Here is a 144,179-nt window from a genome sequence, read left to right as displayed (position 1 = left end):
ATATTCAAATATAAACTACACAGAAGCATTCTGTGAAACTTCTTTCTGATCTGAGCATTCAGCTAACAGAGTTAAACCATACTTTTGATTGAGCAGATCTGAACACTCTTTCTGTAGAAAATGCAACTGGACATTTGGAGCGCTAAGAGCGTAGTAGTGGAAAAAGGAATATATTCAAATATAAACTACACAGAAGCATTCTGTGAAACTTCTTTCTGATCTGAGCATTCAGCTAACAGAGTTAAACCATACTTTTGATTGAGCAGTTTTGAAACACTCTGTCTGTAGAAAATGCAACTGGACATTCGTAGCGCTAAGTTGGTAATGGTGGAAAAAAGAATATGTTCAAATATAAACTACACAGAAGCATTGTATGAAACTTCTTTCTGTTCTGTGCATTCAACTAACAGAGTTGAACCTTACTTTTGATTGAGCCGTTCTGAAACACTCTTTCTGTAGAAACTGCAATTGGACATTCTGAGCGCTAAGAGGCCTATATTGGGAAAAGGAATGTCTACAAATAAAAACTACACAGAAGAATTGTGTGAAACTTCTTTCTGTTCTGTGTGTTCAACTAAAAGAGTTGAACCTTAGTTTTGATTGAGCCGTTCTGAAACACTCTTTCTGTAGAAAATGCAAGTGGAGATTCGGAGCGCTAAGAGGGTAATAGTGGAAAAAGGAATGTCTCCAAATATAAACTACACAGAATCATTCTGTGAAACTTCTTTCTGATCTGTGCATTCAGCTAACAGAGTTAAACCATACTTTTGATTGAGCAGATCTGAACACTCTTTCTGTAGAAAATGCAACTGGACATTTGGAGCGCTAAGAGAGTAGTAGTGGAAAAAGGAATATATTCAAATATAAACTACACAGAAGCATTCTGTGACACTTCTTTCTGATCTGAGCATTCAGCTAACAGAGTTAAACCATACTTTTGATTGAGCAGTTTTGAAACACTCTGTCTGTAGAAAATGCAACTGGACATTCGTAGCGCTAAGTGGGTAATAGTGGAAAAAAGAATATGTTCATATATAAACTACACAGAAGCATTGTATGAAACTTCTTTCTGTTCTTTGCATTCAACTAACAGAGTTGAACCTTACTTTTGATTGAGCCTTTCTGAAACACTCTTTCTGTAGAAAGTGCAATTGGACATTCTGAGCGCTAAGAGGCCTATATTGGGAAAAATAATATCTTCAAATAAAAACTACACAGAAGCATTGTGTGAAACTTATTTCTGATATGTTCATTAAGCTAACAGGGTTAAACCATACTTTTGATTGCGCAGTTCTGAACACTCTTTCTGTAGAAAATGCAAGTGGACATTCGGAGCGCTAAGAGGGTAATAGTGGAAAAAGGAATATATGCAAATATAAACTACACAGTAGCATTCTGTGAAACTTCTTTCTTTTCTGTGCATTCAACTAACAGAGTTGAACCTTACTTTTGATTGAGCCGTTCTGAAACACTCTTTCTGTAGAAACTGCAATTGGACATGCTAAGGGCTAAGAGGCCTACATTGGGAAAAAGAATATCTTCAAATAAAAACTACACAGATGCATTCTGTGAAACTTATTTCTGATCTGTAAATTCAGTTAACAGAGATAAAACATATTTTTGATTGAGCAGTTATGAAACACTCTTTTTGTAGAAAATGCAAGTGGAGATTCGGAGCGCTAAGAGGGTAATAGTTGAAAAAGGAATGTCTTCAAATATAAACTACACAGAATCATTCTGTGAAACTTCTTTCTGATCTGTGCATTCAGCTAACAGAGTTAAACCATACTTTTGATTGAGCAGATCTGAACACTCTTTCTGTAGAAAATGCAACTGGACATTTGGAGCGCTAAGAGCGTAGTAGTGGAAAAAGGAATATATTCAAATATAAACTACACAGAAGCATTCTGTGAAACTTCTTTCTGCTCTGAGCATTCAGATAACAGAGTTAAACCATACTTTTGATTGAGCAGTTTTGAAACACTCTGTCTGTAGAAAATGCAACTGGACATTCGTAGCGCTAAGTGGGTTATAGTGGAAAAAAGAATATGTTCAAATATAAACTACACAGAAGCATTGTATGAAACTTCTTTCTGTTCTGTGCATTCAACTAACAGAGTTGAACCTTACTTTTGATTGAGCCGTTCTGAAACACTCTTTCTGTAGAAACTGCAATTGGACATTCTGAGCGCTAAGAGGCCTATATTGGGAAAAGGAATGTCTACAAATTAAAACTACACAGAAGTATTGTGTGAAACTTCTTTCTGTTCTGTGTGTTCAACTAAAAGAGTTGAACCTTAGTTTTGATTGAGCCGTTCTGAAACACTCTTTCTGTAGAAAATGCAAGTGGAGATTCGGAGCGCTAAGAGGGTAATAGTGGAAAAAGGAATGTCTTCAAATATAAACTACACAGAATCATTCGGTGAAACTTCTTTCTGATCTGCGCATTCAGCTAACAGAGTTAAACCATACTTTTGATTGAGCAGATCTGAACACTCTTTCTGTAGAAAATGCAACTGGACATTTGGAGCGCTAAGAGAGTAGTAGTGGAAAAAGGAATATATTCAAATATAAACTACACAGAAGCATTCTGTGAAACTTCTTTCTGATCTGAGCATTCAGCTAACAGAGTTAAACCATACTTTTGATTGAGCAGATCTGAACACTCTTTCTGTAGAAAATGCAACTGGACATTTGGAGCGCTAAGAGCGTAGTTGTGGAAAAAGGAATATATTCAAATATAAACTACACAGAAGCATTCTGTGAAACTTCTTTCTGATCTGAGCATTCAGCTAACAGAGTTAAACCATACTTTTGATTGAGCAGTTTTGAAACACTCTGTCTGTAGAAAATGCAACTGGACATTCGTAGCGCTAAGTTGGTAATGGTGGAAAAAAGAATATGTTCAAATATAAACTACACAGAAGCATTGTATGAAACTTCTTTCTGTTCTGTGCATTCAACTAACAGAGTTGAACCTTACTTTTGATTGAGCCGTTCTGAAACACTCTTTCTGTAGAAACTGCAATTGGACATTCTGAGCGCTAAGAGGCCTATATTGGGAAAAGGAATGTCTACAAATAAAAACTACACAGAAGAATTGTGTGAAACTTCTTTCTGTTCTGTGTGTTCAACTAAAAGAGTTGAACCTTAGTTTTGATTGAGCCGTTCTGAAACACTCTTTCTGTAGAAAATGCAAGTGGAGATTCGGAGCGCTAAGAGGGTAATAGTGGAAAAAGGAATGTCTCCAAATATAAACTACACAGAATCATTCTGTGAAACTTCTTTCTGATCTGTGCATTCAGCTAACAGAGTTAAACCATACTTTTGATTGAGCAGATCTGAACACTCTTTCTGTAGAAAATGCAACTGGACATTTGGAGCGCTAAGAGAGTAGTAGTGGAAAAAGGAATATATTCAAATATAAACTACACAGAAGCATTCTGTGAAACTTCTTTCTGATCTGAGCATTCAGCTAACAGAGTTAAACCATACTTTTGATTGAGCAGTTTTGAAACACTCTGTCTGTAGAAAATGCAACTGGACATTCGTAGCGCTAAGTGGGTAATAGTGGAAAAAAGAATATGTTCAAATATAAACTACACAGAAGCATTGTATGAAACTTCTTTCTGTTCTGTGCATTCAACTAACAGAGTTGAACCTTACTTTTGATTGAGCCTTTCTGAAACACTCTTTCTGTAGAAACTGCAATTGGACATTCTGAGCGCTAAGAGGCCTATATTGGGAAAAATAATATCTTCAAATAAAAACTACACAGAAGCATTGTGTGAAACTTATTTCTGATATGTTCATTAAGCTAACAGGGTTAAACCATACTTTTGATTGCGCAGTTATGAACACTCTTTCTGTAGAAAATGCAAGTGGACATTCGGAGCGCTAAGAGGGTAATAGTGGAAAAAGGAGTATATGCAAATATAAACTACACAGTAGCATTCTGTGAAACTTCTTTCTTTTCTGTGCATTCAACTAACAGAGTTGAACCTTACTTTTGATTGAGCCGTTCTGAAACACTCTTTCTGTAGAAACTGCAATTGGACATGCTAAGCGCTAAGAGGCCTACATTGGGAAAAAGAATATCTTCAAATAAAAACTACACAGATGCATTCTGTGAAACTTATTTCTGATCTGTAAATTCAGTTAACAGAGATAAAACATATTTTTGATTGAGCAGTTATGAAACACTCTTTTTGTAGAAAATGCAAGTGGAGATTCGGAGCGCTAAGAGGGTAATAGTGGAAAAAGGAATGTCTTCAAATATAAACTACGCAGAATCATTCGGTGAAACTTCTTTCTGATCTGTGCATTCAGCTAACAGAGTTAAACCATACTTTTGATTGAGCAGATCTGAACACTCTTTCTGTAGAAAATGCAACTGGACATTTGGAGCGCTAAGAGCGTAGTAGTGGAAAAAGGAATATATTCAAATATAAACTACACAGAAGCATTCTGTGAAACTTCTTTCTGATCTGAGCATTCAGATAACAGAGTTAAACCATACTTTTGATTGAGCAGTTTTGAAACACTCTGTCTGTAGAAAATGCAACTGGACATTCGTGGCGCTAAGTGGGTAATAGTGGAAAAAAGAATATGTTCAAATATAAACTACACAGAAGCATTGTATGAAACTTCTTTCTGTTCTGTGCATTCAACTAACAGAGTTGAACCTTACTTTTGATTGAGCCGTTCTGAAACACTCTTTCTGTAGAAACTGCAATTGGACATTCTGAGCGCTAAGAGGCCTATATTGGGAAAATGAATGTCTACAAATAAAAACTACACAGAAGAATTGTGTGAAACTTCTTTCTGTTCTGTGTGTTCAACTAAAAGAGTTGAACCTTAGTTTTGATTGAGCCGTTCTGAAACACTCTTTCTGTAGAAAATGCAAGTGGAGATTCGGAGCGCTAAGAGGGTAATAGTGGAAAAAGGAATGTCTCCAAATATAAACTACACAGAATCATTCTGTGAAACTTCTTTCTGATCTGTGCATTCAGCTAACAGAGTTAAACCATACTTTTGATTGAGCAGATCTGAACACTCTTTCTGTAGAAAATGCAACTGGACATTTGGAGCGCTAAGAGAGTAGTAGTGGAAAAAGGAATATATTCAAATATAAACTACACAGAAGCATTCTGTGAAACTTCTTTCTGATCTGAGCATTCAGCTAACAGAGTTAAACCATACTTTTGATTGAGCAGTTTTGAAACACTCTGTCTGTAGAAAATGCAACTGGACATTCGTAGCGCTAAGTGGGTAATAGTGGAAAAAAGAATATGTTCAAATATAAACTACACAGAAGCATTGTATGAAACTTCTTTCTGTTCTGTGCATTCAACTAACAGAGTTGAACCTTACTTTTGATTGAGCCTTTCTGAAACACTCTTTCTGTAGAAACTGCAATTGGACATTCTGAGCGCTAAGAGGCCTATATTGGGAAAAATAATATCTTCAAATAAAAACTACACAGAAGCATTGTGTGAAACTTATTTCTGATATGTTCATTAAGCTAACAGGGTTAAACCATACTTTTGATTGCGCAGTTCTGAACACTCTTTCTGTAGAAAATGCAAGTGGACATTCGGAGCGCTAAGAGGGTAATAGTGGAAAAAGGAATATATGCAAATATAAACTACACAGTAGCATTCTGTGAAACTTCTTTCTTTTCTGTGCATTCAACTAACAGAGTTGAACCTTACTTTTGATTGAGCCGTTCTGAAACACTCTTTCTGTAGAAACTGCAATTGGACATGCTAAGCGCTAAGAGGCCTACATTGGGAAAAAGAATATCTTCAAATAAAAACTACACAGATGCATTCTGTGAAACTTATTTCTGATCTGTAAATTCAGTTAACAGAGATAAAACATATTTTTGATTGAGCAGTTATGAAACACTCTTTTTGTAGAAAATGCAAGTGGAGATTCGGAGCGCTAAGAGGGTAATAGTGGAAAAAGGAATGTCTTCAAATATAAACTACGCAGAATCATTCGGTGAAACTTCTTTCTGATCTGTGCATTCAGCTAACAGAGTTAAACCATACTTTTGATTGAGCAGATCTGAACACTCTTTCTGTAGAAAATGCAACTGGACATTTGGAGCGCTAAGAGCGTAGTAGTGGAAAAAGGAATATATTCAAATATAAACTACACAGAAGCATTCTGTGAAACTTCTTTCTGATCTGAGCATTCAGCTAACAGAGTTAAACCATACTTTTGATTGAGCAGTTTTGAAACACTCTGTCTGTAGAAAATGCAACTGGACATTCGTAGCGCTAAGTGGGTAATAGTGGAAAAAAGAATATGTTCAAATATAAACTACACAGAAGCATTGTATGAAACTTCTTTCTGTTCTGTGCATTCAACTAACAGAGTTGAACCTTACTTTTGATTGAGCCGTTCTGAAACACTCTTTCTGTAGAAACTGCAATTGGACATTCTGAGCGCTAAGAGGCCTATATTGGGAAAAGGAATGTCTACAAATAAAAACTACACAGAAGAATTGTGTGAAACTTCTTTCTGTTCTGTGTGTTCAACTAAAAGAGTTGAACCTTAGTTTTGATTGAGCCATTCTGAAACACTCTTTCTGTAGAAAATGCAAGTGGAGATTCGGAGCGCTAAGAGGGTAATAGTGGAAAAAGGAATGTCTCCAAATATAAACTACACAGAATCATTCTGTGAAACTTCTTTCTGATCTGTGCATTCAGCTAACAGAGTTAAACCATACTTTTGATTGAGCAGATCTGAACACTCTTTCTGTAGAAAATGCAACTGGACATTTGGAGCGCTAAGAGAGTAGTAGTGGAAAAAGGAATATATTCAAATATAAACTACACAGAATCATTCTGTGAAACTTCTTTCTGATCTGAGCATTCAGCTAACAGAGTTAAACCATACTTTTGATTGAGCAGATCTGAACACTCTTTCTGTAGAAAATGCAACTGGACATTTGGAGCGCTAAGAGCGTAGTAGTGGAAAAAGGAATATATTCAAATATAAACTACACAGAAGCATTCTGTGAAACTTCTTTCTGCTCTGAGCATTCAGCTAACAGAGTTAAACCATACTTTTGATTGAGCAGTTATGAAACACTCTTTTTGTAGAAAATGCAAGTGGAGATTCGGAGCGCTAAGAGGGTAATAGTGGAAAAAGTAATGTCTCCAAATATAAACTACACAGAATCATTCTGAGAAACTTCTTTCTGATCTGTGCATTCAGCTAACAGAGTTAAACCATACTTTTGATTGAGCAGTTCTGAACACTCTTTCTGTAGAAAATGCAACTGGACATTTGGAGCGCTAAGAGAGTAGTAGTGGAAAAAGGAATATATTCAAATATAAACTACACAGAAGCATTCTGTGAAACTTCTTTCTGATCTGAGCATTCAGCTAACAGAGTTAAACCATACTTTTGATTCAGCAGTTTTGAAACACTCTGTCTGTAGAAAATGCAACTGGACATTCGTAGCGCTAAGTGGGTAATAGTGGAAAAAAGAATATGTTCAAATATAAACTACACAGAAGCATTGTATGAAACTTCTTTCTGTTATATGCATTCAACTAACAGAGTTGAACCTTACTTTTGATTGAGCCTTTCTGAAACACTCTTTCTGTAGAAACTGCAATTGGACATTCTGAGCACTAAGAGGCCTCTATTGGGAAAAGGAATGTCTACAAATAAAAACTACACAGAAGCATTGTGTGAAACTTATTTCTGATACCTTCATTAAGCTAACAGAGTTAAACCATACTTTTGATTGCTCAGTTCTGAACACTCTTTCTGTAGAAAATGCAAGTGGACATTCGGAGCGCTAAGAGGGTAATAGTGGAAAAAGGAATATATTCAAATATAAACTACACAGTAGCATTCAGTGAAAATTCTTTCTGTTCTGTGCATTCAACTAACGGAGTTGAACCTTACTTTTGATTGAGCCGTTCTGAAACACTCTTTCTGTAGAAACTGCAATTGGACATGCTAAGCGCTAAGAAGCCTACATTGGGAAAAAGAATATCTTCAAATAAATACTACACAGATGCATTCTGTGAAACTTATTTCTGATCTGTAAATTCAGTTAACAGAGATAAAACATATTTTTGATTGAGCAGTTATGAAACACTCTTTTTGTAGAAAATGCAAGTGGAGATTCGGAGCTCTAAGAGGGTAATAGTGGAAAAAGGAATGTCTTCAAATATAAACTACACAGAATCATTCGGTGAAACTTCTTTCTGATCTGTGCATTCAGCTAACAGAGTTAAACCATACTTTTGATTGAGCAGATCTGAACACTCTTTCTGTAGAAAATGCAACTGGACATTTGGAGCGCTAAGAGCGTAGTAGTGGAAAAAGCAATATATTCAAATATAAACTACACAGAAGCATTCTGTGAAACTTCTTTCTGATCTGAGTATTCAGCTAACAGAGTTAAACCATACTTTTGATTGAGCAGTTTTGAAACACTCTGTCTGTAGAAAATGCAACTGGACATTCGTAGCGCTAAGTGGGTAATAGTGGAAAAAAGAATATGTTCAAATATAAACTACACAGAAGCATTGTATGAAACTTCTTTCTGTTCTGTGCATTCAACTAACAGAGTTGAACCTTACTTTTGATTGAGCCGTTCTGAAACACTCTCTCTGTAGAAACTGCAATTGGACATTCTGAGCGCTAAGAGGCCTATATTGGGAAAAGGAATGTCTACAAATAAAAACTACACAGAAGAATTGTGTGAAACTTCTTTCTGTTCTGTGTGTTCAACTAAAAGAGTTGAACCTTAGTTTTGATTGAGCCGTTCTGAAACACTCTTTCTGTAGAAAATGCAAGTGGAGATTCGGAGCGCTTAGAGGGTAATAGTGGAAAAAGGAATGTCTCCAAATATAAACTACACAGAATCATTCTGTGAAACTTCTTTCTGATCTGTGCATTCAGCTAACAGAGTTAAACCATACTTTTGATTGAGCAGATCTGAACACTCTTTCTGTAGAAAATGCAACTGGACATTTGGAGCGCTAAGAGAGTAGTAGTGGAAAAAGGAATATATTCAAATATAAACTACACAGAAGCATTCTGTGAAACTTCATTCTGATCTGAGCATTCAGCTAACAGAGTTAAACCATACTTTTGATTGAGCAGTTTTGAAACACTCTGTCTGTAGAAAATGCAACTGGACATTCGTAGCGCTAAGTGGGTAATAGTGGAAAAAAGAATATGTTCAAATATAAACTACACAGAATCATTGTATGAAACATCTTTCTGTTCTGTGCATTCAACTAACAGAGTTGAACCTTACTTTTGATTGAGCCTTTCTGAAACACTCTTTCTGTAGAAACTGCAATTGGACATTCTGAGCGCTAAGAGGCCTATATTGGGAAAAATAATATCTTCAAATAAAAACTACACAGAAGCATTGTGTGAAACTTATTTCTGATATGTTCATTAAGCTAACAGGGTTAAACCATACTTTTGATTGCGCAGTTCTGAACACTCTTTCTGTAGAAAATGCAAGTGGACATTCGGAGCGCTAAGAGGGTAATAGTGGAAAAAGGAATATATGCAAATATAAACTACACAGTAGCATTCTGTGAAACTTCTTTCTGATCTGAGCATTCAGCTAACAGAGTTAAACCATACTTTTGATTGAGCAGTTTTGAAACACTCTGTCTGTAGAAAATGCAACTGGACATTCGTAGCGCTAAGTGGGTAATAGTGGAAAAAAGAATATGTTCAAATATAAACTACACAGAAGCATTGTATGAAACTTCTTTCTGTTCTGTGCATTCAACTAACAGAGTTGAACCTTACTTTTGATTGAGCCTTTCTGAAACACTCTTTCTGTAGAAACTGCAATTGGACATTCTGAGCGCTAAGAGGCCTATATTGGGAAAAATAATATCTTCAAATAAAAACTACACAGAAGCATTGTGTGAAACTTATTTCTGATATGTTCATTAAGCTAACAGGGTTAAACCATACTTTTGATTGCGCAGTTCTGAACACTCTTTCTGTAGAAAATGCAAGTGGACATTCGGAGCGCTAAGAGGGTAATAGTGGAAAAAAGAATATATGCAAATATAAACTACACAGTAGCATTCTGTGAAACTTCTTTCTTTTCTGTGCATTCAACTAACAGAGTTGAACCTTACTTTTGATTGAGCCGTTCTGAAACACTCTTTCTGTAGAAACTGCAATTGGACATGCTAAGCGCTAAGAGGCCTACATTGGGAAAAAGAATATCTTCAAATAAAAACTACACAGATGCATTCTGTGAAACTTATTTCTGATCTGTAAATTCAGTTAACAGAGATAAAACATATTTTTGATTGAGCAGTTATGAAACACTCTTTTTGTAGAAAATGCAAGTGGAGATTCGGAGCGCTAAGAGGGTAATAGTGGAAAAAGGAATGTCTTCAAATATAAACTACACAGAATCATTCGGTGAAACTTCTTTCTGATCTGTGCATTCAGCTAACAGAGTTAAACCATACTTTTGATTGAGCAGATCTGAACACTCTTTCTGTAGAAAATGCAACTGGACATTTGGAGCGCTAAGAGCGTATTAGTGGAAAAAGGAATATATTCAAATATAAACTACACAGAAGCATTCTGTGAAACTTCTTTCTGATCTGAGCATTCAGATAACAGAGTTAAACCATACTTTTGATTGAGCAGTTTTGAAACACTCTGTCTGTAGAAAATGCAACTGGACATTCGTGGCGCTAAGTGGGTAATAGTGGAAAAAAGAATATGTTCAAATATAAACTACACAGAAGCATTGTATGAAACTTCTTTCTGTTCTGTGCATTCAACTAACAGAGTTGAACCTTACTTTTGATTTAGCCGTTCTGAAACACTCTTTCTGTAGAAACTGCAATTGGACATTCTGAGCGCTAAGAGGCCTATATTGGGAAAAGGAATGTCTACAAATAAAAACTACACAGAAGAATTGTGTGAAACTTCTTTCTGTTCTGTGTGTTCAACTAAAAGATTTGAACCTTAGTTTTGATTGAGCCATTCTGAAACACTCTTTCTGTAGAAAATGCAAGTGGAGATTCGGAGCGCTAAGAGGGTAATAGTGGAAAAAGGAATGTCTCCAAATATAAACTACACAGAATCATTCTGTGAAACTTCTTTCTGATCTGTGCATTCAGCTAACAGAGTTAAACCATACTTTTGATTGAGCAGATCTGAACACTCTTTCTGTAGAAAATGCAACTGGACATTTGGAGCGCTAAGAGAGTAGTAGTGGAAAAAGGAATATATTCAAATATAAACTACACAGAATCATTCTGTGAAACTTCTTTCTGATCTGAGCATTCAGCTAACAGAGTTAAACCATACTTTTGATTGAGCAGATCTGAACACTCTTTCTGTAGAAAATGCAACTGGACATTTGGAGCGCTAAGAGCGTAGTAGTGGAAAAAGGAATATATTCAAATATAAACTACACAGAAGCATTCTGTGAAACTTCTTTCTGATCTGAGCATTCAGCTAACAGAGTTAAACCATACTTTTGATTGAGCAGTTATGAAACACTCTTTTTGTAGAAAATGCAAGTGGAGATTCGGAGCGCTAAGAGGGTAATAGTGGAAAAAGTAATGTCTCCAAATATAAACTACACAGAATCATTTTGAGAAACTTCTTTCTGATCTGTGCATTCAGCTAACAGTGTTAAACCATACTTTTGATTGAGCAGTTCTGAACACTCTTTCTGTAGAAAATGCAACTGGACATTTGGAGCGCTAAGAGAGTAGTAGTGGAAAAAGGAATATATTCAAATATAAACTACACAGAAGCATTCTGTGAAACTTCTTTCTGATCTGAGCATTCAGCTAACAGAGTTAAACCATACTTTTGATTCAGCAGTTTTGAAACACTCTGTCTGTAGAAAATGCAACTGGACATTCGTAGCGCTAAGTGGGTAATAGTGGAAAAAAGAATATGTTCAAATATAAACTACACAGAAGCATTGTATGAAACTTCTTTCTGTTATATGCATTCAACTAACAGAGTTGAACCTTACTTTTGATTGAGCCTTTCTGAAACACTCTTTCTGTAGAAACTGCAATTGGACATTCTGAGCACTAAGAGGCCTCTATTGGGAAAAGGAATGTCTACAAATAAAAACTACACAGAAGCATTGTGTGAAACTTATTTCTGATACGTTCATTAAGCTAACAGAGTTAAACCATACTTTTGATTGCTCAGTTCTGAACACTCTTTCTGTAGAAAATGCAAGTGGACATTCGGAGCGCTAAGAGGGTAATAGTGGAAAAAGGAATATATTCAAATATAATCTACACAGTAGCATTCAGTGAAAATTCTTTCTGTTCTGTGCATTCAACTAACAGAGTTGAACCTTACTTTTGATTGAGCCGTTCTGAAACACTCTTTCTGTAGAAACTGCAATTGGACATGCTAAGCGCTAAGAAGCCTACATTGGGAAAAAGAATATCTTCAAATAAATACTACACGGATGCATTCTGTGAAACTTATTTCTGATCTGTAAATTCAGTTAACAGAGATAAAACATATTTTTGATTGAGCAGTTATGAAACACTCTTTTTGTAGAAAATGCAAGTGGAGATTCGGAGCTCTAAGAGGGTAATAGTGGAAAAAGGAATGTCTTCAAATATAAACTACACAGAATCATTCGGTGAAACTTCTTTCTGATCTGTGCATTCAGCTAACAGAGTTAAAACATACTTTTGATTGAGCAGATCTGAACACTCTTTCTGTAGAAAATGCAACTGGACATTTGGAGCGCTAAGAGCGTAGTAGTGGAAAAAGGAATATATTCAAATATAAACTACACAGAAGCATTCTGTGAAACTTCTTTCTGATCTGAGTATTCAGCTAACAGAGTTAAACCATACTTTTGATTGAGCAGTTTTGAAACACTCTGTCTGTAGAAAATGCAACTGGACATTCGTAGCGCTAAGTGGGTAATAGTGGAAAAAAGAATATGTTCAAATATAAACTACACAGAAGCAATGTATGAAACTTCTTTCTGTTCTGTGCATTCAACTAACAGAGTTGAACCTTACTTTTGATTGAGCCGTTCTGAAACACTCTTTCTGTAGAAACTGCAATTGGACATTCTGAGCGCTAAGAGGCCTATATTGGGAAAAGGAATGTCTACAAATAAAAACTACACAGAAGAATTGTGTGAAACTTCTTTCTGTTCTGTGTGTTCAACTAAAAAGTTGAACCTTAGTTTTGATTGAGCCGTTCTGAAACACTCTTTCTGTAGAAAATGCAAGTGGAGATTCGGAGCGCTAAGAGGGTAATAGTGGAAAAAAGAATGTCTCCAAATATAAACTACACAGAATCATTCTGTGAAACTTCTTTCTGATCTGTGCATTCAGCTAACAGAGTTAAACCATACTTTTGATTGAGCAGATCTGAACACTCTTTCTGTAGAAAATGCAACTGGACATTTGGAGCGCTAAGAGAGTAGTAGTGGAAAAAGGAATATATTCAAATATAAACTACACAGAAGCATTCTGTGAAACTTCATTCTGATCTGAGCATTCAGCTAACAGAGTTAAACCATACTTTTGATAGAGCAGTTTTGAAACACTCTGTCTGTAGAAAATGCAACTGGACATTCGTAGCGCTAAGTGGGTAATAGTGGAAAAAAGAATATGTTCAAATACAAACTACACAGAAGCATTGTATGAAACTTCTTTCTGTTCTGTGCATTCAACTAACAGAGTTGAACCTTACTTTTGATTGAGCCTTTCTGAAACACTCTTTCTGTAGAAACTGCAATTGGACATTCTGAGCGCTAAGAGGCCTATATTGGGAAAAATAATATCTTCAAATAAAAACTACACAGAAGCATTGTGTGAAACTTATTTCTGATATGTTCATTAAGCTAACAGGGTTAAACCATACTTTTGATTGCGCAGTTCTGAACACTCTTTCTGTAGAAAATGCAAGTGGACATTCGGAGCGCTAAGAGGGTAATAGTGGAAAAAAAATATATGCAAATATAAACTACACAGTAGCATTCTGTGAAACTTCTTTCTTTTCTGTGCATTCAACTAACAGAGTTGAACCTTACTTTTGATTGAGCCGTTCTGAAACACTCTTTCTGTAGAAACTGCAATTGGACATGCTAAGCGCTAAGAGGCCTACATTGGGAAAAAGAATATCTTCAAATAAAAACTACACAGATGCATTCTGTGAAACTTATTTCTGCTCTGTAAATTCAGTTAACAGAGATAAAACATATTTTTGATTGAGCAGTTATGAAAAACTCTTTTTGTAGAAAATGCAAGTGGAGATTCGGAGCGCTAAGAGGGTAATAGTGGAAAAAGGAATGTCTTCAAATATAAACTACACAGAATCATTCGGTGAAACTTCTTTCTGATCTGTGCATTCAGCTAACAGAGTTAAACCATACTTTTGATTGAGCAGATCTGAACACTCTTTCTGTAGAAAATGCAACTGGACATTTGGAGCGCTAAGAGCGTATTAGTGGAAAAAGGAATATATTCAAATATAAACTACACAGAAGCATTCTGTGAAACTTCTTTCTGATCTGAGCATTCAGATAACAGAGTTAAACCATACTTTTGATTGAGCAGTTTTGAAACACTCTGTCTGTAGAAAATGCAACTGGACATTCGTGGCGCTAAGTGGGTAATAGTGGAAAAAAGAATATGTTCAAATATAAACTACACAGAAGCATTGTATGAAACTTCTTTCTGTTCTGTGCATTCAACTAACAGAGTTGAACCTTACTTTTGATTTAGCCGTTCTGAAACACTCTTTCTGTAGAAACTGCAATTGGACATTCTGAGCGCTAAGAGGCCTATATTGGGAAAAGGAATGTCTACAAATAAAAACTACACAGAAGAATTGTGTGAAACTTCTTTCTGTTCTGTGTGTTCAACTAAAAGATTTGAACCTTAGTTTTGATTGAGCCATTCTGAAACACTCTTTCTGTAGAAAATGCAAGTGGAGATTCGGAGCGCTAAGAGGGTAATAGTGGAAAAAGGAATGTCTCCAAATATAAACTACACAGAATCATTCTGTGAAACTTCTTTCTGATCTGTGCATTCAGCTAACAGAGTTAAACCATACTTTTGATTGAGCAGATCTGAACACTCTTTCTGTAGAAAATGCAACTGGACATTTGGAGCGCTAAGAGAGTAGTAGTGGAAAAAGGAATATATTCAAATATAAACTACACAGAATCATTCTGTGAAACTTCTTTCTGATCTGAGCATTCAGCTAACAGAGTTAAACCATACTTTTGATTGAGCAGATCTGAACACTCTTTCTGTAGAAAATGCAACTGGACATTTGGAGCGCTAAGAGCGTAGTAGTGGAAAAAGGAATATATTCAAATATAAACTACACAGAAGCATTCTGTGAAACTTCTTTCTGATCTGAGCATTCAGCTAACAGAGTTAAACCATACTTTTGATTGAGCAGTTATGAAACACTCTTTTTGTAGAAAATGCAAGTGGAGATTCGGAGCGCTAAGAGGGTAATAGTGGAAAAAGTAATGTCTCCAAATATAAACTACACAGAATCATTTTGAGAAACTTCTTTCTGATCTGTGCATTCAGCTAACAGTGTTAAACCATACTTTTGATTGAGCAGTTCTGAACACTCTTTCTGTAGAAAATGCAACTGGACATTTGGAGCGCTAAGAGAGTAGTAGTGGAAAAAGGAATATATTCAAATATAAACTACACAGAAGCATTCTGTGAAACTTCTTTCTGATCTGAGCATTCAGCTAACAGAGTTAAACCATACTTTTGATTCAGCAGTTTTGAAACACTCTGTCTGTAGAAAATGCAACTGGACATTCGTAGCGCTAAGTGGGTAATAGTGGAAAAAAGAATATGTTCAAATATAAACTACACAGAAGCATTGTATGAAACTTCTTTCTGTTATATGCATTCAACTAACAGAGTTGAACCTTACTTTTGATTGAGCCTTTCTGAAACACTCTTTCTGTAGAAACTGCAATTGGACATTCTGAGCACTAAGAGGCCTCTATTGGGAAAAGGAATGTCTACAAATAAAAACTACACAGAAGCATTGTGTGAAACTTATTTCTGATACGTTCATTAAGCTAACAGAGTTAAACCATACTTTTGATTGCTCAGTTCTGAACACTCTTTCTGTAGAAAATGCAAGTGGACATTCGGAGCGCTAAGAGGGTAATAGTGGAAAAAGGAATATATTCAAATATAAACTACACAGTAGCATTCAGTGAAAATTCTTTCTGTTCTGTGCATTCAACTAACAGAGTTGAACCTTACTTTTGATTGAGCCGTTCTGAAACACTCTTTCTGTAGAAACTGCAATTGGACATGCTAAGCGCTAAGAAGCCTACATTGGGAAAAAGAATATCTTCAAATAAATACTACACGGATGCATTCTGTGAAACTTATTTCTGATCTGTAAATTCAGTTAACAGAGATAAAACATATTTTTGATTGAGCAGTTATGAAACACTCTTTTTGTAGAAAATGCAAGTGGAGATTCGGAGCTCTAAGAGGGTAATAGTGGAAAAAGGAATGTCTTCAAATATAAACTACACAGAATCATTCGGTGAAACTTCTTTCTGATCTGTGCATTCAGCTAACAGAGTTAAAACATACTTTTGATTGAGCAGATCTGAACACTCTTTCTGTAGAAAATGCAACTGGACATTTGGAGCGCTAAGAGCGTAGTAGTGGAAAAAGGAATATATTCAAATATAAACTACACAGAAGCATTCTGTGAAACTTCTTTCTGATCTGAGTATTCAGCTAACAGAGTTAAACCATACTTTTGATTGAGCAGTTTTGAAACACTCTGTCTGTAGAAAATGCAACTGGACATTCGTAGCGCTAAGTGGGTAATAGTGGAAAAAAGAATATGTTCAAATATAAACTACACAGAAGCAATGTATGAAACTTCTTTCTGTTCTGTGCATTCAACTAACAGAGTTGAACCTTACTTTTGATTGAGCCGTTCTGAAACACTCTTTCTGTAGAAACTGCAATTGGACATTCTGAGCGCTAAGAGGCCTATATTGGGAAAAGGAATGTCTACAAATAAAAACTACACAGAAGAATTGTGTGAAACTTCTTTCTGTTCTGTGTGTTCAACTAAAAAGTTGAACCTTAGTTTTGATTGAGCCGTTCTGAAACACTCTTTCTGTAGAAAATGCAAGTGGAGATTCGGAGCGCTAAGAGGGTAATAGTGGAAAAAAGAATGTCTCCAAATATAAACTACACAGAATCATTCTGTGAAACTTCTTTCTGATCTGTGCATTCAGCTAACAGAGTTAAACCATACTTTTGATTGAGCAGATCTGAACACTCTTTCTGTAGAAAATGCAACTGGACATTTGGAGCGCTAAGAGAGTAGTAGTGGAAAAAGGAATATATTCAAATATAAACTACACAGAAGCATTCTGTGAAACTTCATTCTGATCTGAGCATTCAGCTAACAGAGTTAAACCATACTTTTGATAGAGCAGTTTTGAAACACTCTGTCTGTAGAAAATGCAACTGGACATTCGTAGCGCTAAGTGGGTAATAGTGGAAAAAAGAATATGTTCAAATATAAACTACACAGAAGCATTGTATGAAACTTCTTTCTGTTCTGTGCATTCAACTAACAGAGTTGAACCTTACTTTTGATTGAGCCTTTCTGAAACACTCTTTCTGTAGAAACTGCAATTGGACATTCTGAGCGCTAAGAGGCCTATATTGGGAAAAATAATATCTTCAAATAAAAACTACATAGAAACATTGTGTGAAACTTATTTCTGATATGTTCATTAAGCTAACAGGGTTAAACCATACTTTTGATTGCGCAGTTCTGAACACTCTTTCTGTAGAAAATGCAAGTGGACATTCGGAGCGCTAAGAGGGTAATAGTGGAAAAAGGAATATATGCAAATATAAACTACACAGTAGCATTCTGTGAAAATTCTTTCTGTTCTGTGCATTCAACTAACAGAGTTGAACCTTACTTTTGATTGAGCCCTTCTGAAACACTCTTTCTGTAGAAACTGCAATTGGACATGCTAAGCGCTAAGAGGCCTACATTGGGAAAAAGAATATCTTCAAATAAAAACTACACAGATGCATTCTGTGAAACTTATTTCTGATCTGTAAATTCAGTTAACAGAGATAAAACATATTTTTGATTGAGCAGTTATGAAACACTCTTTTTGTAGAAAATGCAAGTGGAGATTCGGAGCGCTAAGAGGGTAATAGTGGAAAAAGGAATGTCTTCAAATATAAACTACACAGAATCATTCGGTGAAACTTCTTTCTGATCTGTGCATTCAGCTAACAGAGTTAAACCATACTTTTGATTGAGCAGATCTGAACACTCTTTCTGTAGAAAATGCAACTGGACATTTGGAGCGCTAAGAGCGTAGTAGTGGAAAAAGGAATATATTCAAATATAAACTACACAGAAGCATTCTGTGAAACTTCTTTCTGATCTGAGCATTCAGCTAACAGAGTTAAACCATACTTTTGATTGAGTAGTTTTGAAACACTCTGTCTGTAGAAAATGCAACTGGACATTCGTAGCGCTAAGTGGGTAATAGTGGAAAAAAGAATATGTTCAAATATAAACTACACAGAAGCATTGTATGAAACTTCTTTCTGTTCTGTGCATTCAAATAACAGAGTTGAACCTTACTTTTGATTGAGCCGTTCTGAAACACTCTTTCTGTAGAAACTGCAATTGGACATTCTGAGTGCTGAGAGGCCTATATTGGGAAAAAGAATGTCTACAAATAAAAACTACACAGAAGAATTGTGTGAAACTTCTTTCTGTTCTGTGTGTTCAACTAAAAGAGTTGAACCTTAGTTTTGATTGAGCCATTCTGAAACACTCTTTCTGTAGAAAATGCAAGTGGAGATTCGGAGCGCTAAGAGGGTAATAGTGGAAAAAGGAATGTCTCCAAATATAAACTACACAGAATCATTCTGTGAAACTTCTTTCTGATCTGTGCATTCAGCTAACAGAGTTAAACCATACTTTTGATTGAGCAGATCTGAACACTCTTTCTGTAGAAAATGCAACTGGACATTTGGAGCGCTAAGAGAGTAGTAGTGGAAAAAGGAATATATTCAAATATAAACTACACAGAAGCATTCTGTGAAACTTCTTTCTGATCTGAGCATTCAGCTAACAGAGTTAAACCATACTTTTGATTGAGCAGATCTGAACACTCTTTCTGTAGAAAATGCAACTGGACATTTGGAGCGCTAAGAGCGTAGTAGTGGAAAAAGGAATATATTCAAATATAAACTACACAGAAGCATTCTGTGAAACTTCTTTCTGATCTGAGCATTCAGCTAACAGAGTTAAACCATACTTTTGATTGAGCAGTTATGAAACACTCTTTTTGTAGAAAATGCAAGTGGAGATTCGGAGCGCTAAGAGGGTAATAGTGGAAAAAGTAATGTCTCCAAATATAAACTACACAGAATCATTCTGAGAAACTTCTTTCTGATCTGTGCATTCAGCTAACAGAGTTAAACCATACTTTTGATTGAGCAGTTCTGAACACTCTTTCTGTAGAAAATGCAACTGGACATTTGGAGCGCTAAGAGAGTAGTAGTGGAAAAAGGAATATATTCAAATATAAACTACACAGAAGCATTCTGTGAAACTTCTTTCTGATCTGAGCATTCAGCTAACAGAGTTAAACCATACTTTTGATTCAGCAGTTTTGAAACACTCTGTCTGTAGAAAATGCAACTGGACATTCGTAGCGCTAAGTGGGTAATAGTGGAAAAAAGAATATGTTCAAATATAAACTACACAGAAGCATTTTATGAAACCTCTTTCTGTTATATGCCTTCAACTAACAGAGTTGAACCTTACTTTTGATTGAGCCTTTCTGAAACACTCTTTCTGTAAAACTGCAATTGGACATTCTGAGCACTAAGAGGCCTCTATTGGGAAAAGGAATGTCTACAAATAAAAACTACACAGAAGCATTGTGTGAAACTTATTTCTGATACGTTCATTAAGCTAACAGAGTTAAACCATACTTTTGATTGCTCAGTTCTGAACACTCTTTCTGTAGAAAATGCAAGTGGACATTCGGAGCGCTAAGAGGGTAATAGTGGAAAAAGGAATATATTCAAATATAAACTACACAGTAGCATTCAGTGAAAATTCTTTCTGTTCTGTGCATTCAACTAACAGAGTTGAACCTTACTTTTGATTGAGCCGTTCTGAAACACTCTTTCTGTAGAAACTGCAATTGGACATGCTAAGCGCTAAGAAGCCTACATTGGGAAAAAGAATATCTTCAAATAAATACTACACAGATGCATTCTGTGAAACTTATTTCTGATCTGTAAATTCAGTTAACAGAGATAAAACATATTTTTGATTGAGCAGTTATGAAACACTCTTTTTGTAGAAAATGCAAGTGGAGATTCGGAGCTCTAAGAGGGTAATAGTGGAAAAAGGATTGTCTTCAAATATAAACTACACAGAATCATTCGGTGAAACTTCTTTCTGATCTGTGCATTCAGCTAACAGAGTTAAACCATACTTTTGATTGAGCAGATCTGAACACTCTTTCTGTAGAAAATGCAACTGGACATTTGGAGCGCTAAGAGCGTAGTAGTGGAAAAAGGAATATATTCAAATATAAACTACACAGAAGCATTCTGTGAAACTTCTTTCTGATCTGAGTATTCAGCTAACAGAGTTAAACCATACTTTTGATTGAGCAGTTTTGAAACACTCTGTCTGTAGAAAATGCAACTGGACATTCGTAGCGCTAAGTGGGTAATAGTGGAAAAAAGAATATGTTCAAATATAAACTACACAGAAGCATTGTATGAAACTTCTTTCTGTTCTGTGCATTCAACTAACAGAGTTGAACCTTAGTTTTGATTGAGCCGTTCTGAAACACTCTTTCTGTAGAAACTGCAATTGGACATTCTGAGTGCTGAGAGGCCTATATTGGGAAAAGGAATGTCTACAAATAAAAACTACACAGAAGAATTGTGTGAAACTTCTTTCTGTTCTGTGTGTTCAACTAAAAGAGTTGAACCTTAGTTTTGATTGAGCCGTTCTGAAACAGTCTTTATGTAGAAAATGCAAGTGGAGATTCGGAGCGCTAAGAGGGTACTAGTGGAAAAAGGAATGTCTCCAAATATAAACTACACAGAATCATTCTGTGAAACTTCTTTCTGATCTGTGCATTCAGCTAACAGAGTTAAACCATACTTTTGATTGAGCAGATCTGAACACTCTTTCTGTAGAAAATGCAACTGGACATTTGGAGCGCTAAAAGAGTAGTAGTGGAAAAAGGAATATATTCAAATATAAACTACACAGAAGCATTCTGTGAAACTTCCTTCTGATCTGAGCATTCAGCTAACAGAGTTAAACCATACTTTTGATTGAGTAGATTTGAAACACTCTGTCTGTAGAAAATGCAACTGGACATTCGTAGCGCTAAGTGGGTAATAGTGGAAAAAAGAATATGTTCAAATATAAACTACACAGAAGCATTGTATGAAACTTCTTTCTGTTCTGTGCATTCAACTAACAGAGTTGAACCTTACTTTTGATTGAGCCTTTCTGAAACACTCTTTCTGTAGAAACTGTAATTGGACATTCTGAGCGCTAAGAGGCCCATATTGGGAAAAATAATATCTTCAAATAAAAACTACACAGAAGCATTGTGTGAAACTTATTTCTGATATGTTCATTAAGCTAACAGAGTTAAACCATACTTTTGATTGCGCAGTTCTGAACACTCTTTCTGTAGAAAATGCAAGTGGACATTCGGAGCGCTAAGAGGGTAATAGTGGAAAAAGGAATATATGCAAATATAAACTACACAGTAGCATTCTGTGAAAATTCTTTCTGTTCTGTGCATTCAACTAACAGAGTTGAACCTTACTTTTGATTGAGCCGTTCTGAAACACTCTTTCTGTAGAAACTGCAATTGGACATGCTAAGGGCTAAGAGGCTTACATTGGGAAAAAGAATATCTTCAAATAAAAACTACACAGATGCATTCTGTGAAACTTATTTCTGATCTGTAAATTCAGTTAACAGAGATAAAACATATTTTTGATTGAGCAGTAATGAAACACTCTTTTTGTAGAAAATGCAAGTGGATATTCGGAGCGCTAAGTGGGTAATAGTGGAAAAAGGAATGTCTTCAAATATAAACTACACAGAATCATTCGGTGAAACTTCTTTCTGATCTGTGCATTCAGCTAACAGAGTTAAACCATACTTTTGATTGAGCAGATCTGAACACTCTTTCTGTAGAAAATGCAACTGGACATTTGGAGCGCTAAGAGAGTAGTAGTTGGAAAAGGAATATATTCAAATATAAACTACACAGAAGCATTCTGTGAAACTTCTTTCTGATCTGAGCATTCAGCTAACAGAGTTAAACCATACTTTTGATTGAGCAGATCTGAACACTCTTTCTGTAGAAAATGCAACTGGACATTTGGAGCGCTAAGAGCGTAGTAGTGGAAAAAGGAATATATTCAAATATAAACTACACAGAAGCATTCTGTGAAACTTCTTTCTGATCTGAGCATTCAGCTAACAGAGTTAAACCATACTTTTGATTGAGTAGTTTTGAAACACTCTGTCTGTAGAAAATGCAACTGGACATTCGTAGCGCTAAGTGGGTAATAGTGGAAAAAAGAATATGTTCAAATATAAACTACACAGAAGCATTGTATGAAACTACTTTCTGTTCTGTGCATTCAACTAACAGAGTTGAACCTTACTTTTGATTGAGCCTTTCTGAAACACTCTTTCTGTAGAAACTGCAATTGGACATTCTGAGTGCTGAGAGGCCTATATTGGGAAAAGGAATGTCTACAAATAAAAACTACACAGAAGAATTGTGTGAAACTTCTTTCTGTTCTGTGTGTTCAACTAAAAGATTTGAACCTTAGTTTTGATTGAGCCGTTCTGAAACAGTCTTTCTGTAGAAAATGCAAGTGGAGATTCGGAGCGCTAAGAGGGTACTAGTGGAAAAAGGAATGTCTCCAAATATAAACTACACAGAATCATTCTGTGAAACTTCTTTCTGATCTGTGCATTCAGCTAACAGAGTTAAACCATACTTTTGATTGAGCAGATCTGAACACTCTTTCTGTAGAAAATGCAACTGGACATTTGGAGCGCTAAGAGAGTAGTAGTGGAAAAAGGAATATATTCAAATATAAACTACACAGAAGCATTCTGTGAAACTTCTTTCTGATCTGAGCATTCAGCTAACAGAGTTAAACCATACTTTTGATTGTGCAGTTTTGAAACACTCTGTCTGTAGAAAATGCAACTGGACATTCGTAGCGCTAAGTGGGTAATAGTGGAAAAAAGAATATATTCAAATATAAACTACACAGAAGCATTGTATGAAACTTCTTTCTGTTCTGTGCTTTCAACTAACAGAGTTGAACCTTACTTTTGATTGAGCCTTTCTGAAACACTCTTTCTGTAGAAACTGTAATTGGACATTCTGAGCGCTAAGAGGCCCATATTGGGAAAAATAATATCTTCAAATAAAAACTACACAGAAGCATTGTGTGAAACTTATTTCTGATATGTTCATTAAGCTAACAGAGTTAAACCATACTTTTGATTGCGCAGTTCTGAACACTCTTTCTGTAGAAAATGCAAGTGGACATTCGGAGCGCTAAGAGGGTAATAGTGGAAAAAGGAATATATGCAAATATAAACTACACAGTAGCATTCTGTGAAAATTCTTTCTGTTCTGTTCATTCAACTAACAGAGTTGAACCTTACTTTTGATTGAGCCGTTCTGAAACACTCTTTCTGTAGAAACTGCAATTGGACATGCTAAGGGCTAAGAGGCCTACATTGGGAAAAAGAATATCTTCAAATAAAAACTACACAGATGCATTCTGTGAAACTTATTTCTGATCTGTAAATTCAGTTAACAGAGATAAAACATATTTTTGATTGAGCAGTTATGAAACACTCTTTTTGTAGAAAATGCAAGTGGAGATTCGGAGCGCTAAGAGGGTAATAGTGGAAAAAGGAATATCTTCAAATATAAACTACACAGAATCATTCGGTGAAACTTCTTTCTGATCTGTGCATTCAGCTAACAGAGTTAAACCATACTTTTGATTGAGCAGATCTGAACACTCTTTCTGTAGAAAATGCAACTGGACATTTGGAGCGCTAAGAGCGTAGTAGTGGAAAAAGGAATATATTCAAATATAAACTACACAGAAGCATTCTGTGAAACTTCTTTCTGATCTGAGCATTCAGCTAACAGAGTTAAACCATACTTTTGATTGAGCAGTTTTGAAACACTCTGTCTGTAGAAAATGCAACTGGACATTCGTAGCGCTAAGTGGGTAATAGTGGAAAAAAGAATATGTTCAAATATAAACTACACAGAAGCATTGTATGAAACTTCTTTCTGTTCTGTGCATTCAACTAACAGAGTTGAACCTTACTTTTGATTGAGCCGTTCTGAAACACTCTTTCTGTAGAAACTGCAATTGGACATTCTGAGCGCTAAGAGACCTATATTGGGAAAAGGAATGTCTACAAATAAAAACTACACAGAAGAATTGTGTGAAACTTCTTTCTGTTCTGTTTGTTCAACTAAAAGAGTTGAACCTTAGTTTTGATTGAGCCGTTCTGAAACAGTCTTTCTGTAGAAAATGCAAGTGGAGATTCGGAGCGCTAAGAGGGTAATAGTGGAAAAAGGAATGTCTCCAAATATAAACTACACAGAATCATTCTGAGAAACTTCTTTCTGATCTGTGCATTCAGCTAACAGAGTTAAACCATACTTTTGATTGAGCAGTTCTGAACACTCTTTCTGTAGAAAATGCAACTGGACATTTGGAGCGCTAAGAGAGTAGTAGTGGAAAAAGGAATATATTCAAATATAAACTACACAGAAGCATTCTGTGAAACTTCTTTCTGATCTGAGCATTCAGCTAACAGAGTTAAACCATACTTTTGATTGAGCAGTTTTGAAACACTCTGTCTGTAGAAAATGCAACTGGACATTCGTAGCGCTAAGTGGGTAATTGTGGAAAAAAGAATTTGTTCAAATATAAACTACACAGAAGCATTGTATGAAAATTCTTTCTGTTCTATGCATTCAAGTAACAGAGTTGAACCTTACTTTTGATTGAGCCATTCTGAAACACTCTTTCTGTAGAAACTGCAATTGGACATTCTGAGCACTAAGATACCTCTATTGGGAAAAGGAATGTCTACAAATATAAACTACACAGAAGCATTGTGTGAAACTTATTTCTGATACGTTCATTAAGCTAACAGAGTTAAACCATACTTTTGATTGCTCAGTTCTGAACACTCTTTCTGTAGAAAATGCAAGTGGACATTCGGAGCGCTAAGAGGATAATAGTGGAAAAAGGAATATATTCAAATATAAACTACACAGTAGAATTCAGTGAAAATTCTTTCTGTTCTGTGCATTCAACTAACAGAGTTGACCCTTACTTTTGATTGAGCCGTTCTGAAACACTCTTTCTGTAGAAACTGCAATTGGACATGCTAAGCGCTAAGAAGCCTACATTGGGAAAAAGAATATCTTCAAATAAAAACTACACAGATGCATTCTGTGAAACTTATTTCTGATCTGTAAATTCAGTTAACAGAGATAAAACATATTTTTGATTGAGCAGTTATGAAACACTCTTTTTGTAGAAAATGCAAGTGGAGATTCGGAGCTCTAAGAAGGTAATAGTGGAAAAAGGAATGTCTTCAAATATAAACTACACAGAATCATTCGGTGAAACTTCTTTCTGATCTGTGCATTCAGCTAACAGAGTTAAACCATACTTTTGATTGAGCAGATCTGAACAGTCTTTCTGTAGAAAATGCAACTGGACATTTGGAGCGCTAAGAGCGTAGTAGTGGAAAAAGGAACATATTCAAATATAAACTACACAGAAGCATTCTGTGAAACTTCTTTCTGATCGGAGCATTCAGCTAACAGAGTTAAACCATACTTTTGATTGAGCAGTTTTGAAACACTCTGTCTGTAGAAAATGCAACTGGACATTCGTAGCGCTAAGTGGGTAATAGTGGAAAAAAGAATATGTTCAAATATAAACTACACAGAAGCATTGTATGAAACTACTTTCTGTTCTGTGCATTCAACTAACAGAGTTGAACCTTAGTTTTGATTGAGCCGTTCTGAAACACTCTTTCTGTAGAAACTGCAATTGGATATTCTGAGCGCTAAGAGGCCTATATTGGGAAAAGGAATGTCTACAAATAAAAACTACACAGAAGAATTGTGTGAAACTTCTTTCTGTTCTGTGTGTTCAACTAAAAGATTTGAACCTTAGTTTTGATTGAGCCGTTCTGAAACACTCTTTCTGTAGAAAATGCAAGTGGAGATTCGGAGCGCTAAGAGGGTAATAGTGGAAAAAGGAATGTCTCCAAATATAAACTACACAGAATCATTCTGTGAAACTTTTTTCTGATCTGTGCATTCAGCTAACAGAGTTAAACCATACTTTTGATTGAGCAGATCTGAACACTCTTTCTGTAGAAAATGCAACTGGACATTTGGAGCGCTAAGAGAGTAGTAGTGGAAAAAGGAATATATTCAAATATAAACTACACAGAAGCATTGTATGAAACTTCTTTCTGTTCTGTGCATTCAACTAACAGAGTTGAACCTTACTTTTGATTGAGCCTTTCTGAAACACTCTTTCTGTAGAAACTGCAATTGGACATTCTGAGCGCTAAGAGGCCTATGTTGGGAAAAATAATATCTTCAAATAAAAACTACACAGAAGCATTGTGTGAAACTTATTTCTGTTATGTTCATTAAGATAACAGGGTTAAACCATACTTTTGATTGCGCAGTTCTGAACACTCTTTCTGTAGAAAATGCAAGTGGACATTCGGAGCGCTAAGAGGCTAATAGTGGAAAAAGGAATATATACAAATATAAACTACACAGTAGCATTCTGTGAAAATTCTTTCTGTTCTGTGCATTCAACTAACAGAGTTGAACCTTACTTTTGATTGAGCCGTTCTGAAACACTCTTTCTGTAGAAACTGCAATTGGACATGCTAAGCGCTAAGAGGCCTACATTGGGAAAAAGAATATCTTCAAATAAAAACTACACAGATGCATTCTGTTAAACATATTTCTGATCTGTAAATTCAGTTAACAGAGATAAAACATATTTTTGATTGAGCAATTATGAAACACTCCTTTTGTAGAAAATGCAAGTTGAGATTCGGAGCGCTAAGAGGGTAATAGTGGAAAAAGGAATGTCTTCAAATATAAACTACACAGAATCATTCGGTGAAACTTCTTTCTGATCTGTGCATTCAGCTAACAGAGTTAAACCATACTTTTGATTGAGCAGATCTGAACACTCTTTCTGTAGAAAATGCAACTGGACATTTGGAGCGCTAAGAGCGTAGTAGTGGAAAAAGGAATATATTCCAATATAAACTACACAGAAGCATTCTGTGAATCTTCTTTCTGATCTGAGCATTCAGCTAACAGAGTTAAACCATACTTTTGATTGAGTAGTTTTGAAACACTCTGTCTGTAGAAAATGCAACTGGACATTCGTAGCGCTAAGTGGGTAATAGTGGAAAAAAGAATATATTCAAATATAAACTACACAGAAGCATTGTATGAAACTTCTTTCTGTTCTGTGCATTCAACTAACAGAGTTGAACCTTACTTTTGATTGAGCCTTTCTGAAACACTCTTTCTGTAGAAACTGTAATTGGACATTCTGAGCGCTAACAGGCCTATATTGGGAAAAATAATATCTTCAAATAAAAACTACACAGAAGCATTGTGTGAAACTTATTTCTGATACGTTCATTAAGCTAACAGAGTTAAACCATACTTTTGATTGCTCAGTTCTGAACACTCTTTCTGTAGAAAATGCAAGTGGACATTCGGAGCGCTAAGAGGGTAATAGTGGAAAAAGGAATATATTCAAATATAAACTACACAGTAGCATTCAGTGAAAATTCTTTCTGTTCTGTGCATTCAACTAACAGAGTTGAACCTTACTTTTGATTGAGCCGTTCTGAAACACTCTTTCTGTAGAAACTGCAATTGGACATGCTAAGCGCTAAGAAGCCTACATTGGGAAAAAGAATATCTTCAAATAAAAACTACACAGATGCATTCTGTGAAACTTACTTCTGATCTGTAAATTCAGTTAACAGAGATAAAACATATTTTTGATTGAGCAGTTATGAAACACTCTTTTTGTAGAAAATGCAAGTGGAGATTCGGAGCTCTAAGAGGGTAATAGTGGAAAAAGGAATGTCTTCAAATATAAACTACACAGAATCATTCGGTGAAACTTCTTTCTGATCTGTGCATTCAGCTAACAGAGTTAAACCATAGTTTTGATTGAGCAGATCTGAACAGTCTTTCTGTAGAAAATGCAACTGGACATTTGGAGCGCTAAGAGCGTAGTAGTGGAAAAAGGAATATATTCAAATATAAATTACTCAGAAGCATTCTGTGAAACTTCTTTCTGATCTGAGCATTCAGCTAACAGAGTTAAACCATACTTTTGATTAAGCAGTTTTGAAACACTCTGTCTGTAGAAAATGCAACTGGACATTCGTAGCGCTAAGTGGGTAATAGTGGAAAAAAGAATATGTTCAAATATAAACTACACAGAAGCATTGTATGAAACTTCTTTCTGTTCTGTGCATTCAACTAACAGAGTGGAACCTTAGTTTTGATTGAGCCGTTCTGAAACACTCTTTCTGTAGAAACTGCAATTGGACATTGTGAGCGCTAAGAGGCCTATATTGGGAAAAGGAATGTCTACAAATAAAAACTACACAGAAGAATTGTGTGAAACTTCTTTCTGTTCTGTGTGTTCAACTAAAAGAGTTGAACCTTAGTTTTGATTGAGCCGTTCTGAAACACTCTTTCTGTAGAAAATGCAAGTGGAGATTCGGAGCTCTAAGAGGGTAATAGTGGAAATAGGAATGTCTCCAAATATAAACTACACAGAATCATTCTGTGAAACTTCTTTCTGATCTGTGCATTCAGCTAACAGAGTTAAAACATACTTTTGATTGAGCAGATCTGAACACTCTTTCTGTAGAAAATGCAACTGGACATTTGGAGCGCTAAGAGAGTAGTAGTGGAAAAAGGAATATATTCAAATATAAACTACACAGAAGCATTCTGTGAAACTTCATTCTGATCTGAGCATTCAGCTAACAGAGTTAAACCATACTTTTGATTGAGCAGTTTTGAAACACTCTGTCTGTAGAAAATGCAACTGGACATTCGTAGCGCTAAGTGGGTAATAGTGGAAAAAAAATATGTTCAAATATAAACTACACAGAAGCATTGTATGAAACTTCTTTCTGTTCTGTGCATTCAACTAACAGAGTTGAACCTTACTTTTGATTGAGCCGTTCTGAAACACTCTTTCTGTAGAAACTGCAATTGGACATTCTGAGCGCTAAGAGGCGTATATTGGGAAAAATAATATCTTCAAATAAAAACTACACAGAAGCATTGTGTGAAACTTATTTCTGTTATGTTCATTAAGCTAACAGGGTTAAACCATACTTTTGATTGCGCAGTTCTGAACACTCTTTCTGTAGAAAATGCAAGTGGACATTCGGAGCGCTAAGAGGCTAATAGTGGAAAAAGGAATATATGCAAATATAAACTACACAGTAGCATTCTGTGAAAATTCTTTCTGTTCTGTGCATTCAACTAACAGAGTTGAACCTTACTTTTGATTGAGCCGTTCTGAAACACTCTTTCTGTAGAAACTGCAATTGGACATGCTAAGGGCTAAGAGGCCTACATTGGGAAAAAGAATATCTTCAAATAAAAACTACACAGATGCATTCTGTGAAACTTATTTCTGATCTGTAAATTCAGTTAACAGAGATAAAACATATTTTTGATTGAGCAGTTATGAAACACTCTTTTTGTAGAAAATGCAAGTGGATATTCGGAGCGCTAAGAGGGTAATAGTGGAAAAAGGAATGTCTTCAAATATAAACTACACAGAATCATTCGGTGAAACTTCTTTCTGATCTGTGCATTCAGCTAACAGAGTTAAACCATATTTTGATTGAGCAGATCTGAACACTCTTTCTGTAGAAAATGCAACTGGACATTTGGAGCGCTAAGAGCGTAGTAGTGGAAAAAGGAATATATTCAAATATAAACTACACAGAAGAATTCTGTGAAACTTCTTTCTGATCTGAGCATTCAGCTAACAGAGTTAAACCATACTTTTGATTGAGCAGTTTTGAAGCACTCTGTCTGTACAAAATGCAACTGGACATTCGTAGCGCTAAGTGGGTAATAGTGGAAAAAAGAATATGTTCAAATATAAACTACACAGAAGCATTGTATGAAACTTCTTTCTGTTCTGTGCATTCAACTAACAGAGTTGAACCTTAGTTTTGATTGAGCCGTTCTGAAACACTCTTTCTGTAGAAACTGCAATTGGACATTCTGAGCGCTAAGAGGCCTATATTGGGAAAAGGAATGTCTACAAATAAAAACTACACAGAAGAATTGTGTGAAACTTCTTTCTGTTCTGTGTGTTCAACTAAAAGAGTTGAACCTTAGTTTTGATTGAGCCGTTCTGAAACACTCTTTCTGTAGAAAATGCAAGTGGAGATTCGGAGCGCTAAGAGGGTAATAGTGGAAAAAGGAATGTCTCCAAATATAAACTACACAGAATCATTCTGTGAAACTTTTTTCTGATCTGTGCATTCAGCTAACAGAGTTAAACCATACTTTTGATTGAGCAGATCTGAACACTCTTTCTGTAGAAAATGCAACTGGACATTTGGAGCGCTAAGAGAGTAGTAGTGGAAAAAGGAATATATTCAAATATAAACTACACAGAAGCATTCTGTGAAACTTCATTCAGATCTGAGCATTCAGCTAACAGAGTTAAACCATACTTTTGATTGAGCAGTTTTGAAACACTCTGTCTGTGGAAAATGCAACTGGACATTCATAGCGCTAAGTGGGTAATAGTGGAAAAAAGAATATGTTCAAATATAAACTACACAGAAGCATTGTATGAAACTTCTTTCTGTTCTGTGCATTCAACTAACAGAGTTGAACCTTACTTTTGATTGAGCCTTTCTGAAACACTCTTTCTGTAGAAACTGCAATTGGACATTCTGAGCGCTAAGAGGCCTATATTGGGAAAAGTAATATCTTCAAATAAAAACTACACAGAAGAATTGTGTGAAACTTATTTCTGATATGTTCATTAAGCTAACAGGGTTAAACCATACTTTTGATTGCGCAGTTCTGAACACTCTTTCTGTAGAAAATGCAAGTGGACATTCGGAGCGCTAAGAGGGTAATAGTGGAAAAAGGAATATATGCAAATATAAACTACACAGTAGCATTCTGTGAAACTTCTTTCTTTTCTGTGCATTCAACTAACAGAGTTGAACCTTACTTTTGATTGAGCCGTTCTGAAACACTCTTTCTGTAGAAACTGCAATTGGACATGCTAAGCGCTAAGAGGCCTACGTTGGGAAAAAGAATATCTTCAAAGAAAAACTACACAGATGCATTCTGTGAAACTTATTTCTGATCTGTAAATTCAGTTAACAGAGATAAACATATTTTTGATTGAGCAGTTATGAAACACTCTTTTTGTAGAAAATGCAAGTGGAGATTCGGAGCGCTAAGAGGGTAATAGTGGAAAAAGGAATGTCTTCAAATATAAACTACACAGAATCATTCGGTGAAACTTCTTTCTGATCTGTGCATTCAGCTAACAGAGTTAAACCATACTTTTGATTGAGCAGATCTGAACACTCTTTCTGTAGAAAATGCAACTGGACATTTGGAGCGCTAAGAGCGTAGTAGTGGAAAAAGGAATATATTCAAATATAAACTAAACAGAAGCATTCTGTGAAAATTCTTTCTGATCTGAGCATTCAGATAACAGAGTTAAACCATACTTTTGATTGAGCAGTTTTGAAACACTCTGTCTGTAGAAAATGCACCTTGACATTCGTAGCGCTAAGTGGGTAATAGTGGAAAAAAGAATATGTTCAAATATAAACTACACAGAAGCATTGTATGAAACTTCTTTCTGTTCTGTGCATTCAACTAACAGAGTTGAACCTTACTTTTGATTGAGCCGTTCTGAAACACTCTTTCTGTAGAAACTGCAATTGGACATTCTGAGCGCTAAGAGGCCTATATTGGGAAAAGGAATGTCTACAATTAAAAACTACACAGAAGAATTGTGTGAAACTTCTTTCTGTTCTGTTTGTTCAACTAAAAGAGTTGAACCTTAGTTTTGATTGAGCCGTTCTGAAACACACTTTCTGTAGAAAATGCAAGTGGAGATTCGGAGCGCTAAGAGGGTAATAGTGGAAAAAGGAATGTCTAGAAATATAAACTACACAGAATCATTCTGTGAAACTTCTTTCTGATCTGTGCATTCAGCTAACAGAGTTAAACCATACTTTTGATTGAGCAGATCTGAACAATCTTTCTGTAGAAACTGCAATTGGACATGCTAAGGGCTAAGAGGCCTATATTGGGAAAAAGAATATCTTCAAATAAAAACTACACAGATGCATTCTGTGAAACTTATTTCTGATCTGTAAATTCAGTTAACAGAGATAAAACATATTTTTGATTGAGCAGTTATGAAACACTCTTTTTGTAGAAAATGCAAGTGGATATTCGGAGCGCTAAGAGGGTAATAGTGGAAAAAGGAATGTCTTCAAATATAAACTACACAGAATCATTCGGTGAAACTTCTTTCTGATCTGTGCATTCAGCTAACAGAGTTAAACCATACTTTTGATTGAGCAGATCTGAACACTCTTTCTGTAGAAAATGCAACTGGACATTTGGAGCGCTAAGAGCGTAGTAGTGGAAAAAGGAATATATTCAAATATAAACTACACAGAAGCATTCTGTGAAACTTCTTTCTGATCTGAGCATTCAGCTAACAGAGTTAAACCATACTTTTGATTGAGCAGTTTTGAAACACTCTGTCTGTAGAAAATGCAACTGGACATTCGTAGCGCTAAGTGGGTAATAGTGGAAAAAAAATATGTTCAAATATAAACTACACAGAAGCATTGTATGAAACTTCTTTCTGTTCTGTGCATTCAACTAACAGAGTTGAACCTTACTTTTGATTGAGCCGTTCTGAAACACTCTTTCTGTAGAAACTGCAATTGGACATTCTGAGCGCTAAGAGGCCTATATTGGGAAAAGTAATGTCTACAAATAAAAACTACACAGAAGAATTGTGTGAAACTTCTTTCTGTTCTGTGTGTTCAACTAAAAGAGTTGAACCTTAGTTTTGATTGAGCCGTTCTGAAACACTCTTTCTGTAGAAAATGCAAGTGGAGATTCGGAGCGCTAAGAGGGTAATAGTGGAAAAAGGAATATCTCCAAATATAAACTACACAGAATCATTCTGTGAAACTTCTTTCTGATCTGTGCATTCAGCTAACAGAGTTAAACCATACTTTTGATTGAGCAGATCTGAACACTCTTTCTGTAGAAAATGCAACTGGACATTTGGAGCGCTAAGAGAGTAGTAGTGGAAAAAGTAATATATTCAAATATAAACTACACAGAAGCATTCTGTGAAACTTCATTCTGATCTGAGCATTCAGCTAACAGAGTTAAACCATACTTTTGATTGAGCAGTTTTGAAACACTCTGTCTGTAGAAAATGCAACTGGACATTCATAGCGCTAAGTGGGTAATAGTGGAAAAAAGAATATGTTCAAATATAAACTACACAGAAGCATTGTATGAAACTTCTTTCTGTTCTGTGCATTCAACTAACAGAGTTGAACCTTACTTTTGATTGAGCCTTTCTGAAACACTCTTTCTGTAGAAACTGCAATTGGACATTCTGAGCGCTAAGAGGCCTATATTGGGAAAAATAATATCTTCAAATAAAAACTACATAGAAGCATTGTGTGAAACTTATTTCTGATATGTTCATTAAGCTAACAGGGTTAAACCATAATTTTGATTGCGCAGTTCTGAACACACTTTCTGTAGAAAATGCAAGTGGACATTCGGAGCGCTAAGAGGGTAATAGTGGAAAAAGGAATATATGCAAATATAAACTACACAGTAGCATTCTGTGAAAATTCTTTCTGTTCTGTGCATTCAACTAACAGAGTTGAACCTTACTTTTGATTGAGCCCTTCTGAAACACTCTTTCTGTAGAAACTGCAATTGGACATGCTAAGCGCTAAGAGGCCTACATTGGGAAAAAGAATATCTTCAAATAAAAACTACACAGATGCATTCTGTGAAACTTATTTCTGATCTGTAAATTCAGTTAACAGAGATAAAACATATTTTTGATTGAGCAGTTATGAAACACTCTTTTTGTAGAAAATGCAAGTGGAGATTCGGAGCGCTAAGAGGGTAATAGTGGAAAAAGGAATGTCTTCAAATATAAACTACACAGAATCATTCGGTGAAACTTCTTTCTGATCTGTGCATTCAGCTAACAGAGTTAAACCATACTTTTGATTGAGCAGATCTGAACACTCTTTCTGTAGAAAATGCAACTGGACATTTGGAGCGCTAAGAGCGCAGTAGTGGAAAAAGGAATATATTCAAATATAAACTACACAGAAGCATTCTGTGAAACTTCTTTCTGATCTGAGCATTCAGCTAACAGAGTTAAACCATACTTTTGATTGAGTAGTTTTGAAACACTCTGTCTGTAGAAAATGCAACTGGACATTCGTAGCGCTAAGTGGGTAATAGTGGAAAAAAGAATATGTTCAAATATAAACTACACAGAAGCATTGTATGAAACTTCTTTCTGTTCTGTGCATTCAACTAACAGAGTTGAACCTTACTTTTGATTGAGCCGTTCTGAAACACTCTTTCTGTAGAAACTGCAATTGGACATTCTGAGTGCTGAGAAGCCTATATTGGGAAAAGGAATGTCTACAAATAAAAACTACACAGAAGAATTGTGTGAAACTTCTTTCTGTTCTGTGTGTTCAACTAAAAGAGTTGAACCTTAGTTTTGATTGAGCCGTTCTGAAACAGTCTTTCTGTAGAAAATGCAAGTGGAGATTCGGAGCGCTAAGAGGGTACTAGTGGAAAAAGGAATGTCTCCAAATATAAACTACACAGAATCATTCTGTGAAAATTCTTTCTGATCTGTGCATTCAGCTAACAGAGTTAAACCATACTTTTTATTGAGCAGATCTGAACACTCTTTCTGTAGAAAATGCAACTGGACATTTTGAGCGCTAAGAGAGTAGTAGTGGAAAAAGGAATATATTCAAATATAAACTACACAGAAGCATTCTGTGAAACTTCTTTCTGATCTGAGCATTCAGCTAACAGAGTTAAACCATACTTTTGATTGAGTAGTTTTGAAACACTCTGTCTGTAGAAAATGCAACTGGACATTCGTAGCGCTAAGTGGGTAATAGTGGAAAAAAGAATATGTTCAAATATAAACTACACAGAAGCATTGTATGAAACTTCTTTCTGTTCTGTGCATTCAACTAACAGAGTTGAACCTTACTTTTGATTGAGCCTTTCTGAAACACTCTTTCTGTAGAAACTGTAATTGGACATTCTGAGCGCTAAGAGGCCCATATTGGGAAAAATAATATCTTCAAATAAAAACTACACAGAAGCATTGTGTGAAACTTATTTCTGATATGTTCATTAAGCTAACAGAGTTAAACCATACTTTTGATTGCGCAGTTCTGAACACTCTTTCTGTAGAAAATGCAAGTGGACATTCGGAGCATTAAGAGGGTAATAGTGGAAAAAGGAATATATGCAAATATAAACTACACAGTAGCATTCTGTGAAAATTCTTTCTGTTCTGTGCATTCAACTAACAGAGTTGAACCTTACTTTTGATTGAGCCCTTCTGAAACACTCTTTCTGTAGAAACTGCAATTGGACATGCTAAGCGCTAAGAGGCCTACATTGGGAAAAAGAATATCTTCAAATAAAAACTACACAGATGCATTCTGTGAAACTTATTTCTGATCTGTAAATTCAGTTAACAGAGATAAAACATATTTTTGATTGAGCAGTTATGAAACACTCTTTTTGTAGAAAATGCAAGTGGAGATTCGGAGCGCTAAGAGGGTAATAGTGGAAAAAGGAATGTCTTCAAATATAAACTACACAGAATCATTCGGTGAAACTTCTTTCTGATCTGTGCATTCAGCTAACAGAGTTAAACCATACTTTTGATTGAGCAGATCTGAACACTCTTTCTGTAGAAAATGCAACTGGACATTTGGAGCGCTAAGAGCGTAGTAGTGGAAAAAGGAATATATTCAAATATAAACTACACAGAAGCATTCTGTGAAACTTCTTTCTGATCTGAGCATTCAGCTAACAGAGTTAAACCATACTTTTGATTGAGCAGATCTGAACACTCTTTCTGTAGAAAATGCAACTGGACATTTGGAGCGCTAAGAGCGTAGTAGTGGAAAAAGGAATATATTCAAATATAAACTACACAGAAGCATTCTGTGAAACTTCTTTCTGATCTGAGCATTCAGCTAACAGAGTTAAACCATACTTTTGATTGAGCAGTTTTGAAACACTCTGTCTGTAGAAAATGCAACTGGACATTCGTAGCGCTAAGTGGGTAATAGTGGAAAAAAGAATATGTTCAAATATAAACTACACAGAAGCATTGTATGAAACATCTTTCTGTTCTGTGCATTCAACTAACAGAGTTGAACCTTACTTTTGATTGAGCCGTTCTGAAACACTCTTTCTGTAGAAACTGCAATTGGACATTCTGAGCGCTAAGAGACCTATATTGGGAAAAGGAATGTCTACAAATAAAAACTACACAGAAGAATTGTGTGAAACTTCTTTCTGTTCTGTGTGTTCAACTAAAAGAGTTGAACCTTAGTTTTGATTGAGCCGTTCTGAAACAGTCTTTCTGTAGAAAATGCAAGTGGAGATTCGGAGCGCTAAGAGGGTAATAGTGGAAAAAGGAATGTCTCCAAATATTAACTACACAGAATCATTCTGTGAAACTTCTTTCTGATCTGTGCATTCAGCTAACAGAGTTAAACCATACTTTTGATTTAGCAGATCTGAACACTCTTTCTGTAGAAAATGCAACTGGACATTTGGAGCGCTAAGAGAGTAGTAGTGGAAAAAGGAATATATTCAAATATAAACTACACAGAAGCATTCTGTGAAACTTCTTTCTGATCTGAGCATTCAGCTAACAGAGTTAAACCATACTTTTGATTGAGCAGTTTTGAAACACTCTGTCTGTAGAAAATGCAACTGGACATTCGTAGCGCTAAGTGGGTAATAGTGGAAAAAAGAATATGTTCAAATATAAACTACACAGAAGCATTGTATGAAACTTCTTTCTGTTCTGTGCATGCAACTAACAGAGTTGAACCTTACTTTTGATTGAGCCTTTCTGAAACACTCTTTCTGTAGAAACTGTAATTGGACATTCTGAGCGCTAACAGGCCTATATTGGGAAAAATAATATCTTCAAATAAAAACTACACAGAAGCATTGTGTGAAACTTATTTCTGATATGTTCATTAAGCTAACAGAGTTAAACCATAATTTTGATTGCGCAGTTCTGAACACTCTTTCTGTAGAAAATGCAAGTGGACATTCGGAGCGCTAAGAGGGTAATAGTGGAAAAAGGAATATATGCAAATATAAACTACACAGTAGCATTCTGTGAAACTTCTTTCTTTTCTGTGCATTCAACTAACAGAGTTGAACCTTACTTTTGATTGAGCCGTTCTGAAACACTCTTTCTGTAGAAACTGCAATTGGACATGCTAAGGGCTAAGAGGCCTACATTGGGAAAAAGAATATCTTCAAATAAAAACTACACAGATGCATTCTGTGAAACTTATTTCTGATCTGTAAATTCAGTTAACAGAGGTAAAATATATTTTTGATTGAGCAGTTATGAAACACTCTTTTTGTAGAAAATGCAAGTGGAGATTCGGAGCGCTAAGAGGGTAATAGTGGAAAAAGGAATGTCTCCAAATATAAACTACACAGAATCATTCTGAGAAACTTCTTTGTGATCTGTGCATTCAGCTAACAGAGTTAAACCATACTTTTGATTGAGCAGTTCTGAACACTCTTTCTGTAGAAAATGCAACTGGACATTAGGAGCGCTAAGAGAGTAGTAGTGGAAAAAGGAATATATTCAAATATAAACTACACAGAAGCATTCTGTGAAACTTCTTTCTGATCTGAGCATTCAGCTAACAGAGTTAAACCATACTTTTGATTGAGCAGTTTTGAAACACTCTGTCTGTAGAAAATGCAACTGGACATTCGTAGCGCTAAGTGGGTAATAGTGGAAAAAAGAATTTGTTCAAATATAAACTACACAGAAGCATTGTATGAAACTTCTTTCTGTTCTATGCATTCAACTAACAGAGTTGAACCTTACTTTTGATTGAGCCTTTCTGAAACACTCTTTCTGTAGAAACTGCAATTGGACATTCTGAGCACTAAGATACCTCTATTGGGAAAACGAATGTCTACAAATAAAAACTACACAGAAGCATTGTGTGAAACTTATTTCTGATACGTTCATTAAGCTAACAGAGTTAAACCATACTTTTGATTGCTCAGTTCTGAACACTCTTTCTGTAGAAAATGCAAGTGGACATTCGGAGCGCTAAGAGGATAACAGTGGAAAAAGGAATATATTCAAATATAAACTACACAGTAGCATTCAGTGAAAATTCTTTCTGTTCTGTGCATTCAACTAACAGAGTTGAACCTTACTTTTGATTGAGCCGTTCTGAAACACTCTTTCTGTAGAAACTGCAATTGGACATGCTAAGCGCTAAGAAGCCTACATTGGGAAAATAATATCTTCAAATAAAAACTACACAGATGCATTCTGTGAAACTTATTTCTGATCTGTAAATTCAGTTAACAGAGATAAAACATATTTTTGATTGAGCAGTTATGAAACACTCTTTTTGTAGAAAATGCAAGTGGAGATTCGGAGCTCTAAGAGGGTAATAGTGGAAAAAGGAATGTCTTCAAATATAAACTACACAGAATCATTCGGTGAAACTTCTTTCTGATATGTGCATTCAGCTAACAGAGTTAAACCATACTTTTGATTGAGCAGATCTGAACAGTCTTTCTGTAGAAAATGCAACTGGACATTTGGAGCGCTAAGAGCGTAGTAGTGGAAAAAGGAACATATTCAAATATAAACTACACAGAAGCATTCTGTGAAACTTCTTTCTGATCTGAGCATTCAGCTAACAGAGTTAAACCATACTTTTGATTGAGCAGTTTTGAAACACTCTGTCTGTAGAAAATGCAACTGGACATTCGTAGCGCTAAGTGGGTAATAGTGGAAAAAAGAATATGTTCAAATATAAACTACACAGAAGCATTGTATGAAACTACTTTCTGTTCTGTGCATTCAACTAACAGAGTTGAACCTTAGTTTTGATTGAGCCGTTCTGAAACACTCTTTCTGTAGAAACTGCAATTGGACATTCTGAGCGCTAAGAGGCCTATATTGGGAAAAGGAATGTCTACAAATAAAAACTACACAGAAGAATTGTGTGAAACTTCTTTCTGTTCTGTGTGTTCAACTAAAAGATTTGAACCTTAGTTTTGATTGAGCCGTTCTGAAACACTCTTTCTGTAGAAAATGCAAGTGGAGATTCGGAGCGCTAAGAGGGTAATAGTGGAAAAAGGAATGTCTCCAAATATAAACTACACAGAATAATTCTGTGAAACTTTTTTCTGATCTGTGCATTCAGCTAACAGAGTTAAACCATACTTTTGATTGAGCAGATCTGAACACTCTTTCTGTATAAAATGCAACTGGACATTTGGAGCGCTAAGTGAGTAGTAGTGGAAAAAGGAATATATTCAAATATAAACTACACAGAAGCATTCTGTGAAACTTCATTCTGATCTGAGCATTCAGCTAACAGAGTTAAACCATACTTTTGATTGAGCAGTTTTGAAACACTCTGTCTGTAGAAAATGCAACTGGACATTCGTAGCGCTAAGTGGGTAATAGTGGAAAAAAGAATATGTTCAAATATAAACTACACAGAAGCATTGTATGAAACTTCTTTCTGTTCTGTGCATTCAACTAACAGAGTTGAACCTTACTTTTGATTGAGCCTTTCTGAAACACTCTTTCTGTAGAAACTGCAATTGGACATTCTGAGCGCTAAGAGGCCTATATTGGGAAAAATAATATCTTCAAATAAAAACTACATAGAAGCATTGTGTGAAACTTATTTCTGATATGTTCATTAAGCTAACAGGGTTAAACCATAATTTTGATTGCGCAGTTCTGAACACACTTTCTGTAGAAAATTCAAGTGGACATTCGGAGCGCTAAGAGGGTAATAGTGGAAAAAGGAATATATGCAAATATAAACTACACAGTAGCATTCTGTGAAAATTCTTTCTGTTCTGTGCATTCAACTAACAGAGTTGAACCTTACTTTTGATTGAGCCCTTCTGAAACACTCTTTCTGTAGAAACTGCAATTGGACATGCTAAGCGCTAAGAGGCCTACATTGGGAAAAAGAATATCTTCAAATAAAAACTACACAGATGCATTCTGTGAAACTTATTTCTGATCTGTAAATTCAGTTAACAGAGATAAAACATATTTTTGATTGAGCAGTTATGAAACACTCTTTTTGTAGAAAATGCAAGTGGAGATTCGGAGCGCTAAGAGGGTAATAGTGGAAAAAGGAATGTCTTCAAATATAAACTACACAGAATCATTCGGTGAAACTTCTTTCTGATCTGTGCATTCAGCTAACAGAGTTAAACCATACTTTTGATTGAGCAGATCTGAACACTCTTTCTGTAGAAAATGCAACTGGACATTTGGAGCGCTAAGAGCGCAGTAGTGGAAAAAGGAATATATTCAAATATAAACTACACAGAAGCATTCTGTGAAACTTCTTTCTGATCTGAGCATTCAGCTAACAGAGTTAAACCATACTTTTGATTGAGTAGTTTTGAAACACTCTGTCTGTAGAAAATGCAACTGGACATTCGTAGCGCTAAGTGGGTAATAGTGGAAAAAAGAATATGTTCAAATATAAACTACACAGAAGCATTGTATGAAACTTCTTTCTGTTCTGTGCATTCAACTAACAGAGTTGAACCTTACTTTTGATTGAGCCGTTCTGAAACACTCTTTCTGTAGAAACTGCAATTGGACATTCTGAGTGCTGAGAAGCCTATATTGGGAAAAGGAATGTCTACAAATAAAAACTACACAGAAGAATTGTGTGAAACTTCTTTCTGTTCTGTGTGTTCAACTAAAAGAGTTGAACCTTAGTTTTGATTGAGCCGTTCTGAAACAGTCTTTCTGTAGAAAATGCAAGTGGAGATTCGGAGCGCTAAGAGGGTACTAGTGGAAAAAGGAATGTCTCCAAATATAAACTACACAGAATCATTCTGTGAAAATTCTTTCTGATCTGTGCATTCAGCTAACAGAGTTAAACCATACTTTTTATTGAGCAGATCTGAACACTCTTTCTGTAGAAAATGCAACTGGACATTTTGAGCGCTAAGAGAGTAGTAGTGGAAAAAGGAATATATTCAAATATAAACTACACAGAAGCATTCTGTGAAACTTCTTTCTGATCTGAGCATTCAGCTAACAGAGTTAAACCATACTTTTGATTGAGTAGTTTTGAAACACTCTGTCTGTAGAAAATGCAACTGGACATTCGTAGCGCTAAGTGGGTAATAGTGGAAAAAAGAATATGTTCAAATATAAACTACACAGAAGCATTGTATGAAACTTCTTTCTGTTCTGTGCATTCAACTAACAGAGTTGAACCTTACTTTTGATTGAGCCTTTCTGAAACAATCTTTCTGTAGAAACTGTAATTGGACATTCTGAGCGCTAAGAGGCCCATATTGGGAAAAATAATATCTTCAAATAAAAACTACACAGAAGCATTGTGTGAAACTTATTTCTGATATGTTCATTAAGCTAACAGAGTTAAACCATACTTTTGATTGCGCAGTTCTGAACACTCTTTCTGTAGAAAATGCAAGTGGACATTCGGAGCATTAAGAGGGTAATAGTGGAAAAAGGAATATATGCAAATATAAACTACACAGTAGCATTCTGTGAAAATTCTTTCTGTTCTGTGCATTCAACTAACAGAGTTGAACCTTACTTTTGATTGAGCCCTTCTGAAACACTCTTTCTGTAGAAACTGCAATTGGACATGCTAAGCGCTAAGAGGCCTACATTGGGAAAAAGAATATCTTCAAATAAAAACTACACAGATGCATTCTGTGAAACTTATTTCTGATCTGTAAATTCAGTTAACAGAGATAAAACATATTTTTGATTGAGCAGTTATGAAACACTCTTTTTGTAGAAAATGCAAGTGGAGATTCGGAGCGCTAAGAGGGTAATAGTGGAAAAAGGAATGTCTTCAAATATAAACTACACAGAATCATTCGGTGAAACTTCTTTCTGATCTGTGCATTCAGCTAACAGAGTTAAACCATACTTTTGATTGAGCAGATCTGAACACTCTTTCTGTAGAAAATGCAACTGGACATTTGGAGCGCTAAGAGCGTAGTAGTGGAAAAAGGAATATATTCAAATATAAACTACACAGAAGCATTCTGTGAAACTTCTTTCTGATCTGAGCATTCAGCTAACAGAGTTAAACCATACTTTTGATTGAGCAGATCTGAACACTCTTTCTGTAGAAAATGCAACTGGACATTTGGAGCGCTAAGAGCGTAGTAGTGGAAAAAGGAATATATTCAAATATAAACTACACAGAAGCATTCTGTGAAACTTCTTTCTGATCTGAGCATTCAGCTAACAGAGTTAAACCATACTTTTGATTGAGCAGTTTTGAAACACTCTGTCTGTAGAAAATGCAACTGGACATTCGTAGCGCTAAGTGGGTAATAGTGGAAAAAAGAATATGTTCAAATATAAACTACACAGAAGCATTGTATGAAACTTCTTTCTGTTCTGTGCATTCAACTAACAGAGTTGAACCTTACTTTTGATTGAGCCGTTCTGAAACACTCTTTCTGTAGAAACTGCAATTGGACATTCTGAGCGCTAAGAGACCTATATTGGGAAAAGGAATGTCTACAAATAAAAACTACACAGAAGAATTGTGTGAAACTTCTTTCTGTTCTGTGTGTTCAACTAAAAGAGTTGAACCTTAGTTTTGATTGAGCCGTTCTGAAACAGTCTTTCTGTAGAAAATGCAAGTGGAGATTCGGAGCGCTAAGAGGGTAATAGTGGAAAAAGGAATGTCTCCAAATATTAACTACACAGAATCATTCTGTGAAACTTCTTTCTGATCTGTGCATTCAGCTAACAGAGTTAAACCATACTTTTGATTTAGCAGATCTGAACACTCTTTCTGTAGAAAATGCAACTGGACATTTGGAGCGCTAAGAGAGTAGTAGTGGAAAAAGGAATATATTCAAATATAAACTACACAGAAGCATTCTGTGAAACTTCTTTCTGATCTGAGCATTCAGCTAACAGAGTTAAACCATACTTTTGATTGAGCAGTTTTGAAACACTCTGTCTGTAGAAAATGCAACTGGACATTCGTAGCGCTAAGTGGGTAATAGTGGAAAAAAGAATATGTTCAAATATAAACTACACAGAAGCATTGTATGAAACTTCTTTCTGTTCTGTGCATGCAACTAACAGAGTTGAACCTTACTTTTGATTGAGCCTTTCTGAAACACTCTTTCTGTAGAAACTGTAATTGGACATTCTGAGCGCTAACAGGCCTATATTGGGAAAAATAATATCTTCAAATAAAAACTACACAGAAGCATTGTGTGAAACTTATTTCTGATATGTTCATTAAGCTAACAGAGTTAAACCATAATTTTGATTGCGCAGTTCTGAACACTCTTTCTGTAGAAAATGCAAGTGGACATTCGGAGCGCTAAGAGGGTAATAGTGGAAAAAGGAATATATGCAAATATAAACTACACAGTAGCATTCTGTGAAACTTCTTTCTTTTCTGTGCATTCAACTAACAGAGTTGAACCTTACTTTTGATTGAGCCGTTCTGAAACACTCTTTCTGTAGAAACTGCAATTGGACATGCTAAGGGCTAAGAGGCCTACATTGGGAAAAAGAATATCTTCAAATAAAAACTACACAGATGCATTCTGTGAAACTTATTTCTGATCTGTAAATTCAGTTAACAGAGGTAAAATATATTTTTGATTGAGCAGTTATGAAACACTCTTTTTGTAGAAAATGCAAGTGGAGATTCGGAGCGCTAAGAGGGTAATAGTGGAAAAAGGAATGTCTCCAAATATAAACTACACAGAATCATTCTGAGAAACTTCTTTGTGATCTGTGCATTCAGCTAACAGAGTTAAACCATACTTTTGATTGAGCAGTTCTGAACACTCTTTCTGTAGAAAATGCAACTGGACATTAGGAGCGCTAAGAGAGTAGTAGTGGAAAAACGAATATATTCAAATATAAACTACACAGAAGCATTCTGTGAAACTTCTTTCTGATCTGAGCATTCAGCTAACAGAGTTAAACCATACTTTTGATTGAGCAGTTTTGAAACACTCTGTCTGTAGAAAATGCAACTGGACATTCGTAGCGCTAAGTGGGTAATAGTGGAAAAAAGAATTTGTTCAAATATAAACTACACAGAAGCATTGTATGAAACTTCTTTCTGTTCTATGCATTCAACTAACAGAGTTGAACCTTACTTTTGATTGAGCCTTTCTGAAACACTCTTTCTGTAGAAACTGCAATTGGACATTCTGAGCACTAAGATACCTCTATTGGGAAAACGAATGTCTACAAATAAAAACTACACAGAAGCATTGTGTGAAACTTATTTCTGATACGTTCATTAAGCTAACAGAGTTAAACCATACTTTTGATTGCTCAGTTCTGAACACTCTTTCTGTAGAAAATGCAAGTGGACATTCGGAGCGCTAAGAGGATAACAGTGGAAAAAGGAATATATTCAAATATAAACTACACAGTAGCATTCAGTGAAAATTCTTTCTGTTCTGTGCATTCAACTAACAGAGTTGAACCTTACTTTTGATTGAGCCGTTCTGAAACACTCTTTCTGTAGAAACTGCAATTGGACATGCTAAGCGCTAAGAAGCCTACATTGGGAAAATAATATCTTCAAATAAAAACTACACAGATGCATTCTGTGAAACTTATTTCTGATCTGTAAATTCAGTTAACAGAGATAAAACATATTTTTGATTGAGCAGTTATGAAACACTCTTTTTGTAGAAAATGCAAGTGGAGATTCGGAGCTCTAAGAGGGTAATAGTGGAAAAAGGAATGTCTTCAAATATAAACTACACAGAATCATTCGGTGAAACTTCTTTCTGATATGTGCATTCAGCTAACAGAGTTAAACCATACTTTTGATTGAGCAGATCTGAACAGACTTTCTGTAGAAAATGCAACTGGACATTTGGAGCGCTAAGAGCGTAGTAGTGGAAAAAGGAACATATTCAAATATAAACTACACAGAAGCATTCTGTGAAACTTCTTTCTGATCTGAGCATTCAGCTAACAGAGTTAAACCATACTTTTGATTGAGCAGTTTTGAAACACTCTGTCTGTAGAAAATGCAACTGGACATTCGTAGCGCTAAGTGGGTAATAGTGGAAAAAAGAATATGTTCAAATATAAACTACACAGAAGCATTGTATGAAACTACTTTCTGTTCTGTGCATTCAACTAACAGAGTTGAACCTTAGTTTTGATTGAGCCGTTCTGAAACACTCTTTCTGTAGAAACTGCAATTGGACATTCTGAGCGCTAAGAGGCCTATATTGGGAAAAGGAATGTCTACAAATAAAAACTACACAGAAGAATTGTGTGAAACTTCTTTCTGTTCTGTGTGTTCAACTAAAAGATTTGAACCTTAGTTTTGATTGAGCCGTTCTGAAACACTCTTTCTGTAGAAAATGCAAGTGGAGATTCGGAGCGCTAAGAGGGTAATAGTGGAAAAAGGAATGTCTCCAAATATAAACTACACAGAATAATTCTGTGAAACTTTTTTCTGATCTGTGCATTCAGCTAACAGAGTTAAACCATACTTTTGATTGAGCAGATCTGAACACTCTTTCTGTATAAAATGCAACTGGACATTTGGAGCGCTAAGTGAGTAGTAGTGGAAAAAGGAATATATTCAAATATAAACTACACAGAAGCATTCTGTGAAACTTCATTCTGATCTGAGCATTCAGCTAACAGAGTTAAACCATACTTTTGATTGAGCAGTTTTGAAACACTCTGTCTGTAGAAAATGCAACTGGACATTCGTAGCGCTAAGTGGGTAATAGTGGAAAAAAGAATATGTTCAAATATAAACTACACAGAAGCATTGTATGAAACTTCTTTCTGTTCTGTGCATTCAACTAACAGAGTTGAACCTTACTTTTGATTGAGCCTTTCTGAAACACTCTTTCTGTAGAAACTGCAATTGGACATTCTGAGCGCTAAGAGGCCTATGTTGGGAAAAATAATATCTTCAAATAAAAACTACACAGAAGCATTGTGTGAAACTTATTTCTGTTATGTTCATTAAGATAACAGGGTTAAACCATACTTTTGATTGCGCAGTTCTGAACACTCTTTCTGTAGAAAATGCAAGTGGACATTCGGAGCACTAAGAGGCTAATAGTGGAAAAAGGAATATATACAAATATAAACTACACAGTAGCATTCTGTGAAAATTCTTTCTGTTCTGTGCATTCAACTAACAGAGTTGAACCTTACTTTTGATTGAGCCGTTCTGAAACACTCTTTCTGTAGAAACTGCAATTGGACATGCTAAGCGCTAAGAGGCCTACATTGGGAAAAAGAATATCTTCAAATAAAAACTACACAGATGCATTCTGTTAAACATATTTCTGATCTGTAAATTCAGTTAACAGAGATAAAACATATTTTTGATTGAGCAATTATGAAACACTCTTTTTGTAGAAAATGCAAGTGGAGATTCGGAGCGCTAAGAGGGTAATAGTGGAAAAAGGAATGTCTTCAAATATAAACTACACAGAATCATTCGGTGAAACTTCTTTCTGATCTGTGCATTCAGCTAACAGAGTTAAACCATACTTTTGATTGAGCAGATCTGAACACTCTTTCTGTAGAAAATGCAACTGGACATTTGGAGCGCTAAGAGCGTAGTAGTGGAAAAAGGAATATATTCAAATATAAACTACACAGAAGCATTCTGTGAATCTTCTTTCTGATCTGAGCATTCAGCTAACAGAGTTAAACCATACTTTTGATTGAGTAGTTTTGAAACACTCTGTCTGTAGAAAATGCAACTGGACATTCGTAGCGCTAAGTGGGTAATAGTGGAAAAAAGAATATATTCAAATATAAACTACACAGAAGCATTGTATGAAACTACTTTCTGTTCTGTGCATTCAACTAACAGAGTTGAACCTTACTTTTGATTGAGCCTTTCTGAAACACTCTTTCTGTAGAAACTGTAATTGGACATTCTGAGCGCTAACAGGCCTATATTGGGAAAAATAATATCTTCAAATAAAAACTACACAGAAGCATTGTGTGAAACTTATTTCTGATATGTTCATTAAGCTAACAGAGTTAAACCATAATTTTGATTGCGCAGTTCTGAACACTCTTTCTGTAGAAAATGCAAGTGGACATTCGTAGCGCTAAGTGGGTAATAGTGGAAAAAGGAATATATTCAAATATAAACTACACAGTAGCATTCAGTGAAAATTCTTTCTGTTCTGTGCATTCAACTAACAGAGTTGAACATTACTTTTGATTGAGCCGTTCTGAAACACTCTTTCTGTAGAAACTGCAATTGGACATGCTAAGCGCTAAGAAGCCTACATTGGGAAAAAGAATATCTTCAAATAAAAACTACACAGATGCATTCTGTGAAACTTACTTCTGATCTGTAAATTCAGTTAACAGAGATAAAACATATTTTTGATTGAGCAGTTATGAAACACTCTTTTTGTAGAAAATGCAAGTGGAGATTCGGAGCTCTAAGAGGGTAATAGTGGAAAAAGGAATGTCTTCAAATATAAACTACACAGAATCATTCGGTGAAACTTCTTTCTGATCTGTGCATTCAGCTAACAGAGTTAAACCATAATTTTGATTGAGCAGATCTGAACAGTCTTTCTGTAGAAAATGCAACTGGACATTTGGAGCGCTAAGAGCGTAGTAGTGGAAAAAGGAATATATTCAAATATAAACTACTCAGAAGCATTCTGTGAAACTTCTTTCTGATCTGAGCATTCAGCTAACAGAGTTAAACCATACTTTTGATTAAGCAGTTTTGAAACACTCTGTCTGTAGAAAATGCAACTGGACATTCGTAGCGCTAATTGGGTAATAGTGGAAAAAAGAATATGTTCAAATATAAACTACACAGAAGCATTGTATGAAACTTCTTTCTGTTCTGTGCATTCAACTAACAGAGTTGAACCTTAGTTTTGATTGAGCCGTTCTGAAACACTCTTTCTGTAGAAACTGCAATTGGACATTGTGAGCGCTAAGAGGCCTATATTGGGAAAAGGAATGTCTACAAATAAAAACTACACAGAAGAATTGTGTGAAACTTCTTTCTGTTCTGTGTGTTCAACTAAAAGAGTTGAACCTTAGTTTTGATTGAGCCGTTCTGAAACACTCTTTCTGTAGAAAATGCAAGTGGAGATTCGGAGCTCTAAGAGGGTAATAGTGGAAAAAGGAATGTCTCCAAATATAAACTACACAGAATCATTCTGTGAAAATTCTTTCTGATCTGTGCATTCAGCTAACAGAGTTAAACCATACTTTTGATTGAGCAGATCTGAACACTCTTTCTGTAGAAAATGCAACTGGACATTTGGAGCGCTAAGAGAGTAGTAGTGGAAAAAGGAATATATTCAAATATAAACTACACAGAAGCATTCTGTGAAACTTCATTCTGATCTGAGCATTCAGCTAACAGAGTTAAACCATACTTTTGATTGAGCAGTTTTGAAACACTCTGTCTGTAGAAAATGCAACTGGACATTCGTAGCGCTAAGTGGGTAATAGTGGAAAAAAGAATATGTTCAAATATAAACTACACAGAAGCATTGTATGAAACTTCTTTCTGTTCTGTGCATTCAACTAACAGAGTTGAACCTTACTTTTGATTGAGCCTTTCTGAAACACTCTTTCTGTAGAAACTGCAATTGGACATTCTGAGCGCTAAGAGGCCTATATTGGGAAAATTAATATCTTCAAATAAAAACTACACAGAAGCATTTTGTGAAACTTATTTCTGTTATGTTCATTAAGCTAACAGGGTTAAACCATACTTTTGATTGCGCAGTTCTGAACACTCTTTCTGTAGAAAATGCAAGTGGACATTCGGAGCGCTAAGAGGCTAATAGTGGAAAAAGGAATATATGCAAATATAAACTACACAGTAGCATTCTGTGAAAATTCTTTCTGTTCTGTGCATTCAACTAACAGAGTTGAACCTTACTTTTGATTGAGCCGTTCTGAAACACTCTTTCTGTAGAAACTGCAATTGGACATGCTAAGGGCTAAGAGGCCTACATTGGGAAAAAGAATATCTTCAAATAAAAACTACACAGATGCATTCTGTGAAACTTATTTCTGATCTGTAAATTCAGTTAACAGAGATAAAACATATTTTTGATTGAGCAGTTATGAAACACTCTTTTTGTAGAAAATACAAGTGGATATTCGGAGCGCTAAGAGGGTAATAGTGGAAAAAGGAATGTCTTCAAATATAAACTACACAGAATCATTCGGTGAAACTTCTTTCTGATCTGTGCATTCAGCTAACAGAGTTAAACCATACTTTTGATTGAGCAGATCTGAACACTCTTTCTGTAGAAAATGCAACTGGACATTTGGAGCGCTAAGAGCGTAGTAGTGGAAAAAGGAATATATTCAAATATAAACTACACAGAAGCATTCTGTGAAACTTCTTTCTGATCTGAGCATTCAGCTAACAGAGTTAAACCATACTTTTGATTGAGCAGTTTTGAAACACTCTGTCTGTAGAAAATGCAACTGGACATTCGTAGCGCTAAGTGGGTAATAGTGGAAAAAAGAATATGTTCAAATATAAACTACACAGAAGCATTGTATGAAACTTCTTTCTGTTCTGTGCATTCAACTAACAGAGTTGAACCTTACTTTTGATTGAGCCGTTCTGAAACACTCTTTCTGTAGAAACTGCAATTGGATATTCTGAGTGCTGAGAGGCCTATATTGGGAAAAGGAATGTCTACAAATAAAAACTACACAGAAGAATTGTGTGAAACTTCTTTCTGTTCTGTGTGTTCAACTAAAAGAGTTGAACCTTAGTTTTGATTGAGCTGTTCTGAAACACTCTTTCTGTAGAAAATGCAAGTGGAGATTCGGAGCGCTAAGAGGGTAATAGTGGAAAAAGGAATGTCTCCAAATATAAACTACACAGAATCATTCTGAGAAACTTCTTTCTGATCTGTGCATTCAGCTAACAGAGTTAAACCATACTTTTGATTGAGCAGTTCTGAACACTCTTTCTGTAGAAAATGCAACTGGACATTTGGAGCGCTAAGAGAGTAGTAGTGGAAAAAGGAATATATTCAAATATAAACTACACAGAAGCATTCTGTGAAACTTCTTTCTGATCTGAGCATTCAGCTAACAGAGTTAAACCATACTTTTGATTGAGCAGTTTTGAAACACTCTGTCTGTAGAAAATGCAACTGGACATTCGTAGCGCTAAGTGGGTAATAGTGGAAAAAAGAATATGTTCAAATATAAACTTCACAGAAGCATTGTATGAAACTTCTTTCTGTTCTGTGCATTCAACTAACAGAGTTGAACCTTACTTTTGATTGAGCCTTTCTGAAACACTCTTTCTGTAGAAACTGCAATTGGACATTCTGAGCGCTAAGAGGCCTCTATTGGGAAAAATATTATCTTCAAATAAAAACTACACAGAAGCATTGTGTGAAACTTATTTCTGTTATGTTCATTAAGCTAACAGGGTTAAACCATACTTTTGATTGCGCAGTTCTGAACACTCTTTATGTAGAAAATGCAAGTGGACATTCGGAGCGCTAAGAGGCTAATAGTGGAAAAAGGAATATATGCAAATATAAACTACACAGTAGCATTCTGTGAAAATTCTTTCTGTTCTGTGCATTCAACTAACAGAGTTGAACCTTACTTTTGATTGAGCCGTTCTGAAACACTCTTTCTGTAGAAACTGCAATTGGACATGCTAAGGGCTAAGAGGCCTACATTGGGAAAAAGAATATCTTCAAATAAAAACTACACAGATGCATTCTGTGAAACTTATTTCTGATCTGTAAATTCAGTTAACAGAGATAAAACATATTTTTGATTGAGCAGTTATGAAACACTCTTTTTGTAGAAAATGCAAGTGGATATTCGGAGCGCTAAGAGGGTAATAGTGGAAAAAGGAATGTCTTCAAATATAAACTACACAGAATCATTCGGTGAAACTTCTTTCTGATCTGTGCATTCAGCTAACAGAGTTAAACCATACTTTTGATTGAGCAGATCTGAACACTCTTTCTGTAGAAAATGCAACTGGACATTTGGAGCGCTAAGAGCGTAGTAGTGGAAAAAGGAATATATTCAAATATAAACTACACAGAAGCATACTGTGAAACTTCTTTCTGATCTGAGCATTCAGCTAACAGAGTTAAACCATACTTTTGATTGAGCAGTTTTGAAACACTCTGTCTGTAGAAAATGCAACTGGACATTCGAAGCGCTAAGTGGGTAATAGTGGAAAAAGAATATGTTCAAATATAAACTACACAGAAGCATTGTATGAAACTTCTTTCTGTTCTGTGCATTCAACTAACAGAGTTGAACCTTACTTTTGATTGAGCCGTTCTGAAACACTCTTTCTGTAGAAACTGCAATTGGACATTCTGAGTGCTGAGAGGCCTATATTGGGAAAAGGAATGTCTACAAATAAAAACTACACAGAAGAATTGTGTGAAACTTCTTTCTGTTCTGTGTGTTCAACTAAAAGAGTTGAACCTTAGTTTTGATTGAGCCGTTGTGAAACACTCTTTCTGTAGAAAATGCAAGTGGAGATTCGGAGCGCTAAGAGGGTAATAGTGGAAAAGGAATGTCTAGAAATATAAACTACACAGAATCATTCTGTGAAACTTCTTTCTGATCTGTGCATTCAGCTAACAGTGTTAAAACATACTTTTGATTGAGCAGATCTGAACACTCTTTCTGTAGAAAATGCAACTGGACATTTGGAGCGCTAAGAGAGTAGTAGTGGAAAAAGGAATATATTCAAATATAAACTACACAGAAGCATTCTGTGAAACTTCTTTCTGATCTGAGCATTCAGCTAACAGAGTTAAACCATACTTTTGATTGAGCAGTTTTGAAACACTCTGTCTGTAGAAAATGCAACTGGACATTCGTAGCGCTAAGTAGGTAATAGTGGAAAAAAGAATATGTTCAAATATAAACTACACAGAAGCATTGTATGAAACTTCTTTCTGTTCTGTGCATTCAACTAACAGAGTTGAACCTTACTTTTGCTTGAGCCTATCTGAAACACTCTTTCTGTAGAAACTGCAATTGGACATTCTGAGCGCTAAGAGGCCTATATTGGGAAAAATAATATCTTCAAATAAAAACTACACAGAAGCATTGTGTGAAACTTATTTCTGATATGTTCATTAAGCTAACAGGGATAAACCATACTTTTGATTGCGCAGTTCTGAACACTCTTTCTGTAGAAAATGCAAGTGGACATTCGGAGCGCTAAGAGGGTAATAGTGGAAAAAGGAATATATGCAAATATAAACTACACAGTAGCATTCTGTGAAACTTCTTTCTTTTCTGTGCATTCAACTAACAGAGTTGAACCTTACTTTTGATTGAGCCGTTCTGAAACACTCTTTCTGTAGAAACTGCAATTGGACATGCTAAGCGCTAAGAGGCCTACGTTGGGAAAAAGAATATCTTCAAAGAAAAACTACACAGATGCATTCTGTGAAACATATTTCTGATCTGTAAATTCAGTTAACAGAGATAAACATATTTTTGATTGAGCAGTTATGAAACACTCTTTTTATAGAAAATGCAAGTGGAGATTCGGAGCGCTAAGGGGGTAATAGTGGAAAAAGGAATGTCTTCAAATATAAACTACACAGAATCATTCGGTGAAACTTCTTTCTGATCTGTGCATTCAGCTAACAGAGTTAAACCATACTTTTGATTGAGCAGATCTGAACACTCTTTCTGTAGAAAATGCAACTGGACATTTGGAGCGCTAAGAGCGTAGTAGTGGAAAAAGTAATATATTCAAATATAAAATAAACAGAAGCATTCTGTGAAACTTCTTTCTGATCTGAGCATTCAGCTAACAGAGTTAAACCATACTTTTGATTGAGCAGTTTTGAAACACTCTGTCTGTAGAAAATGCAACTGGACATTCGTAGCGCTAAGTAGGTAATAGTGGAAAAAAGAATATGTTCAAATATAAACTACACAGAAGCATTGTATGAAACTTCTTTCTGTTCTGTGCATTCAACTAACAGAGTTGAACCTTACTTTTGCTTCAGCCTATCTGAAACACTCTTTCTGTAGAAACTGCAATTGGACATTCTGAGCGCTAAGAGGCCTATATTGGGAAAAATAATATCTTCAAATAAAAACTACACAGAAGCATTGTGTGAAACTTATTTCTGATATGTTCATTAAGCTAACAGGGATAAACCATACTTTTGATTGCGCAGTTCTGAACACTCTTTCTGTAGAAAATGCAAGTGGACATTCGGAGCGCTAAGAGGGTAATAGTGGAAAAAAGAATATGTTCAAATATAAACTACACAGAAGCATTGTATGAAACTTCTTTCTGTTCTGTGCATTCAACTAACAGAGTTGAACCTTACTTTTGATTGAGCCTTTCTGAAACACTCTTTCTGTAGAAACTGCAATTGGACATTCTGAGCGCTAAGAGGTCTCTTTTGGGAAAAATAATATCTTCAAATAAAAACTACACAGAAGCATTGTGTGAAACTTATTTCTGATATGTTCATTAAGCTAACAGAGTTAAACCATACTTTTGATTGCGCAGTTCTGAACACTCTTTCTGTAGAAAATGCAAGTGGACATTTGGAGCGCTAAGAGAGTAGTAGTGGAAAAAGGAATATATTCAAATATAAACTACACAGAAGTATTCTGTGAAACTTCTTTCTGATCTGAGCATTCAGCTAACAGAGTTAAACCATACTTTTGATTGAGCAGTTTTGAAACACTCTGTCTGTAGAAAATGCAACTGGACATTCGTAGCGCTAAGTGGCTAATAGTGGAAAAAAGAATATGTTCAAATATAAGCTACACAGAAGCATTGTATGAAACTTCTTTCGGTTCTGTGCATTCAACTAACAGAGTTGAACCTTACTTTTGATTGAGCCTTTCTGAAACACTCTTTCTGTAGAAACTGCAATTGGACATTCTGAGCGCTAAGAGGCCTCTATTGGGAAAAATAATATCTTCAAATAAAAACTACACAGAAGCATTGTGTGAAACTTATTTCTGATATGTTCATTAAGCTAACAGAGTTAAACCATACTTTTGATTGCGCAGTTCTGAACACTCTTTCTGTAGAAAATGCAAGTGGACATTCGGAGCGCTAAGAGGGTAATAGTGGAAAAAGGAATATATTCAAATATAAACTACACAGTAGCATTCTGTGAAAATTCTTTCTGTTCTGTGCATTCAACTAACAGAGTTGAACCTTACTTTTGATTGAGCCGTTCTGAAACACTCTTTCTGTAGAAACTGCAATTGGACATGCTAAGCGCTAAGAGGCCTACATTGGGAAAAAGAATATCTTCAAATAAAAACTACACAGATGCATTCTGTGAAACTTATTTCTGATCTGTAAATTCAGTTAACAGAGGTAAAACATATTTTTGATTGAGCAGTTATGAAACACTCTTTTTGTAGAAAATGCAAGTGGAGATTCTGAGCGCTAAGAGGGTAATAGTGGAAAAAGGAATGTCTTCAAACATAAACTACACAGAATCATTCGGTGAAACTTCTTTCTGATCTGTGCATTCAGCTAACAGAGTTAAACCATACTTTTGATTGAGCAGATCTGAACACTCTTTCTGTAGAAAATGCAACTGGACATTTGGAGCGCTAAGAGCGTAGTAGTGGAAAAAGGAATATATTCAAATATAAACTACACAGAAGCATTCTGTGAAACTTCTTTCTGATCTGAGCATTCAGCTAACAGAGTTAAACCATACTTTTGATTGAGCAGTTTTGAAACACTCTGTCTGTAGAAAATGCAACTGGACATTCGTAGCGCTAAGTGGGTAATAGTGGAAAAAAGAATATGTTCAAATATAAACTACACAGAAGCATTGTATGAAACTTCTTTCTGTTCTGTGCATTCAACTAACAGAGTTGAACCTTACATTTGATTGAGCCGTTCTGAAACACTCTTTCTGTAGAAACTTCAATTGGACTTTCTGAGCGCTAAGAGGCCTATATTGGGAAAAGGAATGTCTACAAATAAAAACTACACAGAAGAATTGTGTGAAACTTCTTTCTGTTCTGTTTGTTCAACTAAAAGAGTTGAACCTTTGTTTTGATTGAGCCGTTCTGAAACACTCTTTCTGTAGAAAATGCAAGTGGAGATTCGGAGCGCTAAGAGGGTAATAGTGGAAAAAGGAATGTCTCCAAATACAAACTACACAGAATAATTCTGTGAAACTTCTTTCTGATCTGTGCATTCAGCTAACAGAGTTAAACCATACTTTTGATTGAGCAGATCTGAACACTCTTTCTGTAGAAAATGCAACTGGACATTTGGAGCGCTAAGAGATTAGTAGTGGAAAAAGGAATATATTCAAATATAAACTACACAGAAGTATTCTGTGAAACTTCTTTCTGATCTGAGCATTCAGCTAACAGAGTTAAACCATACTTTTGATTGAGCAGTTTTGAAACACTCTGTCTGTAGAAAATGCAACTGGACATTTGTAGCGCTAAGTGGCTAATAGTGGAAAAAAGAATATGTTCAAATATAAACTACACAGAAGCATTGTATGAAACTTCTTTCTGTTCTGTGCATTCAACTAACAGAGTTGAACCTTACATTTGATTGAGCCTTTCTGAAACACTTTTTCTGTAGAAACTGCAATTGGACATTCTGAGCGCTAAGAGGACTCTGTTGGGAAAAATAATATCTTCAAATAAAAACTACACAGAAGCATTGTGTGAAACTTATTTCTGATATGTTCATTAAGATAACAGAGTTAAACCATACTTTTGATTGCGCAGTTCTGAACACTCTTTCTGTAGAAAATGCAAGTGGACATTCGGAGCGCTAAGACGGTAATAGTGGAAAAAGTAATGTCTCCAAATATAAACTACACAGAATCATTCTGTGAAACTTCTTTCTGATCTGTGCATTCAGCTAACAGAGTTAAACCATACTTTTGATTGAGCAGATCTGAACACTCTTTCTGTAGAAAATGCAACTGGACATTTGGAGCGCTAAGAGCGTAGTAGTGGAAAAAGGAATATATTCAAATATAAACTACACAGAAGCATTCTGTGAAACTTCTTTCTGATCTGAGCATTCAGCTAACAAAGTTAAACCATACTTTTGATTGAGCAGTTTTGAAACACTCTGTCTGTAGAAAATGCAACTGGACATTCGTAGCGCTAAGTGGGTAATAGTGGAAAAAAGAATATGTTCAAATATAAACTACACAGAAGCATTGTATGAAATTTCTTTCTGTTCTGTGCATTCAACTAACAGAGTTGAACCTTACTTTTGATTGAGCCTTTCTGAAACTCTCTTTCTGTAGAAACTGCAATTGGACATTCTGAGCGCTAAGAGGCCTATATTGGGAAAAATAATATCTTCAAATAAAAACTACACAGAAGCATTGTGTGAAACTTATTTCTGATATATTCATTAAGCTAACAGAGTTAAACCATACTTTTGATTGCGCAGTTCTGAACACTCTTTCTGTAGAAAATGCAACTGGACATTCGGAGCGCTAAGAGGGTAATAGTGGAAAAAGGAATATATTCAAATATAAACTACACAGTAGCATTCAGTGAAAATCCTTTCTGTTCTGTGCATTCAACTAACAGAGTTGAACCTTACTTTTGATTGAGCCGTTCTGAATCACTCTTTCTGTAGAAAATGCAAGTGGAGATTCGGAGCGCTAAGAGGGTAATAGTGGAAAAAGTAATGTCTCCAAATATAAACTACACAGAACAATTCTGTGAAACTTCTTTCTGATCTGTGCATTCAGCTAACAGAGTTAAACCATACTTTTGATTGAGCAGATCTGAACACTCTTTCTGTAGAAAATGCAACTGGACATTTGGAGCGCTAAGAGAGTAGTAGTGGAAAAAGGAATATATTCAAATATAAACTACACAGAAGTATTCTGTGAAACTTCTTTCTGATCTGAGCATTCAGCTAACAGAGTTAAACCATACTTTTGATTGAGCAGTTTTGAAACACTCTGTCTGTAGAAAATGCAACTGGACATTCGTAGCGCTAAGTGGCTAATAGTGGAAAAAAGAATATGTTCAAATATAAGCTACACAGAAGCATTGTATGAAACTTCTTTCGGTTCTGTGCATTCAACTAACAGAGTTGAACCTTACTTTTGATTGAGCCTTTCTGAAACACTCTTTCTGTAGAAACTGCAATTGGACATTCTGAGCGCTAAGAGGCCTCTATTGGGAAAAATAATATCTTCAAATAAAAACTACACAGAAGCATTGTGTGAAACTTATTTCTGATATGTTCATTAAGCTAACAGAGTTAAACCATACTTTTGATTGCGCAGTTCTGAACACTCTTTCTGTAGAAAATGCAAGTGGACATTCGGAGCGCTAAGAGGGTAATAGTGGAAAAAGGAATATATTCAAATATAAACTACACAGTAGCATTCTGTGAAAATTCTTTCTGTTCTGTGCATTCAACTAACAGAGTTGAACCTTACTTTTGATTGAGCCGTTCTGAAACACTCTTTCTGTAGAAACTGCAATTGGACATGCTAAGCGCTAAGAGGCCTACATTGGGAAAAAGAATATCTTCAAATAAAAACTACACAGATGCATTCTGTGAAACTTATTTCTGATCTGTAAATTCAGTTAACAGAGGTAAAACATATTTTTGATTGAGCAGTTATGAAACACTCTTTTTGTAGAAAATGCAAGTGGAGATTCTGAGCGCTAAGAGGGTAATAGTGGAAAAAGGAATGTCTTCAAATATAAACTACACAGAATCATTCGGTGAAACTTCTTTCTGATCTGTGCATTCAGCTAACAGAGTTAAACCATACTTTTGATTGAGCAGATCTGAACACTCTTTCTGTAGAAAATGCAACTGGACATTTGGAGCGCTAAGAGCGTAGTAGTGGAAAAAGGAATATATTCAAATATAAACTACACAGAAGCATTCTGTGAAACTTCTTTCTGATCTGAGCATTCAGCTAACAGAGTTAAACCATACTTTTGATTGAGCAGTTTTGAAACACTCTGTCTGTAGAAAATGCAACTGGACATTCGTAGCGCTAAGTGGGTAATAGTGGAAAAAAGAATATGTTCAAATATAAACTACACAGAAGCATTGTATGAAACTTCTTTCTGTTCTGTGCATTCAACTAACAGAGTTGAACCTTACATTTGATTGAGCCGTTCTGAAACACTCTTTCTGTAGAAACTTCAATTGGACTTTCTGAGCGCTAAGAGGCCTATATTGGGAAAAGGAATGTCTACAAATAAAAACTACACAGAAGAATTGTGTGAAACTTCTTTCTGTTCTGTTTGTTCAACTAAAAGAGTTGAACCTTAGTTTTGATTGAGCCGTTCTGAAACACTCTTTCTGTAGAAAATGCAAGTGGAGATTCGGAGCGCTTAGAGGGTAATAGTGGAAAAAGGAATGTCTCCAAATATAAACTACACAGAATAATTCTGTGAAACTTATTTCTGATCTGTGCATTCAGCTAACAGAGTTAAACCATACTTTTGATTGAGCAGATCTGAACACTCTTTCTGTAGAAAATGCAACTGGACATTTGGAGCGCTAAGAGATTAGTAGTGGAAAAAGGAATATATTCAAATATAAACTGCACAGAAGTATTCTGTGAAACTTCTTTCTGATCTGAGCATTCAGCTAACAGAGTTAAACCATACTTTTGATTGAGCAGTTTTGAAACACTCTGTCTGTAGAAAATGCAACTGGACATTTGTAGCGCTAAGTGGCTAATAGTGGAAAAAAGAATATGTTCAAATATAAACTACACAGAAGCATTGTATGAAACTTCTTTCTGTTCTGTGCATTCAACTAACAGAGTTGAACCTTACATTTGATTGAGCCTTTCTGAAACACTTTTTCTGTAGAAACTGCAATTGGACATTCTGAGCGCTAAGAGGACTCTGTTGGGAAAAATAATATCTTCAAATAAAAACTACACAGAAGCATTGTGTGAAACTTATTTCTGATATGTTCATTAAGCTAACAGAGTTAAACCATACTTTTGATTGCGCAGTTCTGAACACTCTTTCTGTAGAAAATGCAAGTGGACATTCGGAGCGCTAAGACGGTAATAGTGGAAAAATGAATGTCTCCAAATATAAACTACACAGAATCATTCTGTGAAACTTCTTTCTGATCTGTGCATTCAGCTAACAGAGTTAAACCATACTTTTGATTCAGCAGATCTGAACACTCTTTCTGTAGAAAATGCAACTGGACATTTGGAGCGCTAAGAGCGTAGTAGTGGAAAAAGGAATATATTCAAATATAAACTACACAGAAGCATTCTGTGAAACTTCTTTCTGATCTGAGCATCCAGCTAACAAAGTTAAACCATACTTTTGATTGAGCAGTTTTGAAACACTCTGTCTGTAGAAAATGCAACTGGACATTCGTAGCGCTAAGTGGGTAATAGTGGAAAAAAGAATATGTTCAAATATAAACTACACAGAAGCATTGTATGAAATTTCTTTCTGTTCTGTGTATTCAACTAACAGAGTTGAACCTTACTTTTGATTGAGCCTTTCTGAAACTCTCTTTCTGTAGAAACTGCAATTGGACATTCTGAGCGCTAAGAGGCCTATATTGGGAAAAATAATATCTTCAAATAAAAACTACACAGAAGCATTGTGTGAAACTTATTTCTGATATATTCATTAAGCTAACAGAGTTAAACCATACTTTTGATTGCGCAGTTCTGAACACACTTTCTGTAGAAAATGCAACTGGACATTCGGAGCGCTAAGAGGGTAATAGTGGAAAAAGGAATATATTCAAATATAAACTACACAGTAGCATTCAGTGAAAATCCTTTCTGTTCTGTGCATTCAACTAACAGAGTTGAACCTTACTTTTGATTGAGCCGTTCTGAATCACTCTTTCTGTAGAAAATGCAAGTGGAGATTCGGAGCGCTAAGAGGGTAATAGTGGAAAAAGTAATGTCTCCAAATATAAACTACACAGAATAATTCTGTGAAACTTCTTTCTGATCTGTGCATTCAGCTAACAGAGTTAAACCATACTTTTGATTGAGCAGATCTGAACACTCTTTCTGTAGAAAATGCAACTGGACATTTGGAGCGCTAAGAGAGTAGTAGTGGAAAAAGGAATATATTCAAATATAAACTACACAGAATATTCTGTGAAACTTCTTTCTGATCTGAGCATTCAGCTAACAGAGTTAAACCATACTTTTGATTGAGCAGTTTTGAAACACTCTGTCTGTAGAAAATGCAACTGGACATTCGTAGCGCTAAGTGGCTAATAGTGGAAAAAAGAATATGTTCAAATATAAACTACACAGAAGCATTGTATGAAACTTCTTTCTGTTCTGTGCATTCAACTAACAGAGTTGAACCTTACTTTTGATTGAGCCATTCTGAAACACTCTTTCTGTAGAAACTGCAATTGGACATTCTGAGCGCTAAGAGGCCTCTATTGGGAAAAATAATATCTTCAAATAAAAACTACACAGAAGCATTGTGTGAAACTTATTTCTGATATGTTCATTAAGCTAACAGAGTTAAACCATACTTTTGATTGCGCAGTTCTGAACACTCTTTCTGTAGAAAATGCAAGTGGACATTCGGAGCGCTAAGAGGGTAATAGTGGAAAAAGGAATATATTCAAATATAAACTACACAGTAGCATTCTGTGAAAATTCTTTCTGTTCTGTGCATTCAACTAACAGAGTTGAACCTTACTTTTGATTGAGCCGTTCTGAAACACTCTTTCTGTAGAAACTGCAATTGGACATGCTAAGCGCTAAGAGGCCTACATTGGGAAAAAGAATATCTTCAAATAAAAACTACACAGATGCATTCTGTGAAACTTATTTCTGATCTGTAAATTCAGTTAACAGAGGTAAAACATATTTTTGATTGAGCAGTTATGAAACACTCTTTTTGTAGAAAATGCAAGTGGAGATTCTGAGCGCTAAGAGGGTAATAGTGGAAAAAGGAATGTCTTCAAATATAAACTACACAGAATCATTCGGTGAAACTTCTTTCTGATCTGTGCATTCAGCTAACAGAGTTAAACCATACTTTTGATTGAGCAGATCTGAACACTCTTTCTGTAGAAAATGCAACTGGACATTTGGAGCGCTAAGAGCGTAGTAGTGGAAAAAGGAATATATTCAAATATAAACTACACAGAAGCATTCTGTGAAACTTCTTTCTGATCTGAGCATTCAGCTAAAAGAGTTAAACCATACTTTTGATTGAGCAGTTTTGAAACACTCTGTCTGTAGAAAATGCAACTGGACATTCGTAGCGCTAAGTGGGTAATAGTGGAAAAAAGAATATGTTCAAATATAAACTACACAGAAGCATTGTATGAAACTTCTTTCTGTTCTGTGCATTCAACTAACAGAGGTGAACCTTACTTTTGATTGAGCCGTTCTGAAACACTCTTTCTGTAGAAACTGCAATTGGACATTCTGAGCGCTAAGAGGCCTATATTGGGAAAAGGAATGTCTACAAATAAAAACTACACAGAAGAATTGTGTGAAACTTCTTTCTGTTCTGTTTGTTCAACTAAAAGAGTTGAACCTTTGTTTTGATTGAGCCGTTCTGAAACACTCTTTCTGTAGAAAATGCAAGTGGAGATTCGGAGCGCTAAGAGGGTAATAGTGGAAAAAGGAATGTCTCCAAATATAAACTACACAGAATAATTCTGTGAAACTTATTTCTGTTCTGTGCATTCAGCTAACAGTGTTAAACCATACTTTTGATTGAGCAGATCTGAACACTCTTTCTGTAGAAAATGCAACTGGACATTTGGAGCGCTAAGAGATTAGTAGTGGAAAAAGGAATATATTCAAATATAAACTACACAGAAGTATTCTGTGAAACTTCTTTCTGATCTGAGCATTCAGCTAACAGAGTTAAACCATACTTTTGATTGAGCAGTTTTGAAACACTCTGTCTGTAGAAAATGCAACTGGACATTTGTAGCGCTAAGTGGCTAATAGTGGAAAAAAGAATATGTTCAAATATAATCTACACAGAAGCATTGTATGAAACTTCTTTCTGTTCTGTGCATTCAACTAACAGAGTTGAACCTTACATTTGATTGAGCCTTTCTGAAACACTTTTTCTGTAGAAACTGCAATTGGACATTCTGAGCGCTAAGAGGCCTCTGTTGGGAAAAATAATATCTTCAAATAAAAACTACACAGAAGCATTGTGTGAAACTTATTTCTGATATGTTCATTAAGCTAACAGAGTTAAACCATACTTTTGATAGCGCAGTTCTGAACACTCTTTCTGTAGAGAATGCAAGTGGTCATTCGGAGCGCTAAGAGGGAAATAGTGGAAAAAGGAATGTCTCCAAATATAAACTACACAGAATCATTCTGTGAAACTTCTTTCTGATCTGTGCATTCAGCTAACAGAGTTAAACCATACTTTTGATTGAGCAGATCTGAACACTCTTTCTGTAGAAAATGCAACTGGACATTTGGAGCGCTAAGAGCGTAGTAGTGGAAAAAGGAATATATTCAAATATAAACTACACAGAAGCATTCTGTGAAAATTCTTTCTGATCTGAGCATTCAGCTAACAGAGTTAAACCATACTTTTGATTGAGCAGTTTTGAAACACTCTGTCTGTAGAAAATGCAACTGGACATTCGTAGCGCTAAGTGGGTAATAGTGGAAAAATGAATATGTTCAAATATAAACTACACAGAAGCATTGTATGAAACTTCTTTCTGTTCTGTGCATTCAACTAACAGAGTTGAACCTTACTTTTGATTGAGCCTTTCTGAAACTCTCTTTCTGTAGAAACTGCAATTGGACATTCTGAGCGCTAAGAGGCCTATATTGGGAAAAATAATATCTTCAAATAAAAACTACACAGAAGCATTGTGTGAAACTTATTTCTGATATATTCATTAAGCTAACAGAGTTAAACCATACTTTTGATTGCGCAGTTCTGAACACTCTTTCTGTAGAAAATGCAACTGGACATTCGGAGCGCTAAGAGGGTAATAGTGGAAAAAGGAATATATACAAATATAAACTACACAGTAGCATTCAGTGAATATCCTTTCTCTTCTGTGCATTCAAATAACAGAGTTGAACCTTACTTTTGATTGAGCCGTTCTGAAACACTCTTTCTGTAGAAACTGCAATTGGACATGCTAAGCGCTAAGAGGCCTACATTGGGAAAAAGAATATCTTCAAATAAAAACTACACAGATGCATTCTGTGAAACTTATTTCTGATCTGTAAATTCAGTTAACAGAGATAAAACATATTTTTGATTGAGCAGTTATGAAACACTCTCTTTGTAGAAAATGCAAGTGGAGATTCGGAGCGCTAAGAGGGTAATAGTGGAAAAAGGAATGTCTTCAAATATAAACTACACAGAATCATTCGGTGAAACTTCTTTCTGATCTGTGCATTCAGCTAACAGAGTTAAACCATACTTTTGATTGAGCAGATCTGAACACTCTTTCTGTAGAAAATGCAACTGGACATTTGGAGCGCTAAGAGCGTAGTAGTGGAAAAAGGAATATATTCAAATATAAACTTCACAGAAGCATTCTGTGAAACTTCTTTCTGATCTGAGCATTCAGCTAACAGAGTTAAACCATACTTTTGATTGAGCAGTTTTGAAACACTCTGTCTGTAGAAAATGCAACTGGACATTCGTAGCGCTAAGTGGGTAATAGTGGAAAAAAGAATATGTTCAAATATAAACTACACAGAAGCATTGTATGAAACTTCTTTCTCTTCTGTGCATTCAACTAACAGAGTTGAACCTTACTTTTGATTGAGCCGTTCTGAATCACTCTTTCTGTAGAAACTGCAATTGGACATTCTGAGCGCTAAGAGGCCTATATTGGGAAAAGGAATGTCTACAAATAAAAACTACACAGAAGAATTGTGTGAAACTTCTTTCTGTTCTCTTTGTTCAACTAAAAGGGTTGAACCTTAGTTTTGATTGAGCCGTTCTGAAACACTCTTTCTGTAGAAAATGCAAGTGGAGATTCGGAGCGCTAAGAGGGTAATAGTGGAAACAGGAATGTCTCCAAATATAAACTACACAGAATAATTCTGTGAAACTTCTTTCTGATCTGTGCATTCAGCGAACAGAGTTAAACCATACTTTTGATTGAGCAGATCTGAACACTCTTTCTGTAGAAAATGCAACTGGACATTTGGAGCGCTAAGAGAGTAGTAGTGGAAAAAGGAATATATTCAAATATAAACAACACAGAAGCATTCTGTGAAACTTCTTTCTGATCTGAGCATTCAGCTAACAGAGTTAAACCATACTTTTGATTTAGCAGTTTTGAAACACTCTGTCTGTAAAAATGCAACTGGACATTCGTAGCGCTAAGTGGCTAATAGTGGAAAAAAGAATATGTTCAAATATAAACTACACAGAAGCATTGTATGAAACTCCTTTCTGTTCTGTGCATTCAACTAACAGAGTTGAACCTTTCTTTTGATTGAGCCTTTCTGAAACACTCTTTCTGTAGAAACTGCAATTGGACATTCTGAGCGCTAAGAGGCCTCTATTGGGAAAAATAATATCTTCAAATAAAAACTACACAGAAGCATTGTGTGAAACTTATTTCTGATATGTTCATTAAGCTAACAGAGTTAAACCATACTTTTGATTGCGCAGTTCTGAACACTCTTTCTGTAGAAAATGCAAGTGGACATTCGGAGCGCTAAGAGGGTAATAGTGGAAAAAGGAATATATTCAAATATAAACTACACAGTAGCATTCTGTGAAAATTCTTTCTGTTCTGTGCATTCAACTAACAGAGTTGAACCTTACTTTTGATTGAGCCGTTCTGAAACACTCTTTCTGTAGAAACTGCAATTGGACATGCTAAGCGCTAAGAGGCCTACATTGGGAAAAAGAATATCTTCAAATAAAAACTACACAGATGCATTCTGTGAAACTTATTTCTGATCTGTAAATTCAGTTAACAGAGATAAAACATATTTTTGATTGAGCAGTTATGAAACACTCTTTTTGTAGAAAATGCAAGTGGAGATTCAGAGCGCTAAGAGGGTAATCGTGGAAAAAGGAATGTCTTCAAATATAAACTACACAGAATCATTCGGTGAAACTTCTTTCTGATCTGTGCATTCAGCTAACAGAGTTAAACCATACTTTTGATTGAGCAGATCTGAACACTCTTTCTGTAGAAAATGCAACTGGACATTTGGAGCGCTAAGAGCGTAGTAGTGGAAAAAGGAATATATTCAAATATAAACTACACAGAAGCATTCTGTGAAACTTCTTTCTGATCTGAGCATTCAGCTAACAGAGTTAAACCATACTTTTGATTGAGCAGTTTTGAAACACTCTGTCTGTAGAAAATGCAACTGGACATTCGTAGCGCTAAGTGGGTAATAGTGGAAAAAAGAATAGGTTCAAATATAAACTACACAGAAGCATTGTATGAAACTTCTTTCTGTTCTGTGCATTCAACTAACAGAGTTGAACCTTACTTTTGATTGAGCCGTTCTGAAACACTCTTTCTGTAGAAACTGCAATTGGACATTCTGAGTGCTAAGAGGCCTATATTGGGAAAAGGAATGTCTACAAATAAAAACTACACAGAAGAATTGTGTGAAACTTCTTTCTGTTCTGTTTGTTCAACTAAAAGAGTTGAACCTTAGTTTTGATTGAGCCGTTCTGAAACACTCTTTCTGTAGAAAATGCAAGTGGAGATTCGGAGCGCTAAGAGGGTAATAGTGGAAAAAGGAATGTCTCCAAATATAAACTACACAGAATAATTCTGTGAAACTTCTTTCTGATCTGTGCATTCAGCAAACAGAGTTAAACCATACTTTTGATTGAGCAGATCTGAACACTCTTTCTGTAGAAAATGCAACTGGACATTTGGAGCGCTAAGAGAGTAGTAGTGGAAAAAGGAATATATTCAAATATAAACTACACAGAAGTATTCTGTGAAACTTCTTTCTGATCTGAGCATTCAGCTAACAGAGTTAAACCATACTTTTGATTGAGCAGTTTTGAAACACTCTGTCTGTAGAAAATGCAACTGGACATTCGTAGCGCTAAGTGGCTAATAGTGGAAAAAAGAATATGTTCAAATATAAACTACACAGAAGCATTGTATGAAACTTCTTTCTGTTCTGTGCATTCAACTAACAGAGTTGAACCTTACTTTTGATTGAGCCTTTCTGAAACACTCTTTCTGTAGAAACTGCAATTGGACATTCTGAGCGCTAAGAGGCCTCTATTGGGAAAAATAATATCTTCAAATAAAAACTACACAGAAGCATTGTGTGAAACTTATTTCTGATATGTTCATTAAGCTAACAGAGTTAAACCATACTTTTGATTGCGCAGTTCTGAACACTCTTTCTGTAGAAAATGCAAGTGGACATTCGGAGCGCTAAGAGGGTAATAGTGGAAAAAGGAATATATTCAAATATAAACTACACAGTAGCATTCTGTGAAAATTCTTTCTGTTCTGTGCATTCAACTAACAGAGTTGAACCTTACTTTTGATTGAGCCGTTCTGAAACACTCTTTCTGTAGAAACTGCAATTGGACATGCTAAGCGCTAAGAGGCCTACATCGGGAAAAAGAATATCTTCAAATAAAAACTACACAGATGCATTCTGTGAAACTTATTTCTGATCTGTAAATTCAGTTAACAGAGATAAAACATATTTTTGATTGAGCAGTTATGAAACACTCTTTTTGTAGAAAATGCAAGTGGAGATTCAGAGCGCTAAGAGGGTAATAGTGGAAAAAGGAATGTCTTCAAATATAAACTACACAGAATCATTCGGTGAAACTTCTTTCTGATCTGTGCATTCAGCTAACAGAGTTAAACCATACTTTTGATTGAGCAGATCTGAACTCTCTTTCTGTAGAAAATGCAACTGGACATTTGGAGCGCTAAGAGCGTAGTAGTGGAAAAAGGAATATATTCAAATATAAACTACACAGAAGCATTCTGTGAAACTTCTTTCTGATCTGAGCATTCAGCTAACAGAGTTAAACCATACTTTTGATTGAGCAGTTTTGAAACACTCTGTCTGTAGAAAATGCAACTGGACATTCGTAGCGCTAAGTGGGTAATAGTGGAAAAAAGAATATGTTCAAATATAAACTACACAGAAGCATTGTATGAAACTTCTTTCTGTTCTGTGCATTCAACTAACAGAGTTGAACCTTACTTTTGATTGAGCCGTTCTGAAACACTCTTTCTGTAGAAACTGCAATTGGACATTCTGAGTGCTAAGAGGCCTATATTGGGAAAAGGAATGTCTACAAATAAAAACTACACAGAAGAATTGTGTGAAACTTCTTTCTGTTCTGTTTGTTCAACTAAAAGAGTTGAACCTTAGTTTTGATTGAGCCGTTCTGAAACACTCTTTCTGTAGAAAATGCAAGTGGAGATTCGGAGCGCTAAGAGGGTAATAGTGGAAAAAGGAATGTCTCCAAATATAAACTACACAGAATAATTCTGTGAAACTTCTTTCTGATCTGTGCATTCAGCAAACAGAGTTAAACCATACTTTTGATTGAGCAGATCTGAACACTCTTTCTGTAGAAAATGCAACTGGACATTTGGAGCGCTAAGAGAGTAGTAGTGGAAAAAGGAATATATTCAAATATAAACTACACAGAAGTATTCTGTGAAACTTCTTTCTGATCTGAGCATTCAGCTAACAGAGTTAAACCATACTTTTGATTGAGCAGTTTTGAAACACTCTGTCTGTAGAAAATGCAACTGGACATTCGTAGCGCTAAGTGGCTAATAGTGGAAAAAAGAATATGTTCAAATATAAACTACACAGAAGCATTGTATGAAACTTCTTTCTGTTCTGTGCATTCAACTAACAGAGTTGAACCTTACTTTTGATTGAGCCTTTCTGAAACACTCTTTCTGTAGAAACTGCAATTGGACATTCTGAGCGCTAAGAGGCCTCTATTGGGAAAAATAATATCTTCAAATAAAAACTACACAGAAGCATTGTGTGAAACTTATTTCTGATATGTTCATTAAGCTAACAGAGTTAAACCATACTTTTGATTGCGCAGTTCTGAACACTCTTTCTGTAGAAAATGCAAGTGGACATTCGGAGCGCTAAGAGGGTAATAGTGGAAAAAGGAATATATTCAAATATAAACTACACAGTAGCATTCTGTGAAAATTCTTTCTGTTCTGTGCATTCAACTAACAGAGTTGAACCTTACTTTTGATTGAGCCGTTCTGAAACACTCTTTCTGTAGAAACTGCAATTGGACATGCTAAGCGCTAAGAGGCCTACATCGGGAAAAAGAATATCTTCAAATAAAAACTACACAGATGCATTCTGTGAAACTTATTTCTGATCTGTAAATTCAGTTAACAGAGATAAAACATATTTTTGATTGAGCAGTTATGAAACACTCTTTTTGTAGAAAATGCAAGTGGAGATTCAGAGCGCTAAGAGGGTAATAGTGGAAAAAGGAATGTCTTCAAATATAAACTACACAGAATCATTCGGTGAAACTTCTTTCTGATCTGTGCATTCAGCTAACAGAGTTAAACCATACTTTTGATTGAGCAGATCTGAACTCTCTTTCTGTAGAAAATGCAACTGGACATTTGGAGCGCTAAGAGCGTAGTAGTGGAAAAAGGAATATATTCAAATATAAACTACACAGAAGCATTCTGTGAAACTTCTTTCTGATCTGAGCATTCAGCTAACAGAGTTAAACCATACTTTTGATTGAGCAGTTTTGAAACACTCTGTCTGTAGAAAATGCAACTGGACATTCGTAGCGCTAAGTGGGTAATAGTGGAAAAAAGAATATGTTCAAATATAAACTACACAGAAGCATTGTATGAAACTTCTTTCTGTTCTGTGCATTCAACTAACAGAGTTGAACCTTACTTTTGATTGAGCCGTTCTGAAACACTCTTTCTGTAGAAACTGCAATTGGACATTCTGAGCGCTAAGAGGCCTATATTGGGAAAAGGAATGTCTACAAATAAAAACTACACAGAAGAATTGTGTGAAACTTCTTTCTGTTCTGTGTGTTCAACTAAAAGAGTTGAACCTTAGTTTTGATTGAGCCGTTCTGAAACACTCTTTCTGTAGAAAATGCAAGTGGAGATTCGGAGCGCTAAGAGGGTAATAGTGGAAAAAGGAATGTCTCCAAATATAAACTACACAGAATAATTCTGTGAAACTTCTTTCTGATCTGTGCATTCAGCAAACAGAGTTAAACCATACTTTTGATTGAGCAGATCTGAACACTCTTTCTGTAGAAAATGCAACTGGACATTTGGAGCGCTAAGAGAGTAGTAGTGGAAAAAGGAATATATTCAAATATAAACTACACAGAAGCATTCTGTGAAACTTCTTTCTGATCTGAGCATTCAGCTAACAGAGTTAAACCATACTTTTGATTGAGCAGTTTTGAAACACTCTGTCTGTAGAAAATGCAACTGGACATTCGTAGCGCTAAGTGGCTAATAGTGGAAAAAAGAATATGTTCAAATATAAACTACACAGAAGCATTGTATGAAACTTCTTTCTGTTCTGTGCATTCAACTAACAGAGTTGAACCTTACTTTTGATTGAGCCTTTCTGAAACACTCTTTCTGTAGAAACTGCAATTGGACATTCTGAGCGCTAAGAGGCCTGTATTGGAAAAAATAATATCTTCAAATAAAAACTACACAGAAGCATTGTGTGAAACTTATTTCTGATATGTTCATTAAGCTAACAGAGTTAAACCATACTTTTGATTGCGCAGTTCTGAACACTCTTTCTGTAGAAAATGCAAGTGGACATTCGGAGCGCTAAGAGGGTAATAGTGGAAAAAGGAATATATTCAAATATAAACTACACAGTAGCATTCTGTGAAACTTCTTTCTGTTCTGTTCATTCAACTAACAGAGTTGAACCTTACTTTTGATTGAGCCGTTCTGAAACACTCTTTCTGTAGAAACTGCAATTGGACATTCTAAGCGCTAAGAGGCCTACATTGGGAAAAAGAATATCTTCAAATAAAAGCTACACAGATGCATTCTGTGAAACTTATTTCTGATCTGTAAATTCAGTTAACAGAGCTAAACCATATTTTTGATTGAGCAGTTCTGAAACACTCTTTTTGTAAAAAATGCAAGTGGACATTCAGAGCGCTAAGATTGTAATAGAGGAAAAAGGAATATCTCCAATTAAAAACTACACAGAAGCATGCTCTGAAACTCCTTTCTGTTCTCCGCATTCAACTAACAGAGTTGAGCCTTACTTTTGAAGGAGCAGTTCTTAAACACTCTTTGTGTATAAACTGCCAGTGGATATTCGGAGCGCTAATTTGTAATAGTCCAAAAAGGAGTATCTTCAACTAAATACTACACAGAAGCATTCTGTGAAACTTCTTTCTGTTCTGTGCATTCAACTAAGAGAGTTGAACCTTACATTTGATTGAGCCGTTCTGAAACACTCTATCTGTAGAAACTGCAATTGGACATTCTGGGCGTTAAGAGGCCTATATTGGGAAAAATAATATCTTCAAATAAAAACTACATAGAAGCATTTTTTGAAACTTATTTCTGATATGTGCATTCAGCTAACAGAGTTAAACCATACTTTTGATTGCGCAGTTCAGAACACTCTTTCTGTAGAAAATGCAAGTGGACATTCGGAGCGCTAAGAGGGTAATACTGGAAAAAGGAATATATTCGAATATAAAATAAACAGAAGCATTCTGTGAAACTTCTTTCTGTTCTGTGCATTCAATTACCAGGGTTGAACCTTACTTTTGATTGAGCCGTTCTGAAACACTCTTTCTGTAGAAACTGCAATTGGACATTCTGAGCACTAAGAGGCCTATATTGGGAAAAAGAATATCTACAAATAAAAACTACACAGAAGCATTCTGTGAAACTCCTTTCTGTTCTGTTCATTCAACTAAAAGAGTTGAACCTTAGTTTTGATTGAGCCGTTCTGAAACACTCTTTCTGTAGAAAATGCAGGTGGAGATTCGGAGCGCTAAGAGGGTAATAGTGGAAAAAGGAATGTCTTCAAATATAAAATACACAGAATCATTCTGTGAAACTTCTTACTGATCTGTGCATTCAGCTAACAGAGTTAAACCATACTTTTGATTGAGCAGATCTGAACACTCTTTCTGTAGATAATGCAACTGGACATTTTGAGCGCTAAGAGGGTAGTAGTGGTAAAAGGAATATATTCAAATATAAACTACAAAGAAGCATTCTGTGAAACTTCTTTCTGATCTGAGCATTCAGCTAACAGAGTTAAACCATACTTTTGATTGAGCAGTTTTGAAACACTCTGTCTGTAGAAAATGCACCTGGACATTCGTAGCGCTAAGTGGGTAATAGTGGAAAAAAGAATATGTTCAAATATAAACTACACAGAAGCATTGTATGAAATTTCTTTCTGTTCTGTGCATTCAACTAACAGAGTTGAACCTTACTTTTGATTGAGAAGTTCTGAAACACTCTTTCTGTAGAAACTGCAATTGGACATTCTGGGCGCTAAGAGGCCTATATTGGGAAAAATAATATCTTCAAATAAAAACTACACAGAAGCATTGTGTGAAACTTATTTCTGATATGTGCATTCAGCTAACAGAGTTAAACCATACTTTTGATTGCGCAGTTCCGAACACTGTTTCCGTAGAAAATGCAAGTGGACATTCGGAGCGCAAAGAGGGTAATAGTGGAAAAAGGAATATATTCAAATATAAACTACACAGTAGCATTCTGTAAAACTTCTTTCTGTTCTGTGCATTCAACTAACAGAGTTGAACCTTACTTTTGATTGAGCCGTTCTGAAACACTCTTTCTGTAGAAACTGCAATTGGACATTCTAAGCGTTAAGAGGCCTACATTGGGAAAAAGAATATCTACAAATAAAAACTACACAGATGCATTCTGTGAAACTTATTACTGATCTGTAAATTCTTTTAACAGAGCTAAACCATATTTTTGATTGAGCAGTTATGAAACACTCTTTTTGTAGAAAATGCAAGTGGACATTCGGAGCGCTAAGATTGTAATAGAGGAAAAAGGAATATCTCCAATTAAAAACTACACAGAAGCATTCTCTGAAACCCCTTTCTGTTCTCCGCATTCAACTAACAGAGTTGAGCCTTACTTTTGAAGGAGCAGTTCTGAAACACTCTTTGTGTAGAAACTGCCAGTGGATATTTGGAGCGCTAAGTGGGTAATAGTCCAAAAAGGAGTATCTTCAACTAAATACTACACAGAAGCATTCTCTGAAACCCCTTTCTGTTCTCCGCATTCAACTAACAGAGTTGAGCCTTACTTTTGAAGGAGCCGTTCTGAAACACTCTTTTTGTAGAAACTGCAATTGGACATTTTGAGCGCTAAGAGGCCTATATTGGGAAAAATAATATCTTCAAATAAAAACTACACAGAAGCATTGTGTGAAACTTATTTCTGATATGTGCATTAAGCTAACAGAGTTAAACCATACTTTTGATTGCGCAGTTCCGAACACTCTTTCTGTAGCGAATGCAAGTGGACATTCGGAGCGCTAAGAGGGTAATAGTGGAAAAAGGAATATATTCAAATATAAACTACACAGTAGCATTCTGTGAAACTTCTTTCTGTTCTGTGCATTCAACTAACAGAGTTGAACCTTACTTTTGATTGAGCCCTTCTGAAACACTCTTTCTTTAGAAACTGCAATTGGACATTCTGAGCGCTAAGAGGCCTATATTGGGAAAAATAATATCTACAAATAAAAACTACACAGAAGCATTCTGTGAAACTTCTTTCTCTTCTGTTCATTCAACTAAAAGTGTTGAACCTTAGTTTTGATTGAGCCGTTCTGAAACACTCTTTCTGTAGAAAATGAAAGTGGAGATTCGGAGCGCTAAGAGGGTAATAGTGGAAAATGGAATGCCTTCAAGTATAAACTACACAGAATCATTCTGTGAAACATCTTTCTGATCTGTGCATTCAGCTAACAGAGTTAAACCATACTTTTCATTGAGCAGATCAGAACACTCTTTCTGTAGATAATGCAACTGGACATTTGGAGCAATAAGAGGGTAGTAGTGGAAAAAGGAATATATTCAAATATAAACTACAAAGAAGCATTCTGTGAAACTTCTTTCTGATCTGAGCATTCAGCTAACAGAGTTAAACCAAACTTTTGATTGAGCAGTTTTGAAACACTCTGTCTGTAGAAAATGCACCTGGACATTCGTAGCGCTAAGTGGGTAATAGTGGAAAAAAGAATATGTTCAAATATAAACTACACAGAAGCATTGTATGAAATTTCTTTCTGTTCTGTGCATTCAACTAACAGAGTTGAACCTTACTTTTGATTGAGAAGTTCTGAAACACTCTTTCTGTAGAAACTGCAATTGGACATTCTGGGCGCTAAGAGGCCTATATTGGGAAAAATAATATCTTCAAATAAAAACTACACAGAAGCATTGTGTGAAACTTATTTCTGATATGTGCATTCAGCTAACAGAGTTAAACCATACTTTTGATTGCGCAGTTCCGAACACTCTTTCCGTAGAAAATGCAAGTGGACATTCGGAGCGCAAAGAGGGTAATAGTGGAAAAAGGAATATATTCAAATATAAACTACACAGTAGCATTTTGTGAAACTTCTTTCAGTTCTGTGCATTCAACTAACAGAGTTGAACCTTACTTTTGATTGAGCCGTTCTGAAACTCTCTTTGTGTAGAAACTGAAATTGGACATTCTAAGCGTTAAGAGGCCTACATTGGGAAAAAGAATATCTTCAAATAAAAACTACACAGATGCATTCTGTGAAACTTATTTCTGATCAGTAAATTCAGTTAACAGAGATAAAACATATTTTTGATTGAGCAGTTATGAAACACTCTTTTTGTAGAAAATGCAAGTGGACATTCGGAGCGCTAAGATTGTAATAGAGGAAAAAGGAATATCTCCAATTAAAAACTACACAGAAGCATTCTCTGAAACCCCTTTCTGTTCTCCGCATTCAACTAACAGAGTTGAGCCTTACTTTTGAAGGAGCAGTTCTGAAACCCTCTTTGTGTAGAAACTGCCAGTGGATATTCGGAGCGCTAAGAGGGTAATAGTCCAAAAAGGAGTACCTTCAACTAAATACTACACAGAAGCATTCTGTGAAACTCCTTTCTGTTCTGTGCATTCAACTAAGAGAGTTGAACCTTACATTTGATTGAGCCTTTCTGAAACACTCTTTCTGTATAAACTGCAATTGGACATTCTGAGCGCTAAGAGGCCTATATTGGGAAAAATAATATCTTCAAATAAAAACTACACAGAAGCATTGTTTGAAACTTATTTCTGATATGTGCATTCAGCTAACAGAGTTAAACCATACTTTTGATTGCGCAGTTCGGAACACTCTTTCTGTAGAAAATGCAAGTGGACATTCGGAGCGCTAAGAGGGTAATAGTGGAAAAAGGAATATATTCAAATATAAACTACACAGAAGCATTCTGTGAAAATTCTTTCTGTTCTGTGCATTCAACTAACAGAGTTGAACCTTACTTTTGATTGAGCCGTTCTGACGCAATCTTTTTGTAGAAACTGCAATTGGAGATTCTGAGCGCTAAGAGGCCTGTATTGGGAAAAAGAATATCTACAAATAATATCTACACAGAAGCATTCTGTGAAACTACATTCTGTTCTGTTCATTCAACTAAAAGAGTTGAACCTTAGTTTTGATTGAGCCGTTCTGAAACACTCTTTCTGTAGAAAATGCAAGAGGAGATTCGGAACGCTAAGAGGGTAACAGTGGAAAAAGGAATGTCTTCAAATATAAACTACACAGAATCATTCTGTGAAACATCTTTCTGATCTGTGCATTCAGCTAACAGAGTTAAACCATACTTTTGATTGAGCAGATCTGAACACTCTTTCTGTAGAAAATGCAACTGGACATTTGGAGCGCTAAAAGGGCAGTAGTGGAAAAGGGAATATATTCAAATATAAACTACACAGAAGCATTCTGTGAAACTTCTTTCTGATCTGAGCATTCAGCTAACAGAGTTAAACCATACTTTTGATTGAGTAGTTTTGAAACACTCTGTCTGTAGAAAATGCAACTGGACATTCGTAGCGCTAAGTGGGTAATAGTGGAAAAAAGAATATGTTCAAATATAAACTACACAGAAGCATTGTATGAAACTTCTTTCTGTTCTGTGCATTCAACTAACAGAGTTGAACCTTACTTTTGATTGAGCCGTTCTGAAACACTCTTTCTGTAGAAACTGCAATTGGACATTCTAAGCGTTAAGAGGCCTACATTGGGAAAAAGAATATCTACAAATAAAAACTACACAGATGCATTCTGTGAAACTTATTACTGATCTGTAAATTCTTTTAACAGAGCTAAACCATATTTTTGATTGAGCAGTTATGAAACACTCTTTTTGTAGAAAATGCAAGTGGACATTCGGAGCGCTAAGATTGTAATAGAGGAAAAAGGAATATCTCCAATTAAAAACTACACAGAAGCATTCTCTGAAACCCCTTTCTGTTCTCCGCATTCAACTAACAGAGTTGAGCCTTACTTTTGAAGGAGCAGTTCTGAAACACTCTTTGTGTAGAAACTGCCAGTGGATATTTGGAGCGCTAAGTGGGTAATAGTCCAAAAAGGAGTATCTTCAACTAAATACTACACAGAAGCATTCTCTGAAACCCCTTTCTGTTCTCCGCATTCAACTAACAGAGTTGAGCCTTACTTTTGAAGGAGCCGTTCTGAAACACTCTTTTTGTAGAAACTGCAATTGGACATTTTGAGCGCTAAGAGGCCTATATTGGGAAAAATAATATCTTCAAATAAAAACTACACAGAAGCATTGTGTGAAACTTATTTCTGATATGTGCATTAAGCTAACAGAGTTAAACCATACTTTTGATTGCGCAGTTCCGAACACTCTTTCTGTAGCGAATGCAAGTGGACATTCGGAGCGCTAAGAGGGTAATAGTGGAAAAAGGAATATATTCAAATATAAACTACACAGTAGCATTCTGTGAAACTTCTTTCTGTTCTGTGCATTCAACTAACAGAGTTGAACCTTACTTTTGATTGAGCCCTTCTGAAACACTCTTTCTTTAGAAACTGCAATTGGACATTCTGAGCGCTAAGAGGCCTATATTGGGAAAAATAATATCTACAAATAAAAACTACACAGAAGCATTCTGTGAAACTTCTTTCTCTTCTGTTCATTCAACTAAAAGTGTTGAACCTTAGTTTTGATTGAGCCGTTCTGAAACACTCTTTCTGTAGAAAATGAAAGTGGAGATTCGGAGCGCTAAGAGGGTAATAGTGGAAAATGGAATGCCTTCAAGTATAAACTACACAGAATCATTCTGTGAAACATCTTTCTGATCTGTGCATTCAGCTAACAGAGTTAAACCATACTTTTCATTGAGCAGATCAGAACACTCTTTCTGTAGATAATGCAACTGGACATTTGGAGCAATAAGAGGGTAGTAGTGGAAAAAGGAATATATTCAAATATAAACTACAAAGAAGCATTCTGTGAAACTTCTTTCTGATCTGAGCATTCAGCTAACAGAGTTAAACCAAACTTTTGATTGAGCAGTTTTGAAACACTCTGTCTGTAGAAAATGCACCTGGACATTCGTAGCGCTAAGTGGGTAATAGTGGAAAAAAGAATATGTTCAAATATAAACTACACAGAAGCATTGTATGAAATTTCTTTCTGTTCTGTGCATTCAACTAACAGAGTTGAACCTTACTTTTGATTGAGAAGTTCTGAAACACTCTTTCTGTAGAAACTGCAATTGGACATTCTGGGCGCTAAGAGGCCTATATTGGGAAAAATAATATCTTCAAATAAAAACTACACAGAAGCATTGTGTGAAACTTATTTCTGATATGTGCATTCAGCTAACAGAGTTAAACCATACTTTTGATTGCGCAGTTCCGAACACTCTTTCCGTAGAAAATGCAAGTGGACATTCGGAGCGCAAAGAGGGTAATAGTGGAAAAAGGAATATATTCAAATATAAACTACACAGTAGCATTTTGTGAAACTTCTTTCAGTTCTGTGCATTCAACTAACAGAGTTGAACCTTACTTTTGATTGAGCCGTTCTGAAACTCTCTTTGTGTAGAAACTGAAATTGGACATTCTAAGCGTTAAGAGGCCTACATTGGGAAAAAGAATATCTTCAAATAAAAACTACACAGATGCATTCTGTGAAACTTATTTCTGATCAGTAAATTCAGTTAACAGAGATAAAACATATTTTTGATTGAGCAGTTATGAAACACTCTTTTTGTAGAAAATGCAAGTGGACATTCGGAGCGCTAAGATTGTAATAGAGGAAAAAGGAATATCTCCAATTAAAAACTACACAGAAGCATTCTCTGAAACCCCTTTCTGTTCTCCGCATTCAACTAACAGAGTTGAGCCTTACTTTTGAAGGAGCAGTTCTGAAACCCTCTTTGTGTAGAAACTGCCAGTGGATATTCGGAGCGCTAAGAGGGTAATAGTCCAAAAAGGAGTACCTTCAACTAAATACTACACAGAAGCATTCTGTGAAACTCCTTTCTGTTCTGTGCATTCAACTAAGAGAGTTGAACCTTACATTTGATTGAGCCTTTCTGAAACACTCTTTCTGTATAAACTGCAATTGGACATTCTGAGCGCTAAGAGGCCTATATTGGGAAAAATAATATCTTCAAATAAAAACTACACAGAAGCATTGTTTGAAACTTATTTCTGATATGTGCATTCAGCTAACAGAGTTAAACCATACTTTTGATTGCGCAGTTCGGAACACTCTTTCTGTAGAAAATGCAAGTGGACATTCGGAGCGCTAAGAGGGTAATAGTGGAAAAAGGAATATATTCAAATATAAACTACACAGAAGCATTCTGTGAAAATTCTTTCTGTTCTGTGCATTCAACTAACAGAGTTGAACCTTACTTTTGATTGAGCCGTTCTGACGCAATCTTTTTGTAGAAACTGCAATTGGAGATTCTGAGCGCTAAGAGGCCTGTATTGGGAAAAAGAATATCTACAAATAATATCTACACAGAAGCATTCTGTGAAACTACATTCTGTTCTGTTCATTCAACTAAAAGAGTTGAACCTTAGTTTTGATTGAGCCGTTCTGAAACACTCTTTCTGTAGAAAATGCAAGAGGAGATTCGGAACGCTAAGAGGGTAACAGTGGAAAAAGGAATGTCTTCAAATATAAACTACACAGAATCATTCTGTGAAACATCTTTCTGATCTGTGCATTCAGCTAACAGAGTTAAACCATACTTTTGATTGAGCAGATCTGAACACTCTTTCTGTAGAAAATGCAACTGGACATTTGGAGCGCTAAAAGGGCAGTAGTGGAAAAGGGAATATATTCAAATATAAACTACACAGAAGCATTCTGTGAAACTTCTTTCTGATCTGAGCATTCAGCTAACAGAGTTAAACCATACTTTTGATTGAGCAGTTTTGAAACACTCTGTCTGTAGAAAATGCAAATGGACATTCGTAGCGTTAAGTGGGTAATAGTGGAAAAAAGAATATGTTCAAATATAAACTACACAGAAGCATTGTATGAAATTTCTTTCTGTTCTGTGCATTCAACTAACAGAGTTGAACCTTACTTTTGATTGAGCCGTTCTGAAACACTCTTTCTGTAGAAACTGAAATTGGACATTCTGAGCTCTAAGAGACCTATATTGGGAAAAATAATATCTTCAAATAAAAACTACACAGAAGCATTTTGTGAAACTTATTTCTGATATGTGCATTCAGCTAACAGAGTTAAACAATACTTTTGATTGCGCAGTTCCGTACACTCTTTCTGTAGAGAATCCAAGTGGACATTCGGAGCGCTAAGAGGGTAATAGTGGAAAAAGTAATATATTCAAATATAAACTACACAGTAGCATTTTGTGAAACTTCTTTCAGTTCTGTGCATTCAACTAACAGAGTTGAACCTTACTTTTGATTGAGCCGTTCTGAAACTCTCTTTGTGTAGAAACTGAAATTGGACATTCTAAGCGTTAAGAGGCCTACATTGGGAAAAAGAATATCTACAAATAAAAACTACACAGATGCATTCTGTGAAACTTATTACTGATCTGTAAATTCAGTTAACAGAGCTAAACCATATTTTTGATTGAGCAGTTATGAAACACTCTTTTTGTAGAAAATGCAAGTGGACATTCGGAGCGCTAAGATTGTAATAGAGGAAAAAGGAATATCTCCAATTAAAAACTACACAGAAGCATTCTCTGAAACCCCTTTCTGTTCTCCGCATTCAACTAACAGAGTTGAGCCTTACTTTTGAAGGAGCAGTTCTGAAACACTCTTTGTGTAGAAACTGCCAGTGGATATTTGGAGCGCTAAGTGGGTAATAGTCCAAAAAGGAGTATCTTCAACTAAATACTACACAGAAGCATTCTCTGAATCCCCTTTCTGTTCTCCGCATTCAACTAACAGAGTTGAGCCTTACTTTTGAAGGAGCCGTTCTGAAACACTCTTTTTGTAGAAACTGCAATTGGACATTTTGAGCGCTAAGAGGCATATATTGGGAAAAATAATATCTTCAAATAAAAACTACACAGAAGCATTGTGTGAAACTTATTTCTGATATGTGCATTAAGCTAACAGAGTTAAACCATACTTTTGATTGCGCAGTTCCGAACACTCTTTCTGTAGCGAATGCAAGTGGACATTCGGAGCGCTAAGAGGGTAATAGTGGAAAAAGGAATATATTCAAATATAAACTACACAGTAGCATTCTGTGAAACTTCTTTCTGTTCTGTGCATTCAACTAACAGAGTTGAACCTTACTTTTGATTGAGCCGTTCTGAAACACTCTTTCTTTACAAACTGCAATTGGACATTCTGAGCGCTAGGAGGCCTATATTGGGAAAAATAATATCTACAAATAAAAACTACACAGAAGCATTCTGTGAAACTTCTTTCTCTTCTGTTCATTCAACTAAAAGTGTTGAACCTTAGTTTTGATTGAGCCGTTCTGAAACACTCTTTCTGTAGAAAATGCAAGTGGAGATTCGGAGCGCTAAGAGGGTAATAGTGGAAAAAGGAATGTCTTCAAGTATAAACTACACAGAATCATTCTGTGAAACATCTTTCTGATCTGTGCATTCAGCTAACAGAGTTAAACCATACTTTTCATTGAGCAGATCTGAACACTCTTTCTGTAGATAATGCAACTGGACATATGGAGCAATAAGAGGGTAGTAGTGGAAAAAGGAATATATTCAAATATAAACTACAAAGAAGCATTCTGTGAAACTTCTTTCTGATCTGAGCATTCAGCTAACAGAGTTAAACCATACTTTTGATTGAGCAGTTTTGAAACTCTCTGTCTGTAGAAAATGCACCTGGACATTCGTAGCGCTAAGTGGGTAATAGTGGAAAAAATAATATGTTCAAATATAAACTACACAGAAGCATTGTATGACACTTCTTTCTGTTCTGTGCATTCAACTAACAGAGTTGAACCTTACTTTTGATTGAGAAGTTCTGAAACACTCTTTCTGTAGAAACTGCAATTGGACATTCTGACTGCTTAGACGCCTATATTGGGAAAAATAATATCTTCAAATAAAAAATACACAGTTGCATTCTGTGAAACTTATTTCTGATCTGTAAATTCAGTTAACAGAGCTAAACCATATTTTTGATTGAGCAGTTATGAAACACTCTTTTTGTAGAAAATGCAAGTGGACATTCGGAGCGCTAAGAGGGTAATAGTGGAAAAAGGAATATATTCAAATATAAACTACACAGTAGCATTCTGTGAAACTTCTTTCTGTTCTGTGCATTCAACTAACAGAGTTGAACCTTACTTTTGATTGAGCCGTTCTGAAACACTCTTTCTGTAGAAACTGCAATTGGACATTCTAAGCGCTAAGAGGCCTACATTGGGAAAAAGAACATCTTCAAATAAAAACTACACAGATGCATTTTGTGAAACTTATTTCTGATATGTAAATTCAGTTAACAGAGCTAAACCATATTTTTGATTGAGCAGTTATGAAACACTCTTTTTGTAGAAAATGCAAGTGGACATTCGGAGCGCTAAGATTGTAATAGAGGAAAAAGGAATATCTCCAATTAAAAACTACACAGAAGCATTCTCTGAAACCCCTTTCTGTTCTCCGCATTCAACTAACAGATTTGAGCCTTACTTTTGAAGGAGCAGTTCTGAAACACTCTTTGTGTAGAAACTGCCAGTGGATATTCGGAGCGCTAAGTGGGTAATAGTCCAAAAGGAGTATCTTCAACTAAATACTACACAGAAGCATTCTGTGAAACTTCTTTCTGTTCTGTGCATTCAACTAAGAGAGTTGAACCTTACATTTGATTGAGCCGTTCTGAAACACTCTTTCTGTAGAAACTGCAATCGGACATTCTGAGCGCTAAGAGGCCTATATTGGCAAAAATAATATCTTCAAATAAAAACTACACAGAAACATTGTTTGAAACTTATTTTTGATATGTGCATTCAGCTAACAGAGTTAAACCATACTTTTGATTGCGCAGTTCCGAACACCCTTTCTGTAGAAAATGCAAGTGGACATTCGGAGCGCTAAGAGGGTAATAGTGGAAAAAGGAATATATTCAAATATAAACTACACAGTAGCATTCTGTGAAACTTCTTTCTGTTCTGTGCATTCAACGAACAGATGTGAACCTTACTTTTGATTGAGCCGTTCCGAAGCACTCTTTCTGTAGAAACTGCAATTGGACATTCTGAGCGCTAAGAGGCCTATATTGGGAAAAAGAATATGTACAAATAAAAACTACACAGAAGCATTCTGTGAAAGTTCTTTCTGTTCTGTTCATTCAACTAAAATAGTTGAACCTTAGTTTTGATTGAGCCGTTCTGAAACACTCTTTCTGTAGAAAATGCAAGTGGAGATTCGGAGCGCTAAGAGGGTAATAGTGGAAAAAGGAATGTCTTCAAATATAAACTACACAGAATCATTCTGTGTAACATCTTTCTGATCTGTGCATTCAGCTAACAGAGTTAAACCATACTTTTGATTGAGCAGATCTGAACACTCTTTCTGTAGAAAATGCAACTGGACATTTGGAGCGCTAAGAGGGAAGTAGTGGAAAAAGGAATATATTCAAATATAAACTACACAGAAGCATTCTGTGAAAGTTCTTTCTGATCTGAGCATTCAGCTAACAGAGTTAAACCATACTTTTGATTGAGCAGTTTTGAAACACTCTGTCTGTAGAAAATACAACTGGACATTCGTAGCGCTAAGTGGGTAATAGTGGTAAAAAGCATATGTTCAAATATAAACTACACAGAAGCATTGTATGGAACTTCTTTCTGTTCTGTGCATTCAACTAACAGAGTTGAACCTTACTTTTGATTGAGCCGTTCTGAAACACTCTTTCTATAGAAACTGCAATTGGACATTCTGAGCGCTAAGAGGCCTATATTGGGAAAAATAATATCTTCAAATAAAAACTACACAGAAGCATTGTGTGAAACTTATTTCTGATATGTGCATTCAGCTAACAGAGTTAAACCATACTTTTGATTGCGCAGTTCCAATCACTCTTTCTGTAGAAAATGCAAGTGGACATTCGGAGCGCTAAGAGGGTAATAGTGGAAAAAGGAATATATTCAAATATAAACTACACAGTAGCATTCTGTGAAACTTCTTTCTGTTCTGTGCATTCAACGAACAGAGTTGAACCTTACTTTTGATTGAGCCGTTCTGAAGCACTCTTTCTGTAGAAACTGCAATTGGACATTCTGAGCGCTAAGAGGCCTACACTGGGAAAAAGAATATCTTCAAATAAAAACTACACAGAAGCATTCTGTGAAACTTATTTCTGATCTGTGCATTCAGTTAACAGAGCTAAACCATACTTTTGATTGAGCAGTTATGAAACACTCTTTGTGTAGAAAATGCAAGTGGACCTTCGGAGCGCTAAGATTGTAATAGAGGAAAAAGGAATATCTCCAAATAAAAACTACACAGAAGCATTCTCAGAAACTCCTTTCCGTTCTCTGAATTCAACTAACAGAGTTTAGCCTTACTTTTGAAGGAACAGTTCTGAAACACTCTTTGTGTAGAAACTGCAAGTGGATATTCAGAGCGCTAAGTGGGTAATAGTCAAAAAAGGAATATCTTCAACTAAATTCGACACAGAATCATTCTGTGAAACTTCTTTCTGTTCTGTGCATTCAAGTAAAAGAGGTGAACCTTACTTTTCATTGAGCCGTTCTGAAACACTCTTTCTATAGAAACTGCAATTGGACATTCTGAGCGCTAAGAGGCCTATATTGGTAAAAAGAATATCTTCATATAAACACTACACAGAAGCATTCTGTGAAACTTCTTTCTGATCTGTGCATTCAGCTAACGGAGTTAAACCATACTTCTGATTGAGCCAAATAACGAATTCCTTTAAGCATAGATATATATATACACATATATACACATATATATATACATATATACATACGCACACATATATATACATATATATACACACACACACATACATATACATGTATATATACACACATACATACTTATATACACTTTTATACCTGCCAAGAAAGGTAAGTTTGTCACTGCTTAGAGATTGCTGAAAGCAAAATGAAAGAGTTCCATCAAGTGGTCATATCAAGACACAGCAGTTTGTATTTCACCAATAGAAAGAGGAAAACAATTTCTCTGAAATCTAGTTCAGACATAGATTTCTAACCGAGCTATTAAAATTTTATGCCATGCAACATTAAAAAACACAATTAAATGCATTTTAAACATTATTACTAATTCATTTTCCAATTCATTTTTAAACTGCAAAGAAAATAGAAACTATGTGATTTTTATTTTTTATCTTTTTCATAACGAATACTCTCTCCATATAGTTTGCAGTTGAAAATGCGTGGTTATAATCTTAATTTGCATGTTAGTCATTTTTTTAAATTAGCAGGTAAACCACAGGTAATACTAAACTAAGTATTTGGATTGCACCGAAAATTCAGAAACTAACTACTTGCAAATGACCTATACATCTTAAAATAGTACAAAATAAATACAAAGAAAACTCTACTCAAGGTTGTTTTAAAAAATAAAATAAGTTATAAAACATAAACATGAGTTAACTTGCTTCTTTTAACAATCTATAGTTTTTGCCTTGCCAAATTTCATCTCCTTCATAAAGACAGACAAAACAGGCATTTTTCTTTTTAAAGTATAATTGATTTAAGGGGTCATTTTCTCATTATTTTGGAAAAACCATCATGGCTTATTTTAATGTTATAAATGCTACTTCTAAATATATATTACAGATTAAGATTTGTTTCTTGCTTAATAAAGCAGTAGTTCATTTAAGCAACCATTGTTTAATTAAACTTTCTGAATATTATATATATATTACTAATGAGATGAGGTTAAACAATAGATTTTTATATAAAACCTATGAAATATATATTATCTAGACATAAAATTGGAAGCAATGTATTTAATGATTAAGATCATGGATTTTGGCATCAGAGAGATTTGATTTGAATCTAATCTCTTCCACTTTTTTTCTCTGTAACCTGGAGCAATGACAAGCGTACTTTGTTTCATTGCACTTTTCTTGTAGATGTTGTGTTTTTTACAAATTGAAGGTTTGTGGCCAGCCTGCCTTGAGCAATTCTATCCACACTATTTTTTCCAACAGTATGTGCTCACTTTTGGTTTCTGGGTCACAGTTCAATACTTCTCACAATATTTCAGATTTTATCATTGTCATTATATTACTTATGGTTATCTGTGATCAATGATCTTTTATGTCACTATTGTAATTGTGGGACACCATACACTCTGCACATATAAGATAGCAAACTTAATTAATATCATGTGTGTTCCCACTTCTTCAGCAGCTAGCTGTTCTTCCATCTCTCTTCTTCTCCTCAAGCCTCACTATTCCCTGAGACACAACAATATTAAAATTAGACCAAGTAATAACCCTGCAATGGCCTGTAAGTGTTCAAGTGAGAAGAAAAGCATCATACATCTCCCACTTTAAGTCAAAAGCTGGAAATGATTAAACTTAATGAAGAAGGCATGTTGAAAGCTGAGAGAGGCTAAAAGCTAGGTCTCTTATAACAAACAGCCAACTTATGAACACAAAGGAAAAGTTCTTGAAGGTAATTGACAGTGCTACTACAGTGAACAAATGAACGATGAAGAATGTAAAACAGGCTTGTTGCTGATATGGAGAACGTTTTATCAGTCTGGATAGAAAATCAAACCAACTACAACAAGGCCCAAATTATCTTCAATTCTCTTCAGGCTGAGAGAAATGAAGAAGAAAAGTTGGAAACTAGAAGAAGTTGGTTGATAATTTTTAAGGAAAGAAGCCATCCCAAAATAAAAGAAAAAGTGCAAGGTGAAGTAGTAGCATGTGCTGATGTAGAAGCTTTAGCACATAATCTGGAAAATCTAGCTAAGATAATAGATGAAGTTTGTTACACTAAACAAGAGATTTTCAGTGTAGATGAAACAGACTTATATTGAAAGAAGATGCTGTCTAGGACGTTCATGGCTAGAAAATAAGTCAATGCCTGGCTTTAAAGCTTCAGTGCACAGGGTGACACTCTTGGTAGGGGCTAATGCAGCTGGTAAATTGAAGTTGAAGCCAATACTGATTAACGATTCTGAAAATAGCAAGAATTATGCTAAATCTACTGTGCCTGTACTCTATAAATGGAACAAAGTCTGAATGACAGCATATCTGTTAACAGTATGGTATACTGGATATTTTTATCCCGCTCTTGAGACCTACTGCTCAGAAAAAAAAGAGTCCTTTCAAAATATTGCTGTTCATTGACAATGTACCTGACCACCCAAGAGTTCCGATGGAGGTGAACAAGGATATTAGTGTTTCTAAGCTCGTTAACACAACATCCATTCTGTAGCCTCTGAATCAAAGAGTAATTTCAACTTTCAAGTTTTATTACATAAGAACTAAACATGGTAAGGTTATTGCTGCCATAATGACTACTCTGATTAATCTGGGTAAAATAAATTGAAAATCTTCAGGAAAGGATTCACCACTCTAGATGACACTAAGGACATTTGTGATTCCTGGGAGGAGTCCAAAATATCAACAATAACAGGAGTTTAGAAGAAGTTGAGTCCAACTCTCACAGATGACCTTGAGGGGTTTAACTCTTCAGTGGAAGTAAATGCGGATGTGGTGGAATCAGCAAGACAACTAGAATTAGAACTGGAGCCTGAAAATGTGACTGAGTTGCTGCAGTTTCAAGATACAATTTTAATGCATTAGGATTTGTTTCTTAGAGATGAGCAAAGAAAGTCGTTCCTTGAGATAGAATCTACTCCTGGTAATGATGCTGTGAACATTCTTCAAATAACAACAAAGAATTTAGAATATTACAGAAACTTAGTTGATAAAGCAGTGGTAGAATTTGGGTTTGAAAGAAGTTGTACTGTGGGGAAAAAGCTATCAAACAGCATCACGTTACAAAAAAAAAAAAAAATCTTTCATGAAAGGAAAAGTCAACCAATGTGGCAAACTTCATTGCTGCCTTGTTAGAAGAAATTGCCACAGCCACATTAACTTTAAGAAACCACCACCCTGATTGGTCAGCTGCCACCAACACTTGGACCAAACCCTTTACCTGTGAAAAATCACAACTTGATGAAGGAACAGATAATCATTAGCATTTTAGCAATAAAGTATTTTAAAATTAAAGTATGTGCATTGTTTTTTAGACATACTTCTATTGCACACTCAGCTGCTTATATTGTAATGTAAACATGACTTTTTTATGCATTGGAAAACCAACAAACTTGTATGACTCACTTTATTGCAATGTTTGCTTTACTGCAGTGGTCTGGAACTGAATCTGTAATATCTCCAAGGTATGCCTGTATATCTTCATGTATAATAGGGAAGTAATTCTACTGATACAGGTATGGTAGAGCTTAGATAATGTCTCTTATATCAAGCATCTAGATTAGTAGCTGACTATCATCAAAATGAAAACACATGTTTGTGAATTAATATTTCCACTGTTCTATCTTGTTATTGGTAGGTGAGAGTGGTGGTGAACTTTCACCTCAAATTGTTTGATTTAAATAGTTGAAAAAATATAAACAAGTAAGGAGACAAAAGACAAATGTATTGCTTCTATGATGACAATACGATCATATTTCTTCTGAGTGCTCTATGACCTTCCTCCAATCTAAGCAATATTTCCATTTCTACTAGAAGCCAGAGAGATTCACACTGTTACCCTTCTTTCTGTCTTTTGGAAATTTGCAGTGATAATAAGTTGATTTAAAATCCTTACTTAATATCAAGAACAACTCTTCCTGTCAACATGGTAATAAAATGAACACTGAGGATGAAGAGAGAGAGAATGATAAAGTGCATTCAGTAAAACATAAACAAGTAAAGGATGTGGGCGCAAGGTATATAGGAAGTATTAATAGTTGTACTCCTCTCACATATTTTGTCATGTGTGAAATAATTCAAAAGTAAGATGTAAGTAAACCTAAAAGAAAAACTAAAACTCCCTTTAGGAAACCTAAAAGTGAATAGATTCACACTTCAACAAACTTTTGACGATATGTCAGCAAGATGGAAAATAACTACAAAAGGAAAGCTGCAGATACAAGAAGAAATGTTGAGTGAAGAACATGGAAAGCATGTAGATAAACCACAGGGTCTGTGTGAAATAACAAAAAAATTAAATTTGGGAATACAGAAAGGATATAATTAAAATATGGGACAATAAGTAAGACTAGCAGGTGATTTGATTTTTATAATTCTAAGGTCCCTATGTTATATAAAGAAGGAATAGAGAAAATGATTAATGTAGACTTTAAGTAAATAAATCTGTTAAAATTTCATGGTAACTATTAAAAGAATAAAGAGGGAAATAGAATTTAAATAAAAACTTCATGTAAAAGATGCAGAAAAAGTGATAAAAAGTAAAAGCGATGAAGCAAAAGAGGAACATACAAAACAAGAAATAGGATGGTAATTAATCCAAATATATCAGCAATCCTAATAAATGTAAATAAATTAACTTTCTAGTTAAAGGTTAAATTCAATAAAAGATAAGATCCAGGATTATACTATCGAAGAATCACACATGAAAATAAAAACATGGAAAAACTGATACACAAAGGATAAGAAATTAGGCAGCTTAAATATTAGTCAAAGGAAAGCTGGTGTATCTATATTAATATTATAGAGTGAAGTCTTTAAGGCACAAAGCATCATATAGAATGGAAAACATCATAAAACAATGATAATTATACACTCATTTCAACTTTGATGCCTCTAATAACTTGCCTCAAAACATATAAAGAAGTCAACAAACCCATCATACCAAGGAATACACAGTGTTCTCAGGTACGCACGGAACTTCAGAGAAAGCCGAACCACATGGGGAAGACATAATGCACATATCAGCCAATTCCAAGGAATTATCAGACAGATATACTTCTCTTAGCACAACGAAGTTCAAAGTCAGAAAAAAACATTTTTTTTTAAAAAATTTGTAGATTTGGAAATAGGAAAGCATATTTAAAACATACAAGAAAGCAATAAAGTCTGAAAACCGATAAATTCAACAGTTAACTTAAGATATTAGGGAAAATATAAGAAACCCAAGCAGAAGAAATGCAATTATAAAAACCAACAATAATAATGAATGAAATAGTAAATAGAGATACAGCAGATTAAAACAAAAAGATTAACAAATCGAAAGGCTAATTCTTATATATTTAATATATGTGTGTGTCTAATCTACTCTCAATATTAAACTATTAATCCTTTCTTTCCTAAATATATATCAACAATGATTGTTATATTTTTTCTATTTTTATATTTACACAGGGAAATGTGATATTCACCATGTTTCACTTAGTGTTTTTTAACTCAGTATCATTTTTGAGGCCAATTTTGAGACCCATGTGTATAGAGAGATACTTTATCCCTTTTAACTCTTGCCCAGTAATATATAGATTAAATTTTTATCCATCTATCCCCCATTTGCTATCTACTAATAGTATTTCAAAGCACATCCCTGAATTTTCCTATGCATCTCTGTTACACGTTACCCTAAAGAGAAATGACAAGCTTTTTAGAGAAGTGGCATACTCAATTTCCCTAAATGTTGGCAAATTGATTATTTAAATGGCATTTAGCAGAAAATCTAACAAAACATTTTTCTTCACATTAAAAAAGAAATCCTTAAATTGCTTCTTAGTTTCTATAAAAATGGAAGAGTGGAGAAGTATTCAGGGCTTTATGTTTTATTCAATTGGATCAATATCCTCCATAATCCTGTGAATCACCTTTTTAAAAAATTTGTAAAACTTAAGACAATATTTTATAGTTTTGCTCCACATTGTTTGAAATTTAGAAACTTTTATTTCTAATTAGATTGCTATGACATTAAGTGTGTGTGTGTGTGTGTGTGATTGGTAGGTATATAAATTATCTACTACATGCAAGATATAAAAATATGATAAAGTGTTTGGACCTTACCCTTAGAAAACAATATCTCAATAACTGTGGTGTGGCTGAGATGATGTTCAGGTATCATCTCATATTTGCCTACATTTCTAAGTTTATTTCTACATTGCCAAGTTTGTCACTATAACATGGCCATTTCCTGTATAGGAGACAGATGCTCTTTAGGTGTGTCCATCATAAAACTAGTTTAATAAATCAGGACACGTTGAAAATAAAATAAGCCTCAAGCATAAAGCAGGACCAATCTTTGAACAAAGTGTATATTCAATATATACTCCATTGGCTTCAATAGTGAAAATATACTGTGAGCTGTCACAAAGTTGGTAGGCTCTGATCCCCAGCGGGTACTGTGCCTGTCCTTTGCATAACTAGAGGGATTGTTAGTCCTCTTTGCATACATCACGATTGTTAATAAAGTGACATTTGTCAAAATGAGTAAGCACCTGTTGCCATGGAAGGTGCCATAAGCAAGATTATAAAACAAATTGTTGTAGTTGGCTAGGAACCAGGAGGAAGATGAACACCAGAAGAAAAGGCATTCTTTCCTTAATTCCTCATACCCATTTTACAATGCATTGCATACAGTTGTTTATGCAGAACACAGGCTGTTTTCTTTTTTTCTGAAACCTCATGTAACCGATGGTATTTTAAATGAGCTCTAATACAAAATGCCTCACACACTGCTATCCTATGCCTCATTTAACCCATTATATGGGTTCCCTCTTGAAACATTTAGTCTTCATTTGTCTATTTTTCCTGTAACTTATTTTTAGGAATAGAAAAATCATGTCCTGGGAAGCATGTCTTCTGGCACATATTTAAAATACCTAAGGGGGCTCAGGTAACATCAAGACCCTAGTAGGTGCAGACGGGTCCCCACCAATATCTTGGCATTTTATTTCAATTATTTACTATCTTTCAATATGGCCCACAGCATGAAGATTTTGCATATACCAGTTTATTTTTTAATTGAAAATTGAAATAATACCAATACTCATAAAAAAATCCATTCAATTCTATTCAGTAAACAGTCTTCCTCTTCATGCCAGTAGATATCTGTAACTCTTTCCCCAGGTTCCTTATTTAAAGTATCTTTACCAAAAAAAGCAGACAGGCTTCAAATAACCGTCTGACATTGGAGAATGACAATATTTTTTCTTGTGAATTAGCATCCTAGCTAGGCACTGATATGAGATATACTGACATAGCTTTCCTGCCAAATCTCATTCTTGTATTGTTCATGAATAGATTCATTATTTTGGTACAAAGACTTTAAATATCAAGTTTAATTGATCTTTTATATCACACTTCTCCAGAATTTTTTACTGAAGGATAAATTTGTTCCTCTAAAAAGCACAGCCTGTCCCGAGCAGATGCATGCCATTAAAAAAAAAAAAATCACATAAATGTCTTCTTTTGGTTCTATCACAGCCTAACATATGAATCCATGTTTATTGTGGTAATGATTCAAACTAGTAAAATGGGGTATAATTTTTGTTTGTATTATAATTGCAGTGCTCCTCATTTCTAGGTACCCCATACTGGCTATTCTCATGTTTTATGTGAATCTCAGGGTGTATTGACTAGCTCTGTGATCTTGGAAAAAATGACTGGCTGCAAAAAGTTCTCTCATTTCTTCTGCCAATCCCATTCTCTGAAGAGGAAAATGTAAGACTATGTGTGCAAAAATTCTAAGACACTGAGAGTCCAAAGAAAATAGAGAATAGATATTTAAGCTTGAGACCAGAAAGCATTTGTGATTATTAAGACTGAATTCTTGTGACTTTGAGTCAGAATGGCTTGTTTTTAGTTGGAAGTTATCTTCTAGATCCTTATTCTCTGATTATATGCAATTTGGAAATGTCCTACATAAAAACTGCTGCCTAACTTGTCACCTGGTTTTCTTCCAATGCACAGAAAGAACTAGAAGCCCTGCAACAAATGGATTATGTGCACCATCTGGCCATTTTGTGTCGCATACTAAATTTTAAACTAAAAATGCCTTTCTTCTTCCCATACTAGAACATAAGAAATTTGCTATCTTTTCTGGCTTGATGTATAACTTAATTTATTTGTTAATATAAGTTGTTGATGGCTAAAATTGTGTAAAATGTAGTTATACATAATTTTTAGCTTCAAAGTCACAAATTTTGTCACTTTATTATGGAGGAATTGCAAATATCTCTAGGGTATAAACTCAGCCTGATTTCTGGATATCTGTTTTTTTCTATTTGCAACTTCAAATATGTGTGTAACGCCATTGCGAACTCTCAATTTTGTTAGGTGTCTTTCAAGTATATATGAGAAGTTAACATATGCATATTTTATATAATTTTTACATGTAAGTGCATATGAGTTCCTCTGAACTTTGAGAAACTAAACTGTCCAGAAAGGTATGTTTTTACATGTAGCCATTTGTAATTTGGTAACCACAGGAAATGTAAATCTGAAAATAACTATAAAACAGTTAAGGATAAGTATATAGTGTGATTCTTTTCCTTATCTAATATAAATTTTTAAAGCCACAGGAAAAGGAGCCGAAGACTGGACTGTAACAGGTTTGGAGGCTATGAATACATAGAATGATACCAATTTATGGAAATACAGATTGATATTAGCTCATGTTATTGAGGGCCTACTCTTTGCCTTTTTTGTGTATGTATGTATGTATGTCTTTATTTATTTATTTCTGTATTTATTTATTTTTAGAGACAGGGTCTCACTCTGTGATTCAGATTGGAGGGCAGTAGCGCGATCACAGCTCACTGCAACCTCAACCTCCCAGGCCTAAGCAATCCTTCTGCTACAGCCTCCCAAGTAGCTGGGACTACAGGCACGTGCCACTGCACCCAGCTAAATTTAAAAATATTTTGTAGAAACTGGGTCTTTCCCTGTTGCCCAGGCTGATCTTGAACTCCCGGGCTAAAGCGATCGTCCCACCTGGGCCTCCCAAATTGCGGGGATTACACGCACAAGCCACCGTGCCCAGCCACCATTGCCTTTATACATATTACCTCATTTAAATATGCATTTTTCCAATGGAAGGAACTGGAGCTTAGATAAATTCTATACCTCTCAAAATAACACCACGTGGATTTTTAAAAAAATCTTTAAGCATTTACCTACTTATTTATTTGGCTAATGGGAAAAAAAAGCTCCCAGTCACAAACATCCCCCGTCACAAACATCACGATCCATGATGATAGAGCAAAATCAGATATGCTAAATTTAGCCAAATGTATTGCATACAGTAGGTCATCAATACATGCTTATTGAATTAATTAAAATCCAACTTGAAAAGGAAATTGACCCTGTCAAATATTTGTATATTTTATCTCATCAAATTTAGTTGTGTGTGAGCCAAAGAAAACATATGAAAAGTGTTTTATTTTGCAGGGACAGATGTATAAAATATTATCTAATTTTAATATACTAAAGGCATAGTTATAGTTTTCCTTTAAACATCATTTTGACCTTAATGATGTGACTTACTATTTTACCCTCCAAAAACAGTACACTTTATAATTATAATTGCTGGAACACGCCACTTTCTAGAATTACGAAAAATAATTCATTACACATAAAGGCTTTATTTTGGAATGAATAAATGAATGTTGGCTGTCATCGTAATTTGTGCCTCCCGAAAGATTGGTTTCCTACCTCTAGATAGAGAGAAAATAAAATTTAATCTTTAAGAATTCACATTTCTTGTTTGGCAAGAGTTTGTATTGCTACTAATTAGCTGAAATAGAAATTAAAGAATCTCGGCTACATTGAACAACTGGGCTTTGAATGTCTAAAACTGTTTCCTCAGAAGAGAACAGGTGATGTCATTGCATCAAGTCACTGGGATGAATTGCTGAAAGGGAGATGCATGGAAACAATATCGTACCCTCAAAATTTCCATTGAGGAGCACAATGTCTCCATATACACTATTACCAGTTTCCCTTCAGAATTTTCTCTATGTCTGCTTTTAATTATCACAAATTCATTTATCCCCCCTATTTAAGTTCCCCCTCCCTCTTCCCCTATATTTCCCCTTGAACCTATCTTTTCTGTATCCATTGCAGAGAGATCACTTCGTTGTAACTGAATACAGATCTGAATGCTTACCACTTGCAGAGTCCAATTCACAAGAGTGAGGTCTGGTGGAAAGAAAGGGATTTTACTAACCAAAACTAGTAAAGGGGATGTGGCCGGATTCCCATCCAAAGCAACCACTTCAATTTTGGGGGTGAGGGTAGGAGTTTAAGTGTGGAAAAATTGATAAGGAAGGCGCGCAAAATTGTGCTGAGTACAATGTCTGTGTGTCTTGCTCTGGTGGCTATTTTGTGTCTCAGTCCTCCTGAATCACGAGCTGGCAGCATCTCAACAATGGCGGGGTTGTTGACTAGCCAGCCACCTTGAAATAATCTTGGGAATTTTGCAGCTGAGTCTCCAAGCTTCCTTTGTCAGACTCAAGATTAGCCCCTGCAACTTCTAAGAAGGCATATAGACGACAGCATACAATTAGATAAATGTGAAGGGAGTATACATGGTAGGAAAGGGAGGGATATGGAGTCTATTTTATGGCTAAGAGAAAAGGCTTCTACAGTTTTCTTCAAGGTTTTATCTTGAAACCCAAGACTAAAAAAAATAAAATGCATTTTGAAGTTAAGCTATCTGGTTTTTTAATGATTTATAGCTCTGGGGGTCTTCTCTTTTCTAATTATCCCCAAGCCCTAGGATGTATTTTGGGCAATAATTTGTACTAAATATGTGAGTTCAAAATGAGATATTTATTTACCTTGTACTTTATGTTGCAAATTTCCTAAAACTGTAATTTTAACAATCTACACGTTTATATTTATGTGATGGTTTTGTTAATTTCATTTCAACACTTTTCTCCAACAAGTGGATTTATACAAAACTGACAATGTGAATCTTCTTCAGCATCCCCCTTCAACATCTTAATAGGATAAAATGAATCATAATTTTAAACTACATTTCTTAATTTAAAGAAAAAATTTATGTGGACATATTCACATTCAAGGTGAGTATCCAGCAAACAGTAAATCAGGCAGGTGGTTATGTTGGGAAATGGTAGCAAAACATTTACAATTGATGCCATATGGCTTTCAGCCTAGTAGGGCCAACTAGCTGTGTTCAATGACTCTGGGGAAATTAAGCTGTTTGAAGGTCATTAATGCTAATTCTAAACCTCTGGGGCAGTGACAGGAAGTTGGCAGCAATATGCAGGGAAACCATACCTCCAACTGAGTGGATAAGCCTCCTTCATAAGTGGACCGAGGATTGTTCTTGTTGGGCCTGTGCTCTGATTTGGAGACAAAGAACCAGGTATAACCACTATTGCTGCATATACACAGCAGGCAGTAACGTATATTCTGATCCTGCCATTGTCTTTCTTAAACTGACCAGGAGTCCTTATCATAAAGTTCAAATCCCCTTCCATTATCTTCCTGTTTCAGCTGATACCACTGTCCTCTGGACTAAGCCCCAGGCACATTAAGTTTCTAAGTTGACATTTTTAATTAAGTTTTAAAGACATATTTGGAGAATTTTTTAATGCACAAGTATATGTCCAGCTCAAATAATTCCACTTTCAATGTGCTTTCCTGGGTTTCTTGAATGCCATTGAGAAATTACAGTACATATAAAGAAAATAGAAAAGAAATAGTAATCACTGAATCAATGATTAGCGAAAAAAAAACAGCAAAAGCTAAAGCTTTTCAGCAATTAAGTTCACCAATTTTCAGTAAATAACTCAAGTGAAAAAAATTAATTTATCTACTTGAAAATGGCTAATGCAGAGTCAAAGATTAAAATGTTGGAAATAAATTTTCTTCTTCCACGCCAACCTTTAAGGAAAATATTATTGAACTCTTCTGGAACACAAAATCTTTGCAACCAGCATTATTATGTATATTATCCACTTACATTAAATTAAAACTCTATATGCATGAGGGAATGTTTCTTCAAATATTAACCATAAATAGAAATTAGAAAAATGTATAAAATTAGGTTGTATATTTCATTCCTAAGATTTTCTAGACTGGGTTTTCTGAAAGATGCAACACCATTCTCTTGATATTCTACAAATAGAAACACGCTACCCCAGAGCATTGGGTTCAGAACGTGCTACCCCAGAAGATGGCACCTTCACATTTGAGAAAATCACAAAGGAGAAAGGTCTCTGACCTTCTCCAATCCTTCTTCTCTGAAGCAAGCTGTAAAAGAATCTGATCTTCAGCTGGGTGCGCTGGCTCACTCCTGTAATCCCAGCACTTTGGGACGCCGAGGTGGGTGGATCACGAGGTCAGGAGATTGAGACCATCCTGGCTAACACGGTGAAACCTCGTCTCTACTAAAAATACAAAAAATTATCCGGGTGTGGTGGTGGCACCTGTAGTCCCAGCTACTCGGGAGGCTGAGGTAGGAAAACGGTGTGAACCCGGGAGGTGGAGCTTGCAGTGAGCGGAGATCACGCCACTGCCCTCCAGCCTGGGCGACAGAGCGAGACTCTGTCTCAAAAAAAAAATAAAAAAAGAATCTGATCTTCCTCTGAAGTATGTGATAAGAGCCTCATGTGCCTCATATCTGGAGACAAGGAATGTCACACTCGGACACAGAAAATAATATGAACAAACAGGCCTTGCTAAGTTCCCCCAGCTTATTACCATTAGATCATACTCCTTCTGTTCAATCATGCTTCCTCATGACTGTCTACTCCCCATCCAACCTAAGCATAAATATACATAGATTTCGCCATTTCTTTGGGTCTTCATTTCTGAAGGTCCACATGTCACATAAAATTTACATTAAATAAATATGTATGCTTTTCTGTTGTTAAACTGCCTTTTGTTATAGGTGCTTCAGCCATGAACCTAGTGATGGATGAGAAAAAAAAATCCCTTCTACCCTACACTAACAAGGAAGGACGAGAGAGAGAATTCTAATTTCTTACCATAGGTATTCAATGTGATGAGAGGGTGGTCATTTGATGTATAAAATTAGGAATTCATTCTAAAACATGTTTGAAACTTTTGTTTACTTTATTGCAGAGGAAGGGGCAAGTTTGGTGCTCCAAATTCCTGTTTTATTTGCCATCATAGAAAGGATTTGAATTTGCAAGACACTTCAGAAAAGTCTGATTTTTTTTTTCACTTTAAATGTGGTATTGTGGTTACCGTAATGAGGTGGCATCGACACTGCTAATACTTACCCTTTGGAGTTTACCCCAAGGCTTTACCATAAGACATCATCCAGATCACTGTGCTTTCTTTTAAAAAACAAGTCTTTATTAAAAAGAAAAGCACAAACTAGACCATCACAAATAGAAATTAGTAATAGCCAGAAACGTATTTAGCAGCGATATTTTTTCTTTTTTTTTTTTTTAACAGTCTTGCTCTGTCTCTCAGGCTGGAGTGCAGTGGCGTGATCTCGGCTCACTGTAACCTCCACCTCCCAGGTTCAAGCAATTCTCCTGCCTCAGCCTCCCAGAGTAGTTGTAACTAGAGGTATCCACCACCACACCCAGGTAATTTGCATATTTTTAGTAGAGTTGGGGTATCACCATGTTGGCCAAGCTGGTCTTGAACTCCTGACCTCAGGTGACCCGCCTACGAAAGTGCTGGGATTACAGGAGTGAGGCACTGCACCCAGACTTATTTAACATCAGTTCTAAACATTGTTGACACATTGCAGTATCTAATTTTCTCTAGTATCCTTAATTAATTATATAATGTGACTTTTGAAGAATTCTTATATACATTAAGATAAAGTTCAAGAAGGCCATTAGCAAAGGATTTTAAAAAGAGTAGTTTTTTTACAAAGATTTTCCATTTTAAACAGATTTTTCTTATAAAATAAATTTCTCCATGTCTTTTAAAAATACGAAACTTGGCTCCCATTAAATATGCTCATTTTTAGTTACCCATGGGATACCCTTACTTATCTATGATAACAGATACTTGTCATAATTTCCTGTATACTCCTAATGTCAGAGGTATGTTTACAAGTGGTATCATTTACTTCTGGATTTCATTTCCAGCTATTTAACCTCCAGATTCATGATAAAGCATTTTTAAGATTATCTCTGAAAACAATACCTGCTTTTTATTTACTCAAAATATATCTACACTTAACATAAGTACACTTTGGATAAGCAGTTATTTTTAGGCAAACTTTTACTAAGATAAGTATATGACAACATAAATAATGGAGGATATCCATGTGTAGCTAAAAGTGAAAATATTTACTTTACCTGGAAGATGTGTTTTTTTAAAAAAAAAAAACCCTGAAACAATTGATTTCATGCAAAAAAAGTGCTAAAAGAAAAATGCGTAATCTCTGTATGATAAAAACATTTTCTCGAGCTGTGCAAATGACCTTGTTGATTTTTATTTTATCTAAGAATGATTTTAATATGCAATAATACAACTTACAGCAACATATAACAATGCATTTAATAGTAATGCACAAAAGTAACAAAGCAATGCAGATAAAAATGTTATACTGAACTCATCATTTGACATACTTCCTGTATTAGAATAATTTGCTGAATAATGTCAATTATCAAAACATGTAGCTGCTATGTAGTCCCTTAAAAACTGATATTTCCAGCATGTATATAATACACATATAAGTATATTCGTGTTGAACATAGCTTTAGTACTTTTTATATTTTTTTAAAAAGAAATTGTATGCCTTTTGTTCAAAACCACTATAACTTACTTGACCTGTGTGTGATTTTTATTTTCCGTTAAAATATTTAATTTCCAATATAGTTTGGATGTAGGACAGTCTGCATTTTAGGAAGCAAAAAAATAAATTTTAGAAAGGTAAAATATCAAAGCCAGTTTTGTAGTAATAGTGATGTCTAAAAGTTGAAATAGTAGCTGTCATTAAATGAGCACCTACTATATTTCAGGCACTAAACTGGATTCTTATAGACTCTTTAATAATAATATCACACATTATAAATGTGAAATTTTAGACTGCAAAGTACATAATTTGCTAAAAGTCACAGATGTAATAAACTGTCAATCCAGAATTTGAACTTAAATCTTTTGGCTGCAGAGAGGAAAACAAAAGAACGGTAGGTAAATAGCTAGATGAATCCGTTGACTGACAGTCGTATCAGCTTCCCTTTACTGAATGCTGATCTCATCACACCAGTATAACTTTGTAAAATGTGTTTATTATTTCCATGTTCAAAGTGAGTGACTTAAGGCTAAAAATGATAAGAAATGTGTCCTTGATGGCAGCTATCACTGGAAGATCCAGAATTTTAACCAATATTTCACTATCCAGTATTACTCATTTCAAAGCACTCAGCCTTTCTGCTATCACATACAATTTCCACTTCAAGTAACAAATTCAAATATAATCGGTACAAAGTTTATCCTACCCTGAAAATGAAATGTATAATATTCAAGAACAACTTGATGATTCACATCTGAGAAAACATAGTACTCTCAAAGTGACAAATACTGAATAAATAAATATTACCTCTGTATTGGATGTCTAAAAATGAGTAAGGACAAGATACTTCAAGCTGGAAAAATTAGAATGCAAACAAAAGACAACGGAGAAACCAAACATAGCTGGTCACATATGTATTTTTGTAACGATTTTTAAGTCTGGGAGTCTTGTTTCCTAAGCAAACATTTATTTTTTTGTTAGCCAGAAGTTTATATCTCCCTAGATTATGTAAAATACTGAAAAAAGAAATATGAAAACTTTATTTTTAGTTGTGTCATCAAACAGTGCCTTACATATTTGAATGACTACACTTTCAAAAGCTGCCAAACTTTAATTTCTTCTGTTAGTATCTATATCTACACATATTCAACATTCAAAGTAAGGAATCTTGTAGTGTGTGTTATATTGTTCAAGTATTGATGATTTTGTTGCAACTCTGGGAACACTTTTTAGCCCCTGAAGCCTGAATTAGGGGTATCTATATAGAGAGGAAATTATTGGCTTATCAAAAGTGTGCATAGATTCTGTAGGTCAAGTCTATCCATCATAGACTTCCTAAAAGGTGGATTAGATTTGAAGCTCTCCCAATTTATTTTGTTATGGTTTATTGGCACATTCATTTTGCACAACTGTTTATACAAAATAAATGGCTGCTGATATCTTAAGCCCCTCCATTAGTGGAGTCCAATTCACCATCTAAGATAACAAAAACATAGGAATCTTCAGTTCCTACTGCTACCATTACAGAAGGCTCAAGCTGTAGAATATTTGATGCTTTCTGCTCTCAAAGTTCTGATCCAGTCCTTTCTCTTACATAACATCTGTCCATGGCCTTGCTCAGAGGGACCCAGTGCTCATTCAAAGATCCCTTTATTGTGGTGAATGTTTAATTTCTTACTAATATTCATTCAAATGCAATACATGTATAGTTACATTCAGTCTGTGCTGCTATAATGGAATATAAGAGACTGGGCAATTTGTAGAGATTCTTCATGGTTCTGGAAACTGGAAAATCCAAGATGCAAAGGCAAGTGTCTGGTGAGGACCTTCTTTCTGTGTCATCTCATGGTGGAAGGTGAGACAGCAAGAGATTGAACTCCCAGCTTTAAGTTATTTTAAATCAGCATGAATCTGTTCACAAGGCTTCAGCCTTCATGACCTAAACACCTCCCATTGGGCCCCACCTCCCAACAGTGGTTCATTGGATTATGTTCCAACACATGCCTTTTGGAGGGACACAGCCAAACGATAATGATATATAACAGCATTTTCTAAGTGTTCATTTTGATGAATTTTGACAAATGTTTACAGTAGTGTAACAACCACTTCAATGGAGACGTTTCATCCTAAAAATTCCCTTGTTCTATAGATTCAATTTTTATATTCTTCTGAAATTTTATGCTGAAATCTAATACCCAATATAATGGTATTGCGAGTTGGAGGCTTTGGAAGGTGATTAGATCATAAGAACAGAGACTTAATCAAAGGAGTTAGTGCTTTTTATAAGAGACCCTGGAGATATCCCGTCCTTCTACAATGTGAGGAGACAAAAGAATGACAGCCACCTCTGAATCAGGAAGTGAGTCATTACCAGGCACTGAATCTGTCAGTAACGTGAATTTGAACTTCTGGTCACGAAAACTGTGAAAAATAAATTTTGGTTGTTTATAAACTACCCAGTCTATGATATTCTGTTACAGCAACCTAAAGTACTATGTTACCTGGTGCCCCTTTGTAATCAGTCCTCGCCCCCAACCTGACACCTAGCCCCTGTCTACCCCACTCAGATTTGGGTGGCTACAGTTTTGGCTATTAAATAATGTCACAAAAATTGAATCATATACTATGTAGCTTTGATTGTTTTTTATTGAGTTTACTTAATGCGTTGGAGATTTATTCATGCTGTTACATATGTCTATATTGTATTTTTTTATCGCAAACTAGTGTTCCATTTGATTATACCTTTACTAATACATGGGCCTCTGGATTATTTCTAGTTTAAGGCCATGCAAATAAAGTTGCTATAAACATTAGCAAATGGGTCTCTGTATGAACATGCTTTTATTTCTCTTGGGTAAACATCCAGGAATTGACAGTTGAGTCATATGATAAATGTATATTTAAATTTAAAAGAAACTTCCCTATTGTTATCCAAAGCAACTATACCACTGATGTTTCTACATATCCTCATCAGTACTCCGTCTTCTGTGATTTGATTATAGCCGTCCTAGTAGCTGTATAGAGCATCTCATTGCAGTTTTAATTGCATTTTCCTAATGACTAGTGGCGTTAAGCAAATTTTCACTGCTTATTTGCCATTGGTATATACAGTGGTTCCACGTTCTCCGTGAGAGATTAGTTCTAGAACCCTGATGGATGCCAAAATCCAGAAATGCTAAAATTCCAACATTGGTCCTGTATAACCTGGGAAAATTAAAACTGAGCCCTCTGCATCCTTGGGCTGCCCAATCTGGGAATACTATATTTTCTATCCATAGTTGGTTGAATCTGTGAATGCAGAGCTCGTACACAGGAAAGGCCAACTATATTTTTTGAAAGTCCAGTTTTTAGTCTGTTTCTACCAGTTATAAAAATTTCCAGTTCGCATATATGGAAACTGTTTTTATGTGGATGGCTGAGGATTCTTTTGGAAAAACATACTGTCAAGAAAAGAACATAGGGATTATAAGCCTGACTCTATAGCAAAATCTGATTTTTTAAAAAGAAATTTTTATTAAAATGTCTAAAAAACACTGGGGCCCTGTTGACATCACTTGGATACCCGGCTGGTATAATCTATGACAGTATAAAGAGCCCGTCTATGTACTCTTCCATGGAATATGAGATGTTGAGGACTTTGGCATGTCGGTAGTTATGTCCACTGGTATTTATTTAGGCAGAGTATGGGGGGTTGCCAGGATTAAGAGAGGGCATAGGGTCAAGTGTGCATCCTGAGAAGCCATAAACAGAAAAGAAAGTGTAACCTAGTAAACCGTGCAGTTCCCGCAGGAATCTGGCAGGAATGGGACACAGTGGGCCCAGCATGGTCTACCAACCCCCTGCCGAATCCTTGAAATTCCTTCTGAAAACCTCCAGAAAGAAAGGACAGAGTACTGCATAGAGGGTTGAAGGTTCTGGTTTCTCCTGGCTCTTGTTTCTGTTTACGATTTGTATCTGTAGTAGTTTCCTGGGACTGCCCTAACAAAACAGCGCACAGTGGGTGGCTTAACCATAAGTGTACTGTCTCAGAGTTCTGGAAGGCAGAAGTCTAAAATCATGGTGTTGAAAAGGTGGCTCCTTCTGAGAGCCACAAGGAAAAAGCTATTCCAGAGAAGTCTCTCTCCTTATGTCATGCAGCTTTGGGTGTTTCTTGGTGTTTTAGTCTGTTCTCCTGCTGCTCATGAAGACATACCAGAGACTGGATAATTTATACAGAAAAAGAGGTTTAATGAACTCACAGTTCCATGTGCTGGGAAGGCCTCATAGTCATGGCAGAAGACGAAAGGCTCATTTCACATGGCGGCAGGCAAGAGAGAATGAGAACCAAGCAAAGAGGAGACCCCTTATCAAACCAACAGATCTTGTGAGACTCATTCACCACCACAAGAACAGTATGGGGAAAACCACCCCGTGATTCAATGATCTCTCACCAGATCCCTCCCACAACACATGGGAGTTACGGAAACTACAACCATGATTCAATTACCTCCCCCAAATCCCTCCCACAACACATGGGAGTTACAGGAGCTAAGACAGACCATATCGCTTGGCTTATCAATGGCATTCTTCCTGTGTCTTCACATCGCCTTCTCTGTATACCTATCTTTCCCTGTGTCCACATTTCTCCTTTTTGTAACTACAGAGTCATATTGGATTGGGCCCATCCTAATGACTTCATCCTGACTTGGTCATCTGCAAAGGCTGTATTTCCATACAAGGTCACATTCACAGCTACTGGAATTACCGCCTCATTATTTGCTGAAGGTACACAATTCAACCCATAACACTGTCAGTCTAGTAATTGTGCCCTTTTAGGTAATTTCTGTTTTCTACTCATAATTTAAAATGAAAGCATCTTGAAATTATAAAAGACAATAGTGCTAAGAGAAAATTTCCATCAACCTATGATTTTAAACTCTTCAAAGTGCTAAGAGAAAATATCCATCAATCTATTATTTTAAACCTTTCTAAATTATTAAGAGTAAGATATATAAAATAAGATAATTTTCAGGACAGCCATGGTTGTTCATGCGTGTAATCTCAGCACTTTGGGAGGCTCGGGAGAGCAGACTGCTTGAGCTCAAGAGTTCAAGACCAGCCTGGACAAGATAGTGAAACTTCATTTCTACTAAAAATACAAACAATTAGCCTGGTGTGGGCATGGTGGCAAATGCCTGTAGTCCCAGTTACCCAAGAGGCTGAGGTGGGAGACCTGCTTGAGCCCAGAAAGTCAAGGCTGCAGTGAACCATGATTGCACCACAGCACTGCAGCCTGGGTGACAGCCTGAGACCCTGCCACATACACACACACACATATTCAAATAAATGATTGAGTTTACATACCAAAGAGCACCAAAATATATGCTTCAATGAGAAGAAAAGAGTGAGATCTAAGTGGCACTGAGTTATACAGAAACTTGAAAACACGTTGGTGTATCTAAATAATCAATAACCAAAGTAACAGCAATAATAACATTAAGGATAATGACTATTTAGCTTGGAATTTAAAAAACAATACATAATTATATTTACAAATTGCAATAATATAAAAACTGGAAGAGATGATCATATCTAAAATTTTCTACAGCCTTTAAATTGTTCAGGTAGAAGGAGATGATTGTTTCAAGTTGTACTTTGCTAATGCAACCTTGTGCTTCATTAGTGCTAATGCACTTTGTTCAACATTTAATAACTAAAGAGCAATGAAAAGCGACACAGATTAAATGGAAAAGGAAATATACAAACAACACACCCCCCAAAAATATGCAATCAAGTCAATGAAAAGCAGAAAACAAACGAAAAAAGTAAAGAAGTAAAAATGCAGTGAAATTTTATTAAAGATGCAGAAATATATCCATATGTGTCAAAATCATATTTAGTATGAATAGATTAACTTCACTATTAAAAGACAGAGAGTACAAGCTATAATGACAAAGGATTTTTAAATGCTGAGGGACATAAAATGATATGCCAAAATTTAGATTGTATAGTGACATTAATATCTCATTAAATATGCTAGAGCAAAATCTGAAATATATTCAAAAATTAACTTTGGGAGCCCGAGGTGGGTGGATCAAGAGGTCAGCAGATCGAGACCATCCTGGCTAACATGGTGAAATACCATCTCTACTAAAAATACAAAAAATTAGCCAGGCATGGTGGCAGGCGCCTGTAGTCCCAGCTACTAGGGAGGCTGAGGCAGGAGAACAGGGTGAACCCGGGAGGTGGAGCTTGCAGTGAGCCGAGATCGTGCCCCTGCACTCCAGCCTGGGCGACAGAGCCAGATTCCATCTCAAAAAAAAAAAAAAAAAAAAAAAAAAAAAAAAAAAAAAAAAAAAAAAAAAAAAGCTTTCCAGTTGAAATATCTTTATAACGTAATATTGAATTCTCATGGCTAAGGAAAAATAATTTTATAATTAATCAGGTCTAAATAAAATAAATTAAATACTGAAAGGGCAAAAAATTATCTTAAAGCTTTTACACTTCAATGCTCAGTTTTGCTGTGAACCTAAAACTGTTTTAAAATTAAATTATGTTAAATAGAAATAATTATTTGTGGGACATTTAATGTTTCTTGATTAACCCTTGGACTTGTAGAGATTTTAACTTAGAACAGGCATAAAAATTGTAACAATTGTTATTGTGAATAGAATAGAATATTGTTCTGAGAACAGTAAATATTTCTTGAGAATTTCGATGTGTCAGAGGCTGGAATATTTTCACATATTGTTTAACTCTTTTGTCTTATATACTATTTTGTCTTTAAAACAATCAGATGAGGAAAATGAGGCTCAGATAGCAACTAGCCTGACCCAAATCACACAGCTAGAAAGCAGAGGATGCAGGATTTAAACCCAGAACCTGTTTGACTATTCACTACACTCTACCACCACCTCCAAGGAACGTGGTGCGTATATGATACTTGAGGACATATCAACAGTCACGACTAAGATTTAGTAAAACGGTGGAGAAATGAAGACAATGTTGAAAGAGAAAGAGTTCTAAGCCAACCACAATTAAAGTCTGAGTATGAAGAAGTCATGCAAAATATTTAACAATTTTACAAATGAAGAAGATGAGGCTAAGAGAGAATTCATTGCTTGCCTTATCGGACATCACAGTCCTCACTAATTATTTTAGTTTGTGTTTTCTTTCACATGTCTTGAAACTTGCACCATCCTATAATAGTCACTAGAATTTAGTACTTAATTTTTCTCTCGTTTCTGTGCATCTGTGCATGGAGAGGGATACCCCTGCTGCATGCTGATAGAAACTGACATTGTTTGAAAACACCTACTTTCATTTCCTAAATATGTGACTTCAAATATAACATAATTAAATATATAAATACTTAGGATATTTTTCTCTCTCTTAAAATTTATCTCAGCTTTGCAGGCCATAAGCTCAGAAATATGTGTTCCTTGTAAAAGCCACCATCTTGACCTCTTATTCTCCAACCATTAGCACAGTAAGTGTGCATTTAAACAGTTAACTAGCTATGAAATTGTTGGTAGAGGAGTTCTACAAAAACTGCAATGTATTAAAATCCTGTTTGGTCACAACTTTCTGAGGGAGGGAAGAAAACTTCATATGAGTTATGGCGATGTAATTTATGTTGATTATAAGAAAAAATTTGTTTAGGCCAATAAAATTCAAATTAACAAAGCACATTCAGAAACGAGGTTTAAAACATAAATAGCATGAAATAGGGGAGATTAGAGCTAATATTTTCCAGGAGCTAAATAAACACACAAGCTCATATAGCATTTATTGTAAAGGTTAGAAGAGAAATCTAATTCAATATATTTAATGTACATGTAGAATGATTAGAATCTGTCTGGTTCTTGATAAATATAATCTAAAGAATTAGTTTAGACATCTTTCTCCCATCTTCAGTCAGAGTTTTATAAATTAATGAAATTATCTATTATCATTTCATCTTAGATGTCATAAGACTTTGGAAACAGGGGGTATTAGGGACTAATTTACAACACATAAATAGCTTGAACAGGTGGTACTTAATACCATCACAGATACTGGTCACTGGGTAGAGTTCACAGTTATGGAAGTGAATGCCAATTAGAAAAATGTTCATATCCTCATCACTGAGTAAACTTAAACTAAGTGAAAAGACACCACTTGCCAGGTGCAGTGGCTCAGGCCTGTAATCCCAGCACTTTGGGAGGCCGAGGCAGGCAGATCACGAGGTCAGGAGATCGAGACCATCCTGGCTAACAGGGTGAAACCCCGTCTCTACTAAAAATGCAAAAAAAAAAATTAGCCAGGCGTGGTTGCGGACAACTGTAGTCCCAGCTACTCGGGAGGCTGAGGCAGGAGAATGGTGTGAACCCGGGAGGCGGAGCTTGCAGTGAGCCGAGATTGCACCACTGCACTCCAGCCTGGGCGACAGAGCGAGACTCCGTCTCAGGAAAAAAAAAAAAAGAATGGATGAATACAAATGCCTTTAATTCCGTTCAGACTTAAGACTTCACAGTTCTCAGAGACACCAAAGAAATTCTTTCCAAAAGTTTTTTTTGCAGAGATATATTTAAAGGCATAATTATATTTTTAAGAGCTTCCCAGATTGTAACAAATATAAGTAACTTCAACTAGCAAATAAGAAATTCATAAATGTAGCTAGCTGCTCAGTATTGCTGATTTGATATCATTTGATATCTTCGAAGTGTACCAACATTTAATGAGGATATAACTGAGTGAATCCTGCAACAGAAATATTAACATATGTGCTAAAATGAGCTATAATGGATATATATATTTCCAATGTCATTTAGAGCAAATACTTATATTAATCAGGCTGAATTATATGACTCCTACATTGAATCTTTGAACAATTGAGTTACAGTGGCAAATAATAGACAAATAAAGAAATGACATAATTAGATCATAAACTGATTTAGTAGTCTTATATAATTTTTATGTAGAGCCTGAAGGAAGAGTGCTGATCATGAAATAGTATCCTAAAAGAATGCAGCTATTACTTAATAATACAAGGAAATCAGAAAATTTGTCAAGGATCATGCAGCATAGTGAGTAGTGATGATTTACATATATCTGAATAGATGATTTACATATATCAGAATAGATGATTTACATATATCAGAACTGATGATTTACATATATCAGAACTGATGATTTACATATATCAGAATAGATGATTTACATATATCAGAATTGATGACTTACATATATCAGAATATTCATCCCTTAACTTAACTACTCATAGATAACAACTTGAGCATTGTGAAATGTTGTTTTCTCTCTGAGGTATTCTTTCAGATCCTACATACCAGTGAAACTACTGACATCAGCTCCTCCGAAGGGCTCCAGGAGAAGCTGACTCACTAAAGGGTGAAGTTTCTATATCCTGGTGATTTAAGATTTAATCCCCCTAACCCAAACCAGTCAGTGACCCCATTTATCCAGCCCCTGGTCCTCTACAATCCCTTCACCCCAACCAAGTACTCTCTGGAAAGACAGATTTGAGGGTGCTCGCATCTCCTCACTCAGCTGTCCTGCAATCATTAAACTCCTTCTTTACTGCAAACTCTGTTTATCAATTTATCAGACTGTGACTGCACAGCAGTCAGAGAATACAAACACGTGAGTCCTGTATCATTTATAAATATTTAACTTTTATATATATTTAACTTCTATACACATAATTGACTATTTTGTATATTACTATTAGTAGGTAATAATAATATTTATATTTCCTCCATAGGTAGCTTCTGGGGCATTTCTGCCTGGTAAATTTTATTCTTTAATGACAAAGACTAAAGTAAGTAACTTTAAAATATTATTGAGAATTTTTTTTCTATTGATGGGACACTGAATTTGTAGGTAGAAATAAAAACCTAGCTTTTTACTAAACTTAATTTTAAACACAATTCAAAATATAAATATAAAATTAAGAATTTCCAAAATTAAACTTAGTTTTAGAAACTCACATAAGCAAGTGTAATACTGAAGAGCAAAGAAACTGTGGTCTACAAAAAAAATTATAAGTAATTCATGAAATCTAAGGGCTAATTTGTGAAGTAAATTAGGAGGATATTTTATGCTGTAGCACCATCCTAGAGACCAAGAGAATCGCTCTAGGAAAACCTGCTCAACTCTTTTTAACCAGAAATTCTTTCTTTCTCCAGAAATCCCTTTCAGGTAATGCCTAATAATATCTCACTGAACATGTATTAGAAATCGTAGTTTAATTTTTAATTAAATAATTCAGTGAAAATATATTAATTGTAAAGATAAATTTTAACACATATGGGAATACTAGACTTACGGTGGTCATCAACCCAAAATGCTACAAAATTACATGGAATGGTTAGTTTGGCAAAAATAAATATCAACACTACCACCAAAAACCTAGGTTTCAAAAAGAAATACAAGAAGCATTCCAAAATGTTAAAAATTTTTCATTTGTCTACTTTCTAAATGCTCTTTAAAATACTTATGTCATCATAATTTTGAAGTTTAAAAGTAAAGAAATAGTTCTCCTAGTTAATATACTGCCTTAAAGTTACTCTGGCTCACAAACAGAACAAATCAAAGCATGACTTGACAGCCGTCAAATTACAGGAAATTGAAGCTAAATGAAATTGGACACCTCACCTCATCTAAACTCCTTACTTTATAAGAAGGAAAAGCCTCACAAAATGTTGAGGTCATTTAGCTTAAAGTCATCAGGTGAGTTAGAGATAATCTGAGAACACCACTTTTTTTCTCTTTGTTACTATTCTCTCATGAAATTTTGCCTGAAAACAGGTCTACTAAAGATATAAGAATTTGTAATGAAGATGAATATATATCATTGTCTTTCTGCTTAGGGTTGTTCAATATTTTCCCATTGATAATATATAAAATCCTACCTACTTTGACCTCCTATCATTGCCTTTCTGCTTAGGGTTGTTCAATATTTTCCCATTGATAATATATAAAATCCTACCTACTTTGACCCCCTATCATTGCCTTTCTGCTTAGGGTTGTTCAATATTTTCCCATTGATAATATATAAAATCCTACCTACTTTGACCTCCTCTCCCACCATTTCCTTGCTATCTCCTAGAACTTCATTCTTGACTCCAAAGCTGCACCCTCCTGCATCAGTTTCTTTTGTTTGAAATCTTCAGCCCTTCATAAATTTCATCCACCAAACTCCTATTTATCCTTTAACTCCCTATTATTTTTTCTTACACTGCCACATTTTCCTTCATTAGCACATATCCAATTTAAAGTTATATAGTTTGAGTTTTTGCTTGACTTTCTGTTTCTCCATTAAAGCATAAGCTCCACAAAAGCAAGTATCATGTCTGATTTAACAGGGTATATTCTATTCTTATAAGAGTGCTGCCACGTAAGTGTCAATGAATGTTTGTGAAATAAATGAAGGACTAAAGGAGTGACTGAACAAATAAAAATAAGTTCTCTGTGTGTATTGTATGTGTGAATAAGATTTTGAGTTTGGCCAAGGCAGTTAATCACATATTAACAACTCATTAAAGTTTATTGCTATGAGGTACACAATTGGTTCAACACCAAATTCTAAGATGAAACAAGGTTTGTGTTCAGAAATATAGTGTCACTTTTTCTAATATCAGTTGCCCTCCAACTATCAGCATGACACATGCAAACCATTGATACGTGTTTTTCTGTTTTTTTTTTTTGTATTGAAGATACAACATGAAGGAAAATTATTATATTTCTAATAGGAAGTCCTGTTCTAAATGACAACAAATCTGAGCGTGAACACATTTGTTTAAAAGAGAGAGATTAAAAAGATGAGATTCTGTTTGTACAGTATATAACTGAAGAGAGTTGTATCTAGCAATTTGACAAGAAAGGTGAAACAGAACATTAACCTGAGCACACAAGTTCAGCTAATGATCTGGGATGGGGAGTTGTGGGTAGAGAGGAGGACAAAGACGAAAGACAACCGTTTACCCCAAGTTACTCTCCAAAGATGAGAAAAAGCCCTCTTAGTAATGTCTTTCAAAATCTAACTACTTTCAAGAACACATCGATAAGATACAGAGAGATAACAATCAAGTTGGACAGTAACTTAAAAGTCAGATGTCTTTTTAAGCATAAGTAACTTAGAACTGTAAAGTAAAAAACACTAAATATCATTGACTTTAAAGTGGATACTGAAGAAAAAGAAAACCCTTCTATTAAAAACTAGACTACATGCAGTAACTTATGTAGAAAACTTAGCATAAATATTTATACAAAATTGCCCTACCCTATTTTATTAAAGTATGACATTATAAATTAAGAGAAAATCATTTTAAAAATGAGTTATATTTTAGGCCTTTTTTCTCAAAATGAGTTTCATAAATTGATATGGTTATTAGCATAGGAATTTCAATAATAGGAACAAAGAAACCAAAAGAAAATGTGTGTGTGTGTATGTATACAATTACCTGGCATTCCAACTTCAACATGTTTAAAAATATTTCAGTAAAAAATGTTAGATTTATTTTAAGGTAGTTTGTAAGATATTTATTAGGTTTATTTGTAGGCCTTGCACACTAAGTTAAGCAACACTATCATAAAATAAATTATTTAATAATGAAACAGAAACTCAAAGCTTCATATTATAATTAAATAAACTCTAAAGTATCTAGTAACTTCAACTGTATCCCTAAAATAACATCAGGTCTACAGTGTGTATCAACTTGTCCAGAGAAAACGCAACAATGAAAGAAAGAAAGAGATATCTATTTTTTCATAAAAGATCAACACACTTTGTCCAATTTTTTTGTCCAACTGCTATCAAGTGGGCCAACGCTAATGGCAAATAAAAGAGCTGCCATTCAACATGCATTCTAGTAGTGAATATTAACTGACTACTCTGTGAAAGCAGTGTTCGTTGAACAAATAAAAGAATCTTTGCCTGCGTGACGCTTATATTTTGGTCACTTTACATTTTACTGGAGGAAACGTGAAGAATAGAATACCAGCAATATTAACAACATCATCCCACTAGAAGGTCTCCAGTGACTGATACTTTCAGACTCATGTCAATGACCCTATATGATCTTTATATTCCAAGGAGCATGGCAATGGATTTTAACATTTCCAAATTAAAAGGTAATGGTAAAGTAATGATAACCAACACAAAAATGACTCCCTGGAAACGACAGCAACTCATTTCAAATGGCTTTGGAATGCCATTAGGACAGTACCTTTTTCTTTGTAATGCAAAAGTCTCACAATCCAGAGAGCAGGTCTTGTGAATTTTGTGAATTTTGATGAGAGGTAAGGCATTACAGAAAGACCCAAAAGTCATGCTCCAGATTCCGGCAATATAGCTAGTAGGACAGACACAGAGTACATAGTTTTACTACTGATCACAGTGATTTAGAGATTGGAACCCATAGTTCTGTGAGATCAGGCATCACTTCAAGATAAATTTACATTTTTAATAAATGCAAACTTTGGCTCAGCTAAACAAGGTACCTTGGGCTATATTAACTGTAGATAGATAAATTTGGCGTAATTAACCCTTGCACAGTCTAAACATACCATGTGCCAAAAATGATGTAAAGCACTGAATATGTGAGATAAAGTATGATGAATTCCATTGACAAATACAGGCAATAGCTTCCATTTAATTGAGAAGAAACCGTATACCTAGCACAAGTCTTTTTCTGTGCATTAACTTTTCATAATGCAACTATATGAAGTATATAGTATAAAATAGTATATGAAACTATTTTATATATAAATAAAGGTGTTTCCAAAGGTTAAGAAAGGGCACGGTGAGAGTGAGAAGCACAGTCTGGGTGGGCAGGACAATCTAGTTGTCTATCTGTGCTTTCAACTCCAATAAACATCATCTCCCACACCACGGCATCTAACTCAGAGTCACATTTCAATTGCCAGCAAATGGAAGCCTCATAAACCCAAAATGTGAACGGCAATGAAGTTCATAGAGCACGCTTTGAGTGCACAGAGTATCTTTGCAAACATTATCTTTTTTTATTACACTTTATGTTTTAGGGTACATGTGCACAACGTGGAGGTTTGTTACAGATGTATACATGTGCCATGTAGGTGTGCTGCACCCATTAACTCATCATTTAACATTAGGTATATCTCCTATTGCTATCCCTTCCCCTCCCCCCAAACATTATCTTTTAAGACTTTCACAATCACGCCATGAGATTATTCCCATATCAAAAAGTAGGAAATGAAAGCCTGGAAAGAAGTTATATTGACATTAAACTGCTCTCAAACCCAAGTGTACAAATGATTCTTCTTGCAAAGAAATTCATATTCTACACAAAGTTCTATTTCAAAATGAATTCTGGAATTCAATTAAACACTCATCTGGAAAACGAGAGCTTAAGTGGAAATTCCTCACTGGTATTCAAGCAAATAAATTAAATAATGATATTAAACCTACATCTAATCTCTTATTATTACATATTCAAAGTTTGCTATACAGCTACCACTAAGTTATACATTTCCAGTGACACAAACCATAAAATGAATTTGTTTCTATTGGTACTAGCAAAAAAAAAAAAAACCTGCGTAGACAGCAAAAGGGTCAATCTACTAATTTATCTTCTAATAACTTTCCACCCAGGAGCATTCGTCCCTCTCATTAGACAGTTTTTCTATGCTTCTTTTTTTCACATTCTAATTGCCTCACCTGAACCAAAAAAAGAATGTGGATCTAGGATCAATACCTTTTGAAAAGTCATTTATTTCATTATATTATTTTTTCATATATCTGCATTATTGCATAGAATACCTGATTGGTCTTATGCTAAGTTTTTCATGTAACATTACCTCTGCAAGATGTTAATAAGTATCCTTCCAAAAATGTTTGAAAAATCTTGGGTAAAACATATTACGTAAGTTCCTGTTTTATAGTTTTCCAAGAGTTTTACTATCCTTGGCCAATGACAAAATTCAAAGCAGAGATACAGTACACAACTTTTGTAAAACTTACCTATTTTTCTTATAAGACTGTGGCTTTGTTTTGTTTTGTTTTGAACTTCTTTTCTGTGATGTGACATGAGACTGTGTGTTGAGTTAGGGGTGGGGACATACATTAACAGAGGTTTAGGAACTGCTTTGCTAAAGCAAGTTTGAGGAGAAAATGGGGAGACTAATACAAGATTTTCCTTTAAGCAGTGGGAGTTGAAGGGGTAGGTGGTTTTTGGAGAAAGAAGAGACCCATTCATGGCACAGGCTTCTTTATGTTTCTGCTCTGTGTGATACTTAATGAGGATACAGACATTCACTTCCTCTATTTCCCACCCCTGGCCGGGGGTAACCCAAAGGTACCTGATAAAGACACAGCCTTATAGCTGTATCAAGTATCCCTGAGTGTGTTAGGACTGGAGAGGCCTAAGGAATAAAAAACATACATGCATTAAATGGAACAAATACAGAGAAGAAGAAAACTCAGACATGGTACATTAATTGTGTACCTTTCCTTACAACCCAGCACATCACAGGGTACATGACCTGCTTCCTTTTGACCTGCTTCCTTTATGTTCACTGCATGAACAGGGAAGGGGGTTGGGGTACACGTGGGAGATAATTGTGTTTACTATGTACCTGGTATTAATACATCTATAGAGACAATTGGAATGACTATACTGGAGAAACAGCAAGAGAAGAACTGAAAAGGCTAAAACAAATACTTGGTTCTCTAAAAAATACTCCAAAGGATTTCTCATGTCTGACAAATTACATTTTAGTCTAATAGTAATAAGTGACCAAAACTAAGGTGATTTGATAAATATCATAAGGTATTTTACTGTGAAATTGATATCTATACGTATTGCTTATAAAGCTCAGTAATCTGTTCTTGAATTGAGAAATTACTGAGACAACATCAAAAGCTGTCATTTTTGTTTCTATGTTGTCGTTGTTATTGTTTGTGAGGTCAGAGCTTCTAAACTTTATGACTGTTTGAAAGGGGCCTATATAGACCTTGCCTGAATATTAAGTCATGTGAAATGATAAAAAGCTTTCTGATTTATTGGGTTAGACAAAGAAAAAATTGAGAAATTGAGCATCATTAAAATTAAAGACTTTTGTTATTAAAACTGTGCTTAGAATGAAAACAAAAGCCACAGGTTGGGAGAAAATTTTTTCAAAACATATTCAAAACATTTTCAAAACATATCAGATAAATTACTGGTATTTAAAGTATACAGAGAACTCGAAAATAAGAAAGAAAACAACTCATTTAAAAAATAGTCCAAAGGTCTAAATACAGCTGTCAAATGGGGATTTTGAAGTTACTAGTCATGTATCATTAGGGAACTGCAAGTCACAGCAACCGTGAGATATTATTACATGACTATTAAAATGACCAATATCCAAAAGTCTGATGATACCAAAAGCTGGCAAATGTGAGGAGAAACAGGAACTTTTATTCATTGCTTGTGAGAATGCAGAATAGTACAGCTACTTTGGCAGTCAGTTTGGCAGTTTCTTATAAAACTAAACATACTCCTACCACACAACCCAGCAATTACATTCCCGGTATTTACTTAAAGGATTTGAAAACTTACATGCACACAAAAGCCTTCTTCCCATGAATGTTACAGGAGCCTTATTCATGATCACTAAAATCGAAATGTCCTTCAGGAAGTGAATGGAAAAATAAACTGTGGTATATCCAGGCAATGGAATAGTATTCTGTCAAGCTACAGAAGACACACAGGAACCTTTAAATGCATATTGCCAAGTGAAAGAAGCCAGTCTGAAAAGTCTACATACCGTATGATTCAACTACATGACCTTCTGGAGAAAGCAAAACTATGGAGACAGTAAAGAGATCAGTGGCTATTAGGGATTTGGAGGAGATTTGTGCAGTCTAAACATGTCATGTGCCAACAATGACGTAAAGATATGTGAGATAAAGTATGACGAATTCTATTGACAAACACATGCAATGGCTTCCATTTAACTGAGAAGAAACCATATACCTAGCACAAGTCTTTTTCTGTGCATTAACTTTTTGTAATACAACTATATGAAGTTATAGCCTATTTTATATATGAATAAAAGCATTTCCAAAGGTTAAGAAAGGGCACAGTGAGAGTGAGAAGCACAGTCTGGGTAGGCAGGTCAATCTAGTTTTCTATCTGTGCTTTAAACTGCTATAACCATCAACTCAATCTACTAATTTATCTTCTACATAAATTAGTAGAGGAAACGATGAACGGATGGAGCAAGGAAGAATTTTAGGAGAGTGAATCCATTATTCTGTATGACACTGTAATGAGGATTATTTGTCATTACACATTTGACAAAACCTATAGAATTCATAAGACAAGGAGTAAACTCTAATACAAACTACATACTTTAGTCAATAGTAATGTACCAATATTGACTCATCAACTATAACAAATGTACCACACTATTGCAAGATGTTAAAAATCGGGGAAATTGGGGTAGAGGCTGAGGATGACGTGTGAATGCTTATTCACTTCTTTCTACAAACCTAAAATTGCTTTTAAAGAGTCAATAAGAATTAAAACAAGGCAGGGTTTTCATGCAATGGAAAAAAACACACAACTTTAGTAAGTGACTCATAATTATGCTTATGCCACTTTGCTAGATTACACTTCATTAATAAATATAGTTTCATTCTTTATGTTATAAAGCAGAATAAAGTCAGATATCTAGAGAAATTGATTTTAATGATTAGAGTAAAAGCATTTTCACCTCCAACGTCAGAATGAGTTCTTCAGAATCAGTCCATTTTATAGTTAAATCAATCATTGATTTTAAAAAAATATTGAGAAAAACTTTAACTTCACTTTTTCCATCAAACTCAATGTCATGACAGCATTGTCATTTCAATCTAGGATTAAAACCTATTTCTGGACCCAGTGGACTTACTGTGATAGATTCTGAAAATGTCAGACGTTAAAGTCCAGTCTTTGATCTGCTGTCCTCTGCAGTTATCAAAAGGTCAGTTTATCCTGCTTCTTTTCTCTCTTTTTCATATATCTTGCACTTCAGCTTAATATTAGTATTAAGCTAAATTTCTTATTTTATTTTGATTGATAAAGGAAAACAGATTGTTTCAATACAGTTACTGAGAATAAGCAGCAAAACGTACTTATAAAGTACACAAGAGAGCTATAAGATAAAAATTTGTTCAAAAAAAGATTTGGAAATTTTTATTGCATGAATGTTCAAATGGAAAGGAAAACTTTCTGGATTCTTTTTCCACCACACAGGAGTAGCAGCACTAAAGTAGTGAATAATGTCCGTTCAATTGGTAGTTTTCATGTATTTCTGATATCAGAAATGGACTGTTAGTAACTAGTTTTAAAAGCAGAGCATTTTTGTGCATGGCATTCCCCTGAATTCCAAAGCCCAAACTTAACTTAGGCTAATTTCTCTCTGCTGGGAGCCCCATTAATTTCTCATAGATAACATTTCATATATATGCGGCATTCTGATGATGTAAAGGAATTCACACCTTATGGGCCTACAAGCCAAATTTAATCAATGGCTTGCTTCATATGGCTGAGAGCTAAAAATTGTTTTGGCATTTTGGAAGTGTTTAAAGAAGGAGAAGGAAGGGGAGAAGAAGAATGAGTAGATGAAGGAGAGACAGAGACTACATATGGCCAGCAAAGCCTATAATATTTACTGTCTAGTTCTTTACACAAAGAACTTTTCCAATCTTGAACAAAACACACACATTTTCGTTATGCCAAAAAAGGACTACAATAAGTCTTCACTTAACATCATTGACAGGTGCTTGAAAACTGGTCATAGGTATATATATTTATGGTCACGTGATGTTTTGATACACGCATACGGAGGGATAAATTGGGGATGGTTAATTGGTACAAAAATACAGTCAGCGAAACCCATTTTACCATAGGTTGACATCAAAAGAGTTCAGCTTCTATGGCTTTTGGTAACTAAAACGTCAACAAACTTGTAAATAAAGATCAAAACACTTCTAATATTAAATGCTGAAATAAATTTCAGCTATTCATACGTTTAAGATTAATAAAAGCTAGTAAAATCATTATTTACCTACTTATTTCAGTTTAGGGTTGCAGTTGACCGCAGCCTATCCTGTCAGCTCAGGACGCAATGTGGGAACCAGCCCTGGACAGGGTGCCGTCGCATTGCAGGTGCACTCACACATACCCACAGTTACTCAGACTGGGACCACATAGACACGTCAATCAACCTCACATGCACAGCCTTGGGAAGTGAGAGGAAACTGGAGCATCCAGAGAATATCAATGCAGACATGGGGAGAATACATAAGCTCTACACAGACAGTGAACCCCAATTGGAATCAATTTGTTTTTTCTCATCAACATCATAATGAAATGACATTGAATGAAACGTCGTTATTCAAAGACCTGTTGTACTCAGTTCTAAACATTTCAGAATTAAGAGATCTACACACATCCTCTTCTATATAATGGAGTGGGTCTCTTAAAATTTCCTGGCAACATACTCTTAGCCTGCCTAGGAAACACTTTAGAATACAACTGCATTATAATAAATTTTCATATTCTATTCATATCTTCATATTTCTCCCTCTACTTATTAAGGTATAGTCTTGTATATGTAATCCTTCAGTTCCTGAACAAGGTGAACATATGATCTCATGATGTGTGTTTTAATTTCTTAACTTTGTTGAGATTTGGGAATGTGAGGATGATGGAAAGGAAAGAAAGGAATTCAGCAGCTATAAAAGAAATCTGACCTTTAATTTTTTTATTGAATTTGTTTCTTGTTTTATTTTTCCTTCCTTTGCACAAATGAGAACTTCTAGTTTTACAAAGGGTACCATCAACTTTAGGACAAAAATTTGTATTTGTGGCATAACACAAGTTGGAGACACAATGATTTAGAGATTGCATATCAATTTTATCAAATAAATGTGATAAAGTAGGTGATATGCACACACACACACATTTGTAGTGACAAAACCATTGACACAGATACCCAGATGGCACTTAATGTACTTTCAGCCTTAAATTCTTTCTCAAGGACAAGCCATTTGTTTGCAAATGATTTAGCATTCAAAAATGATTAAACACGGGAAAAAATGCATTGCACATAAAGTTCAGATTACAAGTGAATTAAAGTCACACTAATATAACTATAATTTATAATGAATTCAAATGGCTTTCAGAAGGGTCATCTGTGGAAGGTGAAGAGCAATCTGAATTTATTTTTCTGGTAACTGGTCACAGCAATGTTTTCTAGACTAGTGAGTGAGTGCTCATACAGCACCATGTGTGTTCAACAACACATAAAGTTGGATGACAAAATCTACTTTAGTGAGAAGGTAGCTATTTCCAGGGGCACCAATAGTAATGTCAGTTTTGAGTCTTGGGTTTGCTTTTGTTTGTTTACAAGGCGATGAAATGTTTAAGGAAAAAATAAATTCTACCAATCCATGTTGAGTGAACATTTCAATCCTTGTAAAGACCAAAGTCAGCTGCCACCATGCCATGCAAACCTTATAGTACATGACATGTTAAATCGGTAACCTCGAAAGGGACTTCTGAGAAGCTATGAGTAAAAGGCACATACAAAATGCCTCTGAGATGAATTCACAAATGAAATGGAAAAGGATAACTGTGTACATCCAAGAAGAATAGTAATTAACAGAAAACAAGAACACTTCTAAATTGAAAGAATCCCTAAAGTAAAAGAAGACCAAAGAAAAAGAAATAAAGATGAGAAGTGAAATGAGGCGGAAATGGTGAGCGACAAGGAGATACACTGAGAAAAAAAGTAGCTAAAGTTAGTGTGTTATTATTTCAGCAAAATTAAGTATATCAATACTGAGAAATATGACTTGAAATAGATTCAGTACCTCAAGCAGAAACATAAACAAATAACATCTGGGTTTTTCTTTTGATAACCAGTATTTTAAATACAAAAATCTAAAAATTTTGTCTTTGTGTAAGAGTTACACATTTATCATACCAATCAATAACAAAAAGGCGCTATAAATACTGTATGGAAATAAATGTCCTAACAGATGTTAACCAGACATCAGTCTTCACCGGTAAGGATTAGATTTGAAGGTGTTTGCAGATAATTAAAACTTGTTTTTATAACATAACTTAGCAGCTAAGTAGTATAATGAAAATGGGATATTCAAATTATAAGATATAAAATATTAAAGATAGAAGAACATGTTTATTTTTTCAATATAAATATTGTTACAGCTCAGAGAAACAGTATGAAATCTCAGGGCTCATGAAAGGCCACATTCTAGAGATAGTGATTGACAGGTATGGTAATTCCCCTACAGCGTGGTGCCTGTTGTCATGGAGTAGCATGTCTCCTACAGGGTACTACCAGCAGGTTCATGTAGGAAGAGCCAATAGTCCATGTGAGAAACCCCGGAAGGCTAAAGATAGAAGGAAATATTTGTGCCACGTTGAAGAGCAAGTTCACCAGGTGAATTGGCATGTGGCTAGGGTACAACTTCCCATACATATATAAATAATGAAACACACAAAAAATTATCAGAAAAGTATTTTATTATTATTAGAGTCACGATTAGCACTCTCCTCATCAGGAGAGTTTTAGGTTTTTTTCTAGCCCTACTCTATACTTTTTAAACACAGTCTCCAAGTTTCAAAATAAAAGTTTCTTATTTTTAATTCAAATCTCAATTAAAATAAAACAAAAACCGAAAATGTAGAAGTTCCTTATTTTGACCATCTATATATCATACACAACAAAAAGACTGATAAAATTCCACTAAACACAACAGCTAGATCCGTATTCCCGTTACTGCTTAAGCCCATTCCAATAAGGATTTTATACCAAATCTGCCCTTGCCAAGGCTACCTGGGGCCTTCATTTTATTATTTGCAATGGACAATTTTAACTTCACATCCATGTTGGCTTCCTTACATCCTAGATGCACATACAGCCAGATTTTTTCCATCAGATGTGATTTGATCCTCCAAATTCGGAATGCCTTGATGACCTCCTCTTTATCTAAAGATCACTTTAAAAAGCCTGAAGTATTTGGCTCTTCCCTAAATCTTTGGCCAGATGTAATGTCATCCTCCCATTGGCTTTCTTTGTCCAAACTACATTAGCCTTATCTCAGATCTTCAAACAAGTTATATTTCCTGCCTAAGATCTTTCTATGAGTGAGTGAAAGGTGTGACGAAGATAGTTCCTCTTTGCCCCCAAAGGTTTCATTGATCACGCTGATAATGAATTTACTGTTATTTTAATCTCTTACTGTTATACTCAGGCTTAAATTCTCTACCCTACACACTTCAGTTGACATAATTTTAATTTCCACTGTGATGCTTCTCTCTCTTCTGTCAACACTCTCTCCTCACAGGGTTTCATCCAGATCAGGAGTCAGTAACATTTTTGACAAAGAGCCAGATAGTAAATATTGCAGGCTTTGTGTTGCCAAGAGGCAAATTTATGGAACTTTCCCTGCTGAAAAATTTCCCTGTATTTTACATTTTAGACTTATAAATGCCACACGTACTTATAACTCATGAGCCATACAAAAATAGGTGGCAGACCAGATCTGGCTCATGGGCTATAATAGTTTTCCAACCCCTCACCTAGATTCATGACTTTAGGCATGCTCTATAGGCTACGATGATCTAACTCACAACTCTAGCCAAGTCAACTTCTCAGTGCCTACTTGATGTCTCCACTTGGATTCTAACTAGCGTCTTAATTTAAGATTAAAAAATGTAAAATCAATCACACATACGCACCTACCCACACCTCTGTCACTTGCAAACTGCCTCATGTCATCAAGACTTTGCCATATCACTAAAAGTGACCATAATCCCCCATGTCCCTAAATCCAAATACCTTGATATAATTCTTGCTCAGTAAATTCAATCATCTTCAAATCAACTTCCAATCTCAACTGATTTTCTCCAACTTTATTGCTACACTCATAATCCCAACTACCATCATCCTTCAACTGGACAGGTGCAATAGTCAGCTAAATGAACCCCCTTCCTTCACTACTGTACCCTTCCACAATAGTACACCCTCCTAAGAGCTAACCTCATCGTATCACACATCCATCATAGACTTTTCAATGTAGTTAATTTATATTCACATTTTGATATAAGATCTAGATTTGGTCCCTGAGAACACTCATGTAATCTCTCTCCATGCTCTTCCTTCATGGACATTCCAGCCAAACCGGCCTTCTTTTCTTTGTAAGAAACTATCAAGCTCTCTTTTTAAATTACAGAATCTTTATATCTGCCCTTCTTTCTGCTCAGAGCACCCCAGATCTTCAAAGTACCTTCCTCTTTGTCTTCACTCAACTCTCAAATGAAATATTACCTCCTCAGAGAGAAAAATGCTCTGAAATACCTACAGCCAGATCAGTGCCTTCCTCCTTGACAGTTTTACTCAGCCATGTTATCACATGTAATCTTCTTCGTAGTAGTGTACTTTATAGCCCTTCACACCATTGCTTTTTTTAGGTATTTGTATGTCTTCCTCCTCTTTCCCTCCTCACTACAGTATAGCCAATTGTGTCTTTGCCTTCTTCACTGCTATATCCCCTAGTGCCTGGTAGGCTTTCTATAAACAGCCATTTATTGACTTATTGACTACATGTATATGCTAATCCTTTTTACTAATTGTTGTTACACTATAAATTTCTCTTCTCCCTCTCTTCGCTTCCCTCTTCTCATGTCCCTTGATGCTTCCTACTCAATATTAACATGGACATCATTTTGTGTCTTCAGCATTTCTCTTTTCATTATATTATGATAGGTTAATTTTCCTAAGAAAACACTATTTTGACAAAAGCAAAGCATTAAAGTAAAGCAGCATAGGATCAATTTTTTCCTATTGAAAAGGAAACACCATCTTTCCGAGAAGACAATTCCACCAGGAAACAAAAAAAACACACACATTTCCGGTAAGTCCTAGTTCCCAAGACTTGAAGCCAGTATGTTTTTCCACTTTCAAGTATCCTTGACTGTAGAGATAAAAGGTATCCACTTAGAGATATTAACTCATTACCACTGCCTAAATTTGGTTTCCAGAAACACAACTTAATATGACATCAATGGATGTGATAATCATTTGAAAGTAGCTTTATCAAAATCATCCAACAGAACAAGTTACTTTCCTAATTAGCATCCTCGGTTAAATACCTAAATCTGATGAATAATAAGTTATGCATTATGCTAAATTGCATTGGCTCACTATCTTAGAATGCTTTCAAACTAATTAAAAATGAGATATTCAGTGATGAGAAACATAAAAAGATAAAAACCTATTTCAATCAGTTTAAATTAGAATTTAACATTTCTTCAATACGCTCTTTTGTAGTCAATTGCAAGAGTAATAAAGCAAAATTATTGAGTCTATAATAGTGACCGTTCAAAATTCATAGTGAATTATTAAAAAGAAAACTAAGGTCCCTGCCAACTTTCCACCTCACTTCAAAGCATAGCCAAGGTCATTACAACAGCAAGTAAAAGACTCCACACAATTCCCACTTCTTCGCCTCTATACTGTTACTTCTGGAATCTTCTACTGCTCCAAATTGTGTGTTTGCTCCAGACTCAGCAGTTCTCACCACCTTGTTCTTCCAATTGCCATCTTCTCTGTGCGGCCTTTCTTGACTACCCAGTTAAAAATTATCCTATCAAAATTATCTGATCCCCATCCAGGATTACTTTTCACCATCTAACTTACGATACTTTGCATATTTATGTGGCTCATTGTCTGTTATCTGTCTCCCTAAGTTAGAATGCGAGCTTCATGATGGCAGAGTTTTGGTCAATTTCCTTCACTCAATAATTCCTGACCCAAAGTAAACACTTCATAAGTATTTTTTGAATATACTAATATATAGTCCGAATTATCAAGGAACTTATAAATAAATAAAGACACAACCCAGCATATAGTGCAGCTTGAGAAATGTTGATAGTGTGGTACAGGAGGAGGTATGTAAACTATGAGAAGCAACAGTTAAATAAGAAGCAATCCAGAAAGACACACAGTGTGGGTGACATCTGAGTTAAAGGACAGAAGGTAAGAAGATAACCAGATGGAGAAAAGAGAGGAAGATCTTACAAACAAGCATCAGAAGTTACCATAAGAAAAGCAAGTACAAAATCATCAGAAGAAAAACAATTGCATCCCAGTTATTACCACAAACATAATTAACTATGAAAACCCAGAACAGTTCATGCTTTGATAATGCTAAAGTTGATACGTAGATTAAGATGTGATATAACAATCTGCAAATCTTAGTTTTCAGAAAACCTTTTTAGGCAAGATATGATGATTTAAGGAAGAAAAGTTGCTGATGGATGAGGCATGTTGTCCCTTAAAGACAAACACTATGAAGACTGCGTACAGCCTTTATAATGGAAAGGTGCCACGTTTTTTCTTTTTTAAGTCCTTGGAATCTCAGTTGGCAACTTTGAAATTCATGTGTAATTCATGAGTTTTTTAAAAGAAATGTAATAAGTAACACAAGTGATTCTAGAGCTTGTCTTTAGGCTGAGGTAGATATTGGCATTATAAATTGAAGTGCTAGAAAGGAACAATAAGAATTAAGAATAAGCAGTAATTTCTGCCAAGATCTGTGGCACCCAGTCTCACACATAAGGCTTTTTGGAATCTCTTGGTTTCCAAGGTTCAGGCTCTCATACTTTAGTTTGTACATAAAGGACTTAAGTTATTCTTAAAGCACAGTTTTAGCACTTCACACCAGGAGATGGTTATGAGACTGATCACAGGATAAAGTGAAATAGGATGTGTGCCTACTTGTAGAAGGAACCTCGTTCCTTTTGCCATTCTATTCCTACTTTTCTGGCAGGAAAGTCCTAGAAAAAATTTCATATACAGATTAATTTTAAACAATTTACATTATATTTTACTATTAATAGCTTCTAGAATATCTTAGCTTAGGCTGGCCCTGGTGGCTCACACTTGAAATCCCAGAATTTTGGGAGGCTGAAGTGGGCGGATCAACTGAAGTCAGGAGTTTGAGACTAGCCTAGCCAACATGGTCAAACCTAGTCTCTACTAAAAATCCAAAAATTAGCCGGGTGTGGTGATGCGTACCTGTAATCCCAGCTACACAGGAGGCTGAGGCAGGAGAACCATTGAGCCTGGGAGGTGGAGGCCGCAGTGAACCAAGATTGTGTCACTGCACTCCAGCCTGGGCAACAGAGCAAGACTCTGTCTCACAAAAACAAAAAACAAACAAACAAAAAAAGAGTATCTTAGCTTATATATTTCTCACATCTGATCCTACCACTTTACTTCTTTTTTCCTGTTTATACCAATTATTTCTATTCCTCTTTACATATAGGCAGAAAGATAAGACTAAAATGTGTCATAGACAATGACATCTAGTAAATTGACGTATTCTTCATGTTTAATTCCACAACAGATTTCAAATACAACCAAAATCTCCAAATAAAATCTTAATTCTAAATTGAGTGCTTGTACAGTCTTCAAATATGTTCAAATAGAACATCAAAGCTCAATAAAAATAGTTATATCACTTGGGATGGTGTTTAAAATATTTTTTCCTAAATAAATTCAGCTTCAGAGGATGAGAAAACCTTCGTTAGGAGATGTTTTAAAGAACAAATTAAGTTAAATGTGAAGGAAATCATACTTTATTTTGTTGAATAGTAAGATTTTTTTGTTGCTATTGTGAATTAATGCCATCCAAATATTGAGTGATGTAATTCAATTTAGTAAAAGAAAAAAGTCTAAATTATCAACTTCTTTCCTTATAAAAATGAAATATGCTATAACTTGCATTTTTTCCATGGCAATGACCCTGATGATCAGAGAGGTTAAAACCTAAAAACATTTAAAATCATCTAATCTAAATTATAAAAAAGAAATCCCTTTCTTCAGAAAAAATAATTTTTTAAGGAAGCACTCATAAACAAATCTCTACTAGTAGATATACAGCATACACATCTCTTACTATCTCCCATGCAGACTGCATAAAAAGGCGTGCTGGCTACTTTTAAGAAAACAACATTCAGATGTCTGGAAAGTATCTGAAATGCATGATTAATCTACACAGATAATTTTCTCAAGAAACCAAATTTTGAAGACAAGTAATTCAAAAGTCTATTGTCTATAAAGTAAATCCGCTGGTATACTTAAACTGCTGTAATCCTTTCTCTGTTTACCTTATAGTGTGCACCTCTCAAGCTATGGGAATGCATGTCTTCTCTAAGAAGAGCTGACTTCTTTTGTAGGAAAAAGCTGTTGGAAATGACTGTTAGGATTTCAAATGTTTGGGAGTGTGTATTCATGTGGGTTTTACGTGTTGAATATTTGCATTTGTAATTTTAAGATGCTTAAATCAGAAACTAAAATGACCTATGCAACATAACTCTGCCATAGGATAAATTAAATTCAATTAAATGTTCCCATACAAATTATTATCTACCACAATGTAAAAATATTTATATATCACAAAGATGTAAGAAACACTGACTTCTATTATACAGCAGAGTTCAATTTCACTACTACTTAGCTTGATATTTTAAGGTCATGTCTCTTGGAATACACATTCAATATTCATTGCCAAACGTCTGAGCTCACCTCTCTTGAAGCAATATTCAATTATCAAAGGAAAATAATTTACCAAGCAACCTCACAAAACACAAACTCTAGGTAGCATCAAGGTTTTTCAAAGTGATTATTCCTTACTGGTCGAGATCCTAAGATATTAAAACTCATAGATCACATGATCTGAGATTTTCTAATTGAAAAGCTGTAGCTGTAAACCTTTCATTCAAAGTCGGATACTACTTTCAGCTGTCAAAAGAATTATGCAATCACTTAAACTTCTGGAATGAAAGAGAAAATGAAGGGAACAATAAAAGTAACTGAAATGCACTGAGAAATGAACATAAGGAACCAAATGGAGGCAAAGACAGAGAGAGAGAGAGAGAGGGCTGTTTATCTAACCTTCCCTTCTTGAGTGGGTTTTCTCTGATATCTCTAGAGAACAATTGGATGTGTAACAATGAAATACAAAACACAAGATACTGTCTTCGTATAATTACTTGTAATGATTCCAAGATGGCATAATTTGAGAACTTGCTAAATAGGACAACAAAGTGATCTGCTTTTCCAAAATTTTGCCCCTTAGCTTATATATTATTTCATGGTGAAGATCAATAAAACTGAAAATTGGAATTGCCAGATATTATCAGATTTTATTTTTTGAATGCTTAACAGCTGACCCAAAATCTGGTCATAAAAATGGAAGTTAAATTAAATTGTCCTCAAAATTTAAGTTTGCTACATTTGTAAGAACCACTTGCTTCTTCAAAATCTCAAACTTTCTCATATCTAGCAGCAAATTGAAATTAGGAATTTAAGCATGTAAATTCATCATGGAAACCAAATTGATTAAAATTTTCTGTGTATGCATGATAATGTTTAAAATTTTTGCTACATTTAAACCCTAAGTTAGTTACAAAAACCCTAAAATTATGCTTGTTTAAAAACTTGGGCTAACTTGCTTTTGAAAACATACTGACATATTCGTTCCATTCTTCTTATAATTATTTTTTTGTCACTCCCAAGCAGCACACCATTGTATATATCCCCAAAACGGCACTTCTTTGTTAAAGCCATTAGGACAGAAATATTTTTGAGCCAGATGCAATGGCTCATGCCTGTAATGTCAGTACTTTGGGAGGCCTAGGTTAGAGGACTGCTTGAGGATAGGAGTTTGTGACCTGCCTGGGCAACATAGCAAGACCCAGTCTTTACAAATGAAATGAAAATAAAATATAAAATAAACTGGCTGGACAAAGTAGTGCACACCTGTGGTCATAGCTACCAGGAGGCTGAGATGAGAGGACCATATGAACCCAGGAGTTTGGGGCTGAGAATGAGCTATGACTGCACCACTGCACTTCAGCCAGAACTATGGGTTGGTGAGTTAGAAATAAGTTCTCAGTTCTGAATATAATAACTGCTCCTGGCACTCCCCAGAATGAGCTGGGTTTTCTTTTGCCTCTCTATAGTCCCTCTTCCTCAGGAAATACCCCCATGGTTCTGCCCGCTGTGCTATTAATTACACCAATGCTTATTATATGTCAGTTCAGTTTTATCTAGATTCTCCCAAAGTCAGTGCTGAACTTAGTTGTTTGAAAATGTATATATTGTAATAGTTACCAAAAAGACCAAATACAGCTAGATATTTATGCTATTTGTTTTATTTCCATCGTAGGTATATTTCCTTTTAAAATTCATATATATCTTTCTCTAAGGATTGTCTCCGTTTTCAGATGTTAAGCACTTTCTCATGCACACACCACCTAAGCAGCAAAGACAGAGTCCACGTCAGGGAATGTCACATTCAGGATAAGTACCTATTATTCTGTAACTCAGAAGTAGGAAAATGGATGTCCTCAAGCAGATGCTTTTCTTGACAGATACAAAAATTTGACAAGGATCACTGACTGACTTCCAACCCACCATTCATCACTTTTATCTTATTTTGACCCTAAGGGTCCCAGAGGGATAATGGCACTACATTCCTATTTAGAATTCAGATTTCAGATTGCATTTCTTATATCATTGTTTATAAGTAGTGGTTGCACACAGTCGCGATAATACTGTGACATTAATCTACATTCCTCGTTAAATCGATTTTTGTCTTCCGTTTTTGAGCTTAGCTACAATTTCTCACACGGTTTCTCTAGGAAGATTCCTCAATGACTGAAACATTTAGAACATGGTCGATTCATAAATACGACACTGGGATTCCCCAATGACTGAAACATTTTGAACATGGTCCATTCATAAATACGACACTGGGATTCCCCAATGACTGAAACATTTAGAACATGGTCCACTCATAAATACGACACTGGGATTCCCCAATGACTGAAACATTTAGAACATGGTCCATTCATAAATACGACACTGGGATTCCCCAATGACTGAAACTTTTAGAACATGGTCCATTCATAAATATGACATTGGGATTCCCCAATGACTGAAACATTTAGAACATGGTCCATTCATAAATATGACATTGGGATTCCCCAATGATTGAAAAATTTAGAACATGGTCTATTCATAAATATGAAGAGCTTGTGTAGAAAGTATAATTTACTTATCCTATTATGCTTAAGAAATTATGTGAAATAATGTGAAAATAATCTTAAAACATTTGCATGCATATTTGCTGCAAGAGTCATCTTTCATTGATACTTAATCATAATCATGGACATGGTGGGTCCCAATAACCAATATTTAATGCAAGACTGTAAATTTAATAGAGAGAAAACCTTATTTATAAATTTTCATGTGTTCTTTTCTTGACAATAAGGAGCTGTGAGATTTGTATTTTAAAAGATACTTAGTAATAAAAACTTTAATTTTTAAAACTTTTATTTTTAAATTCTGCTTAATTGCATAAAAGTTAAAAGGTAATATTTAATATTTAATGAGGCTTATTGAGCTAAATGATGATATGCAGCTTGGGTTATACTTGCAATTATAAGATTTGCTCATTATACCTAAGCAATCTCCTTCACTCAATCTAGCTACCACTAAGGAAGCAAAATTCCCTGAATCATAGTATCAAAGCATTCCATTATGTTTTCTATTAAGTTGTTTTGTTCTTTGAATCATTGTCTATTTTAATTTATCCTTTTAGAAAGAAAACAAATTACTTAACTTGCATTTCCCACTAGAAGCTTCACTACAGCTAGACTTGGAATTGATTTCAGGCCATTTTTTAATAAATGATGGTCCCTAGTGAAAGATAGAATACTTGAGCCATCAATATTGAGTAAATAAAAGGGTTTGGGTAAATAAGAGGGAAGATACCTATTTTTCTCAAATATTTTAAATACCTAATAACCTATTCCTCATCTAAAACAAGCCACAATTACTGGAAATGATGGTCAGAGGAAGGTATTAGCAACCCTGTGTAATACTACATGTCATGTTGGATCACTATTACAGAGAAACAGTTGTCATGCTGCATTTTAGTAATTCTACACATCACCAGAGAAATAGACAACTCTTATAGCCAAAGAAATCCAACGTAGCTACTGTCTACATATTCTTGTTTTAGACCTTTGGTGAAAAAAACTACTATGTGTATTGAATATATTTTACATTAGTTTTATCACAAAAGAAAAATGAGAATTCTATTAGATGCAAATACAAATTCTGAATGACAGGAAAGAAAAATTAAAATCAAAGCTGATCTTAATTAACAAAATGTATTATCTGCTTACATGTATATACAACTGTTCATATACAAAGGCACAGATGCATTTGTGGTTTTGAAAAAATATCTATTTCATTTCAAATCTTCATTGAACAATATTACATATGGCAAGAAAACTGATCTTTTTGAAGGATCTTTTAAAAAGTGTTAAACTTTATTAGATACTCCAAACTAGCAAAGCTCAACTTCATCACAATTATATAATAACACTGCACACTTTCAATTTTATCTGGAGAAATATATCTATCCCTTGAAATAACTCTGTAAACTTCCTGCTCACAGATTTCATTTCAAGCCTTGAAAATGCAGAAAATCAATGCTGAATATACTTGCCCCGAAAGGAAAAGAAAATTTCAGGGGTGTCAGGATGTTTTATCACATAAAGTACAGAATTGCAATTTGTATATGAGCAGGCAACACACCTCCAAAAATAATACAATACTTATCACAAAATACATTCACAGATACTAGATTTGGCACAAACCACTCCATACAGCTATTGATGAAATCAGTATTGAAAGCCTTATTCCAAAATCTATGGCCCTTTTCTACTCTCCAACTGACATTTCAGGATGCCACAACCTTGCAGCTCCACTCTCTCATTAATTTCCCCTAAATACCCTTGGCAGAAGAACGAGAAACGTCACATTTTTCATTTAATTTCTAAAGAACATCACATCCTTTAAGAATAGGTTCTTGAAATTTTAAAATGTTAAACATAAAAACCCTAAAGAGACAAACATCCAAAAACATAAAAACCCTAAACAGACAAACGTCCAAAAACTTTTCTTCAAAATCACAACTTTATATGCTACGTGTTCCTGTAAAATACCACATACACAAACTCACAGGCACACCCACCCACCCAAAACCCACACACTCGAATTTATATGGCCTCGTAATACCTCACATATATATACATGTCACCAAATGCAACAGAGACACACGCATATATATGGCCTCATAATACCTCACATATATATACATATCATCAATTACAACAGAGAAAAGCCAATTTCAGAAACATGGCTTCAATTTTGATGCATTTACTCACACTTAATTCTATTTCAATTTAACTGCAGAGATATTACAATACCCTGTAACAAAAACCTGACGGAAGATTGTAACAAATTGCTTAAACATCAAACCAAACACTAAACATAATTTCATCACAAAGTGAAATTCGCATCCAACTCGCAAAGAATTAGAAAATCCTTGCACTTACCTTGGCCTTGTCCATTCCCCAGATGACCCCAAAACACCACCGTCATCATCAACAGCCCCGGAGCCCACGTCCACATCCTTCTAGTGACACGCTCGTGTCTTCTGGCCATTGCATCTTAAACTCTGCATATTCAGTGGGGTGGATGCGAAAGTACAATAAATTACATTCTTAGAGAAATACACTACGACTCAAATCCCATATCTAATATGCACTGTGCATTTCTGAATTATCCTGCCTACAAGGAGGTACATTTGAAAATCATGCTTCCCTTTAGGGTTGTCATATTGATGATTAATACGAAAGCTCATTCATTTTTAATCTTTAAGCATTCATCTGAATTCCATTTTTAATATCATTTTCCAAAACAGGCCACTTAACCTATGAATGTTAAAAAGTACTCCCGATATACATATTGGAGTTCAGTCAAGCAAAAGCATGGTGTATGGACACTACTTAAGTATAACTTGATATTTAGGCAAATTGATGAATTTAACATACCATGTAATCTCTACATATATACAAAAGGACTTTTCAACACATTTATGTAAGTTTTGCATAAATACCCTTGAAAATATTCTCAAGTTTTAAGTGGTATTCTAATTATGTCAGTAATTTTAACTGAATAAAGAGATGCATCATGTGCAAAAACTAATCTTGTTTACTTAAAATTGAGAGTAAAATTAATTATAGAAGGTACAAAACACTTGTAATTTTGATTTCAGATATATGACCCACAGGAACCTTCATATATACAAATATTATACACATATATGACAATGTATATTTGAATGTTCATTTTGAAACTGCTTTTCATACTGATACATGAAAATACTTAAATGTCCACCAAAGCAAGGTTATTTATTCATACATTTGAATGATATACAGTAGCTCAAAAGAATAAACTTGAGTTGCATGTACTAATATGGATAAGTGTCCAAAATGAATAGTGAAGCAAAACTAGCAAATTTAATAATGATAAGTTCAAAATTACACCTTTCATATGTAAACATGTGCAATAGTTAAAACTATAAATTTTATGTTGCATAAATATATAATACAGTATAATAACGCATAAGAATGAGAAACACCTTCAAGACTAAAGTTAGGAAATTACAAGACTACAATTTAAATGGTTAGTAGGTGGAATTTTAAATCAGAGGTTACTCCTAAATCCCAATTTTTCCACAGTTGACAAAATAACGGAGTTAAGAAAAATAAACTTAATGATTTCCAGAATGAATGCTTTATTCAAAATGCTACGTAATTACAATTCTAATAAACTTGCAAGGGAATCCAGTCACCCAGAAATTTTTTATGCCTTTCTCCTACATCACGAAAGGGGAAGATTTAATTACCAACTTTGCATTACTTAACGTCAGACTCATAGTATCAGAGCTAAAGAGAAATTTAAGAAACACCTAACTCAACCTCTCCATTTTAAATGACCAAATGAGTTGAGAAGGTTACAATGACATTTCTAAGTTCATATGTAAAAACAGAATTTTGATGACAATGACAGTTTAAGTACTAATAAACACTCCTGGAAAAGTTACTGTAATCCAGGTTATTTTACTGTGCTAAATGCCTTACATTCTTTACCCAATTCAGTTTTCACAGAAATCCTATGAACAAAGCACTTCCAAAATTTACCACTTCACAGCTAAGAAAACAAGGCTTAGAGAAATGCTACACGATCCCCTAGTCATGAGGTTAGTAGGTACCACTGTGGAGACTGAGGCAAAACAGGACGATTTCAAAGCCTATGCTCTGAACAAGTAAACACTAAGCAGGAATTTAGTTCTAGATCTCCCAGTTGTAGTCCAATAATCAGCCAAAAAATGGTGCTGAGAAGAGGGGAAAGAAAGATGTCTTGTATGTGGAGCCTCATGTATTTGATCCCAAATACATCTTCATATTGAAAATCATTAGAGCACAAGGCAAAAGAATTATTAGTTTGTTTCTAAAATCATCAACCTTTCCCAAGTTGAACATACAAATATATTTTATCATATATATACTATATGTGTGTATAGCGTGTGTTTATCTAAGTATTCCTGTGGTTTATATATCTGGATGTGGAATTACAAGTGTTTTGTGGTTTATTATTTATTTATTATTATACTTTGAGTTTTGGGGTACATGTGCACAATGTGCAGGTTTGTTATATATGTATCCATGTGCCATGTTGATGTGCTGCACCCATTAACTCGTCATTTAGCATTAGGTGTATCTCCTAATGCTGTCCCTGCCCCCTCCCCCCACCCCACCACAGTCCCCAGAGTGTGATGTTCCCCTTCCTGTGTCCACGTGTTCTCATTGTCTCCCTCTGTTGCTCTGGCTGGAGTCAGTGGTGTGATCATAGCTCACTGCAGACTCCAAGTCCTAGGCTCAAGCGATACTTTTGCCTCGGCCTCTCAAGTAGCTCGGACTACAGGCACGCACCACCATCCCCGGCTAATTTTTTTACAGAGATGGGTCCCACCGTGTTGCTTGACTGGTCTCAGCCTCCTTAAGTCAAGGGATCCTCCCACCTGGACTTCCGAAAGCACTGAGATTACAGGTGTCAGCCACCGTGCGTTTTTTGATTTCTTCAATTAATTTTACTTATACACTTGATTACACAAGATTAATTTTGTGTACATAATGAATCTCTTTTGAGGTTTAAGTTACTGATTAATTAGAGTACCACTTAACAAGCGTGTCATCCCAGCACTTTGGGAGGCTGAAGTGGGCGGCTCACCTGAGGTCAGGCATGAGCCACCGTGCCCGGCTTACACACATTCTTTTCACTCCTGCTTGCAGATCTCTGTTCCCTTCTAATTCCAGTGGAACCACTTTCACTTAGTATCAAAATATCCAGATCCACTCATCAAAGTGTAAATAATCCTCCAGCAAATTACCTTTGCAAATCTATTGTTATGTAATATTTCCTTAACTTCTTCTTACCTACATCCAGTAGTCATTTTACAAGGCAGAATTTTTTCTATTTTATATAGAACTGAGGCAGTATTTGAAAAAAATCTCAAAACACTCTTCAGGAAGGACTGGCATCTAAAACACCAGTTCCAATATATATTTCAGTAACATTTTAAAGGACAGATGCTTTTCAAAATGTTATTATAATTTAAAAAAATGTAACCTTCCTCTCTGAGTTCATGTTTATGGAAAACTAATATTTCATAAATGCCAAGTTACTATGATGTATTATCTAAATGCTGCCCCTGCCATTCTATAAATACAAAAATCATAACCTTCTAACTAACTTTGGTATTAGTCAACAACTGTGCTGATGAAAAGTAAAATCAATTCATTTAAAATAATTTTCCATGAACAAAATCAAGTAACTTGTAAGTAGTATGGTAGATGAACCAAAAAATAAAGTAACATTAACCAGAAAGACATGCCATGGACTTCTCTAATCTTTTTTTGGAACACCCTTTTCATGCATATGAAAATAAAAATTAAATATAAAATACCTACTTTATGTATGTACTTTTACTTGTGTCTATTGTTCTTTAAAGATTAAAATAACTCCTAAAGCCTGGATAGCTGAGCCCATTGTGCTCTTCTGCCCATAAAATAGATCGGATGTGCAGTGAAAGAGGTAAAACTTAGGCTTTCAGGTTAGTTATGACGATGGAAACACAATTCTATTCAATAGTGTTCATCTTGGTCTTTCAAATGTTTAAGGTCACAAGGCAAAAGAGAACAGACTTTAAGAATGTTCGTGTATTACTTCTCGTCTTACCCAATAGCTACATTAGTTCAATTAGGCCAGTGTTTTGGAGTAAACAGCACTGTGAAATGTGTCGTGGAGTCCGGAGGCTCCACCACCTACCTCCATGTAGTTGTTCTGTCCGATGGAGCCTAGAGTAATACCTTAGGAGATGCATTACATCTACAGGTACCAACCAGGAAGGGTAGTCTTGAATTAAATGGCTTTAGAACACGTTATAAGAGCAAATCGAAGCTTCTAGGTATTAGAACCACTTCAATCACAGAGCGTCTCTGGGTTCTATCTGTGGCCAGCATCAAGTATCTGTCTGCCCTCCCCGAATGCTTTCTCTCATCATGTGGATCTTCTAGATGGTCTTATTCTTCCCCAGCCAGCCAACTTGATCAACAAGCCTAGGTATATTAGATATGTATAAAGTTGGTTCTTAAATAAAGTCCATTTCTGTATCTAGGTAAGTAATGTCTTCAGACTTACAATTTCATTGATATCTAGAAAGAGTGACTCTAGTTAGCTTCTAGTGTCAGTTTTTCTAGCAGCTTCTTTAAAAACAAAAATCCTCTCTGGAACAAAGCTTCCTTGCAAGTATTGCTGTTGGCAATAGTCCTCTTTACTGAAATGCTTATCCGGTGAAACTTGCGCTGTGCCAGTGAGCCTGCAGGTTGATGGTCCTTTTGTTCAACTTCTCCATTATAAAGCAACCTCTCTGATCACCCTTTTAAAACTAAAGACCAAAGAATCAAATGAGATCAGGAAGTGACCAGAGCTCACAGGTCATCAACTCCTCTTCTTAGCATATTATAGCACACAGTCTAAGCCCGAAAAACACAGCAGAACCCATTACAGCTCTCGAGTTCCAGTTATTAACATTGATTTTTTCCAATGGGAAATTTTCATTAGAAGCTATCACAGGACTCACATTCAGTAATAACTTAGATTAGGATACATACTGGAGCCTTTGTCCTTAGAGTAGGTGCCACTGAGTCACTATTAAAAGGAGTCTTTTTGATCTTAGTAAATTCTCACAGGGCTTATCTCAGTCTAAACTGTAACTGGCCTTTACTAGTGATGTCATGTGTAGTTCAAATTAATATTGTAATGTATATAAATTGTATATATAGGTATAATACATGCATGTATTTACAATTATTTATTTTATTTTATTTTTTAATAAGATAAAAGTTAGAGGTTAAAATATGACTCTAGGCCATTGTGCTTTAGAATGAAGAGCACAGACATGGGTTGGAAATGTAAATTTTGGCCCAATTTAATTTCTGTGACAAATTCATTAATGTCTTCAAGGTTCAGGCTCTATGTATGAGACAAATGAAAACAGCTCTAAGATTCCTGAAAACCCTAAAATATTAAAATTCCACTCTGCCATTAGTTCAGATAAATCATTTGCCAATTTGCCCCACAAGAACCAGGCATCTTTAAATGGTAACATAACATGCACTTCTCTCTCCCAAAGTGTGGTGCATAAACGTTCTGCTTCTCAATAACACAGGATGCCTGCTAAAATGTGCTGTCAGGGGGATTAGTAAGGAAATGTTGTATCAAAACTTCTGCAGATGTGGCCCTGAAATACACATTGTAATAAATCCTCCAGGCCTCTCAAGTTAGGAATAACTGGTTTATAAAATTGTACTTACTTAAAAATTATAGATAAACAGATTTCACCGTAACCCATTCTTTCTGTTCTGAATGAAATAAGGCTCTATATTCAGACTGAATTTTCAGTGAAAAACAACTTAAAATAGTGACAAATCGTCTATAAGTTTAAATGAATATAACTAGGAGACCTGAAAACTCAGGTTTAGCAGTCATCTTCCAACAGTTTGAGAGCCCACAGGAGCCACAGAGCCCTCATGTCTCTCCAGAGAAGCAGGGTGATTCTTCCCCCTAAACACCATGCAATTCTTGAAGTGAGTGAAAGCATCCCTGCTCACACTGATACCCTCTCAAGTGAACTCAAAGTTAAGCCATCTCCAGCCAGACCAGATATCCTGGCCCATATCTCATTCATTAATATATGTTGAGAAGCCTTTGTTTCTTGGAAACTACATGAAGTGAATAGGCTGTGGACTCCACTGGACATAGTGGTCTATATTTAACCAATTCCCTTCACACATATGTATCAGATGCTCTCTTAGTTACGGAGCTGCAGTGGTGAATAAGAAAGCCACAGTCCTGTACTCCCAGGGTTTCAATTCTGAAGACGAAGACAGGCACAGAAACCCAACTGAGCAAAGAGAAGAGATTATTACAAAATGTGTTCACATGCAAAGTGAAGCAAGGGACTGAATATACAACAAGGGTTTTGGGGAGAACATTAGATACAATCTTAATTCAGATTATATAAGATTCATACATATAATTTTTATATATAGATATATTAATTTGGGCCGGGCGTGGTGGCTTATGCCTGTAATCCCAGCATTTTGGGAGGCCAAGGCGGATGGATCACTTCAGTCCAGGAGTTTCAGACCAGTCTGATCAACATGGCAAAACCCCATCTCTACTAAAAATAAAAAAGTTAGCCGGGTGTAGTGGTGTGCGCTTGTAGTCCCAGCTACTCAGGAGGCTGAGAAAGGAAAACTGCTTGAACCCAGGAGGCAGAGGTTTCAGTGAGCCAAGATTGTGCCACTGCACTCCAGCCTGGGTGACACAGCAAGACCCTGTCTCAAAAGAAAAAGAAAAAAAGAAATATTAATTTGGATTATACAGATTCTAACCACTTCTTTCAAGTGAGAATATTTAAGGTAAGACCTGAGAATAAAAAGAGTTAGCTTTTCATACACTACAGAAAGATTCGTCTTTTAGGAAAAACCCCCAGTGTTCATGGACCCTAATATATGAGCAAGATCTTGGCATGTAGAAGAAACCTGTGAATTGGATGAAATGAAAAACTGAAAAGTAGGAATCTGGATGAAGTACAGAAGGGAGAAAGACTAATGTGAGACGTGGCTGAAAGAGAAGGATATGTGAAACAGTACAGGTCTTCATTAGTAATGATGAGGAACATAAATGTTAGTCCAAGTACACCAGAAAAGTGGGAGAGTTGGAAACTGAAAGACATGTTAAGAGATCACTTTGGTTTCTCTGTAGCTAACAGGGTGTAGGAGATTAAGAATTAAAGTAGGTTGACTAAGGATGACCTAAGAAAATAAGCATAGGTAAGAAAATATGTGGCTCTGGCTAGGCTGGGGACATTGGAAATCAAAAGAGGTGGAGGAAATTACAGATGTATTTGGAACCAAAATATTTTTTAAATGAATGTTGAATTGGATATTGTCAGAATATTGAGGAAGGGCCAAAAATGACTTATAAGCGTCTAGCATGGCTGGCAGTGCCACTTACTGACATGTGGGAAACCAGGACATGTTACCTCTGAATTATTCGAGTGCTATTGTCATGTAAATCATCAACTCCCAGAATAAAGGTCTGGGCCAAACTCTAAGACTGGAAATTATGAGCTGTTTAGTAGTGTTTAGAGCTTAGAGAGAGTATGTGTGTGGAGAGAAAAGAAGAGCAATTAGGACAGAACCCTTAGAAACATCAATATTTAAAATTTGGGAAGAGAAACAGAAACAAATAAATTGTGGGAAAATGAAGCTCAGGGTAGTTGCAAGGGAATGCTAAAAATGAACTATGGCATTTGAGGAGGAAAACGTGGAAACTGAAAGCAAGAGAGTACGGATGGATCGTGAGGGAGCAGCAGCAGCTGTGTCCTAAGAAGAGTCTCAGTGAAAATGAAGGGTTGTAGGAATGAGGACATCTGGGCCAACGAGCTGGCAAGGAGTGATGTCCAGGAGGCAGAATATTTGCATCTAGATCCTGGTGGTATATACCCTTATAGAAAATGTTTCAGATTTGATGACAATAAAGTGGAGGAAAGAAAAAAAGTAATGGAAATAAAGATGTCAAAAAACGGGGAACCGAGGTTTGTACTGGTCCTTTCACGTGAAAGCTGAGCCACTAAAATGATGGCTGAACTTGCCTGAAGATGATATTGAGCAAAAGATCTACAGCCTTAAATAAATGGCAAGAGGCCAGGTGCAGTGGATCATGCCTGTAATCCCAGAACTTTGGGGGGCTGAGGCAGGCATATCACCTGAGGTCAGGAGTTCGAGACCAGCCTGGCCAACATGGCGAAACCCCGTCTCTACCAAAAATACAAAAATTAGCTGGGTGTGGTGGTATGCACCTGTAATCCCAGTTACTCAGGAACCTGAGGCAGGAGAATCACTTGAAACCGGGAGGAGGAGGTTGCAGTGAGCCGAGATCACACCATTACACTCCAGCATGGGTGACAGAGCAAGATTCCATCTCAAAAAAAAAAAAAAAATAAGACCAGAGTGCCCAGGAGGGAGGTCTGTTGATGATGGTAATACCAAAGGGGCATGGCCGATATTTCCAAGGGGTTTGAGTTTCAAAGGAACAGTCTAATTTGCAAGGAGCGGAGAAATTAACAGTCTAGAAGTTGTAACGGGAACCAAGAACAACCACCTCGGCTTCCAGCCATAGGTATGTGGAGGGTGAGAAAAAGACCTGTCTCAATTTATGAAAGCTAGAGGAAAAACTGCACTTTAGTATCAACCAACTTTTGTTTTAAGATAATTACAAACCAATATGGAACTTAGCAAGAGTCAATTTTGACAGTTTCCTGCAGCTTAGTAAATTCTGCACAAAATTAAGATTTAACACAAAAGTAGAGAAAAATTTTAATGGCATAGCACATTTCTTCACAATTCCTTAAACCAAATAATTCCCTGTTCTTCTAACTCTCACCTTACACTATCAACTAGGCTTCTTATTCAATGAACGGTTTAAGTCTACTAAGACACACACACACACACACACACACCTCTTATCCAGCTGCAGATCTCATTTTTGAAGGTACATTGAAAGTACATAGATCATTCTATAATCATCAACTATGAAGATTGTGAGCAACTGGAACAAGTATTCTTGGAAAAGAAGTTTCCTGTGTATAAGAAAAAAAAGAGTCCAACTCTGGGAACTGACTTGGCTGAGTCATCATTATATGCCACTGGCAAGAAATCAAGAAGTAACACAGGACTGATAAACTTTGTTAAAGGAAATGGAAACAGCCTATCTGTGAGGCTTAATTCTTGATAATCTGGCCAAGATATAGCATCTGGATAAGAGTTCACTGACTCAACTAAATTTTGTGAAGGTGAAGTACTTGTTAAAATGAAAGATCTATTTAGAGAGAAATAAGTAGACATAATGTCTGCACTATGGATAGGTGTATACCTGTTTTTTGCAAAAACAGTTTGTATCTTTGAAATGCTGGTTTGCCCTGGACAGAGCTAACTTAAATAGAGACCTGGCGCGGTGGTTCATGCCTGTAATCCCAGCACTTTGGGAGGCCGAGGAGGGTGGATCATGAGGTCAGGAGATCGAGACCATCCTGGCTAACACGGTGAAACCCCGTCTGTACTAAAAATGCAAAAAATTAGCCGGGCATGGTGGCGGGCACCTGTAGTCCCAGCTACTCTGGAGGCTGAGGCAGGAGAATGGTGTGAACCCGGGAGGCGGAGCTTGCAGTGAGCCGAGATCGCGCCACTGCACTCCAGCTGGGTGACAGAGAGAAACTCCGTCCCCAAAATATATATATATAGTTTTTTTATATATATATGTATATATACCCAAAGGATTATAAGTCATGCTGCTATAAAGACACATGCACACGTATGTTTATTGTGGCACTATTCACAATAGCAAAGACTTGGAACCAACCCAAACGTCCAACGATGATAGACTGGATTAAGAAAATGTGGCTGGATACATATGTAACAAACCTGCACATTGTGCATATGTACCCTAAAACCTAAAGTATAATAAAAAAAAAAGAAAATGTGGCACATATACACCATGGAATACTATGCAGCCATAAAAAAGGATGAGTTCATGTCCTTTGTAGACACATGGATGAAGCTGGAAACCATAATTCTCAGCAAACTATCACAAGGACAAAAAAAACCAAACGCTGCATGTTCTCACTCATAGGTGTGAATTGAACAATGAGAACACATGGACCCAGGAAGGGGAACATCACACTCCGGGGCCTGTCATGGGGTGGGGTGAGGGGGAGGGACAGCATTTGGAGATATACCTAATGTAAATGATGAGTTACTGGGTGCAGCACACCAACATGGCACATGTATACATATGTAACAAACCTGCACGTTGTGCACATGTGTCCTAGAACTTAAAGTATATATATATATATATATATATAAAGAGAAAACCATTAAAGAAAGGCTATAATACACAGGAACACACAGACATACATACACCTGTGTGTCTATATCTTCAGTTATCACACTTTTTCTATACAGACTCCACACGAGACAAACATGTTACATTTTATGAGAAACTATAAGTGGAAAGAGGAGAATTTGTGAAATCAATATAGAATGTTCCTTGTTTAGCATAATTCTAACTGTTTCTCATTAGAGGTCTGAGTATCAATCTGTATTATATGTGGCCATGCTGGCATTTGGGAAATTCCACAAGAAACTTTTTAAATATGAATTTGGAAAAGGGAAAAGGATTTTTAAAGTGTCTTTTTTTGTTCTGCATTCTATGTGGAACATCTATTTTGTGCTAACTGCTCGTGTTAGCTTGTGATTGCCTGTGACTATGTGGAAGATATACTTTACGTGACTATGTGAGCAATAGTCTTAAAGTTAAGAAATCTAAAATTTGGTTGGTTAAGTTGCTAATTAGGTAAATTACCTTGTAATGGTTACTTAACCTCTCAAAGATTAATTATCTTCAGTGGTACATTGAAGGTTCCATTCATATTGATTTTAGTAGACTTATCCTACTAAAAAGTAAATTTAACAGAAATTATTCTAGACCTCATTATTTCAGGAGACCCCACCCCAGCTTTTATTCCTAACTTCAAGAAATGCAGAGAAATTTAAAAATTCGATGTTCTCCCAATTCAACAGAATATAACTGAACTAAATCGATTTATGTATAATTCATTATTTCAACCTTTAACGCTATATCCGAGCGGTTTGTTTTCACCATAAAGTTATAGCTGTTTAGGCCAATAATTAAAGAGGACCTTGATAGAGAATGACAAGAGAGGATGATCACCCTATTGTCTATCTTCCAGCTGTTTTCAATGCCCTGAAGTTTTATTCACACCCAAATATTAGAATCTTATCTGAGAGAGCGTACTCAAATGATGAATCATGCTAATTTCTCAAGAAAAGTGTTACAGAATAATAAATGCCTTTCTGGTCAAAGCACTGATGCTCTGGAAATAATCTTTATCCAAATGAGGTACAGGAATTGTTAGGACTATTAAAAGTTTGTATATGATATCTGCCAGGTTCGACTGAGCTTCACTTAAAATCTACCATATTAGGGCCAAGTGTAATGACTCAAATTAGTGAACTTAAAAATTGTTTTAAAATGTTTCCTGGAGACATTTCAAATATTGCTCTCTGATTTATCACTGTTACTTTTGCTGAATTCAATTTGATGCCAAGATTTATTCAGATTAATCAAATGCCATAAACTCTGATACCTAATGTTCCTTAACACCTTAAGAACTTTTAAACAGATCAAATGTTGAAGATACGCTTTTAGTGAAACTGTACCTAAGCACATGAATTCTATTGAATATAGCTTTTTAGAAGACTAACAAAGAAAGAAGACTTAGGAAATTCGGAAACATTTTTTAAACCTTCTAGAGGGAATTAAACTACTGAAAAATAATTTCAATTGGTGAATCTAATGGCATTAATCAGAAGATAAGAAAAAAGTAACCATAAAACTTTATGGGGGTAATATTTGCTATGAGGATCAGGAAAAACAACTAATGGATATTAGGCTTAATATCTGGGTGATGAAATAAACTGTACAACCAATCCCATGGCATAAGCTTACCTCTGTAACAAACCTACACTTGTACCCCTGAACTTAAAAGTTAAAATTTAAATAAATAACGTTGTGCTATTAATTTCAACCAGAGCCTTTCCAAGGTGCAGGGAACTTTTGAGAATTTTATTTCTTGCAAAAGGAAACTTGATTCCTTGCTTAGGGCCTTCCTAGGAAAACCTCTATTCTTTGGAGAAGCATCATACTCCTACAATATTTAAGGACCATCATATTTGTCAGACTTTTTTTCTGTTTTACTGTGAGCAGTTTACAGAACATAAAGAAAAATCAAATCCGAAGGTGCACTACACGTGTTTTATCAAAAGGAACATTTTTGTGTACTTTTAAGAAAATACGACAAATTGAGTTTTCTGACCTATTACCAAGTTAGACATCTTGAGTGAATTGAATCTGTTGTAATCCTGTTTGGTTTTCATCCCATGGCTCTGGAAAACTGACATTTATCTCCAATTTTTCAACTCTGCTTCTTTCCAGTACCTCATCTATACGACTATTATAGTACTTTTCATCTGCTTCTACCACTACACTATGGCTGCATTACTTTTAACACAGTGTCCCACATGTTACCCATTTCTACCTTATATAAAGAGTAGAAATTGAATTGTAATTGAGTATCCAGTTGCCTCATATTCAGGTCTTCAACTGAAATAACTCCAGCTATCTCAAAACTTCAACCCTCTCTGGAAGTATTGGACCAAATTATCCCAGATTATAGCACTCTCAGGCTAAAATTACTAATGCTTCTATAGTTTCAGAGACTGTATCAGGTTATTCAACACAACATTCCATGCACCATTCCAGCCTCATATAATCAGAGGACACTTAGACGACTTTAATAGCCTTCAAAAGACACCCTCCTCTTTTACTTATATATATATTTATTTATCTATTTATTTAATGGAGACAAGGTCTCACTCTGTCACCCAGACTGGAGCGCAGTGGCATAATCACGGTCCACCGCAGCCTGCACCTGCCGGGCTCCGATCCTTCCACCGCAGCCTCCTGAGTGGCTGGGACCACAGGCGCCGCCACCACATCTGCCTGGTTTTTGTATTTTTGTGGAGATGGGGTTTCACATGTTGCCCAGGCTGATCTGAGACTCCTGGGCTCAAGAGA

The sequence above is a fragment of the Symphalangus syndactylus genome, chromosome 12 (assembly GCF_028878055.3).
Source record: "Symphalangus syndactylus isolate Jambi chromosome 12, NHGRI_mSymSyn1-v2.1_pri, whole genome shotgun sequence".
NCBI classification, from domain to species: Eukaryota; Metazoa; Chordata; class Mammalia; order Primates; family Hylobatidae; genus Symphalangus; species Symphalangus syndactylus.
This window is presented reverse-complemented; position numbering follows the sequence as displayed.